Below are 144,179 nucleotides of genomic sequence, written 5' to 3'. Positions count from 1 at the left end.
AAAATGGTTTAAAAATCTCCTTATTGGAGATATCTGGAGTTTTACTAATCTCTTCCCACCCAGAGCTGACGTACTTAATGTTGAAAGTTCATCCTGGATTATGTTCTCCCCCACCCTCCATTATCAATGAAAATACATCCAATTCTGCCTTTTCTCATAGCTTTAAGAGTTTCTAAGTAATAAAATTATTTAAATTGCTTTTCTATGCATTGAGTCCAGCCATGTCATTTTGGAGGTATGAGGGCCAGTTTTTCTAACTGCCTGCAGGGAATACCCATTTCCCAAGGTGCAAAGGCCTGCAAAAAGGAATGGAGATCTGGTAAAATAGATCTCTGTCCCCTTTATGTTACCCCAGGATTGCTGGGGCTTCGTCCTATGGACAAAGCAAGACCAACCTATTAATGTAAATGAGGCAGAATGGGGCATTCCTGGCCTCAGAGACCAGTTCCTTGTGCTTGCTGCTTTCAATACTGCAGGAAAGGGTAATAAATGAACTGAGCTCCTAAATATCAGTTTTCAGCAGTTAGCCTCTGAAACCCCCTGAAGTTGGCTACCCCAGTCAGGAAGCCAGCCACTCCTTGACAAGGTGTTTTTGTTTTAAATTCAATAATGGATATTGCATGAATATGCAAAATAGTGGATGCCCTTAGCTTTAATGGCATGTTTACTACTTTTGTGCACAAAATCTCCTGTATAAATTGAAGTTGGCTTGTAACAAAAGCAACAAGACATGAAAGTTGAAGTAAATGGAAGATACCTTTGCATTACCCAGTTCACACACCAGCTGTTTGTTCCATTTTGCTAGTTTTAGCATCTTGTACATGTATTATTTTCACAGTCCCTTTCCTGATAATTTATCAACTTTAGTTCCTATGCTTAGGTTTTCCCTTTTCTGTGCAGTATGGGCTGGGTCCCAGTTGTGCCTCTCTTCGGGTTGTTGACTCTCGGCTCCATGCTTAACAAAGCACCACATGGGATGAGCAGTACCAATACAGCACTCAGTGCTTTCACTTTCTGTGCCATTCTAAACTATGGGTAAAACCTACCACCATTAAATGAAAATGTAAGTCTTCAAGAATGACTCACGGGCCACAGGTAATGAGGCAACCATGACAGACATTCACAGTTGGAACAATGGATAATATGCTTACACTTTTTCCTGCCCACATCTATTAAACTGGATAAATAATTTATTCTAGACTGGTTGGCTATTTCATTACTCACTGATGGAGATGTCCCAGAAGTGAAAATCAAAATAGACAACTTGTGTGCATGAAACACTTAACAGTAAACAACATGCAGTGTTCCATAGATAAGTTGAAGACTCTGGAGGTTCTACAAGATTCACACACACATAGAATAAAACGATTTCTCATGTTATGTTTCATTTAGGCAATGGACCGTAACTTGCACCTGTACCACATGTGAATCATAGGTCTTTGAAACAGCTGCTATAATGCTCAGTCAAAAGTGACAGCCTTTAAACAAGGACAGTACTATAACAATTATTCAGAATGTAATTACAGTACTGATGTATCAATGCTGTGATATGCCATTTTGTCTATAATATTGTTTTATGCTCACTTATGAGTTTATAAGATCTCAGCTTTAGGCATGGAAATAAAAACCACATTGCTGACAGCTATCTGATATTCCATTCAGAATGCATTTTAACCAACAAATGCAAGAGATATATTTGCAGGGGTCACTGCTTTTGGTGCTTGAATGCATGTGATTTTTTTCCAGTTCTGGCCCCATATATATGTACTAACATGTTAACTATGTACACTTACTTGAAGGGCAAGATAACTTTGATGTTTATTACTTTGGAATTTGGAAAGGTTTCTAGTTTATTTCATTTTAATTTCTTTAAGGTTTTCACAAGGAATCATTTAGAAGGTTTAATAGTTAAAACATCTTCATCTTGGAGGGGGAGGGCGAACAGCCAGCTATCGTGGTGCACATAGGCACCAACAATATAGGTAAAAAAGGGGATGAGGTCCTAAAAGCAGAATATAGGGAGTTAGGAGGTAAATTAAAAAATAGGACCTCAAAGGTAGTAATCTCAGGATTGCTACCAGTGCCACGTGCTAGTCAGAGTAGAAATAGGAGGATATTTCAAATGAATACGTGGCTAGAGGAGTGGTACAAGGAGGAGGGATTCAAATTCCTGGGGCATTGGAACTGGTTCTGGGGGAGGTGGGACCAGTACAAACCGGACGGTCTGCACCTGGGCAGGGCCGGGACTGCTGTCCTAGGGGGAGTGTTTGCTAGTGCTGTTGGGGAGGGTTTAAACTAAAGTGGCAGGGGGTTGGGAACCTGAGCAGGGAGACAGAGGAAAGTGTGTCAGGAAGGTACAGAAGGTATGGAGTAAAAGGTAAAGTGTTAAAAAAGGAAAAAGCAGGAACTAAGTCTCACAAAACATATTTGAAAGTTCTTTATCTGAATGCACGTAGCATTCGTAACAAAATGGACGGGTTAACGGCACAAATAACTACTTATTGGTATGTTCTTGTGGCCATTACAGAAACATGGCTGCAGGGTGACAACGACTGGGAATTAAATATGCCAGGGTATTTAACAATCAGGAAGGACAGGCAGGAAGGAAGGGGAGGTGGGGTGGCTATGTTAATAAAGGAAGGAATCACTGTAATACAGAGAAATGATATTGGGTCAAAGGATCAGGATAATGAAACAGTTTGGGTAGAGATAAGGAATAATAAGGGGAAAAAAACACTAGTGGGCGTAGTATATAGGCCTCCTAATAATTGCAACTCTGCTGGAAGAAGTATTAATCAGGAAATAGTCGGGGCATGTAATAAGAGAACAGCTATAATTATGGGGGATTTTAACTATCATATTAACTGGACAAATCAAATTGGGCAGGGCAGCCTTGAGGAAGAGTTTATTGAGTATATTAGGGATGGATTTCTTGAGTAGTATGTAACTGATCCTACAAGGGGGCAAGCAACCTTGGACCTGGTCCTGTGTAATGAGCCAGGATTAATTAATAATGTTCTAGTTAAGGATCCCCTTGGAATAAGTGATCATAACATGGTTACATTCCATATCCAATTAGAGGGTGAGAAGGTTGGTTCTCAAACAAGCATACTGAGCTTGAATAAAGGAGACGATGATGGTATGAGAGCGGAATTGATTAAAGTGGACTGGGAAAATAGATTAAAGGGTAAGACGGTACATGAGCAGTGGTGTTCATTTAAGGAGTTATTTTACAACTTTCAAAATAAATATATTCCACTGAGGAAAAAAGGGTGTAAAAGAAATGGCAGCCATCCGTGGCTAAGTAAAGAAATCAAGGATAGTATCTGACTAAAAACAAGGACATATAAGGTAGCCAAACTTAGTGGGAGGATAGAAGATTGGGAAGTCTTCAAAAGACAGCAAAAAGTAACTAAAGGATTGATTAAGAAAGGGAAGATAGATTATGAAAATAAATTAGCAAAAAATATAAAAACAGATAGCAAGAGTTTCTATAGTTATATAAAAAGAAAAAGGGTGGCTAAGGCAAACATAGGTCCGTTAGAGGATGAGACCAGGAAATTAATGGTGGGAAACATGGAGATGGCAAAAATGCTGAACAAATATTTTGTTTCAGTCTTTACGGTAGAGGACACTAAGAATATCCCAACACTGGACAAACAGGGGGCTCTACGGGGGGAGGAGCTAAATACGATTAAAATCACTACCTTCTCAAGGGCAATTAAGGATGGGCAATAATGCCGGCCTCGCCAGCGATGCCCACATCCCATGAACGAATAAAAAAAAATAACTGCCTTTGGCCCATATCCCTTAATACCTTTGGTTGCCAAAAAGCTATCTATCACAGATTTAAATTTAGCAATTGAGCTAGTATCAATTGCCGTTTATGGAAGAGAGTTCCAAACTTCTACCACCCTTTGTGTTTAGAAATGTTTTCTAATCTCACTCCTGAAAGGTCTGGCTCTAATTTTTAGACTGTGCCCCCTACTCCTAAAATCCCCAACCAGCGGAAATAGTTTCTCTCTATCCACCCTATCCGTTCCCCTTAATATTTTATAAACTTCAATCAGATCACCCCTTAACCTTCTAAACTCCAGAGAATACAACCCCAATTTGTGTAATCTCTCCTCGTAACTTAACCCTTGAAGTCCAGGTATCATTCTAGTAAACCTACGCTGCACTCCCTCCAGTATGTCCTTCCAAAGGTACAGTGCCCAGAACTGCTCACAGTACTCCAGGTGCGGTCTAACCAGGGTTTTATATAGCTGCAGCATAGCTTCTGCCCCCTTATACTCTAGTCCTCTAGATATAAAGGCCAGCATTCCATTAGCCTTCTTGATTATTTTCTGCACCTGTTCATGACACTTGAATGATCTATGTACCTGTACCCCTAAGTCCCTTTGTTCATCCACTGTTTTTAACTTTTTACCATTTAGAAAGTACCCTGTTCTATCCTTTTTTGATCCAAAGTGGATGACCTCACATTTGTCTACATTGAATTCCATTTGCCACAGTTTTGCCCATTCTCCTAATCTATCAATATCGCTTTGTAATTTTATGTTTTCATCCACACTGCTTACAATGCCACCAATCTTTGTGTCATCGGCAAACTTAGATATGAGGCTTTCTATGCCTTCATCTGAGTCGTTAATAAATATTGTGAATAATTGAGACCCCAAGACAGATCCCTGCAGGATTCCACTAGTCACATCCTGCCAATGTGAGTACCTACCCATTATCCCTACTCTCTGTCACCTTTCGTTCAGCCAACTTCCTTACCAAGTCCGTACTTTTCCCTCGATTCCATGGGCTTCTATCTTAGCTAACAGTCTCTTATGTGGGACCTTAACAAATGCCTTCTGGAAGTCCATATAAATAATATCCATTGACATTCCCCTGTCCACTACTTTAGTCACCTCTTCAAAAAAATTCAATCAGGTTTGTCAGGCACAACCTACCTTTCACAAATCCATGCTGGCTCTCTCTGATTAACTGAAAATTCTCAAGGTGTTCAGTCACCCTATCCTTAATTATAGCCTCCAGCATTTTCCCCACAACAAGGTGTTAGGCTAACTGGTCTATAATTCCCTAGTTTCCCTCTCTCTCCTTTCTGAAAAAGCAGAGTGACATGTGCAGTTTTCCAAACTAGAAGGACAGTTCCTGAATCTAGAGAACTTTGAAAGATTATAGTTAGGGCATCTGCAATGTGCTCAACTACTTCCTTTAAAACCCTGGGATGGAAATCATCTAATCTTGGGGATTTGTCACTCTGTAGTGCTATTAATTTCTTCATTACTGTTGCTTTACTTATGTTAATTTTATTGAGTCCCTGTCCCCGATTCAATATGAGTTTTCTTGGGATTTCCGGCACGCTATCCTCTTTTTCTACTATAAATACTGACGCAAAGTAATTCTTCAACATGTCCACCATTGCCCCATTGTCAATGACAATATCTCCACTTTCAGTTTTTAAGGGGCCAACACTGCTCCTGACCACCCTCTTTTTCCTAATGTAACTATAAAAGTTCTTCATATTGGTTTTGATATCCCTTGCAAGTTTCTTTTCATACTCTCTTTTTGTAGCTCTTACTATCTGTTTTGTGACCCTTTGTTGATCTTTGTATCTTTCCCATTCGCCAGGATCTGTGCCATTTTTTGCCTTTATGCATGCTTATGTCTTATACTGTCCCTTACCTCTTTAGTTGTCCATGGTTGTATTTTTTGGCAAGTAGAGTTCTTGCCCCTCAGGGGTATAAACTGATTCTGTATCACGTTAAATGTTTCTTTAAATATTTCCCACTGATCATCAGTCATTTTACCCATTACAGATAAATGATATTGGGACAGAGCATCAAGATAATGAAACAGTTTGGGTAGAGATAAGGAATAATAAGGGGAAAAAAACACTAGTGGGCGTAGTATATAGGCCTCCTAATAGTTGCAACTCTGCTGGAAGAAGTATTAATCAGGAAATAGTCAGGGCATGTAATAAGGGAGCAGCTATAATTATGGGGGATTTTAACGATCGTATTAACTGGACAAATCAAATTGGGCAGAGCAGCCTTGAGGGAGAGTTCATTGAGTGCATCAGGGATGGATTTCTTGAGCAGTATGTAACTGATCCTGCAAGGGGGCAGGCAACCTTGGACCTGGTCCTGTGTAATGAGTCAGGATTAATTAATAATGTCCTAGTTAAGGATCCCCTTGGAATGAGTGACCACAACATGGTTGAATTCCATATTCAATTAGAGGGTGAGAAGGTTGATTCTCAAACAAGCGTACTGAGCTTGAATAAAGGAGACTATGATGGTATGAGAGCGGAATTGATTAAAGTGGACTGGGAAAATAGATTAACGGGTAAGACGGTACATGAGCAGTGGTGTTCATTTAAGGAGTTATTTTACAACTTTCAAAAAATATATACTCCACTGAGGAAAAAAGGGTGTAAAAGAAATGACAGCCGTCCGTGGCTAAGTAAAGAAATTAAGGATAGTATCCAACTAAAAACAAGGACATATAAGGTAGCCAAACTTAGTGGGAGGATAGAAGATTGGGAAGTCTTCAAAAGACAGCAAAAAGTAACTACAGGATTGATTAAGAAAGGGAAGATAGATTATGAAAATAAATTAGCAAAAAATATAAAAACAGATAGCAGTTATATAAAAAGAAAAAGGGTGGCTAAGGCAAACGTAGGTCCCTTAGAGGATGAGACCGGGAAATTAATGGTGGGAAACATGGAGATGGCAAAAATGCTGAACAAATATTTTGTTTCAGTCTTTACGGTAGAGGACTCTAAGAATATCCCAACACTGGACAAACAGGGGGCTCTAGGGGGGGTGGGGAGGAGCTAAATATGATTAAAATCACTAAGGAATTGGTACTCAGTAAATTAATGGGACTCAAGGCGGATAAATCCCCTGGACCTGATGGCTTACATCCTAGGGTCTTGATGGAAGTGGCAGTAGGGATTGTGGATGCTTTGGTAATAATTTTCCAAAATTCTCTGGACTCAGCAAAGGTCCCGGCAGATTGGAAAACTGCTAATGTAACACCCTTATTTATAAAGGGTAGTAGGCAGAAGGCTGGAAATTATACACCAGTTAGCCTAACATCTGTGGTGGGTAAAATTTTGGAGTCTATTATTAAGGAGACAGTAACGGAACATTTGGATAAACATAATTTAATAGGACAAAGTCAGCATGGCTTTACGAAGGGGAAGTCATGTCTGACAAATTTGCTTGAGTTCTTTGAGGACATAACGTACAGGGTGGATAAAGGGGGACCAGTGGACGTAGTGTATTTGGACTTCCAGAAGGCATTCGACAAGGTGCCACATAAAAGATTATTGCTCAAGATAAAGAATCACTGGATTGGGGGTAATATTCTGGCATGGGTGGAGGATTGGTTATCTAACAGGAAGCAGAGAGTTGGGATAAATGGTTCATTCTCGGACTGGCAACCTGTAGCCAGTGGTGTTCCGCAGGGGTCGGTGCTGGGTCCCCAACTCTTTACAATCTATATTAACGATTTGGAGGAGGGGACCGAGTGTAACATATCAAAGTTTGCAGATGATACAAAGATGGGAGGGAAAGTAGAGAGTGAGGAGGACATAAAAAACCTACAAGGGGATATAGACAGGCTGGGTGAATGGGCGGAGATTTGGCAGATGCAATACAATATTGGAAAATGTGAGGTTATGCACTTTGGCAGGAAAAATCAGAGAGCAAGTTATTATCTTAATGGAGAGAAACTGGAAAGTACTGCAGTACAAAGGGATCTGGGGGTCCTAGTGCAAGAAAATCAAAAAGTTAGTATGCAGGTGCAGCAGGTGATCAAGAAGGCCAACGGAATGTTGGCTTTTATTGCTAGGGGGATAGAATATAAAAACAGGGAGGTATTGCTGCAGTTATATAAGGTATTGGTGAGACCGCACCTGGAATACTGCATACAGTTTTGGTGTCCATACTTAAGAAAAGACATACTTGCTCTCGAGGCAGTACAAAGAAGGTTCACTCGGCTAATCCCGGGGATGAGGGGGTGGACATATGAGGAGAGGTTGAGTAGATTGGGACTCTACTCATTGGAGCTCAGAAGAATGAGAGGCGATCTTATTGAAACATATAAGATTGTGAAGGGGCTTGATCGGGTGGATGCGGTAAGGATGTTCCCAAGGATGGGTGAAACTAGAACTAGGGGGCATAATCTTAGAATAAGGGGCTGCTCTTTCAAAACTGAGATGAGGAGAAACTTCTTCACACAGAGGGTAGTAGGTCTGTGGAATTTGCTGCCCCAGGAAGCTGTGGAAGCTACATCATTAAATAAATTTAAAACAGAAATAGAGAGTTTCCTAGAAGTAAAGGGAATTAGGGGTTACGGGGAGCGGGCAGGAAATTGGACATGAAGCTGAGTTCGGATTAGTCAAGGCCCTGTGAGTGGCGGAGCGGGCCCAGGGGTTGAGTGGCCGGGTCCTGCTCCTACTTGTGTTCTTTAGATTTGAGGTTAGGATCAGATCAGCCATGATCTTATTGAATGGCGGAGCAGGCTTGAGGGGCCGATTGACCCACTCCTGCTCCTATTTCTTATGTTCTTATCTTCAGTAGCTATATCCGTGCACTCCCAACCAAGTGGCAGAATTATATGTTGTTTGATTTTCTCCTGCTGGGTCGACTATTGTTAAAAATAATTCTCAGTCAACCACCAGATGGACCACTACAGTAACAAATCATCAACCACAGGGGAGGGACAAATAAACACAAAATTAACTCCAATTTTGACAATTTTAGAGCAGAGCTTCTTAAGCAAGACTATCCTAACCTCAGTTTTTTGGGGTTAACTTGGAGAAGAAAGGCAGGTCTGAGTTTCAAATCAATGAATCTCACTCCAATTTTGAAGAGACTGGCACTTTCTAGGGTTTCAAATGTATCTAAAAAGCTAATGACACTAAGCTTTTTCTAGGGGAAGACAAGTCAATTAAAACAAAGTTTGCTGCTGTAGAGTTCAGGAGGATATTTCTACTTTAGAAAGCCAAACTGTTAAACAGATACACATATTAACCTAATGGCACTGTTGGCAGTTATGAAGAAACCTTTTCTGTTTGCGCAGCAAGATGACACATCGACTGGCCCAATCCCATTCTATAGAAATGACTCACAGCTGAAGCGAGGGTGGTGAAGGCACATTTCCCCATATATACCCAAGTAGCTGTGGTGGGGTCTGTATACCCTGTGTACTTAGATAACGGCAGGTGTGTAACCCATCTCAGTGGATCAGACCTCTAACTCCTCCTCGTCCTTAAGCTTCCTGAGGGAGAAGAGGAATTCCCAGTGTCGATCCTACCAGCATAGGCAGTTTGAATTGGCAGTACAACTTTCTTTAGTGGTAGGTGAAAAAAGAAAACAAACATGCAAAAGCTAGGTAGAAAATAGCCAGAAAACTACACACTGAACTAAATGCAGCAAAAAGAAATCAAAAAGCCAATAAAAGTAATATCTCATACTCAATTCCAATGCAGCTAAAGCTTTAAGAGAAACATCATTTAAAATTGGCCTTCAGTGATGACATAATGTTTGGGGTACAAATCATGGAAAATAAAAGGGCAGGAAGCCCTGCCCTATTTGCATGTTTTTTGTTCCTTTTGAGACCAACATGTACCAAAAACAAAAGCCTCTTAAATTACTAGTGCAGCATAGGCAAAAAATACCAGAGCAATGACTTTCCCTGATTTTCTGACCTCCTCACAACAATGTCGCATGTGCCACCGGTATAAAGCAGGGAAAAATTTCCCCTAATATTTCAAATGTGTAGACTTAGATTCAATCATTGATTCACAGGGATTGAGTAACTTAAAAAAAATTCCTTTTTTTGGTTTTACTGATGCAGACATCTTCCATGCATGTTTCATGTTTTCAATGTGCATTAACTTTCTTTTATCCATATTATGATCCACCTGTCATTCCTTAGCCAATATGCTTATGACAGCTAACTCAGTTTTGTTATTCATAATTTAGTGGTGACAGACTGCTTAGTTTAATTTTTTCAAATGTTAGCGCTGGAGAAATGGAACAATTTTTTTCCAGCCTCAGTCCGCATCAAGCACTCTAAGGTACTGTGCAGATTAATGCTCATTTATTCGACCTCAGTTTTAGAAAAGCAATTCCTACGGCAATATTTAAATCTGAGATCAATGTTCTTATCCAAGAACCCTTGCTGGAAAGTGCATGTGTGGCTATCATAAGAAAAATATCAGCATTGGCTGTGATGCGTCCAGAGTCAATTAGCCTGCTGATTCTCGGCGGGGGTGGGGGGGGTGTGGGGAGGCAATTTTAACCTAACCTGCCTGTCAGGAAACTGACGGGATAGGGTGCAACTTTGGTTTTACCCACAGTCCCATTTTACTCTCCGTTGATGTCTAGAATCACATGACAAACGGACACATGTGCAAGATACTAGAGAGCTGCTGGTACCCTTGAGATCAAACTCCAACAAGGTCAGTACGTCAAGGAAGGAGGTAAGGGGAAGAGGAGCGAAAACCAGAACAACAAAAAACCTCACACACCTTTCCCCACCCCTCCCAAAGTGGAATATATTTTAGCAGCATCTGTCCAGTTTTCAGAGGCAGGAGTTGCTGGCAAATAGATCAGTCACCCTTTCTACAAGGCCAAAGTGAGACATAGAAGAATATATATGATACAGTAGCAGAACACTCCGAACTACAGCTGGAAGCATGTTGTTGAGGCAGTCTGGCACAGCTCAAATGCTTGTAACCTTACGTTTTGAGGTACATTATACTCAAAACAAACAATCAGACACAAATGAGTAATAGTTAAAGTCCTGATGCAATTTTATTTTTCAAAAGATTTACAGTAAAGCCAGTATTCAATCTACAAATATGGATAAGCATTAGTAAGCTATATGAGCTGCCATGTTACAGTATAAAAATCACAAATGTAGCTACCATTAAGGCAGTTGGTTTTATTTAGATATTGTCTCATCTACATGTATTGAGGAAACAAATTAGCTCAATGAGTCATCAGTGCCTTTTTCTACAACTGTAGACTAAAATGTAGGCCTTTTTAAGTCATATTTTAATTCATGCCATGCTTTTCTTTCAGCTCTTGAACTTTTGAGATGTACATCTTCATCGCATCTTCTTTACTTGTTCCTATTAAAGAAGTTAGTCAATCAATTTAAAAAAAAACTGTACTCTGTAATCTGTCTAACTTTAAACATATTTACTTACAAGCAGGTTTTAATTTTATAAATTAAAGCATTTTCATAACTGAATCAATGCAATTCTGCTAAATAAATGTCAAAAACAGCTACATTAAACTGGATTATAAAAAGTATAAATTAAAATTAAATAGCTCCATTAAACTCAATCAAAAAGGAAGATTCTTTATACAAGAATCTACATTTTTGATAGCCAGTAAATGACAAAAAAAATAATTTGTGCATCTCCACATCAAAAAGGGCAAAAGCATTTCTGGTACCTTCTTAAACTTGGGTATCTAGGTTTAAACTATGAAAACCAGGTTACAATTTTTTTTTTCATTTCATGTTCTCTCCCCCTTTAATAAGAGATGCTGTGTAACAGCTGGCCTTGCCAGCGCGCCCACATCCCATGAATGAGTTAAAAAAACAGTAGGCTACATAGGAGCAGCTAACAAATTACAGCAGGCACTAATACAAAAACTTTTAAACTATAATTTTACATTTATAGTGATATTATTGTGCACACAGGTAGTCTCAAATATTACTAGCTACTCTTGAGAAGCCATTGCAACTTAATGTTTCAATTAGTATTCATAGTCAAAAGCCAAGTCAGATTTCAGAGGAGCTAGAAAGCTGATGTTATCGGTTTAGGGATATATGGTAAAGAGCAACAATTGATCAGAGGATAATTAACAGGCTTTATGAGTAATAACATATCTAGAGAACGTGCTGTATCTAATACACAGCATTATTGATGGACCACTTCAAATCCATACCATTTACTGTACATTAGGTAGTTATTAATAATGCTGGGTAATTAGCAGCCTTCATTTTCTTAGATTTTATAAAGAAACAAATTTATTTAGGGTTTGCAAACCTGTGCGTGCATGCCATGCATCCCACTTGGCCTTTCCTTTCATATCAAACATGCCAGGACGTTCTGGGAAAATAAAAAGTATATTAGATAAAAGATGAACAGCAGTGCCACTATAACTGACATTAACGCTGAGCTTGATTAATAACAAACCTGTATTCACATCTCCAACAGTTGCCTGTTTGTACAGACCATAGATAAACAACATGTCTTCATCAGATGGTTTAGTTTTGAGCTGTTTAACCTCTTCTGCTGCCTTTTCAAAATCACCCTAAAACAGAAAGAATGAGAGCTCAGATCACAATCATCCTAAGAATATGGTCAATGGTCACAATCCCGTCCCAGATACTTTGTGTGCATTGTGTAGGCTGCATAATACAGCTCCACCCTAGTTAAACCCAGAGTCCTTTTCTGAAGAGATCAACAAACACGAACAGGTAATATTTGTATATCAGGTCTGTACTATAATGACTATACTTACAGCAAGAGTATTGTAATGAATGTAATCTACCTAGAGACCAACAATAGGCCTTCTATGCCTCGTCAATCCTTTTTCCATAATTGTTCTTGGAATGAAACGGTTTATAGACAACACTGTTTGAACATATTCAGTTTTTTTCTGCGTCCTTGGCCTGGATTGTTACTCCGAGCCTTGGGTGGTGGGGGGTGGTTGGAGGATCTATGGACAGGAAACCCGGAAGTATGGGTTTCCTGGACATCCTGACGATTTTGACAGGGAGCGGATGCCAGGCAAGTCGGATATCATTTGGGGGGCGGGGGAAAGAGACATTGATGGTGGTGGTGGGAGGAATTGATCAGGGGGTCAACCGATCGCACGTTTCAGATTACAGCAAATAAGCTTGTTGGGGCCAGGAGGAAACACTCCTAATCCTCCTGACCCATAAGTAGTGCAATAGAGGCATTGACTTGTTGATCCAGCCCTTCTCGCCTCCTCTTACCAGGCGAGAATCACAAGGCCCGGGAATCTCAACCCCAAGGAGTTAAAAAATAAAAAGGCTATTAAAATGGAGGCACACAGCCTCCTTAAAATATTTTAGTGACCGACCCTTTTCCTGAGAGCGGGTTAGTCACCTGCCCCTCGACCCACCTCTGTTAAAACCAGAAGTGGGTGGGTTGGGGTCGGGTTTTACATTTTCACAATTTTTTCCTTCCCACCCGCCCCCAACTTACCCGTCCTTGGGGGTTAAAATTACCTCCCTTAAATCTGACTGTGACAGAAACAGGCATATCAAAGACCAATTACAGGGACATAGATCCCTTTCTCTGAAATATATAGCATGTAATTTAGCAGCTTAGTGGCTTTTAGCCCTTTTAAATGATACTTGAGAAATATACTTGAAATTATTCTTTTTTGCTCTTTCATCTCCCTCCCTTGTGGTGGGTGGTTGAACCCACGACTGGATATAAATTGCAACTCTTCCACAACATTCAGTTGACAATGAGGTTAACTGAATGAGATAAAGATTAGAGGTTTTCATAAAAGTTGGCTTCAGTGATCCTTTGGCATTTAGTTCCAGTGAGCAACGGGCAACACAACTTCTAATTACATTATGTGATGTGGGTTTAAGACCTGCTTTGAGTCTTCTTCAAATGAATTTAGCTTGTGATTAAACTGAAAAAAGTAGCTTGTTAAAAGGTCATATCTTGTAATGCATTACATTTTACACTTGCTGACAGTATTGTGCATGATGGCTCCAGCTGTTGCAGTTAAAAATTTCATCTTGCCACTGATGAAGGAGACATCGGTCCACCTAGCTTATCATTCCATTGAAACCTACAATTCTATGCATTCAACTATTTCTTGAATGGCTGCAGAGCTTTTCTGCATTGAGAGTGACCACGACAGCAATCAAGGTAAAAAGCAAACTGCTTCTTTTGAAGATGCAGCTTTGAAGGTCTTGCTCCATGAGAAGCTTCAAGGAAGGATGTTCCTTACGGAGCTCAGGTGCAGCCTCTGATAATGCAATGGTTGAAGGTAGAGGAGCTTGCGGATGCTATGTCATAAAAAACACATGTAAGATGTGGCAGATGAGAAAAATTTTCAGTACCCAGGATTGTCATCAAGGTATTACACTTGCCCACTTATGCTATATGGTCATATGATAAACACCAATAATTCATTCTCACCTTGGTGCAGCAACAAAGGGGCAATATGCACAGCACTCGGGCAACTGTTCACCTGGTTGGTAAATGCGCATGCCCACATTGCTGCAAGGCACATATTGTCACTGGTACAAAAAATACATAATTTGCAAGATCAAACCAAACATGTCACCAGCTTCAGCTGCCTATTCATGGACTTACATACGGTGGATGTTAGGCTGAGCACTGGGCGATAGTCTCGGTTCTTCCGAATTCCAACGTATGTCCCTTTAAAATTATTTACGGGAGAAAGCCATACACAACAGGCGCAAGCAGCAGCAAATCCAACTGCACCCATGAATTCCCTATGAGGTGAGGGCCTTCCAAGGTTTGAGGACAGAGGCAATAAAGGGAAAGTGAAGTCAGTGCTAAGCTCAGGGCTAGTACCATTTTTCCCCCTTCCAGTAGCATAACACACAATATCTTGCCATACAAGGTGTTTACAGTGGTAGCAATGCAAGATGTTATCTATGTGATCTTTTAGGTGCCTATGAGGAGCCTGCTGAAAGAACCCATCTAAGAAATTAATGGGACTAAAAGCCGACAAATCCCCTAGACCTGATGACCTACATCCTAGGGTTTTAAAAGAGGTGGCTGCAGAGATAGTGGATGCATTGGCTTTGATCTTCCAAAATTCCCTAGATTCTAGAACGGTCCCCTTGGATTGGAAGGTAGCAAATGTAATTCCGCTATGCAAGAAAGGAGGAGAGAGAAAACAGGGAACTATAGGCCAGTTAGCCTCAGTAGTAGGGAAAATGCTAGAATCTATTATTAAGGATGTAATAACGGGGCACTTAGAAATTCATAATCAATCAGGCAGAGTCAACAGTTTTATAAAAGGGAAATTGTAACTGACAAATCTATCAGAGTTTTTTGAGGGTAGCAGGGTAGATAAGGGGGAACCAGTGGATATAGCATATTTGGATTTTTAAAAGGCATTTGATAAGGTGCCACACAAGAGGTTGTTACACAAGATTAGGGCTCATGGGATTGGGGATAATATATTAGCATGGATTGAGGATTGGTTAACGGACAGAAAACAGAGAGTAGGAATAAACGGGTCATTTTCAGGTTGGCAGGTTGTAACTAGTGGAGTGCGGCAAGGATCGGTGCTTGGGCCTCAGCTGTTTACAATATATATCAATGACTTCGATGAGGGGACCAAGTGTAATGTATCCAAGTTTGCTGACAATACGAAGCTAGGTGGGAAAGTAAGCTGTGAGGAGGACCCAAAGAGGCTGCAAAGGAATATAGACAGGTTAAGTGAGTGATCAAGAAGGTGGCAGATGGAGTATAATGTGGGGAAACGTGAAATTGTCCACTTCGGTAGGAAGAATAGAAAAGCCAAATATATTTTTTAAATGTTGATAGTCAGAGGGATTTAGGTGTCCTTGTATATGAATCACAGAAAGTTAACATGCAGGTACAGCAAGCAATTAGGAAGGCAAATGGCATGTTGGCCTTTAGCACAAGGGGGTTGGAGTACAAAGTCTTATTACAATTGTACAGGGCTTAAGTGAGACCTCACCTGGAGTACTGTGTGCACTAGCCTTTATTGGAAGGGGAATGGAGTATAAGTGTAAGGAAGTCTTGCTGCAATTATCTAGGGCTCTGGAGAGACCACATCTGGAGTACTGTGTAAAGATTTGGTCTCCTTACCTAAGGAAGGATATACTTGCCTGAGAGGAGGTGCAACGAAGGTTGACTAGATTGATTCCTGGGATGAGAGATTGAGTAGAATGGGCCTATATTCTCTGGAGATAAGAATAATGAGAGGTGATCTCACTGAAATGTATAAGAGTCTAGGACTAGAGGCCATAGTTTCAAGATAAAGGGTTCACCATTTAGGACCGAGATGAAAAAAATGTCTTCATTCAGAGGGTTGTGAATCTTTGGAATTCTCTACCTCAGAGGACTGTGGATGCTCAGTTGTTGAGTATATTCAAGACTGAGATTGATGGATATTTGGACTCTAAGGGAATCGGGCCGGAAAGTGGAGTTGAGGTTGAAGAGCAACCTTGATCTTATCGAATGGTGGATCAGACTCGAGGGGCCGTATGGCCTACTCCTGCTCCTATTTCTTATGTTCTTAACCCCTCTTCCCTCACAGCATCCTGCATTACTCGGTCCAACTGTGGCAAGCACGTGCACAGATACATCTACTCCGGGGGTGGGGTTTGCTGTATTTTGTGAGTTGTACAAGGGAGCGCTTGATGAATTGAAGAGCACAAACGAGGAGAAACAAGTGGAAGTAGCATTGGAGGACAAGAACTTGCTGGTTGGAGATCACATGGTGTGGGGAGTGTATATATTGTGATTCATAATGTATCATGATTGCGTAGGACAGGATGAGTGCACCGGAGGTTCTTTTCCTGTCCGTCATTGTTCGTATGAGGAAAACAATTTTTACGCATCAAGTTGTTATGATCTGGAATGCATTGCCTGAAAGGGTGATGGAAGCAGATTCAATAATAACTTTCAAAAGAAAATTGGATCAATACTTGAAGGGGAAAAATTTGCAGGGCCATAGGACTAATTGGATAGTTCTTTTAAAGAGCCGGCACAGGCACGATTGGCCAAATTGCTTCCTTCTGCACTATATTATTCTATAATTAGGACATGCAGGCTTGGGCTTGTGTCCTGGCCTCGTTACAGGAGCACTGATGGCTACTAACCCTTGCAGGTTTGCATCCAGTTGGGCAAAGCTGCCAAATTGGGGCCTGCCGTAGATGCCTTCTTGGGTTCAATGAAATCAGTTGTGCCCATAAGTGGTTTGAAGATCTTACTTTTCTGGGAGTTGATTCACGCTTCCCTATATCTACTTGCATGACAGTGGGACATGGGGTGGTAAAAACGAAGGCTCTTTCTAACGGGAATCAGATATTCAGGTCTTTTGCATGTGTATTTCTTCAATCGCTGCACTAGATGAGGCGAGCCAAGGCTTGGCTAGAATCAATAAGCTGCTTTATTCCAGAGTACAGTGACATACAGAACAGCAGTTATGATCAGATTCCCTTAGCTCAATCAGTAAAACTTACATTCATGTAATGGTATATAAATAATGGACACATTACGCTATCCACGTGAGTGGATCGTTTATCTTTATCAGTGTAACTCCTCGATCTCCTGGCTCTTTTTTGGGGCCTCTCTACTTCAACTGCAGCTTCTGTGTCAGTCAGAAAGATGTTGATAATCTTCTGACATAATAGGGGAACTTTAACACCCCAGGATGGGCAGGAGATTTGGGGGGGGGGGGGGGGGGGCGGGGAAGCAGGGAGGTGGTTAAATTCTTAAAAATGGGAAACCCGACCCCAACCCACCCACTAATCCATCCTCAAGAGGCGGGTTGGTAATTAGAATATGTTAATGAGGCTGCGTGCCTCAGATTTTAGCAGCCATTTGGATTTAATGGCTGCAGGCCGCCCCCCCTTCCTGGATCTGATGTTACCCTCCTTGCGATTGGCCGACATTCCTCCTCATCCTCACCACCCCCCACCCCCAGCGATCCGATGTTTCGTCCTCCCCGCGATCGTTCTCTCCCTCCCTCCTCTCCAGTTCCCTGCTACGGCCTTCTACCACAGGCCTTTCCATTTAACAGCTAGCCTCTCAATGTGGCTGGCTGCCAGGCGTGAAACGGAGAAAGAAAATTTCAAATGAAATCCTGCTGTTAAATTCAGAAGGACCTCTACATTTCCCAGCCACTGACGGGGCTTGTGGGTGTGAAGTGTTATCAATTAAAGAGACAAGCCACTTAATTGCTTATTATTTAGTCAATGAGGAAATAACATCAAGGCTAGTTCATTAGCATCTTAACTACTTGCCCACGTACAGCCACCCCTTCACCAAAGGGGTGGCTGTACGTTCCAACAGCACAACTTCCCCATTAATGGCAAACTGCTGCCTCAGTGAGATCTCTACACGTCTCCAATTTTAATCGTTCTACCACTCTACAATTGGCGGCTGTACCTTCAGCTGTCTAGGCCCTAAGCTCTAGAATTCCTCCCGAAACTTCTCCGCCTCTCTCTCCTCCTTAAAACCTACCTATTTGACCTGTCCTAATATTTACTTATGTGGCTCGCTGTCAAATTTTGTTCGATAATGCTCCTGTGAAGCACCTTGGGATGTTTTACTACGTCAAAGGTGCTATATAAAATGCAAGTTGTTGTTGTTTACCCTCCCCAGTCAAATGTGTTACACACCAAGCTTGTCATATGCCAACAGTCTAATCAAATTAGGATAAAGGGACTCCCATTGGAGAATGTTGCACACCCCACCCTGAGCTGCCAGTGGAGGCAAACCTGGGTTATGGGTCAGCTCAAGCCCATTCTTGGAAAAACTGGGGCTCATATATCACATTCCTGGCTGTGCAATTTCTTCAGCTCTATTTCAGTAATAACCCAGCATTAACAGATAGTTATTAAAGGAGCACCACACAAAGACAACTTCTTTTTAATGTTTAACAGATAAACTTGGAGGCAAGTCTTTAGTAACTCCATTACTACAGACTACCTCTTGGAATGAATTACTTTTTTATAATTAGAATTTGCGCAATTCTAGTTTCCTCTCGAGTCATTCATTTACAGTTTGTAATGCTATTGGTGAAATTCTCTATAGCGCTATTTGTTTAGTAAGGAGACCAGTAGACTATGGTACCAGGGCCATTGGTCAACGTCCAGTTTTACAGTATTGGTTTTACATCACTAATTGTTCTGCAATCATTGCAAATCCTTTTATATAAAAGCTGTTTCGAAATCTCTTTTTAGGGTCTCAATGTAGCTTTGTTAAGTTATTTGCAATGTAAAAAAGATCACTTACAACAGATCTTTTCACATCACAGATATTTTTGATGCGGCAATCCGCTTACTGGTAGGTAAAATTACATATTTGGGTTACCCTATTCTTTCTTTTCCCCAGTTTGCACACTACTATGGTGTATTAAATATCCGATTTTATATCCCGAAACGTCAATCTTCGCCGAGCACTGAAGCCACGTGCAACAGGAATGAGCCCATTGATTTTAGGCGGCGGAGAGCGGCACAATCCGGAAATTCCAGTGGCGTGGGGCAGCTCCGGGCTCATTTTGAGCAGCAAACGCGGAAAGTGTCTGCAAACGCCGATGGCAGAGGTCGGTTCAGGTTTTAGTTTCAAGAGACCGCTTTCCCCGGAGCGGACCCAAAGCTCACTTCCTGCAGTGCGCATGGGAGCAGAAGGCGGCTGACCGACCGCACCCAGCCCAGACAACAACAAAAACATCCCGATCACCCCGCGGACAACCACAGTTTGACCATCGACCTGGCACAGAGCCTGCCGCCCTCGCCAGTCCCGGGAGTGCAAAACTTGGAGCTCGGCGCAATGATCGCAACGGCTCCGGCTCCACTCCTCCAACCGACCCACAGCACCGTGCACCGGGCTCGGCTGTTCTAACCTCCACGGAGCGCCCGACACACGGCTCACTCCAGCTGTAAAAATCTACCTGCATTTAAATCAATCCATTATTTTACTCCAAATGCAGATCTCCCCCCCAAACAATGAATGCGCCGTCTCCTCCCACGCTGTTACCTGAGTCATTGCTGCTGGTCTGTGTGAATTCTCCAACCCTCTGCTGATCCCTGCCCCGCCCGCGGGTCAGAGGGGGAGGGAGCCCAGATCGCGCGCTCTGACGTTCTCTGCCCTGCCCTGCCCCGCCCCCCCCCAGTTTGTTCCACAAGGGCTGGTCGTGGGGTAACTTTGATTCAGAAACAGTAAAGATTACAGAAGGAAGGCACTGTTCAGTCGCGAAACCATTTTATTGCACCTCCTTCTGCATTTGCAATGCCAACTGCCACCGTTATGCACGCACCCGGAAGTAAATTGTTACAAAAGCCCCAATAAGAATGAAACGCGTAATCTGCAGAGGAAATTCACCATGCTATACAATTGTAAGAACATAAGAAATAGGAGCAGGAGTAGGCCATATCGCCCCTCCAGCCTGCTCCGCCATTCAATCAGATCATGACTGATCTTTGACCTTACCTCCACTTTTCCGCCCGATCCCCATATCCCTTGATTTCCCTAAAGTCCAAAAATCGATCTATCTCAGCCTTGAACATATTCAATGACTCAGCATCCACAGCCTTCTGGGGTAGAGAATTCCAAAGATTCACAACCCTCTGCATGAAGAAATTCCTCCTCATCTCAGTGTTGAATGGCCCACCCGTTATCCTGTAACTCTGCACCTGAGTTCTAGACTCTATAGCCAGGGGAAACAATCTCTCAGCATCCACCCTGTCTAGCCCCCTCATAATCTTATATGTTTCAATGAGATCACCTCTCACTACTAAACTCCAGAGAATACAGGCCCATTCTACTCAACCTCTCTTCATAGGGCAACCCATTCATCCCAGGAATTGGGAGGGAAAAACCTACTTGACCTCGTCCTCACCAATCTACCCGTCACAGATGCATCTGTCCATGACAGTATTGGTAGGAATGACCACCGCACAGACCTCGTGGAGAAGAAGTGCCTTCTTCACACTGAGGACACCATCCAACGTGTTGTGTGGCACTATCGCCGTGCTAAATGGGATAGATTCAGAACAGATCAAGCAGCTCAAAACTGGGCTTCCATGAGGCGCTGTGGAATTCAGCTGCAGCAGAATTGTATTCCAGCACAAACTGTAACCTCATGGCCTGGCATATTCCTCACTCAACTATTACCAACAGGCCAGGGGGTCAACCCCTGGTTCAATGAGGAATGTAGAAGAGCATGCCAGAAGCAGCACCAGGCATAGCTCAAAATGAGGTACCAACCTGTGAAGCTACAACTCAGGACTACATGCTATAGACAGAGCTAAGTGATTCCACAACCAACGGATCAGATCAAAGCTCTGCAGTCCTGCCACATCCAGTCGTGAATGGCGGTGGACAATTAAACAACTAACGGGAGGAGGAGGCTCTGTAAACATCCCCATCCTAAATGATGGCACAGTCCAGCACGTGAATGCAAAAGACAAGGCTGAAGCGTTTGCAACCATCTTCAGCCAGAAGTGCTGAGTGGATGATCCATCTCGGCCTCCTCCCGATACCCCCACCGTCACAGAAGCCAGTCTTCAGCCAATTTGATTCACTCCACGTGATATCAAGAAACAGCTGAGTGCACTGGATACAGCAAAGGCTATGGGCCCCGTCAACATCCTGGCTGTAGTGCTGAAGACTTGTGCTCCAGAACTAGCCGCGCCTCTAGCCAAATTGTTCAAGTACAGCTACAACACTGGCATCTACCCGACAATGTAGAAAATTGCCCAGGTATGTCCTGTCCACAAAAAGCAGGACAAATCCAATTCGGCCAATTACTGCCCCATCAGTCTACTCTCAATCATCACCAAAGTGATGGAAGGTGTCATCGACACCTATCAAGCGGCACTTACTCACCAATAACCTGCTCACCGATGCTCAGGTTGGGTTCCGCCAGGACCACTTGACTCCAGACCTCATTACAGCCTTGGTCCAAACCTGGACAAAAGAGCTGAATTCCAGAGGTGAGGTGAGAGTAACTGCCCTTGACATCAAGGCAGCATTTGACCGAGTGTGGCACCAAGGAGCCCTAGTAAAATTGAAGTCAATGGGAATCAGGGGAAAAACTCTCCATTGGCCGGAGTCATACTTAGCACAAAGGAAGATGGCAGTGGTTGTTGGAGGCCAATCATCTCAACCCCAGGACATTGCTGCAGGAGTTCCTCAGGGCAGTGTCCTAGGCCCAACCATCTTCAGCTGCTTCATCAATGACCTTCCCTCCATCATAAGGTCAGAAATGGGGATGTTCGCTGATGATTGCACAGTGTTCAGTTCCATTCGCAACCCCTCAGATAATGAAGCAGTCCATGCCCGCATGCAGCAAGACCTGGACAACATCCAGGCTTGGGCTGATAAGTGGCAAGTAACATTCGCGCCAGGTAAGTGCCAGGCAATGACCATCTCCAACAAGAGAGAGTCTAACCACCTCCCCTTGACATACAACGCCATTATCATCACCGAATCCCCCACCATCAACATCCTGGGGATCACCATTGACCAGAAATTTAACTGGACCAGCCATATAAATAATGTGGCTACAAGAGCAGGTCAGAGGCTGGGTATTCTGCAGCGAGTAACTCACCTCCTGACTCCCCAAAGCCTTTCCACCATCTACAAGGCACAAGTCAGGAGTGTGATGGAATACTCTCCACTTGCCTGGATGAGTGCAGCTCCAACAACACTCAAGAAGCATCCAGGACAAAGCAGCCCACTTGATTGGCACCCCAACCACTACCCTAAACATTCACTCCCTTCACCACCGGCGCACTGTGGCTGCAGCGTGTACCATCCACAGGATGCACTGCAGCAACTCGCCAAGGCTTCTTCGACAGCACCTCCCAAACCCACGACATCTACCACCTAGAAGGACAAGGGCAGCAGGCACATGGGAACAACTCCACCTGCACGTTCCTCTCCAAGTCACACACCATCCCGACTTGGAAATATATCGCCGTTCCTTCATCGTCGCTAGGTCAAAATCCTGGAACTCCCTTCCTAACAACACTGTGGGAGAACCTTCACCACACGGACTGCAGCGGTTCAAGAAGGCGGCTCACCACCACCTTCTCAAGGGCAATTAGGGATGGGCAATAAATGCTGACCTTGCCAGCGACGCCCACATCCCATGAACGAATAAAAAATAATTAATCTTGTGAACCTTCGTTGCATGGCCTCCAAGACAAGCATATCCTTCCTTAGATAAAGAGACCAAAACTGTATGCAGTACTCCAGTTGAGGTCTCACCAAAGCCCTGTACAACTGTAGTAAGACTTCCTTACTCTTGTCCTCCAACCCCTTTGCAATAGAGGCCAACATGCCATTTGCTTTCCTAATTGCCTGCTGTACCTGCATACTAACTTTTTGTGTTTCTGTACGAGGACACCCAAGTCTCTCTGAACACCAACATTTAATAGTTTCTCACCATTTAAACAATATTCTGTTTTTCTATTCTTCCTACCAAGGTGAATAACTTCATATTTCCCCACAATATACTCCATTTGCCACATTGGGAAATGTTGATATGCAAAGGGACCTGGGTGTCCTTGTACACCAGTCACTGAAAGCAAACATGCAGGTGCAGCAAGCAGTTAGGAAGGCAAATGGTATGTTGGCCTTCATTGCAAGAGGATTTGAGTACAGGAGCAAGGATATCTTACTGCAGTTATACAGGACCTTGGTGAGACCACACCTGGAGTATTGAGTGCAGTTTTGGTCTCCATACCTAAGAAAGGATATACTTGCCATCGAGGGAGTGCAGCGAAGGTTCACCAGACCGATTCCTGGGATGGCAGGACTATTGTATGAGAAGAAATTGGGTCAACTAGGCCTGTATTCACTAGAGTTTAGAAGAATGAGAGGGGATCTCATTGAAACATATAAAATTCTGACAGGGCTAGACAGACTGAATGCAGGGAGGATGTTTCCCCTGGCTGGGGGTGGGGGGTCTAGAACGAGGGGTCACAGTCTCAGGATATGGGGTAGGACATTTAGAACTGAGATGAGAAATTTCGTCACTTAGAGGGTGGTGAACTTGTGGAATTCTCTACCTCAGAAGGCTGTGGAGGCCAAATCACTGAATATATTTTAGAAAGAGATAGATAGATTTCTAGACACAGAAGGCATCAAGGGGTATGGGGAGAGAGCAGGAAAATGGTATTGAGATAGAGGATCAGCCATGATCATATTGAATGGCGGAGCAATCTTGAAGGGCCAAATGGCCTACTCCTGCTCCTATTTTCTATGTTTCTATGTTTCTTGCCCACTCACTTAACCTGTCTATATCCCTTTGCAGAATCTTTGTGTCCTCCTCACAGCTTACTTTCCCACCTAGCCTTGTATTGTCAGTAAACCTGGGTACATTACGCTCGGTCTCTTCATCTTAGTCATTAATATAGATTGTAAATAGCTGAGGCCCAAGCACTGATTCTTGCGGCATCCCACTAGTTACAGACTGCCAACCTGAGAATGACCCGTTTATCCCTACTCTCTGTTTTTTTGTCCTTTAGCCAATTCTCTATCCATGCTAATATATTACCCCCAACCCTTGAGCCCTTACCTTGTGTAACAACCTTTTATGTGGCACTTTATCGAATGCCTTTTGAAAATCCAAATATACTACAGCCACTGGTTCCCCTTTATCTACCCTGCTCGTTACATCCTCAAAAAATTCTGATAAATTTGTCAAACATGATTTCCCTTTCATAAAACCATGTTGACTCTGCCTAATCATATTATGATTTTCTAAGTGCTCTGTTACCAATTCCTTAGTAGTGGTTTCCAGCATTTTCCCAACGACCGATGTCAGGCTAACTGACATCGGTCAGTTAACCTGTTTTCTCTCTCCCTCCCTTCTTGAAGAGTGGGGTAACATTTGCTACCTTCCAGTCCAGTGGGACCGTTGCAGAATCTAGAGAATTTTGGAAGGTCATAACCAATGTAACCACTATCTCTGCAGCCACCTCTTTTAGAACCCTAGGATGTAGGCCATCAGTTTGAGGGGATTTGTCAGCTTTTAGTCCCATTAGTTTGTCCAGTACTTTTTCTCTAGTGATATTAATTGTTTTAAGTTCCTTACTTTCATTTACCCCTTGGTTCCTTACTATTTTTGGTATGCTTTTTGTGTCTTCTACTGTGAATACAGATACAAAATATTTGTTTAACGCATCTGCCATTTCCTGATTCCCCATTATAATTTCTGCTGTTTCAGCCTCTAAGGGACCAATGTTTACTTTTGCTACTCTATTCCTTTTTACATATTTGTTGAAGCTCTTACAATTGGTTTTATATTTCTTGCTAGTTTACTTTCATATTCTATTTTCTCCCTTTTTACCAATTTTTTGGTCTTCGTTTGTTGGTTTCTAAAACTCTTCCAATCCCCAGGCTTATTACTCTTCTTGGCAACATTATAGGCTGGAAATCTGAAATAAAAATTATTTTGGTGAATCTGCGCTGTACCCCCTCCAAGGCCAATATATCTTTCTTCAGTTTTAGGTGCCCAAAACTGAATGCAGCACTCCAAATGTGGCCTAAGGCTCTATCCAACTGAAGCATCATTTCCTCACTTTTGTATTTCAGCCGCCTTGAGATAAAGGCCAAAATTCCATTAGCGTTTTTGATTATTTTTTGTATCTGCATACTAGATTTTAGTGATTTATACACATGGATACCCAAATCCCTTTAATCCTCCACAGCTCTTACTCTCTCATCAAGAAAATATTCCAATTTGTCTTTCTCAGATCCAAAATGTATGACTTCACACTTTCCCACATTAAACTCTATCTGATAGTTTTGCCACTTCCTATCAGACAAACACAAACTCTACCTGATTTCTCAGTATCTCAATTATGATGGGTTTCTGCACATGTCAAACACCTACCTGAGCAAAAAATATCCCACATGGTAAATTTCTTATCCCAACTATGCTGCCTTGCACTTTGCCATGGAGAATGAATTGACAGCCCAATAAATATGGTTAGCTTTTGGGAGGATCTTAGGAATTCTCTATAATGGTATTAGAGGTTTCCCAGTAGCTGGGGAAGGTGAATAGTGTGAAGAGACTAAAGGAAAAAAGTAAATTAAATGAATTTCAGGGACCAATTAGGAACAAAAAAAGATCTTCTTGTGGAGGCAGAGGGCATGGTTGAGGTACTAGATGAATACTTTGCATCCGTCTTCACTAGAGAAGAGGATGCTGCCATTGTAGCAGTAAATGAGGAGGTAGTAGTGATATTGAATAGGATAAAAATAGATAAAGAGGAGTTACCTAAAAGATTGGCAGTACTCAAAGTAGAAAAGTCACCTCATCCAGATGGGATGCATCCCAGGTTACTGAGGTAATAAGGGTGGAAATTGCAGAGGCTCTGGTCACAATCTTCCATTCCTCCTTAGATATGGGGATGGTGCCAGAGGACTGGAGGATTGCAAATGTTACAAAAGGGGGGAGGGATAAACCCAGCAATTACAGCTCAGTCAGCCTAATGTCGGTGGTGGGAAAACTTAGAGCCAATAATCCGGGACAAAATTAATTAGCACTTGGAAAAGTATGGGCTAATAAATGAAAGTCAGTATGGATTTGTTAAAGAAAAATCTTGTTTGGCTAACATGATTGAGTTCTTTGATGAAGTAATGGGAAGGGTTGATCAGGGTTGTTTGGTTGATATGTATATGGACTTTTAAAAGGCATTTGATAAATTACCACATAATAGACTTGTTAGCAAAATTAAAGTCCATGGGATTAAAGGGACAGTGGCAGTATGGATACAAAATTGGCTGGGGGACAGAAAGCAGAGAGTAGTATACTTTTTGATATATATTAATGACCTGGACTTCGGTATAAAGAGTATAATTTCAAAGTTTGCAGATGACACAAAACTCGGAAATGTAGTAAACAATTTGAAGGATAGTAACAGACTTCAGGAGGACATAGACAGACTAGTGAAATGGGCAGACACATGGCAAATGAAATTTAACACAGAGAAGTGTGAAGTGATACATTTTGGTAGGAAGAATGAGGAGAGGCAATATAAACTAAATGGGACAATTTTAAAGGGGGTGTAGGAACAGAAAGACGTGGGGGTGCACATGCCCAAATCTTTGAAGGTGGCAGGACAAGTTGCGAAGGCTGTTAAAAAAGCTTATGGTACCCTGGGTTTTATTAACAAAAGCAAGGAAGTGAAACTAAACCTTTATGAAACTGTGGTTAGGCCTTAGCTGGAGTATTATGTTCAATTCTGGGCACCACACTTTAGGAAGGATGTCAAGGCCTTAGAGAGGATGCAGAAGACATTTACTAGAATGATAACAGGGAGGAGGGACTTCAGTTATATGGAGAGGCTGGAGAAGCTGGGGTTATTCTCCTTAGAACAATGAAGGTTAAGGGGAGATTTGACAGAGGTGTGCAAGATCATGAATAGTTTTGAGAGTAAATAAGGAGAAACTGTTTCCAGTTGCAGAAAGGTCAGTAACCAGAGGATGCAGATTTAAGGTGATTGGCAAAAGAGCCAGAGGTGACATGAGGAAACATTTCTTTTTACGCAGTTTTGTAATGATCTGGAATACACAGCCTGAAAGGGTGGTAGAAGCAGGTCTATGGGGAAAGAGCAGGGGTGTGGGACTAATTGGATAACTCTTTCAGACAGTAGGCATGGGCACGATGGGCCCAATGGCCTCCTCCTGTGCTGTACCTACTATGACAAGTGCGTTGATTGGCGCCATTAAATGCAGAAACAAAATTAACATAAATGTAACATTACTGCTATGCACTGTATTGGGAATCACACTGGAATGTATTGGGCTGCGCAGCTTTTATAAGGGGTGCGGTAAAAGAATCACGTGCAGCAAGGGGAAATCTCGCAGGATTTGAAATGGGACGCGAGTGCGCAGGCGCAAGATAGAGATCGTTGTCACTGCAGGTAATAAATGACGGTTGGGGCTTGGGTTGTTTGGTGGTGTGTAAGAGAGAGACCCGGACCCGGACCCGGGTCCGGGTGAAAGCACAGCTCTGCTTGGCTATCTATCTGTTGCTTGGGTCAGTCAGTCCCGAATAACCTCCACGTTATGGGGATATGGAGTTGGGAGCGATACAGCGTCATCAGGCCCAGGAGTGTGGGGCTTCAGATGGACCTCGCGTTAGTTTTTTGCTTCCCCCGAGTTGCTGGGGTACTGTTCGGCCGGCACTAGGTGCTGTCCGGCACCCCATTCTCTACCCGTGCCCGAAGGGAAGGGGAGGGGATAGACATCACAACCAAGGGCCAGCCTCGTACACTTTAACAAAAGTCCCTGGGTAGAATCTCGAGCAGGAACTCACCCCCCCCCCCCCCCCGGCCCAGTCAACAATTGTGGCCCAACTGTTAGTGCGGCTGATAGCAGCTAACTCGCACACTCACCAGAAAGTGCTTTTATCTGCTGAGCCTTCAAATGCACACATGTACTCGTAGTTTTGCATTTGTTACTGCATTAGATTTTTTTTCTCTTTAAAGTTACATTTTTGAAAAAGTGCATATGCTTTGCAAAGTCACGATACAATGCTTTCACGCAAAGAGAATTTGTTGATTCGTCCTTTAAGAGATTCTCAAGTGGCTAGTAATTCTATGAACTAGCGTTAACCACACTGCAATAAAAGTGATGACTTGCAACACAGACCATAGTTCTATGTAAAGTTATTAACGCTTAGGCAAGGGTGAGTGGATTCCTGCTCCCTAATGGAAATTAAATAAGAAGGGAAAAACTGGCAATCCATAATAAAAACAGAATTTGCTGGAGATGCATAACAGGTCGGTCAGCATCTATAAAGAAAAATGACGTAGACCAGCAAATTTGGTGATTGACAACAGGACCAATTGTGCACCAAATACACTCAAATCTGTGACTGTCAAACTTGAAGGTGTGATGGTAGGAGCTGTACTGGGGTCAATGGGGGTAAGAGCTTGTGTGTGATTTTGGTGGGGATGAGGGCCTCAAAGGTGGAAATGAAGATGCTGTTCAGGTTAACAATAGTATCAGACATGATGGGTCTTGAGGGCCTTGTGAATTGGTGATTTATGAGGAAGCTGGAGGACACTTTCCCCCCCCCTCCTAGGGTGATGCCTAAGGGTAGTGGGTTGGAGGTAGGCAGAGAGCGTCTTACAACTTTTTTCCCTCTGAGCTAGGGAAGTGGGTGAAATTAAATTAAAAGCTGGGAGTGTAAAATTGTTGTTAATTTATTAACTTTAATAACTTGAACTAGTTTATTAACTAGACTAATAAAACTAAATAATCAGGAAGGAGCTGATTGGCTGGTAGCTGGTGAGCGTTTCTTTTTCTTTTGAGTTCTTTTTAAGGCTTAATTTTGTTTTTGATAAGGTTAGTAAACAATCTAATAAATCGAGGCATGGCAGGACAGCTCACCTGTTGAATGCATGGCCTGTGGGAACTCCAGGATGCTTCCCGTGTCCTGGACAACCACAGGTGTAGGAGCTTGAGTTCTGGATTTCAGAGCTTGAGCAGCAGCTGGTATTAGTGAGGCTGAGAGCTATGTGGATAGCACATTTAAGGAGGTGGTCACCCCGCAGCTTAAGAGAGGGACTGGGTGACCGCCAGGCAGACAAGGAGGATCAGGCAGGTAGTGCAGGAGTCCCCTGCGTGCATCTCACTTTCTAACCAGTATTCAGTTCTGAATACTGGTGAGGGAGAGGGTTCCTCTGTGGAGTGTAGCCAGAGCCAAGTCCACAGCACCATGGATGGCTCAGCTGTACGGGGGGAGGAGAAAGGTCAGGGAGAGCAATAGTGATAGGGGACTCTATAGTTAGGGGAGTAGACAGGTGTTTCTGCGGCTGCAGATGTGATTCCAGGATGGTATGTTGCATCCCTGGTGCCGGGGCCAAGGATGTCACTGAGCAGCTACTGAACATTCTGGGGGGGAATGGTAAACAGCCAGAGGTCGTGGTCCATATCGGCACCAAAGACATAGGTATAAAGAGGGATGAGGTCCTGCAGGCAGATTTTAAGGAGTTAGGAAAGAGATTCAGAAGCAGGACCTCATAGGTAGTAATCTCCGCAATACTCCCAGTGCCACGCGCTATTGAGCATAGAAATAGGAGGTTAGAGCAGATGAATGCGTGGCTGGAGAGATGGCGCAGGAGGGAGGGCTTTAGATTCCAGGGGCATTGGGACCAGATCTGGGGAAGGTGGACCTGTACAGGCCGGATGGGTCGCACCTCATTGGAGCAGGGACCAATGTCCTCGCAGGGAGGTTCGCTAGTGCTGTGGAGGAGGGTTTAAACTAATTTGGCAGGTGGACAGGCACCAGGATGTAGCAATGGAAAGGTGAAACAAGGGGCACAAAGGATCGGGAGAGAAAAATAGCACTAGAGCAAGTAATGGTACAGTATTAGGTGGGATCAGACTAAGAGAGAGTAAAAGAAAGTCTAAGACTGGTTTGCAGAGCATGTGTGTAAACGCACAAAGCGTGGTAAACAAGGTTGGCTGCAGATGCAAATAGCCACATGGGAATACGATGTCATGGCGATAACAAGAGACCTGGCTCAAAAAAGGGCAGGATTGGGTACTAAATATTCCTGGATACCAGGTATTCAGGAAAGATAGGGAAGGAAAGAAAGGAGGGGGGGCTGGCAGTATTGATCAAGGAGCATATTTCAGTACTGGAGAGAGAGGATGTCCTGGAGGGGTCAAGGACAGAATCTATTTGGTTAGAGTTAAGAAATAAAAGTGGTGCTAATATACTACTGGATGTGTTCCATAGGCCAACTAGTGGAAAGGATATAGAACAAATTTGCGGGGAAATTACAGGGCGGTGCAAAAGCTATAGAGTAGTGATAACTGGGGGCTTCAACTATCCTAATATAGACTGGGATAACAATAATAATATAAGGGGCACAGAGGGGAGGGAATTTTTGAAATGTGTCCAGGATGACTTTCTTAACCAGTACGTTTCCTGCCCAACGAGGAAGGAGGCATTGCTGGACTTGGTTCCAGGAAATGAGGTGGGCCAAGTGGAGCAAATGTCAGTGGGAGAGCATTTAGGGAGCAGCGATCATAGCATCATAAGGTTTAGAATAGTTATGGAAAAAGACATGGACCACTCTAAAGTAAAATTACTCAATTGGAGGAGGGCCAATTTCAATGGGATAAGAACAGATCTGGCCCAGGTAAATTGGAATCAAAGATTGGCAGGCAAAACTGTAATTGAACAGTGGGCGGCCTGTAAGGAGGAGATGGTGCGGGTACAGTCTAGGCCGATTCCCAGAAGGCAGAAAGTTAGGGCAACTAAAGCCAGACAAAAGAGATAGTGAGTAAGACGAAATGGAAAAAAGGGGCGTATGACAGATGTCAGGTTGATAAGACAAGTGAGAACTAGGCAGAATATAGAAAGTTCAGAGGGGAAGTGAAAACAGAAATAAGGGGGGCAAAGAGAGAGTATGAGAGTAGACTGGTGGCCAACATAAAAGGGAATCCAAGAGTCTTCTACAGGCATGTAAACAGTAAACGGCTAGTAGCAGGGGTGGGGCCGATTAGGGACCATAAAAGAGATCTACTCATGGAAGCAGAGGGCATGGCTGAGCTACTAAATGAGTACTTTGCATCTGTCTTTACCAAGAAAGAAGATGCTGCCACATTCTCAGTAAAGGAAGATATAGTTGAGATACTAGATGGGCTAAAAATTGATAAAGAAGAGGTACTTGAAAGTCTAGCTGTACTTAAAGTAGATAAGTCACCCAGTCCGGATGGGATGCATCCTAGGTTGCTGAGGGAAGTAAGGGTGGAAATTGCGGGGGTACTGACCATAAAATCCAAACATCCGTAGATACGGGGGTGGTGCCAGAGGACTGGAGAATTGCAAATGTTACACCCTCGTTCAAAAAAGGGTGTAAGGATAAACCCAGCAACTATAGGCCAGTCAGTTTAACCTCAGTGACGGGGAAACTTTTGGAAACGATAATCCGGCGCTGAATTAACAGTCACTTGGATGAGGGTGGATTGATTAGGGAAAGCCAGCATGGATTTGTTAAAGGCAAATCGTGTTTAACTAACCTGATATAGTTTTTTGATGAGGTAATAGAGAGGGTAGATGAGGGCAATGCAGTTGATGTATATGGACTTCCAAAAGGCGTTTGATAAAGTGTGGCCCATGGAATAGAGGGGGCAGTAGCAACATGGATAAAGAATTGGCTAAGGGACAAGAAACAGAGAGTAGTGGTGAATGGTTGTTTTTCGGACTGGAGGGAGGTGTACAGTGGTGTTCCCCAGGGATCAGTGCTGGGACCACTGCTTTTCTTGATATATATTAATGACTTGGACTTGGGTGTACAGGGCACAATTTCAAAATTTGCAGATGACACAAAACTTGGAAGGGTAGTAAACTGTGAGGAGGATAGTGATAGACTTCAAAATGTTATAGACAGGCTGGTGGCATGGGCGGACATGTGGCAGATGAAATTTAACGCAGAAAAATACAAAGAGATACATTTCGGTAGGAAGAACGAGGAGAGGCAATATAAACTGGAGGGCACAACTCTAAAAGGGTACAGGAACAGAGAGAACTGGGGGTATATATGCACAAATCGTTGAAGGTGGCAGGGCAGGTTGAGAAAGTGGTTAAAAAAGCATACGGGATCCTGGGCTTTATAAATGGAGGTCTGGAGCACAAAAGTATGGAAATCATGATGAACCTTTCCAAAACACTGGTTCGGCCACAACTGGAGTATTGTGTCCAGTTCTGGGCACCGCACTTCAGGAAAGACGTGAAGGCCCTAGAAAGGGTGCAGAAGAGATTTACTAGAATAATTCCAAGGATGAGGGATTTTAGTTACGTGGATAGACTGGAGAAGCTGGGATTGTTCTCCTTGGAACAGAGATGGTTGCGAGGAGATTTGATAGAGGTATTCAAAATCATGAAGGGTCTAGACAGAGTAGATAGAGAGAAACTGTTCACATTGGCGGAAGGGTCAAGGAGCAGAGGACTATAGATTTAAGGTGATTGGCAAAAGAACCGTACTGCAGCATCTTCAGGGGAGGAGGGAGAAAATTGGAGGAAGAAAAAGGCATGTTTCCTTTTGGTTTCCCAATTTGATCTATTCCAATAATGTGATGTGCAAAGTCAGAAATAAATTGGCTGTTAAGCTTATACTTGGGTTCCATCAGTGTGGGGAGGGGTGGGAGAAGGCAGAAATTGAACAAGTTGTGACCAAACTGGATCGTTAATTCAGTCTATTTATCTAGGACAACTGAAGAGTTATATTAGGTATCACAAATTAAAACCCTAGAAATAAACCTAAACTCTGATTTGGCATTTGTACAACACTGTCACTTCATTACAATTTGCTATCCATTCCTCCTGGATCCTCTCCTCTTCCATGCTGGTAGCTGTATCTGGACTAGGTGGCTTAAATCTCAGCTCCCTTAATGTCAGGGAAATTTGTATATCTATATGACACTTGTACCTGCCTATAACTGGATGGTATAGCCGTACAAGCTTAACTTCTGTAAACTCTCTCAATCTCTGTCGGAGATTCATTTTCCAATTTTACAGAGACCCCCTCTGTCGTTTACTAGATAAAGTACGACTAGACCTTCTACTACAAGAACTAGAACTATATTAAGGATTGAGGACTTTAGTGTCAAAAACACCATCTTGTGTATCTTTAATTTACAAAGAAACCTCCCCAATTCCATTGACCAATCTGAGTGACATGAGTTGGAAGAGTTTAGCCCTTTTGGTGTAAGTCACCTCACACAGCCATGTCGGTACCCCTGATGATTTCCAAATCAATGAAGCACCAGCACCTAAGTCACTTGTTTATTCCCTAGCTTCTCAGGTTTTTGCTCACAGTCTCACACAGGTCCAGGTAAGGCAGGGTATCTTTATGTCCCCCTTGACGAGCCATCTCCGGGCCTATAGTCTTGGTGGCTTGTTTTCTAGTAAGCAATGTTTGTATAAGCTTTCATGGTTAAATTAACATTAGCCAATTCCCAGGATTCACTCTGACTACTGACTCCGTTTTGAGGACACATTTAGGCAATTATTAGGCCATTTTTCCCATGAACATTTTATGATCGTATAAAGTGCAGATAAAAGGTTTCAAGTTTTTGAATCTGTAATCACATAATGAAATGTTCCCTAGTATTCTAATGTTAAATTTACTTTGTGCAAAACATTCTGTTTGTCATCACAGGTTAATTCCATGTTTCTGTTTCAATTCAAAGGGTTAATATATTAAAATTCCTCATATACAACACATGTCTTCAGAAAAAGTAACTATTACAGTTCGCCTGGTTCGTTCCTTTGAGCATCGCAATTTCAAACCAGTTGTCTACCATGATGTTAATATAAACCAATCTGTAAAGGAATTCCTCAACTTTCTCCAGAATGGTGAGATAACCTACAAGAGATACAGATTAAATGCCTACTTATTCTGTATTTTCAATCTATATTTAGTTATTTTGTTTGTTATGTATAGATTACACATACTTCTCTTGTAGTGCTTGGTTAGTTATTGTCCTTCATATGCACACTATAATCAAAGCTCATTTAAAGATGTCTGTCCTTTTCCCTTTGCTTTTGAGATCTGTTTCATGTTATGTATCATTTCTGAGGGCAGGAGGTGCCTTGTTTCCAGGTCTCTGCCAATGCAGTTTTGTAACCAGATACAAGGAAGTGGTCAAGAATAGCCTGGGTAATACATATAGTTATTCTGTTTATATGCTAGCTGATTATCAATGGTGTTGTTTATAGGTAATCTGGGGCATGTTTTTGATAACTTAACTGCTAATCTGGTCTATCCCTTTAACGCCACTGCTCAAGTATTCATGGAGAAAGTGGCCTAAACAGGTTTTGAGAACAAGATAATTATTTGTGACGGGAGTTTGGAGATTGTCAGATGTTTATACATTTCTAGGTCATCAGCAAAGATCTCTCACCAACAAAAAATTAACCTGTAAACTAATTGGCTGCTTTTCTTTGGTGAAAATGCTGGAATTCAGCACCATGCAAACACCAGTAACATTGTATGAAGAGGGAGCTGTCATTGTAGTCAGCTCCAGGCCAGCAGAAGTAAGCAAGCCGAATCAATAATGAGCAGCTCCAACAGGGCACATCATGGCAAAGGGCAGGCAACATCCAACTGCCTTCTTGATGGAGAGGAGGGACGGGTCTGGCACATTTTGTTGTGCGAGTCAATGTCATCAGCAATCACTGTAATGGAGTCATAAAAGTATCGCTCGCAACTACTGGATAAAAACCTAGAAGTGGCAAAATTCATGCCAGAATTCCAAACTTCGGTGAAAGAGAAAGACTGCAAAATTTCTTGATGGACGGTGGTTATTGTTTGTTATGTAAATATACATGTGAAGTACAGTTATCTGTATTAAGGCCGTAGCCACACACGTGGTTAGTCAGTGATTTTGGTAGGACAACACATTTAGATTGTACAGGAACAAAAAATATTGAAGCCACAATGTCTGCACCAGCTTAATTGACCCCCCCACAAACAAATCTGAGGTTCGGATCTCCAGTCTGACTAAGCTTGTATATAGAACTAAGAGTTCTATTTAGAAATGCATGGAGTATACGGAATAAATTAAATGAACTACAGGTACAAATTCAAATTGGAGGGTATGACATTACTGAGACATGGCTGCAGGATGGTCAGGATTGGGAACTAAATATAGCAGGTTATAAGGTCTATAGGAGAGATAGGGAAAATGGAAGAGGGGGAGGAGTAGCCTTAGTGATTAGAAATGAAATCACTTCAGTGATAAAGGAGGATATAACGAGGGGTAAGCAGCCAACAGAGACCTTATGGGTTGAATTGAGAAATAGGAAAAGATCTAAGACTATAGTGGGGGTTGTATATAGGACTCCTGGTAGCAGCTCTGAAGTGCTAGATTGTATAAATGCAGAGATTAGACAAGTGTGTAACAAAGGCATAGTGGTCTTAATGGGGGACTTTAACCTTCACACAGATTGGGAAAAGCACTCTAGCAACTGTCAGAAAGGTAGTGAATTACTTGAGTGTGTCCGGGATAGTTTTCTACAGCAGTATGTCCTAGAGGCAACAAGGGGGCAAGCCATACTAGATTTAGTAATGAGTAATGAACCAGATTTAGTTAACAGCTTAATTGTGCATGAACATCTATCTAATAGCGATCATAACATGATTGAGTTCAAGGTAGTGTTTGAAAGGGAAAAAAGTGAATCAGCTGCTAAGATTCTAGACTTGGGTAAGGCCTACTTCAATGGGATGAGACAGAGACTGTCCACAGTAAACTGGGCAAATCTGTTAATGGGTAAAACGACTGATGATCAGTGGGAAATGTTTAAAGAAACATTTAACATGATACAGAATCGGTTTATACCCCTGAGGGGCAAGATCTCTTACTTGCCAAAAAAAACAGCCATGGACAACTAAAGAGGTAAGGGACAGTATAAGACATAAGGAAAGGGCATACAAAAAGGCAAAAAATGGCACAGATCCTGGCGAATGGGAAAGATACAAAGATCAACAAAGGGTCACAAAACAGATAGTAAGAGCTACAAAAAGAGAGTATGAAAAGAAACTTGCAAGGGATATCAAAACCAATACGAAGAACTTTTATAATTACATTAGGAAAAAGAGGGTGGTCAGGAGCAGTGTTGGCCCCTTAAAACTGAAAGTGGGGATATTGTCATTGACAATGGGGAATTGGCGGACATGTTGAACAATTACTTTGTGTTAGTATTTACAGTAGAAAAAGAGGATAGCATGCCGGAAATCCCAAGAAAACTAATATTGAATCGGGGACATGGACTCGATAAAATTAACATAAGTAAAGCAACAGTAATGAAGAAAATAATAACACTAAAGAGTGACAAATCCCCAGGACCAGATGGTTTCCATCCCAGGGTTTTAAAGGAAGTAGGTGAGCAGATTGCAGATGCCCTAACTATAATCTTTCAAAGTTCTCTAGATTCGGGAACTGTCCCTCTAGATTGGAAAATTGCACATGTCACTCCACTTTTTAAGAAAGGAGAGAGAGGGAAACCGTGGAATTATAGACCAGTTAGCCTAACATCTGTTGTGGGGAAAATGCTGGAGTCTATAATTAAGGATAGGGTGATTTAATACCTTGAGAATTTTCAGTTAATCAGAGAGAGCCAGCAAGGATTTGTGAAAGGTAGGGTCGTGCCTGACAAACCTGATTGAATTTTTTGAAGAGGTGACTAAAGTAGTGGTCAGGGGAATGTCAATGGATGTTATTTATATGGACTTCCAGAAGGCATTTGATAAGGTCCCACATTAGAGACTGTTAGCTAAGATAGAAGCCCATGGAATCGAGGGAAAAGTACGGACTTGGTTAGGAAGTTGGCTGAGCGTAAGGCAACAGAGAGTAGGGATAATGGGTAAGTATTCACATTGGCAGGATGTGACTAGTGGAGTCCCGCAGGGATCTGTCTTGGGGCCTCAATTATTCACAATATTTATTAGATGAAGGCATGGAAAGTCTCATATCTAAGTTTGCCGATGGCACAAAGATTGGTGGCATTGTAAGCAGTGTAGATGAAAACATAAAATTACAAAGGGATATTGATCGTTTAGATGAATGGGCAAAACTGTGGCAAATGGAATTCAGTGTAGGCAAATATGAGGTCATCCACTTTGGATCAAAAAAGGATAGAACAGGGTACTTTCTAAATGGTAAAAAGTTAAAAACAGAGGATGTCCAAAGGGACTTAGGGGTTCAGGTACATAGATCATTGAAGTGTCATGAACAGGTGCAGAAAATAATCAATAAGGCTAATGGAATGCTGGCTTTTATATCTAGAGGACCAGAGTACAAGGGGCAGAAGTTATGCTGCAGCTATACAAAACCCTGGTTAGACCGCACCTGGAGTACTGTGAGCAGTTCTGGGCACCGCACCTTTGGAAGGACATACTGGCCTTGGAGGGAGTGCAGAGTAGGTTTACTAGAATGATACCCGGACTTCAAGGGTTAAGTTACGAGGAGAGATTACATAAATTGGGGTTGTATTCTCTAGTGTTTAGAAGGTTAAGGGGTGATCTGATCGAAGTTTATAAGATATTAAGGGGAACAGAGAGGGTGGATAGAGAGAAACTATTTCCGCTGGTTGGGGATTCTAGGAGTAGGGGGCACAGTCTAAATTAGAGCCAGACCTTTCAGGAGTGAGATTAGAAAACATTTCTACACACAAAGGGTGGTAGAAGTTTGGAACTCTCTTCCGCAAACGGCAATTGATGCTAGCTCAATTGCTAAATTTAAATCTGAGATAGATAGCTTTTTGGCAACCAAAGGTATTAAGGGATATGGGCCAAAGGCAGGTATATGGAGTTAGATCACAGATCAGCCATGATCTTATCTAATGGCGGAGCAGGCTCGAGGGGCTGAATGGCCTACTCCTGTTCCTATATTCCTATGTTCCTATGCACTCGCACAGTGTTTAGTGGCCCAGATTTTGCTGGAGCAGGGCATCTCGCGGCTTTCCGTTAGACTTGTTTGTGCATGTTTAGGTGTTAAAGTTCTTTGCCTACTAAGTTGCTGGAAGTGCGAGCTGAAAATGGCGCAGTGAGAGCAACAGGGCATCTAGGACCTTGGTGAACAACGGGACAAACAGTGTATCTCCTTAACCAATGTGATTTAAGGAATGAGAAACAAACAGAGGATGTTCTGAGAAGGAGGGTGAAGTAGAATGGGTGAATTCAGTGTCAAATCAGGTACAGAAAGAGAAATAGAGGGAAAGAAAGATTGGATTAAGAGAGGGAGAAAAAAAGAGACAGAAAGGAAAAGTAAGAAAAAAAAAATGTAAAATTTAAAATTTGACATTTTTAAAATCTCCTAAAACAATTCACAACCTGAAGGAATGAGACTCCATTCTTATAATTGTTCACTTTCTGGGCAAGAGAGATTCATTGGAAGTCATTAACAATTATCATGCTGTTAAAAGGGTATTTACGCTGTTAATGGCGAGACTTAACTTTCTGTGGCAAGTTTAATGGGCAGTCAATGTGCAGATGCAGCAACTTGATGAAATTCATAGGGAGGTTAAGGGCGAGATGCCGTTATCGTGAAGCTAATGGTGGAGCGGCCCAAATCGGCCTGCAACTTGTGGCGATTCGTAATTCACGGGGTATCTCTTCCTCGCCACAAGTTGCTGGCTGATTTGTGCATTAATAACAGTATGCGTCATTCAGATGCCATTAATTTTTTAGCAAAATCTGGGCCAATATAATTTAGACCAGAGGTTCTCATTTTTTTTGCTGGAGTTTAATGTCCCATACCTGCCCCATCTTCGTACCAATCCGTATTTTTGCATAAATAACTCTAGTGTCGATATATCTGGTAACTCAGAATACTTCAGTTTTTTTAACTGTTTTAATTCTGTTCCCTTATACTTTTGGATTTTAATATGCAGTTCAATCATATCATTAGCGCTCACTGACCGGGAAATTCCTTGGATCTGCTCCCATTTTGACGGTGTTACTTTGCCAGAAGTGCGGCAGAAATCCTGCTTATGTGCATAAATGGGATTTTTTCCGCACTTCCAGTGAAGTAACGTCTCCTGTATGGGATTAGATCCAAGGAATTTCCCGGCCACTATGTCCAGCGACCTCCTCGGCCCCCGGCTCGCCCCCTACCCCAGTTTGGGAACCTCTGATTTAGACTCAAACTACATAGCTTTACTTTCCCAGCAGAATAACACATTTTGTATTTTTTTTCATTTTTGGGATGTGGGCGTCGCTGGCAAGGCCAGCATTTATTGCCCTTGAGAAGGTGGTGGTGTGCTGCCTTCTTGAACCGCTGCAGTCCGTGTGGTGAAAATTCTCCCACAGTGCTGTTAGGTAGGGAGTTCTAGGATTTTGACCCAGCGACGACGAAGGAACGGCGATATATTTCAAAGTCGGGATGGTGTGTAACTTGGAGGGGAACATGCAGGTGGTGTTGTTCCCATGTGCCTGCTGCCCTTGTCCTTCTAGGTGGTAGAGGTCGCGTATTTGGGAGGTGCTGTTGAAGAAGCCTCGGCGAGTTGCTGTAGTGCATCCTGTGGACGGTAAACAATGCAGCCACGGTGCGCCGGTGGTGAAGGGAGTGAATGTTTAGGGTGGTGGATGGGGCGCCAATCAAGCGGGCTGCTTTGTCCGGGATAGTTTTGAGCTTCTTGAATGTTGTTGGAGCTGCACTCATCCAGGCAAGTGGAGAGTATTCCATCACACTCTTGACTTGTGCCTTGTAGATGGTGGAAAGGCTTTGGGGAGTCACTCGCACAGAATACCCAGCCTCTGACCTGCTCTTGTAGCCACAGTATTTATGTGGTTGGTCCAGTTCAGTTTCAGGTCAATGGTGACCCCCAGGATGTTGATGGTGGGGGATTCGCCGATGGTAATGCCGTTGAATGTCAAGGGGAGGTGGTTAGACTCTCTCTTGTTGGAGATGGTCCTTGTCTGGCATGAATGTTACTTGCCACTTATCAGCCCAAGCCTGGATGTTGTCCAGGACTTGCTGCATGCGGGCACAAACTGCTTCATTATCTGAGGGGTTGTGAATGGAACTGAACTCTCTGCAATCATTAGCGAACATCCCCATTTCTAACCTTATGATGGAGGGAAGGTCATTGATGAAGCAGCTGAAGATGGTTGGACCAAGGACACTGCCCTGAGAAACTCCTGCAGCAATGTCCTGGGGCTGAGATGATTGTCCTCCAAAAAACCACTACCATCTTCCCTTGTGCTAGGTATGACTCCAGCTACTGGAGAATTTTCTCCCTGATTGCCATTGACTTCAATTTTACTAGGGCTCCTTGGTGCCACACTCGGTCAAATGCTGCCTTGATGTCAAGGGCAGTCACTGTCACCTCACCTCTGGAATTCAGCTCTTTCGTACATGTTTGGACCAAGGCTGTAATGAGGTCTGGAGCCGGGTGCTCCAGGCGGAACCCAAACTGAGCATCGATGAGCAGGTTATTGGTGAGTAAGTGCCACTTGATAGCACTGTTGACGACACCTTCCATCACTTTGCTGATGATTGAGAGTAGACTGATGGGGTGGTTATTGGTCAGATTGGATTTGTCCTGCTTTTTGTGGACAGGACATACCTGTGCAATTTTCCACATTGTCGGGTAGATGCCATTGTTGTAGCTGTGCTGGAACAGTTTGGCTAGAGGTGCAGCTAGTTCTGGAGCATAAGACTTCAGCACTACAGCTGGGATGTTGTCAGGGCCCATAGCCTTTGTTATATCCAGTGCACTCAACCGTTTCTTGATATCACATGGAGTGAATCGAATTGGCTGAAGACTGGCTTCTGTGACGGTGGGGATATCGGGAGGAGGCCGAGATGGATCATCCACTCGGCACTTCTGGCTGAAGATGGTTGCAAACGCTTCAGCCTTGTCTTTTGCACTCACGTGCTGGATTCTGCCATCATTGAGGATGGGAATGTTTACAGAGCCTCCTCCTCCTGTTAGTTGTTTAATTGTCCACCACCATTCACGACTGGATGTTGCAGGACTGCAGAGCTTTGATCTGTTCCGTTGGTTGTGGAAATGCTAGCTCTGTCTATAGCATGTTGCTTCTGCTGTTTAGCATGCATTTAGTCCTGCGTTGCAGCTTTACCAGGATGGTATAATGCTGCTCTCTTTGTAATTCAACTTACTATGAGCAATACTGTGGTAGATCATCTGATTTTTATATATATATATAGAAAGAATTAAAATCCTTATCCTTCGCTGGGCAAAGCACCTCAACCTAAATGACACGCCTTTCCCCTGCTGATTAGGAAATCACATTCTACCATAACTCGTTGGTGAATCATATGTATTGGACTATCTTGCTGTTCCCTTTGCGCTAATTGTAATTACTCATGTCCCCGTACAGGCAGAGTTATGGTATTGTCATGCGATCTTTTGAGTAATTGCTATTTCATACCCAAAATAGATGGTGACTATCACTGTTACAGTAGCCTGCATCAGTGCTATTTAGCAATGTTATGTTTTTGCTTTATGCAGATATACTTTCAAAACCCGGACTTCCACCACCATTTAAGAAGTACACCTATGGTACGTTATATTTGAATTGAAATAGCTTAAGTTAGCTCTTCTGTATAGTTGCCATTTTAATATAACTAGAAAGCTGAACAGAACATAGTCAATCAACCTTCATAACCTGTAACGTTTATGTAAGGCACTTGATTAAAAATAGTGGTGTTTAGCTACTATTTCACTGATTCTGAAATACCAGCCAGTCTCTCCACTATCATTCTGCAGCTGACTGGCCACAAACTGCAAATGGCATGCACTATAGCAGCTAGCCTTTACACTGTTTTTCTCTGGCATAAATCCATACCTTCATGCCTACCTGACCCTGAATGGTGTGTCATGGTAGCAAACGTCCCCGCTGTCGCCCTTAACAGTCAGCTGTGTCTTTCCACTCTCTCATTAATGAAGAATAGTGTATGCTATATTAGCCAGCCTCCCCACTATCAGTCCGAGCTGACAGCCTCCGCTCTAGTTTTAATTGTTTTTCTTACTGCCTGCTCCCTCGTTTGGGAAGTGCTAGTGAGGCTGAACAGCATCAGAGTTTCTACTGTGGATTCTTCTCAACTTCACAGTTACATTCCTGAGCATTTTGGTTTAGGGAGGAGCGTGAGCGATTATGAATTATGAAAAGTAGGGCCGCTGTCTCTAAGTTGCTCAAAATTTGAGTGTACCTCAGTGAAAGTTTTCTTTAAAAATTTTGTGTGAGCTGCTAATGTATAGGACTGTGTGAATGTGATTTTATGTATCAGTTTGTGAGTATTCCAGCCTGATATTCCCTTCTAGCCTGCAGTTCAAGCTCGTTTTTCCCTCTTTATAATTGGGGAGAAACCAGATCATTTCAGTGGCTATCAAAGGATTAGAGCCCCACAATTGGCTCCAGGTTCACTGTGGGTGGTGAAAACAAGGGGAGAGAGAGTGAGAAATATACAGAGTTGTACACATGGTGAGAAAGCAGAAACGCAGATACAAAGACATAATTTTTTGTCTATGAACAACGCTGCAAGAGATCTAGTAACTTTTAATAATTTTATATTCTTTCTTCAGATACATTAAAGATTATTCACCAGGCACATGGAGCAAAGGTATGTTTAAATATGGAACACTTTGGATTTTTTTGTGCTTTGGTTCTTTTAACATGATTTTTATAAAACTAGTTGTAGCCTATGAAGTACTTATAAAATAGGTGTCTTTTAGTACACCATGATGAGCATAGTATAAAATTCCCTTGCATATCACAATCTTGCTAAAACTAATGCACTATATAAATGTCCCTTGTTTTTTCCCATGTCAGTTGATGACTTTGCAAACTGATCATATTGCAGCTTTGGGCTGGTTTTAAAATGCTACATTCTAATAACTATACACATTCTCAAATGATTGTCTAATAATTAAAAAAATCAAGATTAGTGGTTTCTAATAACCAGCCAATGTAGAGCCACTCTAAAGTGAGGCCTGATGCTAAGGTGTTAATTTCATTGTTACTAAGCTAATGAAGTTTGTAAAGACTTCATTTTTAAATCTACTTGGCTTACACGTAGGAACCAGGAAGCAAATGGAAGTTGAAACTACCTTTAGAGATTTATGGTGTTTTAGTTCCTAATTATTTTAGGAAATAGTTTTGTTTTGGAATTGTCTCTCTATTTCTAATTTAAGCTATAGCCTTCATGAGAAATGTAATTCTAATTTTAGTCTTTTGTTCCCAAATTTTAGTCATGTAGTTTTTGCTCTCCACATTTTAATTCAGGATTTGTTTAAAAGAAATGTTTGTTTTTCACTTCTGAGAACACAAGGCTTCAAGAAATGTTGAGAAATAATAAATTGGTGCTTGAATGAAAACAAGATTTTATTAATCTGTTTTAATGTCCATCATCTGTTCCAAAACTAATCTAGCATTTGTCGTAGAAGTAATTTTAATTTTAGTCTTGATACCACTTCAATTTTTAATTTTATTTTGAAGTCTTTGTAAGAAAGTTAGTTCTATGTCATAGTTGTTGTCTTAATTGATAATACAATAATTTTCAACAGTGGCCATTTTATGCCTCATTTCCATTAATGAAAATACTAGTGCTATAGTCGAATTCCCCTGCAATTTGAGTTCCCTATTTGCTTCTATTAATCTAACACTTCACCTAATCTCGGTTATATAGAAGATAATACAATTAAAACTACACACCTACATTTTGGTGAAGAGATCTTTAAGGCCCCTTTTGAAATGGGTTCAGAGTATTTCTGACATAGTTTTGTGGCCGGAGATTGAGTATATTTCAGAAAAACAATGCTTTTATACTGTAGTAAACAATTTTACAACACGAAGTTATAGTCCAACGATTTTTATTTGAAATCTACAAGCTTTCGGAGGCTTCCTCCTTCCTCAGGTAAATGTACATTTATACTGTAGACTATTGAATAAATCCCTCTATGGCAAATTCTTTTCTTAGAAGTAAATATCACAAAAGTGTGTACTTCCCTCTGAACTTCATGCAGCTTTGCTTTGAAGCTTCACAACATACTTGAAATTGGCAGTAGACACCTCCCCCCCCTCCCGGCCATAACTATACACATTGTGCATTACATAAAAAGTTGTGTTGTAAACTAATTTAGGGTTTAGATGGCATTTATAAACTGCTTGGGGATTGCTATTGGTATTTTTCATCAGAATCTCTCAGGATACAGTGAGTTTTTCGCTCATCTATGATTCTATATCACTTTTTAACAACCTCTTATTTAAAAAGTAGTTATATATGCTCTAAGATCTCCCCGTCCAGCATTGTCCTAGTCTGTTTGAAAGTCTGTCTGTCTGCCTGTCTGTCTGTCTGCCTAACTAAGTAGACAATATGCAGGGCTCCATAGAGAACCCCTTATGGATGAGTATTAGGAAGAAAACCATGGGTTTGATCCGGGGGAAGAACTCACCCTTTGCCGAATCTTGCACTCCAACCTTAAATCACATGAACATTGTAATTTTTAAAACATTCAACATAACTTTGGGATATTAAAATATACTATATTGAATTTAAAACTCTGCTGTATTTATGAAGGCACTCTTGATTGTTCAAGATATATGTTGCAGTGTTAACTTGTTTATCAGGAGAGTTGGATTATATTTTTGTGTTTGTAACGGAAAGACTGGCCCTTTTGTGAGAGCCTTAGTGAAAACAAAGATGGGGAAAGCGCTCACTTTGTGCAGAAGTAAATTTTGTTTCGTATTGTTAATCCATATTACATGATGTGGGTGGCATAATTCAGTTCTGGTAGGCACTGTTTTCCTAAAAAGTTAGTTTTTTTCTCAGTTGTTTTAAGAACTTGGTAATGTGATGATTAAAAGCAAGTGCTTCATCTAATAAAGAAAAACAAACTGTAGGTCATCTCAAACTTCAAAGTCTTTAATACAAATAAAACAGTGAGGTAGTACATTTTATTTTCTGTTTTACAGACAAATGATCTTGTAGTGAGTCTGGATAATGATGATCAGCTTGTGCTAAAGGAGGCAAGCACACTGAAAGAAGCAGGAGTGGGTAAGTGATTGGGAATCCTTTTGATTTTCTCCACATTGTATATATCTATATATTTTGTATCTGTGTGAACATATGATTGTATGAATGTAGCATTCCAAATTTCTTTCTAATTGGTTCTTGCTAACCACACCAATCCGATCTGAGAATCACATTCAACAACAAGTACAGAAAGCAGTCATTATACTTCCACACCAGAAGTTGAAAAAACTAACCATTTAAATGTAACAAATATGTAAAACATCCAGTTACAGCTGAAATTTTGACGAAGTTGAAGGCTGGGCCTGATCAGGACCTGGCACTTGGACAAATCCGGAACTATTTGAAGCCCAACCGCAAAAATTTGCCAAAATAGTGAAGTTAAAATCTTCCCCTGTTGTTGTCAAGGTAATGTATAGTAAATGGGAAGTAGACAGTTCTGTAGAGAGCTGGTATAACTTTACTGAGCTGTTTAATTCTTTGTTATGTAATTAATCTAATTTAAATTGAATACCGTAATTTCATCTGTTGAGATGAGTTGTAGATTACAGGACGGAATGTAGATTTTTGAATCAAATGAAACTTCAGGTTGTTTAAATAATCTAAGATTGTGTCAGCTGTTTTGTTCTAAATTCCAGTGTTTAATTATGCAGCTGACTTCAGATTTATAGATCATATCTATGAATTAGATTCCTGCAAGACATACAGTAGCTGTAGTGCTATAATTTTGACTTTTCAGTCAATTTTTGTCCAAATTACATAGGAAATATTGATATTTAACTCATGAATAAATTTGACAAAATGCACTTTAATTTGTATTTCAAATTTATGAATACAATTATCAAGATTATAACAATCAGCCAAATAACACGGCTACAAAAGTATTTTTTCTTCGATGTGTATTTAATTAAAAGTCTGAACCTAGTGCCCTAGTGGCTCAGTTGGTAAATGCACTTCTGAAAGTGGAATTCAGCCATACAATTATCTGGGTTCAGTCTCCAGTCCATGCTGAGTTGGCTGATCTCAGCTGGGGCAGAGATAAGCCAACTCTACAATTAGAATCATAGAATGGTCACAGCACGGAAGAAGGCTTTCGGCCCATCGAGTCCGTGCTGGCTCTCTGCAAGAGTAATCCAGCTAGTCCCACCCCCTGCCCTATGCCTGTAGCCCTGCAAATTTTTTCCCTTCAAGTACTTTTGAACGCCACGATTGACTCTGCCTCTGCCACCCCCTCAGGCAGTGCATTCCAGATCATAACCACTCGCTGTGTAAAAAAGTTTTTCCTCATTTTGCCAATCACATTAAATCTATGTCCTCTGGTTCTTGACCCATCCACCAATGGGAACGGTTTCTATATACTCTGACTAGACCCTTCATGATTTTGAATACCTCTATCAAATCTCCTCTCAACCTTCTCTGCTCTAAGGAGAACATCTCCAGCTTCTCCAGTCTATCCACTTACCTGAAGTCCCTCATCCCGGGAATCATTCTAGTAAATCTCTTCTGCACCCTCTCTAAGGCCTTCACATCTTTCCTAAAGTGCGGTGCCCAGAACTGGACACAATACTCCAGTTGAGCCCGAACCAGTGTTTTATAAAGGTTTATCATAACCTCCTTGCTTTTGTACTCTTTGCCTCTATTTATAAAGCCCAAGATCCGGTATGGTTTCTTAACTGCTTTCTTAACCTGCCCTGCCACCGTCAACAATTTGTGCACATATATCCCCAGATCTCTCTGTTCCTGCACACCTTTTAGAATTGTGCTCTCTAGTTTATTATTGCCTCTCCTCATTCTTCCTACCAAAATGTATCACTTCACACTTTTCTGCGTTAAATTTCATCTGCCACGTGTCCGCCCATTCCACCAGCCTGTCTATGTCTTCTTGAAGTCTATTATTATCCTCCTCACTGTTCACTATCCTTCCAAGTTTTGTGTCATCTATAAATTTTGAAATTGTGTCCTGTTCACCCAAGTCCAGGTCATTAATATATATCAAAAAAAGCAGTGGTCCCTGGGGAACACCATTGTATACCTCCCTCCTGTCTAAAAAACAACCGTTCACCACTGCTCTCTGTTTCCTGTTACTTAGTCAATTTCGTATCCATGCTGCCACTGCCCCTTTTATTACATGGGCTTCAACTTTGATGACAAGCCTATGATGCGGCACTTTATGGCGTTTGATAAAACATATACAGCACATCAACCGCATTGCCCGCATCGACCCTCTCTGTTACCTCATCAAAAAACGCAATCTAATTAAACACGATTTGCCTTTAACAAATCCATGCTGGCTTGCCTTAATCAATCCACACTTGTCCAAGTGATTGTTAATTTTGTCCCGGATTATCGTTTCTAAAAGTTTCCCCACTACCGAGGTTAAACTGACTGGCCTGTAGTTGCTGGGTTTATCCTAACACCCCTTCTTGAACAAGGGTGTAATATTTGCAATTCTCAAGTCCTCTGGCACCACCCCCGTATCTAAGGATGATTGGAAGATTATGGCCACTATCTCCGCAATTTCCACCCTTACTTCCCTCAGCAACCTAGGAGGCATCCCATCTGGACTGGGTGACTTATCTACTTTAAGTACAGCTAGCCTTCCTAGTACCTCCTCTTTATCAATTTTTAGCTCATCCAGTATCTCAACTACCTCCTCTTTTACTGTGACTTTGGCAGCATCTTCTTCCTTGGTAAAGACAGATGCAAAGTATTCATTTAGTACCTCTGCCTCCAAACGTAGATCTCCTTTTTGGTCCCTAATCAGTTCCACCCCCCCTTTTACTACCCGTTTACTGTTTACATGCCTATAGAAGACTTTTGGATTCTTTTTTATGTTGGCCACCAGTCTATTCTCATACTCTCTTTGCCCCTCTTATTTTCTTTTACGCTTCCCCTCTGAACTTTCTATATTCTGCCTGGTTCTCACTTGTATTATCAACCTGACATCCGTTAAACGCCCCTTTTTTCTGCTTCATCTTACTCTCTATCTCTTTTGTCATCCAGGGAGCTCCAGCTTTAGTTACCTCGTGGGAATTTACCTAGATTGTACCCAAACCATCACCTCTTTAAAGGCCGCCCATTGTTCAGTTACAGTTTTGCCTGCCAATCTTTGATTCCAATTTACCCGGGACAAATCTGTTCTTATCCCACTGAAATTGGCCCTCCTCCAATTGCGCATTTTTACTTTACAGTGGTCCTTGTCCTTTTCCACAGCTAATCTAAACCGTATGATATTATGATCGCTATTCCCTAAATGTTCCCCCACTGACACTTGCTCCATTTGGCCCTCCTCATTCTCCAGAACCAGATCCAGCAATGCCTCCTTCCTCGTTGGGCCGGAAACGAACTGGTCAAAAAAGTTCTCCTGAACATACTTCAAAAAATTCCTCCTCCTCTTTGCCCCTTACACTATTACTATCTCGGTCTATATTAGGATAGTAGAAGTCCCCCATTATCACTACTCTATGGCTCTTGCATATCTCTGTAATTTCCCTGCAATTAGTTTCAACATTCCTGTAGATGAAGGGAAAAAATTCACTATGGTTCCTACCTCTGATTGCTGTCCATTGTCTCCTGCTGGAAAATTCACAGACATTAATCATCTTTAATTTCTCAGGACTGTAAAGATTAAATGCAGGTGACTTTTTTCAACTGTTACAATTTTGAATGAAACACAGGTTTGTACAGTATTGCAGATGATCTCCATGTCTTTCTCTTTATTTTGCAGCCCATGAAACAGAAATGGCTTATTTTAAGAAACAAGATTATGAAAAGTACAAAAAGAACCCTGTAGTGGTCTGGTGATGAAAGTAATAAGATGTTAATAAGTAATGATATGTTAAGTTTCTGAAATAATTTAAAGAGCTCATGTGTCACATTCTGCAGAATATGTTAAAATTGCTTTTGGCAGGAATGCAATAGAGAAGCTCGCCTAAATAATTAAAATTAACATTCACAGTTTCTTTCCTGTTAAAATGTTGATAGTAAAGTTGTATATTTTAATTTGGCTGGCCTAATGGTGTACTCTCCTCCACTATATTTTCGCCAGAGCAAGTGCTAAGTAGTAGTTATGTACTTTCCTCACAATGGAGAAAATTGGAAGGCTAGTCACCTGCTCATGATTGGTTACAGAGCAATATTGACATGAGGCCAGAGAGCAGGCAGTCTTCATACTTTCCACTGGGGAATGAGTGGGATGGAACTGTAAATAGTTGAAACCAACAATTTTTTATATGTTGTTATCAAATTATGTGAATATTGTTTCAAATAAATGGATATAAAGTTAACTTATGGTTCTTTAAATTTGTTTACAGTGTAAGTTTATTTAGTGGCTTATGTAAACATTGAGAGGTTGGAATGCACAGTAAAATTTACTAACTTTAGTGTAAAGTTTATTGGATCTTCATCCCCACTACCGTGGAAAGGTTGAGTGAAAGACACAACCTTCCTTTATATAGCATCTTTCACATTCTCAAAAGATTCAAAAGTGCTTTACAGCCAACAATTTACTTTTGAAATTTATTCACTTAATGTAGGCAAACACAGCAATAAAATTGCAGGTGAAATGAATGATTGGAATGGGATGAGGGAGAACTCTGCTCTTTTTTTGCCATTGGTTAATTTAAGCATTGCATGCTGTGGTGGAAAATATGATGAGTGTCTGATGTGATTCAGCACATTGGACATCCACTTACCATATTACTGGGTGCGGAGGCCTGAGACCTTGGAGACACCGTGTGAATGCAAAATTCTGGGAACTTGTGCATAAGCTGTGCGCTAAGCTAATTAGGCCCTTGACTTTAATGTAAGTGAGCTAATTCCCTCAAAGTGACTGGATTGCATGACCACTTGTTGAAAAGGAGCTGCTGTTAGCTGATCAGGGGGAGGGAAGGGGTGGGGGGAGAGAGAGGAAAAGACAGAGAGGAGGAAGGAATCAACATCCTTTGTCTCTCCCTATTGGACAATGGATTTCATTGGCTCCTGCTACATCATGATTCATGCGTAGAATGCTACATAATTATGCAAATGAGCTGACCGTATGTCATCCAGTGAGGTCAGTCCACGTGTGCAGGGTGCAATATCCAATGAGATATGTTGCAGTTACACCAACTATTTTTTGACATCGGCTGTCATCAGGCGCAAGCATCGAATGGAAGATAAGCAACCCATCTCTTCCACCTCCTCCTAAGGAGGGGGAGTGGCTTGGGTGCTGATTCTCAACCCAGCTTCAGGTGAAAAATCATGCATGGCAAATCTCTAAAAGGGCAGGGCTGCAAAAAATGACCTCAGTTGATGCCATGATACCTTTCATGTTTAACTCTTAGCAAAGGTGCTAAACAGGTATTTTGCCTCTATTTACAGAAGAGGATAGAGAGGGAAAACAGAGATAGAAAAAGGGAAAGGCATATGAAGACAAACAAAAGAGTGAGGAGATGGGAAAAGGAGTCTTGTAAAGAGTAAGAAAGCAAGACAATGAAAATGTTCAAGACCTATAGTGAGAGAGACTGGAAGAGTGACCATTTTTGAGTAGATAACAGGAATTCAATAAATTTCAATGTATACAACAAAAACCGTACTAAAGGGAATGCTTTTCTTCCCTTGTTTATCCTTTACCAAGACAGTAGGACAGTATCTTTTGGACCACCATGAATGCTGTGCAACTGACCTTCCTAAAGATTTATTTGAGTGGTCCAATTGTTTTCCTACCATCCATGCTACACATTATTGTCTAAACCTGATCAAAACTGTCTAGAACAAAAGGTGTGTGAACCTCTGTGGTGATAAGAGTTTTAAACTTGTTTCCTAGTAAGAAGTTCAATACTTTAGTGTATATAGTATAATTTTATAAAATATAAGCATACTGGTTTTTAAATTAAACTATATTTTGCTCCCCCTAGAAAAAAAATTGAGACATTTTGCAGACTTCCACACTCTCGGCCAGTGCAATTTAATGATTGTGGCTGGATGCATAGCTGTGACGCGGCAAGTGGGAGGTCAAGTTTTTAAATTTCTTGAGCAAGAATACTTAGTTAACATAGAAACATAGAAAATAGGAGCAAGAGTAGGCCATTCGGTCCTTCGGGCCTGCTCCGCCATTCAAAATGATCATGGCTGATCGTCTAACTCAGTACCCTGTTCCCGCTTTTTCCCCATATCCCTTGATCCCTTTAGCATTAAGAAATATATCTATCTCCTTCTTGAATATATCTAATGACTTGGCCTCCACTGCCTTCTGTGGTAGAGAATTCCACAGGTTCACCGCCCTCTGAGTGAAGAAATTTCTCCTCATCTCGGTTCTAAATGGCATACCCCGTATCTTGAAACTGTGACCCCTGGTTCTGGGGTCATCACAAAGTTATCTCGGGGAATTTAAAACGAGAGGGTCTTATTAAGTTGAAGTCTCTCTAGCAAATGACAAGGCACTTGAGGAGAGAGAGAGCGGGGGAGAGATGTCTGCTACTAGGCCCACCGCCTCCAACATTTGCAGTAGTGGGCTTGCCATCTCTGCCCCAGGATTTTTTTTAATTTCAAGTTATCACAAAGCATTCCACCAGCTCAGACATGAACCTATTTGGGATGGAAAGCTCTGGGATTTGAACCCATAATCATCTTGGGGAATTCGTTATAACATGCATTTTAAAAACAGATTTAATAATCCACTAAGATGCCCACAACACTTGTTGCTTAATTTGCAGTATAAATTGTAGAATGTTAGAAGTGCAAAATCTAAGACAATAACTTACACAGCAATCAATTCAGAAATTTTACTGAACATTGACCGCAAATACCTGACAACGGGTTAATTGTTGTTTTAATTGTTTTTATTTAAATGAACTAAACAGTTTTAAAATATGCCTGTCAAACAAAATATCAAACATTCAGCATTTTTCAAAAGTACTAACTGATTAGAAGCTTAATACTTTAGTAAAGATGAACTCTTCAGTCTGAATTTTCCTCCAGGACTGATATGTCACCAGAAAAAGGAGAAGCAACGTTTAAAGAGGGAATTTAAAAAGAGAGGGTCTTACTAAGTTGAAGTCTCTCTAGCAAATGGCAAGGCACTTGAGGAGAGAGATGTCTGCTACTAACATTTGCAGTAGTGGGCTTGCCATCTCTGCCCCAGGATTTTTAAAAATTTCACAATATACTTTATTTCATAGAATTTAAAGATACACAGTTCAATGTAAATATCACATTTCCAAATCAGTACAATTCAAACCAAAACATTACAGATCGTACACAAAACGATCAATATTACAAATCATTTCTTATGATTCTTTGTGTACAATAACTCCTTGCCTGCTGTTGGCAGTAGTTGAAACGCGAAGTGGGAGAAATTGGCCACCTTCCCGGTGTCATTTCTAGACGGTCAAGGGGTGGGTAGCCGACTTCCCTGCTACAGAGGTGTGGAGGAAGATTTCTGGCACAGACAGGGATCTCCCCACCTCATTTCACACAGCTATATTCGGGCGGTATGTTGGAGGAAAATCCAGGCCTTAATGCTAATTAGCATAATTCAGGTTTTGGCACTATAACCCTAGAATTGTAAAAACCTCCTTGCCATGTAGATATCAAAATTAGCACACAAAATACTGAACGGTTAAACTGACCAAATATTTTTCAGCATTAATGTAAAATATGGACAATAGGCAATAGCTGACAGAGGCATTAAGTTGACATTTATCAAGTTTGATGTCTGAGATGTTTGTCATTTCAATCCCAAGACATATTATGCTTTTGAAACATACTGAATACACATATTATGTAGAACGAAGATTGAAGTGGCAATTTTACTTTTAAAAAAAACTGATCTATGTTATGGTAAAAATGCTAAAAATCAAATCATGAATTTAACTGTAGCAATACTGGGTTTTATTTCACCGAATGCAGGAATAACATTTTGTATATTAGGTGAATGAGTTACAAGATAATTCAATTTAGTGGTCCTGTGAATGTTCTAATCTACTCAAACTTTGCACTTCTTTAGAACGTAACAAACGAATTTCTGCATGATTTTTAATAGTGTATTTTCTTTTAACATTAACATTTTCTCAGTACTACATTGTAAGTATGCAAAGGGGTGGTTTGATGTAGGTGATAGGTAGTTTTAGTTGCAGTAAATTAGAAAAAAAAACTTTAATCTGCTGCTGTATGATAATTACTTCAAAATGTCAATTGAAAAATAAACATATCTAACATGGACCAATGTTTAAATGCTAAAGTCCTTTTTGAAAAAGGCAAACTGGGAGTATTGTTTCTAGTTTACCCCCTCCCCGTGACCAGCATTTATGTTCATAAAATTTAATTTCAAAACTACTTTCTAGCTTTCAATAACTTTTTAAATGTACACAGGAGGTATGTGCTTTTTTTGTTGCATAAAATCAGTACTGACCACACCAAAAAAACTGGTTGTCCCCGATAGCAAATTCACCATGTATCTATGCTATGAAAAATTAGAAACTTGTATACATTTTGGTGCAATTACAGAAATAGAAAAGTGTAATAAATTGTTTATTAAATTGTGCTGCACATGTGTAAATGCTATATAAAATGTATACATTTACTGTTGCAGAATACTAACTTATCAGACATTTGTCTGTTTAAAAAAATGTATAACCCACTGTGTTTAACACACCTCGGTAGTTTATGAACTAAGTGATCTTGTCAATGTGCTAATGTTCCTACATCCATTCTGATTTAATTTAGTGCTTGTGACAAGCCTGATGCTGCTACAGCTCAATTTACTATCTTTGGTGTTCCCAAAATATTGAGAGTTTATTTTAACTATCAAATTTGTTTTTCAAAAAATACTTGAAAGATACTGCACATGTAGACACTTTAGAAAAGGTAATACATTTATTTGTAATCATATCAATGGTAGTGATGCATAGATATTAGTTTGAAACTTATGCAGCTTAAGCAGCAGATAGGGCAGTGAAGAAGTACTAAGTATATGTTCTTATAGTGATTGTTGGCTCTGGACACAATTTGATTTAAGATCTACCAGCACAAAGTATGTACTGAACACTAAAACTATGCTAATTAATTAACATGATGTCACGACTTACATTAGACTCAAAATTAAGTATCTTCGGGTGTAATTCAGTCAATTTTACATTGTCTGTCTAATTCTGTATAGCTATGTATCCTACGAATTACCACACATACTATAGTGAGTTGAGGATACACTAAAGTGGGATGTCTGAAGTGTGACAAAGTGTAATGCTTAAAGGAAGAGAGTGCTATATGCAAGATTTAATATATAGAAAAAACTTTTTAGGATGCAGTGTTTTCCCTATAAATGGGGGTGATCACAAAGTGTGTCACTTCTTATTGATTTTGGGTCTTGTAGTCTTATGGGTGCATCATTTGAATACAAACCAACTCAAGCACATAAGTTTCCAGAAACTATCGATTGATCTAGGTACTGGTCAATTAATAAAGATACATTTCAATAAGTTATTTTGTTCATTCTTTATATTTCTTCTGTACTATTTAATACCCATCCAGCTTCTGAAAATTCTCTGAGCAACTTGGGATGGCACTCCAATTGTTTTCTTCCTCTGTGGGAAATTGCCTATCCCCAGAAATCTTACAGGAAACCTCCACATTATCAATCCACTTTAAAATGATTCACTCTAATAAATGACAGTTTTTACATCGCTAGCCATACAGATAATGAATAAAATGCTAATAATTATCTTTATATACAAAGCATAGGGGAAAAAAGTAAGCAATATTTGCTATTTGTTTTTGTATGTTTAAGAGTGGATATGTAATCTTTAGCAACCATCTCTGGCTTTTATTTATAATTTTAAAAAAACAATATAGAAAATAATGCTTTTATTTATTTGGGGAAAATTCAAAATTATTACAAAGTCAGTACTCAAACTATGCTGGTGTTCTCTGCACTGAAATCTGAAAACTGGTTAGCGTGACCAGTTTCATGGAACTTCATTTGGCGACTGGCTTCCCAGCCTCGTCTGATCCGTGTCAGTTTGCGATTCACAAAGGGAAGGAAAAGGTACACTTTGGCCAGAAGGACTACGCAAGGCACGACGAGAGCAATTGTGAATGTAGGTGGCAGGTAGAACTTGTATTGGGCTGAGTCGAAGGCTTTACACCATCCAAAAGTTAGTGCGTGTAGTGTGCTTATCACCAGTGCGGTGCATCCAAGCCTGGACTGGAAAACAAAACACACTGACTTTAAGGTTCACATAACTGGTTATGTGTCAATTTCTAATTTTTACAAATTACAAATCCCTGACCATCATTTTCCAATCCTCCCTGGCTACAGGCATGGTACTGGAGGACTGCTAATGTTGTACCGTTGTCTAAAAAGAGAGAACGAGATTGGCCTATAATTACTCGGTTTGTCAGTCTAACCTCGGTAGCGGGCAATTTATTGGAATCAATTCTGAGGGACAACATAAATTGTCATTTAGAAAAGCACAGGTTAATTAAGGATAGTCAACATGGATTTGTTCAGGGAAGGTCATGTCTGACTAACTTGATTGAATTTTTTGAGGAGGTAACAAGGAGGGTCGATGAGGGTAATGCATTTGATGTAGTGCACATGGATTTTAGCAAGGCTTTTGACAAGGTCCCACATGGCAAACTGGTCAAAAAAGTAAAAGCCCATGGGATCCAAGGGAAAGTGGCAAGTTGGATCAAAAATTGGCTCAGTGGCAGGAATCAAAGGGTAATGGTTGACGGGTGTTTTTGTGATTGGAAGGCTGTTCCCTGTGGGGTTCTGCAAGGCTCAGTGCTAGGTCCCTTGTTTTTTGTGGTATATATTAATGATATGGACTTGAATGTGGGGGGCTTGATCAAGAAGTTTGCAGATGATACAAAAATTGGCCATGTGGTTGAGTGAGGAGGAAAGCTGTAGACTGCAGGAAGATATCAATGGACTGGTCAGATGGGCGGAAAAGTAGCAAATGGAATTCAATCCAGAGTGAGGTAATGCATTTGGGGAGGGCAAACAAGGCAAGGGAGTACACAATAAATGGGAGGATACTGAGAGGTGTAGAAGAAGTGAGGGACCTTGTAGTGCATGTCCACAGATCCCTGAAGGTAGTAGGACAGGTAGATATGGTGGTTAAGAAGGCATACGGGACAGTTTCCTTAATTAGCCGAAGCATAGAATATCAGAGCAGGGAGATTATGTTAGAACTGTATAAATCAACATCCTGGAGGATTTTAGCTATGAGAAAAGATTGGATAGGCTGGGGTTGTTTTCTTTGGAACAAAGGAGGCTGAATGGAGATTTAATTGAGGTGTATAAAATTATGAGGGGCCAAAAGAGAGTGGATAGGGAGGACCTATTTCCCTTAGCAGAGGGGTCAGTGACCAGGGGATATAGACTTAAGGTAATTGGTAGGATTAGAGGAAAGCTGAGGAGAAATGTTTTCGCCCTCAGGATGGTGGGGGTCTGGAGCTCACTGCCTGAAAGGGTGGTAGAGGCAGAAACCTTCAACTCATTTAAAAAGTACTTGGATGTGCACTTGAAGTGCAATAACCTACAGGGCTACGGACCAAGTGCTGGAAAGTGGGATTAAGCTGGATAGCTCCTTTTCAGCCGGCACAGACACGATGGGCCGAAAGGCCTCCTGTGCTGTAACTTTCTATGATTCTGTGCTAAATACTTCTTACAGGATGCATATGAATAATAATGTACATTAGCTAACGAGCATTTATCCAATGTTCTTGTAGAACTGCCAGTATTAAAAATGTATACTATTTTGTATTCTATACTAGCATTACATTTGTGGATATTGCTTCAATTTTTTTCTCATCATAATTCACTAATCTCAATGTACCTTTGGAACATCTCAATGATAAGGATAGGATTAAAGGCAGTAATCTTTGAATCTTGATGCATTAATAACTTTTACATTTTGATTTCAATTGTGTTTGTATCTATAAAACAATGAGATCAGTGTAAAAACTGTGGTGGGTAAGTGACATTACTAATATTTTGGCATTCCATAAAAAAAAGTACAGCTGTGAAGAATAGTATGTGGCCTATACAGAACTTGGATGGGTTGAGTTATTAATTAAATTACAAACCTGAACTATTGACTTTAAATTGTAAAGTAGTTTACATAAATATTTCTCCTTCAATTTTCCCTAATGGCATCTCATGCTGGGTATGGTTGCAATTGGTAGTAGTGGCCCTGTGCCCATTCTTCATGTGAGCCTGGACAGCAAGTGTTGATGGATTATTTAACCACTGATGTTGTCACATACTGTTGTGATCACACTCAGTTTACAAAGATATTAAAACTATCTTGTGACATTGAAGATAGAAAGGGGGGAGATAATTGGTAAACTAATCAAACATAATGTGGAGATGCCGGTGATGGACTGGGGTTGACAATTGTAAACAATTTTACAACACCAAGTTATAGTCCAGCAATTTTATTTTAAATTCACAAGCTTTCGGAGATTTTCTCCTTCCTCAGGCAAATGTTTGCCTGAGGAAGGAGAAAATCTCCGAAAGCTTGTGAATTTAAAATAAAATTGCTGGACTATAACTTGGTGTTGTAAAATTGTAATCAAACATAGGGAGGATAAGACCCCTGGTCTGGACAAATTGCATCCGCAAATATTAAAAGAAGTTAGGGGGGAGATCGCAGAGGCACTATTATATATAAAAATTCACTAGAAAAGGGAATAGTGCCAGTGACTGCTAATGTTATTCCTATATTTGAAAAGGGAGATAGAACAAGTCCAGAGAACCAAAGACCAGTTAACTTAACGTCGGTGGTAGGAAAGATGATGGAATATTTACTCAACGATGTAATAGAAAGACATCAAGAGAATGAAAATATAACAAAAAGAGTAGTCAGCATGGATTTCAGAAGGGAAAGTCATGCTTGTCAACCTTATTGAATTCTTTGAAGAAGTAACAGAAAGAGTAGACAAGGGTAATGTAGTAGATGTAATATATTTGGATTTTCAAAAGGCCTTCGATAAGATACCGCATTGTAGACTCACGACTAAGGTCAGAGCATGTAGAGTCAGGGGACAGGTAGCAGAATGGATAGCAAGTTGGCTACAAAACAGAAAACAGAGAGTAGGGTTTAAGGGTAGCTACTCAGACTGGAGAAAGGTAGGAAGTGGTGTTCCACAGGGACTGGTGCTGGGACCACTGTTGTTCACTATTTACATTAACGATTTAAAGTCAGGAATTGGAAGTACAATTTCAAAATTTGCGGACAACACCAAACCGGGGGGGTGTAGTTAATACAAAGAAAGAACGCATCAAAATGCAAGAGGACATTAATAAACTTGCAGAATGAGTGCGTAATTGGCAAATGAATTTCAATATAATAAGTGGGAGGTGGTGCATTTTGGTGGGAAGAATAAGGAGATCACATACTGCTTGGATAATAAGAGTCTAAACAGAATACAGGAACAAAGGGATCTAGGGATACAGATACACAAATCATTAAAAGTAGCGATGCAAGTTAATAAGGCCACAAAAAAGGCAAATCAAGCACTAGGATTCACTTCTAGAAGGATAGAATTGAAAAGCAAATAGATTATGTTAAACTTGTATAGAACCTTGGTTAGACCACACGGAGTATTGTGCACAGTTCTTGTCTTCATATTATAGAAAGGATATAGAGACATTGGAGAGGATGTAAAAAAGATTCAAAAGGATGATACCAGAACTGAGAGGACATCCTTATCAGGAAAGGCTGAACAGGCTGGAGCTCTTTTCTCTAGAAAAAAGGCTGAGGGGTGACCTGATAGAGGTCTTTAAAGTAATAATAGGGTTTGATAGGGTAGACGTAGAGAAAATGTTTCCACTTGTGGGTGAGTCCAAAACTAGAGGTCATAAATATAAAATAGTCGCTAATGAATCCAATAAGGAATTCAAGAGAAACTTCTTTACCCAAAGAGTAGTAAGAATGTGGAACGTGGTACCACAAGGAGTAGTTGAGGCAAATAGCATAGATACATTTAAGGGTAAGCTAGATAAGCACATTAGGGAGAAAGGAATAGAAGGGAATCCTGATAGGGTTAGATGAAGTAAGGAGGGAGGAGGCTCGTGTGAAGCATAAATGTTGGCATAGACACAGCTGGGCCGAATGGCTTTGTTTCTGTGCTGTACTTTAGATGCATCATACTTGCACCAGCTATCCAACTTGGGAATTCTGAAGCCAACAGTAACTCCCATTGCTAACTCACCCTTAGCAAACAGGAAGGAAAGAACCTGCATTTATATAGTGCATTTCACAACCTCCGGAAGTCCCAAATATCTTCACAGTCAATGAAGTACCTTTCTAAGCGTAGTCACAGTTGTAATGTAGGGAAATGTGCAGCCAAGTAGTGCACGGCCAGGTTCCACAAACAACAATGAGATACACAACCAGATAATCTAGTTTTGTGACATTGGTTGAGGGATAAATGTTGGACAGGACATTGGGACAAACTCCCTTGCTCTTCTTTGTATAGTGCATTGGGATCTTTTACATCCACCTGAGAAGGCAGACTTGGTTTAATGTCTCATCCAAAAGACCACCTTCAACAGTGCAGCATTTCCTCAGTACTACAGTGAATTGTCAGCCTAGTGTTCAAGGTTCTGGACTGGGACTTGAGCCCACAACTTTCTGACTCACAAGTTGTGTGCTATCACTGAGCCAAGTCTGACATCTTTCAAAATGCAGAGCAGAGATTAAACCTGCAGCCTTTAAAGTCTTTCTGACTCACTGTTACATTATGTTGTGCATTCCATTGAGCCAACTTTTAAAATACATTTTTAAATAGCAAAAGACTGTTAATGGGGCAAACAACAAAATGCATCATTGCTCTTAAGAAAATAGTTATTGGCAGCTGCAAGTGTTAGCAATCTAACATGATTTACTTTCTAACTAGTAAAGTTATAAAATATGGCAAAATTACAAAAATTGTTTTTCTTTCTATTTTGACATTACAAACGACATTGGATTCAAAATGCAATTAAAAAGTGTTGACCACGAGCCATACGAAGCAAATCAATACACACATTGTTCTGCGTCTGAATTTCTGCCTAATTGAGTTAAAAACGTGACCAGCATGAAAGTGCTGCCAATAATAGAAGACTGGAGGAGTACCAGCATGTGACTGGTAAGTTGGCAAAATTAACCCTGGCTTTCAAATACTAGCCCAATGTTCAAGTCAACTGAAGAATTGCTGCTAATGTTTTACATTACAAACACCCACATTGATGATTTTGCAGGAATCTTAATGAACATAGATGCCCACAATAGCATTCTATGAATAACTGTTCACTTGAAATAATTAAGTTTATCACGGACATAAGCATACTATCTCCAAGTTAATGAGAAGAAATTGTAATAGTATGACAAAAAATGAAACTCTTACTTGAATGAAATTAAATTCCCTCCAGTTCAGAGAATCTGCCACTGATGGCAGTGAGGTCACAGCAAGCAGTGAAAGCACACCAATAGCTAAAATTCCAAAGAAAAGGTAAATTTCCTTCCTCCACACTTCTTCCTCTACCCAAACATCTTCAACCTGTTAAGACAACAGTAATCGGATCATGTGCAAGTGTAGCACCAGATTTACCAAATACAAAGAACCATTAAAATAATTAATAATTTTCTATCAAGCAGTTTGCAGGCTGTTTTATCCATTAATGTTATGTGATTGATGTATCTCTTGATTATCTCCCCTTCTATCTTTTCTTTCAAACCTCACCAAAACTGAAAACTAAAAAGATATTTTAATGAAAGGTCCACACCCAAAATGTCAAAACCTGCTGTTTCTTTTTACAGATGCTGAATGTATTTCCAGCACTTACAGTTTTTCTTTTTTTATTATAACAAAGTTACTACTCACTTCAAAGTACTTCACCAATATGTTTTGAGATGTGTCAGAAATGTGTTACGGTGCTATATAAATTTCTCGTCATTAATATGCCACTTAGTGTTGTCACCATTACTGATAGGTTCAGCTATCAAATGATTTTTAATAACTGAGATCCTGTATCCACAATCTTCATTTTAAATTTTCAAAATGGCTGAATTCTATTTGTCCCGGCAAACTAGTAAACTAACTGTTTCTTAGACTGTACCTGATGCATATTATGAGAGGATAGAATGTATCTGTTTCAATGTGGACTCAGTCACTATAACCCTTATGGAGTTTCTTTGGCAGTGTAGCCCTTGCAGTCTTTTGGGTACTGGGAACTGCATTTTTGATACCTGTTCGTTGTCACCATACCTATGTTTTGGGGGTTACAATGCTAAACTTTATAAGGGGCATGACTAGGAACAAAAATCAAAATAATGTTCCCAATCACTATGCTCATTGCATTGTTTCAGGGGTCTTACAATACTGAACAGTGGCTGTTTCAATTGGGAAATGCTTATTTTTCAAAGTAATTGGTAAAACCTGAAATTTTATCCCCAGAATTTCATTAAAAATCCCAGGCAATACAAATGCACCCCACAAATTTCTGTTCCTTCATGTAAGCCCCTGTGATCAGTTTTAAGTAAAAGGTAAACTTTTATCTTGTTCTCAGCAATAAGTAAACATTGTGTAGGAGTTAAGGGGTTAATTAAGCCCTTCAAACCTTCATAGGTAACTCGGCATAACTGCAGAACACATTATTACACATTTTAAATATCACACTCTAAAACTGATTAGAAAGTCAGGATAGCAATTTTTACTAATTGTAGCCTGCTCTTGTTGATTCAGTCAGTTCAAATTGCTGGATAATTTGAAATGCACTTCAAAGTGTTATTTTGCCATTTTAATGGAATTGTTTAATTCAAATTCCTGGATAATTTGATAATTCAAAGGTTGTTTTTTTGCAGGAGTAGACTGTATTTTAGATTCTCCTAGTAAAACACCAATTTAATTTAAAAGCCGAGGGGAGAGGAAGGGCCTAGTTTGTCACCATTGTAAAATGGTCATATAATTATTCTCTACTGCCACTTGGTGGTGTGCTTGCTGCACTATCTTTGAACCTAGCTAACAAAATGTCAGTTGTTGTGCAATGTTTTAAATTACAATGCTCTTACCTGTTTAAAAGCCTCATTCAGCAGCTGGTAACGTGCAGATCTGCGCATAGGGAGACAGAGGCTATAGACGGCATGCAAAGCACCGCAGAAAAAGCTTAACAGGCCAAGCTGCTTCCTTTGCTGAAGCCATTGATCTAACCAATGTGGAAAACGTCTATACTTTGTGCCATTGCGCAGCTGGAAGATGGCTGCAAGGACTCCTGGCAGGTAGACAAGGGACAGCATCACAAATGCAACACATGGTAGAGTGACATTAACAAGGTCAATCGGGATTTTATAAAATGTGTTCTGTCCTTTGATTACATATGGATGAATAACCTTTCTAATAAAGTTATAGATATAGAAAAATAAAAATAAGCCTAGTGCCAGCAGAACAGGTATTTTCCACAGAGGAAAGAGGCGTAGTGGGAGGTTCTCAATTTCTTTTGCAGATGATAATGAGCCCACATCCACTGGAATGAATCCCATATTTCGTGCCATGTCAGCCACTATACATCTAGCTTCTTGGCTGTCACTGCAGATCATCACCTGTAGGAGAACAGGGTACTTTAATTTTACAACTTAGTAATTTAGATCAGGAAAAGCTGTGTCTCTAGAAAGTTGAAGGCTAAACTGCCCGCACAAAATTACCTGTCTTAGTGTTAAAAATATTATTTGTCATCAAGAGGAATTAGCTTTGTTCACAAAATTCTGTAGGAGGTCCAAAAGGACTCCCATGGACACTTTTTATACGCACAAAGGAGTTTCACACTAGTGTGTTGTCTAACAATCCCACCCCAGGGAATCTTACTCTAGAGTAAAGTCACGCCCCGATTCCGGATTTACACTACAATTTGGCTTCAGTACAAAGTGGAAACCCCTTTGCACCAATGCTAAAGTTTCAGTGTAAATGCACTCTGCTTGGGATCTGAAAATGTGGATCTCTTCTGAAAGATATATTGCAGAAGTGATCATGATCACCACAAGGTCTGTGCATTTTGCCAAATTTTCCACAAATATAGAATGAGTGACATTAATCACACCATTCACCCAGCCAGTACGGATTTGTTAAAGGCAAATCGTGTTCAACTAACTTGATAGAGTTTTTTGATGAGGTAACAGAGAAGGTTGATAAGGGCAATGCTGTTGATGTGGTGTATACGGACTTTCAAAAGGCGTTTGATAAAGTGCCGCATGTTAGGCTTGTCATCAAGATTGAAGCCCATGGAATAAAGGAGGCAGTAACTGCATGGATACAAAATTGGCTAAGTAACAGGAAGGAGAGAGTAGTGGTGAACGGTTGTTTTGCAGATTGGAGGGAGGTGTACAGTGGTGTTCCCCAGGGGTCAGTACTAGGACCACTGCTTTTCTTGATATATATTAATGACTTGGACTTGGGTGTACAGGGCACAATTTCCAAATTTGCAGATGACAAAACTTGGAAGTGTAGTGAACAGTGAGGAGGATAGTGATAGACTGCAAGAGGATATAGGCAGGCTGGTGGAATGGGTGGACATGTGGCAGATGAAATTTAACGCAGAAAAATGTGAAGTGATACATTTCGGTAGGAAGAATGAGGAGAGGCAATACAAACTAGAGGGTACAATTCTAAAAGGGTACAGGAACAGAGAGATCTGGGGGTATATGTGCACAAATCGTTGAAAGCTGCAGGGCAGGTTGAGAAAGCAGTTGAAAAAACCTACAGGATCCTGGGCTTTACAAATAGAGGCATAGAGTACAAAAGCAAGGAAGTCATGGTGAACCTTTATAAAACACCGGTTCGACCGCAACTGGAGTATTGTGTCCAGTTCTGGACACCACACTTTAGGAAAGATGTGAAGGTTAGAGAGCGTGCAGAAAAGATTTACTAGAATGATTCCAGGGGTGAGGGACTTTAGTTACGTGGATAGAATAGAGAAGCTGGGGTTGTTCTCCTTGAAACAGAGAAGGTTGAGAGGAGATTTGATAGAGGTATTCAAAATCATGAAGGGTCTAGACAGAGTAGATGGAAACTGTTTCCACTGGTGGAAGGTTCAAGAACCAGAGGACATAGATTTAAGGTGACTGGCTAAAGAACCAAACGTGACATGAGGAACATTTTTTTTACGCAGCGAGTGGTTAGGATCTGGAATGATATGGAGATACCGGTGATGGACTGGGGTGGACAAATGTAAGGAATCTTACAACACCAGGTTATAGTCCAACAATTTTATTTTAAAATCTCAAGCTTTCAGAGATCATCTCCTTCGTCAGGTGAGTGAGTCACTCACCTGACGAAGGAGATAATCTCCGAAAGCTTGTGATTTCAAAATAAAATTGTTGGACTATAACCTGGTGTTGTAAGATTCCTTACATAGGATCTGGAATGCACTGCTGGGGGCATAGTGGAGGCAGAGTCAATCGTGGCTTTCAAAAGGGAACTGGATAAGTATTTGAAAGGAAAATATTTGCAGGGCTACAGGGATAGGACGGGGAAGTGGGACTAACTGGAATCCTCTTGCACTGAGACAGTGCGGACTCGATGGGCCAAATGGCCTCCTCCTGTGCTGTGGCCTTTCTACGATTCTCTCTCATTTTAGTGAAGGGGTAAATTAGTCCTGAAAAGGACTGCATGAGCTGAATGAAATAATGAATCACATGTAGATTTTACTACATCAAAGCAGCAATAAAATGCATAAATGTTAAAAGCAAAACTCTGAAAAACAAAATTTAAAAAATACTTTGCCTACAGTGTCATCAACTCATGCGTATCTGTCCAAATCAAATCTCCTCTCAATTATATTAACAAAACAAGGAATACTTTTCCACCATTATATTTCTGTGATACGTACCTGTTTATTTCCATCTTTTGCACCAGATTGTAAAACCCAGGCTGAGATGACATTAAACCCTTTCACAACCGTGCATGCTGGGAACAGAGAGGCTAGGTGTTCAGCGTTTGATTCTTCATGCTCGTTTATTTGCATGTTGTTGCTGACATCCACCAAAATTTTCCCAGTCAGTACATCTCTCAGTTCACTCAGTGTGCTGTAATGTTCATGGTACACTGCTACAAAGATGACATTTACCCTGCCTATGGCTTCTCGTTGAGTGGTAACTTCAGTTGCAGTGGGAAACAAAGCTGCAGTACGTTTAGGATGTCGACTTCCAATGATTACACCATAACCAGAACATACTAGACGCGCTGCCAAAGAGCGAGCAAAATCTCCAGTTCCCAAAATTCCAACAGCTATTTTCTGGAGGTCATAATGATGAATTTCACTCTCATTTCCCAAGAGTGGTTTTACCATTTCTTTTCTCGCCATTCTTTGTAGCTGAAAGAGAGGGGGAAATGTTATTTTCTACAGACAATCCACTATTGCAGTAAATAAACACAAACTCTCTTTTCGTTTACAATGCACACAACTGTACAACTCATTGAGAGTTATGTGACTCATAGGGGGTAATTTTAATCCCCAAAAACAGGTGGGTTGGGGGCGGGTGGGAGATTAAAGTAGCAGCTTTTTGGAGCAGGACCTCATCCCGGCTCCAATGTGCCCACTACCAGATCTAACCCAGACGTGTTATGATGCACACGCACAACAGAAACCTGGAAGTCCCATTCCTACTTAAAACCAGTGGGCCGATATTTGAAGGATCAATTCAGGTAGTAGAAACACTTTATGTACTTAACTTTTTGTGGATTCTGTAACTGAAATGGATTTAACTTTTCCTGAATGTGTCACCCGTGGCTTCTGAAACATGCCACTGAAACGGAGGCAATTTACAGCCGAAGCTCATTTGACCCCTTAAACCAGTGATTGATACACCTCAATAAAAGATGAGGTATTGCAGCTGGCCACTCAGTTCTCCCAGACAAACGTTTTGCTGGGAGTTCTTTGTATTTAGACTGAGATTTCTTTGTTGAGACTGGGTTTAGACAAATTTACCAACATTTTGGAGCCCCTCAAACTGACATGATTAGGATGAGGAGGGGCGCAATGAATCTATTCCATAGTACATCTGAGAAGGAGGAAAGTGAAGGTAGGAACTCATCGCCAGAGCAGCCGCGCACATTGCTGCTCGTGAAACCAGGGATTCCCTCATCTCTAACAGGTTCTCAAAATGAGATGTGCAAATTGAAGACTTTGAAATACTCAGGCTGCCTGGAACAACCACCACCAGCACCAAACCCCTCCTCCCTTTGCACAAAACAGTCGTTTTTCCACGCATTCACTCAATGCACATTCGCCCAATGGGTGGCATCATGTCTTGGCATTCATGAAGCACATGAAAGGGTAAATTCACAAAAGGGACTCAATAATGGCCAAGATGTGGCAGTGGTGGTGATAATTATGAAATCTGATGTGCCACAACAAAAAATATATAAATTAACATGACAGCTCTTCAAACATCCTTGTGCATACCCTTGGTGAATTACAATTGCTTAGCCTTTCTCTTTCTACCACTTATACGTAATGCATTCCCTGTGTCTTCAGCAGAGGTATTGGCAGGTTGCTCAGGTCCCTGCTCAGACTGATGAGACACTCTTGGCCTACGATCTCTGGGTTTTGGAGCCCATGAGGACCCCACCAAAGACTGCGCCACCTGCACCTTTGCAGAGGAAGACTCTGCCATTAGCAGAGAAGGCAGCAGTGCAGATACTGGTTGAGGAAGGGGCAAAGGGTGAGATGTGGGAGTGCTTTGTGTGGAGTCCCCACCTCCAGGTCCCCTTTTGCCATCATCCCTCTCCCGGGCCAGCGCAACATCACTCCCACCACTCTGCTGGCCAGCAGGTTGGTGAGCAGATATGCCGTGTTGTAAGGCAATGGCTAATGTATCTGTCTGCCTGTTTAAGGCGGCAGACACATTGGCATCCAGAGTCCACACGGCCGTTGTCATGGCCTCATTTGAGAGCCGAGCTTGAAGCTCAATGGAGGCTGCAGACATTCTCGCACTTACCTGCGTCACCAATCCACTAGTGATGGAGTTGGACTCCTCCATCCTCTCCACTATTGTGGCACCTTTTTCCAGTACCTCACAAAGTTGCTGCTGCACCTCTATCATTATCCTTCTCAATGATGGCCCCGAGGGTTCAGCATCTATGTCCAGCTGAGCAGAGCTTGGAGAGGAGTGTGCCCCCGATGCAGACTCTCCACAGCTGCCCCTGCATCAGTGTCTGCTCATACTCACTTGTGAGTGGTGAATTACCAGGTGACAACCCAACTAACTGTCTAACAGGACCCACTGAAGTGTGAGTATCAGCGCTGGTGCATGTTTGTATGACCTGTGACGGTGCACCCTCAGAAGGGGGGTGTTGAACAACACAGGTCAGGTCATTAAAATGCTTCCTGCACTAAACCTAAGATCTGGGCACCGTGATCCTGCTGCTCACCTCTTCTGCCACCTCCAACCGAGCATTTTTAGTTACAGAGCCAGGTTTCTTCCTGCCATCCATTGGAAACATTACCTCCCTCCAGGATCTCACTGCAGCCGGTAGTACATCCAGGGAGGCATCATTAAATCTAGGGACAGCCTTTGCTTTCCTGGACTCCATTTCTCTTTCAAAATCCATTCTTGGACTGGCCCTTTAAATAGTGGGCTTTAAATCGTGTCATTTGGGTGCAGAGTAAGCCCGCTGAGCAGCTTGGAGACGCAAATCCCAGAAGCAAAGATAAATGCAATCGAGTTACGATCGCAGATTTAAATGTGCTCACTTTGTCTCCGGGTTCCCCACACGCAAATCCACCCACCCGCTAACTTCCCGCCACCATGCTACACTAAGTATTAATCATTCTGAAACCTTACAAAGCCTAACGCATAAATAAGATTTGTGTTTTGCTGCAGCCAGCATGGATCCTTTCAAAATTGATAAGCTGTGATATGTGCACCAGACTGCACTGGCACTGCCATAGAAGTGACTCACAGATGCCAACTCCTTCCCCAGAGTTCAGACTGCAACTCCACTGCCCCCCCTCCCCACCCACTTCATGTTCCAACATGTTTCCCACCCTAGCAGCCAAGCTGGTGGCATAACATTCATCTCCAAATCCCCCCTCATTTTCTCCTGCTACTTTTCCTGCTTCTCCACAAAGTTAACACCTCACCCATCACCACCCCTTCTACAAGATCCTCCTCATTGAAGTCTCTTCCCTATGTCTTACATTAGTCTCTGCACAGAGGGACAACTCATCCTTGGTGACTTTAGCCTCTGCCTAAAGTCAACTTCCCCCTCCGCAGCCAATTTCCTTGTCCTTCTAATCCTCACATCAACTCGCTCAGCCACTCCTTTGACCTCATCACCACACACTACCGCAAGAGTTCTTAGGTCTCCATCATTGACAGGGCTCTGTCCAATCACTTTCTCATCTCCATTATCCTATGTATTCCCCTGTCTGCCACTAACCGCTCCATTCAATCCCTGGAAAAAGCTGCCCTCCTCCTACTTTCTCACATAAGCCCTTTCATGTTCCAGCCTCCTCCAACTCTGACCTCTCCTAGGGTTGATATTGATACCTCTTATTTTATCAACTGCCTCACTTTCTCCTTTAATGCCCGATTCCCAGTTAGATCCCAAATAGTTACGCATATCCACAGCTCCCGTGATATAACAGTCGCTCTGTGGACTCAAACCAGCTGGCCGTAGGCTGGAACATAGCTAGATGAGACACTGGTCTGGTTAGCAATCACAAAATCTTGATCACTTCAAGGTCTACTGTTGCTCTCACCATCCTCACCTCATCAAAAGGGAAGAACTCATGGACATTTCAATATCCAAAACTGACAGCATCCACTCTGTTGCCTCTGCCTCCTTCCTCCTTAGGCCCTCTCCTTCACCCCCTCAAAAGTCACTAAAACTTATTAAAGGTAGACTTTCCTGGTCCCATGTCCAGGCACACGCAATCACCTGGGCGCAACGAATATTGGAAAATTAGGTAGGTCAGAGCATCCACCCAATTTTCCTCCAGTTAAATTAACAGGGGAAAACCAGGCAGGTTTCATACTACAGGCGTCCCCTATCTCTTCCATGAAGCCCATCACCTGCTTCCTGATCTCCTCCTGTCCCAGCTCTTGACTGCCAAAGCTCCCATTTTTAGTCCATTGATGATCATTGTCAGCATCCTTATCTCTATCCTCCAGCTCAGCCAGTTAATCCCACTGTAAATTACCCTCTCCTCATGAAGACCTCTCCATCCCTCCAAGTACTGCCACATCTTCAACCTTTACTTTCTTTCTGAAATTGGAACTACGTTCGCACCTCTACCACTACTTCCTGTTCAAAGCACTCCAAAATCAGGCTTCACCCTCTTCCCAACAAAGAACCAAAACCATACCATTGTCATCAACATCTTATGTGCCTGCAACCATGGTTCACAGTCCCTCCTCACCCTCCTTGACCGTTCCGCTGCCTTTAGCACTGTTTACCATTAATTCTTCCTCAAACATCTCTCTTCCACAGCACACCTCCATAGCATTACTCTCTCCTGGTTCCCCTCCTATCTGTTGCACCATAGACATTACAGCATCTCAAATGATTTCTCCTGTGTCCACATGGTCAACCCTGGTATTCCCAGGATGCTATCCTTGGCTGCCTCCTCTTCATTCACATGCTATCCCATGTCAATGTTATATGGAAACATTGGGATCAGTTTTCACATGCATGCTCGCGTTGGCAAGTTCTACCTCACCACCTTCTCCGTCAACTCCATGGCTGTTGACACCATCTCTAACTATCACATATTAAGACCAGAATGAGCTCACAGTTCCTCCAGCCTAATGTGAGCAAAATCAAAAACCATGCACTTTGGCTCCTACAAACACCCAAATGCCTCTGACCTCAACTCTGCAGCTGTCACATCAAGCTTAGTCTATAAACACAGAACTTTGGCATATTGCTTGACTCTGAGCTCAGCTTCCTCCCCTACATTCGATCAGTCACCAAGACTGCTTTCTTTAACCTCTGCATTATTTTCCACCTTCATTCTTACCTCTTTCCCTCCACCGACAAGACCTCAATCCATGCTTCTATCAGCTCATGGCTCGATTTCTCCAGTGCTTTCTTTGCTAGCCTCCCTGCTTTTACCAAGTCATCCAGAATGTAGTGGTCCATGTCCTCACCCACACTGAAGACCCTGTTCTTGCCAAGATCCACTTCCCATGTCCCAGAAAATTGTCGATGATTCTCATCTTTACTTTCAAATCCTTCCACACCTACATCCCTCTTTATCTCAATAATCTCCCCAGCCTTATGTTGCTCCAGTCCTCAAACATCGGCCCAATTCTCGATGCCCGCTCTCCCCATTCCACCATTGGTGGCTACTCCTTCAGACACCTTTCCCCCACCATTTGGAACTCTGACCCTTAGCATCACTGCCAGGCCATCTCCCTCCCTGCCTACAAAAAACCCTCCTCTTTGATCATGCTTTCGACCCTTCCTAACCTCCCCACCTGGCTTAGTGTGCCTTGTTGTCCACCACCCTCTAAAGTGCTTCACGATATCTTCTTATACATAAAGAATGCTATCATAAATGTAATTTTTTATTGTAATGGAGAAGAGGGGAGGTATTAACTTGACTTGATTAATATTACAATTAAATTGTATCCAAAATATTTTTTAAAATCACAGATATTAACTGGCTGGACAAAGGGAAAATGAACCTGGCCAAACACCCACTAGACAAAAAGCCTCATCTATTAAATGTTTACTGTAACGCTCATTCCACCCCATGGAGATTCTTCACTTTCATATGTGGAAAAATGTGAAAAAGCAACACACAAAAATAGGTCCTGTGAGTGTCTGCACTGTGTATCAGTTGAACAAGTAACATAAAGTCCCAAGTAACCAGAAGATTCCATGCAGTTTAGATCACAATCTTTCTTTTGAACAGATTGACTGCCGGGGCCTAACCATGTACACATTTTTGGACACTGGTGTCAAATTTTCCAATTAAAGTATTGGGACCCAAAACTCCATGAGGTCCTCTCTGCTAGCAGAGCAAACTCCTGTCCAGCCATGGAGCCCACCGTAGACTCTATCCTTATTTGGGGTCTTTGGAAGGCAAATGAGAGAACTTGAGTAGGCATAGATTCCACTAGGCCCAACAGGAGACCGATAGTGGAGGTGTTGGAAGATCTGACCATAAACCACTCCACTGGAATTTCCTGGATTCCTCTGATCAGGGCAGAATCTTGGTGAACCAGGTACAGCTCCATTTTCTCAGCCCCCTCCAGCACTTATGCCAGAGATGTGCTGACTCAAACAGATATTCGAAGCATTAAGGCTGTGATTGAGACACAAGGACATTTTCATGCATAATGTGTTTTAAAATTAATCATAATACCCCATTTGTAATATAAATTTCAAAAAAATTCCAGGGAGCATGCCCTCACGTCTCCCAGGGATACCTAAGCTAGGGCATGTAGGGAGAAAGATGGGGAACAGAGCGTGTACAATTTTTTAATTTGCTGTCTATGCTACTGACCGTCTCCTGCAGCTCGAATTGAAGTCTGGATGCAGAGCTCATGTTTTTTCCACATCGCCGACTTTGCAAAAAAGACACAAAATTAAACTAAAAGAGACTGAGGATCCGAATTGAAACAGCAGAAAGATGGCACTGCATTTTCTTGCAATTAAATTTTATATTTGATGACAAAAAATGACAAATAGTTTTTATTTTCAATTTTTTTTATTGGGAGTGCTAGAAATAGGTGTCACAACAAGTGTAAAGTAAAAATACATCTTAGTAAAGTTCAATTGATTAAGTATAGTGTAAGTGGGTTTACTATGTAGGTTACATATAACTTTTTGTTTAGTGCACTGGATAATTGCTATGAAAGGATGAAGTGTTGGACGATGATAAATTATAACATGCTTGATATGTGCCAGTACATTTTGTTGGAATTATTCTGCCTGCCCGTTAGCTTTGTTCAGGGTTCTATTTTAAACTTTCTCTCTAAAATCCTGATAACCATGAGGAAAAGGCAAGAACAGTACCATAGTAGTGGTGAGGGGGTAACGATGCTGTAATATTAAGTGGCAAAAAGGTAGCATTAAATGAGGAGATCTGATCAGATTTCAGAGAAGCTGCAATATCCGGTCCACTTTCAGTAGCATTGACCAGCTTTGCATCATCGAACACTCCAAAGTAAAAGCCAAGTGCTCGTACAGTGCAGTGCTAAGGATCAAAGGGAAAAGCTGCCTATAAGAGTTTCTTTGTATAGTAAGTTCCACAGTATCCAAGACTGAAGTTGTCTTCAAAGGGCCCCCTAGGGTAATTAGTAATGTTACTACCAAAGCAAAGTGCTGCATAATGTGTACTGCACCATTACAAAGAACCCAACTCAAAGTCCACAAACCATTAAGTGGGTTTTCTCCTGGCCTTGTGGGTTTTGAATAGTGTTGTGCTTCTGATTTTTTTTTGACGACTGAAAATGCTATATATTTGATGTAAACTCAGCAGGGCAGTATTGCTGAAAGAAAAGGAAGGCCATTTTGGTCTTGTTTCTAACAGTATTCTGCATAACTGTGTATTAAAAAGAATTTTGCAGATGTTTGTAATCATACAAAAATTGATATGTGCATGTTACCTTGAAAACATCCATATTTTGGACATATTTTTTAAGCAAGATGATCAATTCAAAATTATATATGCCAAAATAATAGAACTGCCGAGTACAAAAGTGTATACACTGGTGGTGACACACAAGTGTATTGGAGCATATTTCTACAGTAGAACAAAACTGTGCATTGGCGTATCTTTAGCTTTAAAATGCTAACTTTACCTACAGCTATAACTATAACTATAGTCAAAATGCCATTATGTGCCAGATAGTCCAGACAACAAATTCAGTAAAATGGAAGGAGGAAAAGAGTTATATCAAATTTTTGTACCTCAGACTTGTGTTCGTAATCAAAATTTCACTTTGTACTCATTTGTTTTTACAAAGTAAATACTCAGGACCCTCAGCCAAGGACACTCAGTTAAACAATGTTGAATGAGTGGGAGAGACAATCTGGAAAAAAGTGGTAGCTGACCTCCCATTGATCTGCTGTCTGGTTCCAAACATTCAGCTGTAAGCCTTTAATCTGCAGCCATGGGTTTCTACTGTCTGGCTAAAACACAATTTTTTTTATTATTATTTGTTTTGAGGATATGGACAACACGAGCAAGGCCACATTTATTGCCCATCCCAGTAGCCCTGAGAAGTTGGTGGGTTTTCTACTTGAACTTTTGCAGTCCTGGTGGCACCGGTTTTATGTAGGAATTCCAGGATATTGACCCAGCGACGCTGAACAAATGGCGATATACATCCAAGTCAGGATAGTGTGTGACTTGGAGTGGAATATGGAGGTGATGGTGTTCCCACAATATTGTTGCTCTTGTCATTCTTGGTGGTAAAAATTCGCAGAAGACAGTGGTGCTCTCAAAATGAACTTGTTGAGTTGCTGCAGTATATCCTGTAGATAGTCAATACTACAGCTACATGCACCGGTGGTAGAGGGGGTGGCTACTGAATCCAGTGGCAGGGGCTAGTGAACTGCTCTGTAATGGATGGTGTCAAGCTTCTTGAGTTTTGTTGCAGCTGCACTGATCTAGGAGAGTGGGGAGTATTCCATCATACTCCTGACTTGAGCAACTCATCACAGACTACCAGTCGCTACTCTGCTCTTGTAGCCACGGTGTTGATAATGGCTGGTCCAGTTCAGTTCCGGTCAATTTCTAAGATGTACATGGTGCCATCAAAGACCATGGGAAGATGGCTGGGTTTTCTCTTGTTGGAGAAGTCATTGCCTGGCACTTGCATGCAAATGCTACCTGCCACTTCTCAGCCCAAGCCTGGATGTTATCCATGTTCTGCTGTGGGCTAACTTGAAGGAGTTATTGGAGGTGTTAGTTATTGGAGGAGTTAGTTATTGGAGGAGTTGGAGCTAGATACTGTGGAGTCATCAGTAAACAGCTCCATTCCTGACCTTATGAGGCAGCAGCTGAAGATAGTTAGGCCAAAGACACTTCCCTGAGGAACTCCTGCAGTGATGTCCTGAGGCTGCGATGACAACCACAACCATCTTTCCTGTGTGTCAGGTATGACTCCAACCACTGCAGGATTTTCCTTCTGACTCCCACTGACTTCAGTTTTGCTAGGGCTCCTTAGTGCCATACTCAGTTAAATGCTGCCTTGATGACTAGGGCCGCTACTCTCACCTCTCCATTGCCAGTTCGCTCTTTTATCCATGTCTTGATCAAGGCTGTGATGAAGTCTGGAGTAGAGTTGCGCTGGCAGTGATCAGGTTATGGGTGATTTGGTGTCACTTGATGGCATTATTCAACTCTATCCATCACTTTACTGATGATTGGGAGGAAGCTGATATGGTAAATCTAACCCGGCCAATTACACCCTGTTATTTTGTGGATAGAACATACCTGGGCAATCTTCCACATCGTCAGGTTGATGCCAGTGTCATAGCTGTGCTGGGACACTTTGCTAGGGGAGCAGCTATCTCTGGTGCACAGGTCTTGAAGCACCACAGCCAGAATGTTGAGGCCCATGCCCTTTTGCTGTGTCCAGTGCACTCAGCTGCTGCTTAACCAGATTGGCTAGACACTGGTATCCATGTTGATGAAGACCTTGGGAGGAGGCCAAATAGGAACATTTGGCTGAAAATACTTGCAAACACTTCAGCCTTTTCTCTTGCACTTGTGTGCTAAGCTCCACCCATGGTTGAGAATAGGGATGTTCATGGAGCATCCTCTTTTTGCTGTAAGGATGAGAAAATAAATAGATTGCTTTTTATTTTACTAGGTTTTTTTTGCCCAGGTTACTTTATTTTCATCTGTTGAATTGTAGATTCTACTACTTAAAAACTATTTTGCTTTCGTAAAAGAAACAATAAAAGCCACTTGCATAATCATGAAAAAGAGAAAGCAAGTTCACACCCACAACTTCTCAAAATGTGAGTTCCCGATCTGTGACAGGAAGGGAAAAAAGCAAGTTATAAGAGACCACTCTATCTATCGTCTAAGAAACAGCTCAAAGGTAGTACTAGAAAAGATCTTTCACATCAGCACACATTTGGTACATGTTTTAGCTTACTGTCACAGACAGGAAAGCACTACTTAATTTGATTATTACTTAGGAACATAGATAGGACAGGAAAAGACTTTCCAGTCCATTTAGCAGGTCTCAAAACTAATAGCCTTCAATTGCCCACTCCATCAAATATCTAACTAATTCTCCCTTAAATGTTTCCACACAATACGCCTCTACTGCCTCCCTGGGGAGTCTGTTCCACATGTTCAGCACACTCTTCAGAAAGTACTCAAATCTAAATTTTATGTGCATCTTCCCTTCTCTAAGCTTCAACTCGTATCACCTAGTTCCAGAGTTTGCGGCAATCTTGAATACACTATCAATTTATCTATTCCCTTAAGAATCATGAATAATATATACTCCGAGCCTGCTCTTCTCCAGAGTAAGCAATCCAAGGCTCTTCAATCTCTCCTCAAAGCTCAGAGCCTGAAGCTAGGTATCAGTTCGGTCAGCCTTTCACGGGATATCGTTTCTGTAATAGTGATCAAAATTGCACATAGCACTCCAGGTGTGGCCATACAAGTGCCCTGTACAGATAGATTCACCACCGCCTTGTGGGATTTGTGTTCTATCCTTCTATACATCCCACGATCTGGTTAGCTTTCCTTGCTGCTGTCATCTCACTTGTTGATTTCAGCGAGCTATTCACCAGTATCCCCCAGAAACCTCTCCTGGGTTATGTCCTGCAGCCTAAAGTTATTTAATTTATATTTTCATTGCTTATTTCCTTTCCCTATTTTCAGTACCTTGCAAAATGCCATTTTTCACCTTCCCGATCTATCCGGATCCCTTTGTATTTAGTTTGCGGATCCCCAATTTTAATCGCTCCAACGTTGGCGGACGTGCCTTCAACTGCCTAGGCTCTAAGCTCTGGAATTCCCTCCCTACACTTCTCCACCTCTCTACCTCTCTACCTCTCTCTCCTCCTTTTAAGATGCTCCTTAAACCTGTCTCTTTGACCAAGCTTTTGGTCACCTGTCCTAATATCTCCTTATGTGGCTCGGTGCCAAATTTTGTTTGATTAAGCTCCTGTGAAGTGCCACATAAATGCAAGTTGTTGTTGCCTATTTCCTATTATTTGAAATTCCCTTCCCAATGTGTCAGTATTTTATTGGCCATTCCTGGTTGCCCTGAAAGATGATAAAAGTTAACCACATAGTATGGGACTGGGGGGCACATGTAGGGGTGACAGTTTCCCTCCCCTGAAGGGCATTAGGATTTTTACGACAAAGTGGCAGCTTTAATGCCACTTCCTGGAGCTAGCCCACAAATTGCTAGATTTATTGAATTCAATTTCACAACTTGCCATATGGGATTTGAGCTCTCAAGGGTTGAGAATCCACTACCATAACCACTAGACTACCGTACCCTTAATTTGGTGTCAGCTGCAAACCTAGACAGTGTCATTTACATCCCCAGCTCCAAATTATGGCCCCAGAACAGATCCCTGAGACACCTCACTAGTCACTACTTGCTGTTATAAGTCTGCCCGATTTATTACCGTCTTTTGCTTTCTCTGGTTTAGCCAATTTCGTATTCATTTCAGAAGCTTAGGTTCTCTTCCATGATTTCCTACCTTGGGGAACTCCCTCACATAAATTCATGCTGACCCCGACTCATCATACCTTCATTATCCCTCTTTCAGGGTGCCTTTTAATACTTTATCTGCAACAGATATTAGGCTTATTAGCCTGTAATTCTCTGGGCCATCCCAATGTCCCTGTTTAAAGATTGGTGGTAAATTAGTTCCTTTCCACTCTACAGGCACTACTCATATTTTTAATGATTCCCTAAAAAAGATAGCGTCAAAGGTGTGACTGATTTCACTAGCCATCTCTCATACACTCTTGTATGTAGTTCATCCAGACCTGGTGTCTTGTAATGAAGTTAACAATTGGTAAAAGCACTAAAGCTAACAGAAAACCAAACACTCTGTTTTGCAATATACAGCTGCATCTCCTCTTTTCTCCCATGGCTAATGGAATTAGAAATCTTCAACAAATAGCCATAACAAATTGTTTTCAAATCTTCTAAGGGTCCTTGAAACAACTGAAAGCTATTTAACATTTCAAGTTTAAGCAGATTTCAACAGAACACATGAGTACAATAGACAAAGCAAAGCTAGTAGTTCATGCTGCAACATGTCCACAGTCAATGCCATACATTCTTTTGGTCTGTAACCTTTCCAGTTTGACCAGCACAGAAGATATAGAATACTTTCTATTAAAAATCACTGTTAAACAACAAAGTACGTCCTGAAATAAAATTTACCATTAAAGAAAAGCACATAATCCAACAGTATACATTTCATTCATTCTGATCTGATGTATGTAGAAATCTCATTTCCACACATGAAACATGACAATATTAGTTTATTATGGTCTTGATGTCCCTCCAAAACCTGCCATTTTCATGACTGGCAGCCTCCACACTGGCACCCTAGCCAACCCCAAGTGCAGATTGTGAATTTCCCTATGAAGTTATTCATAGCTCACCCTCAACATTACAGAAGTAGAACTGAAAAATGAAAATTATGATGTCTCATGCAAAGCAGACTTACACAAGGTTTTGATATATAGATGGGGAAAGCACTTCCTCCCCACACAACACTTTAACTGCTGCCAGAGAAAAGTAAACTCATGTCGCATGTTAGAAAAACTTCAATGTTACTTTGTTGACATCTGTTTTATTCCAAGAAGCATATGTTACATTTTATGGAGGTTCCAGGTTGGAAACCATTGCAAATAAATGCTTTGAATACACTTACAGAAAAAGACTGAATGAACAGAAACCAAATGAATCGCCTCTATATCCTCTTGCCTGCCCCCAGTAGTACTGCAGCTGACATCCTTACAAATAATAATTATGTATGCTTTAGAATTAAACTTACCCAGAATGAAAAATGTTTTAAATTCTGTCTAATTACTACAGTATGGTAAAGTTGAGCCTATTGTGTTTGTTTACAATGACTCAGTCTGTCAGTCAGAAACACCTGGTCCTGATCAAGACTCTATACTTCTGGTTATCCCCAAATGATTGACCTGCAGCTCTAAGGATAAAATTGTACAACCAACTTTGCATCAGTGTAAGCACCATAACTGATCATGAACCGTGATCAGACAGCGCTTAATCAATTAGTTATTGTTTCGCCTGAAGTGTGTCTGCTTACCTTAGAACCATAGAAAAGACACAGCACGGAAGGGGGCCATTCGGCCCATCGTGTCCACGCCGGCTCGAAGGAAAACCAGGTGCCCATTCTAATCCCACCTTCCAGCACCCGGTCTGTAGCCCTGCAACTTACATCAGCACAACCATAATATTTGTCAGAACACTATGGTTTTATTTTTAAAAACCTTCATGCATCTAAGGGAAAGTAGAATCATAGAAAATTTACGGCACAGAAGGAGGCCATTCAGCCCATTGTGCCCACGCCGGCTGAGAAACGAGCCACCCAGCCTAGTCCCACTTTCCCGCATTTGGTCCATAGCCCTGCAGGTCACGGCTCTCAGGTGCACATCCAGGTATTTTTGAGTTGAGGGTTTCTGCCTCTACCACCCTCTCAGGCAGTGAGTTCCAGACCCCACCACTCTCTGGGGGAAATAAAATTTCCTAATTTCCGCTCTAATCCTTCTACCAATCATTGTAAATCTATGCCCCCTGGTTATTGACCCCTCCTCTAAGGGAAATAGGGTTAGGGAAATAGGTCCTCCCTATCCACTCTATCTTGGCCCCTCATAATTTTGTACACCTCAATCAAATCACCCCTCAACCTCCTCTGTTCCAAGGAAAACAACCCCAGCCTATCCAATCTGCCATCATAGCTAAAATTCTCCAGTCCTGGCAACTTCCTTGTAAATCTCCTCTGCACCCTCTCTAGTGCAATCACATCTTTCCTGTAATGTGGTGACCAGAACTGTACACAGTACTCAAGCTGCGGCCTAACTAGTGTTTTATACAGTTCCAGCATAACATACCTGCTTTTATATTCTATGCCTTGGCTAATAAAGGAAAGCATTCCATATGCCTTCTTAACCACCTTATCTACCTGTCCTGCTACCTTCAGGGATCTGTGGACATGCACTCCAAGGTCCCTCACTTCCTTTACACCTTTCAGTATCCTCCCATTTATTGTGTATTCCCTTGCCTTGTTTGCTCTCCCCGAATGCATTACCTCACACTTCTCCAGATTGAACTCCATTTGCCACTTTTCTGCCCATCTGACCAGTCCATTGATATCTTCCTGCAGTCTACAGCTTTCCTCCTCACTATCAACCACACAGCCTAACTTTGTGTCATCCGCAAATCTCTTAATCATCACCCCTACGTTAAAGTCCAAGTCGTTAATGTGTACCACAAAAAGCAAAGGACCTAGTACCGAGCCCTCTGGCACCCACTGGAAACAGCTTTCCAGTTGCAAAAACACCCGTCGACCATTACCCTTTGCTTCCTGCCACTGAGCCAATTTTGGATCCAATTTGTCACATTCCCTTGGATCCCATGGGCCTTTACTTTTTTGACCAATCTGCCATGTGGGACCTTGTCAAAAGCCTTGCTAAAATCCATGTAGACTACATCAATTGCACTACCCTCATCGATCCTCCTTGTCACCTCCTTGAAAAATTCAATCAAGTTAGTCAGACACGACCTCCCCTTAACAAATCCGTGCTGACTGTCCTTGATTAGTCCGTGCTTTCTAAGTGAAAGTTTATCCTGTCTCTCAGAATTGATTCCAATAATTTGCCCACCACCGAGGTTAGGCTGACTGGCCTGTAATTACTCGGTCTATCCTTCGCTCCCTTTTTAAACAACGGTATAACGTTAGCAGTCCTCCAATCCTCCGGCACTACGCCTGTATCCAGTGAAGTTTGGAAAATGATTGTTAAAGCCTCCGCTATTTCCTCCCTGGTTTCTTTTAACAGCCTGGGATACATTTCATCTGGCCCTGGTGATTTATCCACTTTCAAAGATGCTAATTCCCTTAACACTTCCTCTCTCACTATGTTTATCCCATCCAATATTTCACACTCCTTCTCCTTAACTTCAATCCCTGCATCATCCCTCTCCTTTGTGAAGACAGATGCAAAGTATTCATTAAAAACCATACCCACATCTTCCCCTTCTACACATAAGTACTTAACTCTACAGTTGACTTCTACTTTAAACTTTGTATTTAAGACATTCATGTGCTTTGTGAAGTTACTGTACAGTTTTGTTATATGGTAAAAGACAGTACTTTGGAGTTATTGATATCGTTGTGCCCAAGTGCATTGTTTAGGAATTAAGATAGTTTGGCAATGGCTCCTAGTGTTCGCCAGGGTCAGAGATAGAAGCTCCTGCCTCAGTGGATTAGTGTTCTAACAGGTTTGGTCAATCAGCTTTGTAAGTCTTTGGAAAGAGGAGCTTTTAGTTTGCAGTTCCTTTATGGGTTGGCCCATTCTTCTCTTTTTGGGGATATGGAGGAAGTTAAGTTTTAGATACTCGTCAGATTTTCAAATTTAAATCATCATTTGAAAATTTAAGAGCTTGAAATTATGCTGTGAGATTATCAGTTGAACACAATCTCATTAGTGCCTTTGTCACTTCCAGCATTCTCTTTGCTGGCCTCCATTCCGCCACCTAAATAAACCAAATTGCACACATTAAATCCCACTTGTCCATCATCCCTGTCCTCAACGGCCTAGATTAGCGATTGGTCCCCCCATGGTGTTAAATTTAAAATTCTTGCCCTAGTCTTTAAATCCACCCATGGTTTCACTCCACACCATCTCTGCAACCTCAAGTGCTATATCCCCAAACACTGTGTTCCTTTGACTCTGACCTTTTGTACATCCTTCTTCTCCTTTAAAAACATCATCAAGACGCAACTCTTCAAGAAAGCCTTGATCTCTCGCTTGCTATCCATTTCCCTATCTGAGAAGCGCATTGGAACATTCTTTATGTTAATGGTGCTATATTAGTGCAAATTGTTATTGCTGTTGATATGTTCAGAGGCACTGACCTGTTAATGCATCCAATAAAATTAAAAGAATTTAACAGGAACTTGTTAAGCATTCATATGCTAATCCTTGTACAGCACAAGGTCACACTTTAAAGTATTTATTTTATTAAATGACAACTCGTGATATCAACTATCCATTTCAAACCGTAGTTTTAAACCTGCAGCAGGATTTGTAATAAGATCTGTAATGCCACTGTTGTGGATGAGTTTCAGTAAACCAGTTGACATCACTAATAGAGGACCTAGTGCCATAGTGCAGTGTTTTGCATGGCATTACATGCCACCAGTTAACCTAGCATTCTGACACGCAGAATTTCAGGATACAAAAACAAAAGAAAAGAAACAAAATAATGTTCAGTTAATGGCTGTGTTAATTAAATTTAACAGTGGAGGATCTGTAACAAAAAAGATAAAAATATTTAAAAGAGCATTATACTACGGCTGCCAAAGGATTTCTGCTTCTTTGCTAAACTAATACTAAACATGAGAAGCTGATCCAAATTGATGTCCCACAGACTGTAGGAAGTTTGGAACTGTACTTATTTATAAATCCTTAATCAAGGCCTGATGTCTGACAGTTGAAATTAGATTTTCTGCACAAATTGCCTGGTTCTGTTCTTTACATTTCAAAGCTTCTTTTAAAATTTGCACGCAATAGCCTATATCCCATACTGTGTCAACAAGCGGATAGTACAGCTTTTGAGATGCACGGCAGATGTCCCTGTCCCAGTGGTTTCTGAATCTCTATCATCTGAATTTTCTGAGTTATTCTACGGGCCCGATATTGCCAGGGCGGCAGGTTCGCGGCGGGGGGGCGATTGGGCGCGTGGGTAACGCGCTCGGTGAAATCAGTCTGCCCCGTGCGCAATCGCAGGCCGATTGGATCCACTTACTTTTTGTTCCGGGTTCCCCGCTGCTGAGCTGCGTGGCGGGCGGACTGCGCATGCCACCCATTGTGTCACTGCAGAGTGGGTGTAGGTGTATTTGCAGGGCTCTTTTGCGCAGACGATTGAAAGACATCGGCGATGTCCCCGGTTGCACCCTGGAAGGATGCGGAGGAGAAGTTGTTGAGGGCAGTGGTGACTTTGACAGCGACAGGTAAGAAGATGGTGCTCGGGCCAGCCAGGAGCAGCTCGGCATGAAAGAGGCTGCAGATGTCCACGACTACATGTCGAGTGACTCTGAGCCTCCGTGTGCACTGTTGCTCAGAGAGGTCCAGGAGGCTGAGCCTCAGTCTGTGGACCCTGTGGCGAGGGTAGTGCCCTCTGCGACGCATCTCTCTCTGCGGTAGCCCTCCCTCCTGCTGTACAGGTGGATGTGTCACAGCACTCTGTTGTGGAGCTCCACGTTTCAGAGGTGGACGGCGTGGATGGCAAGGCTGGTGATGCTGTTCGCCCTCCGAGGAGGTCATGACTGCAGCTACGGCGGCCCCCATCCGCAAGATGTACATCTGAGGGGGTCCGCAAGGTAGGTACATGTCTCCGGACCCCGGGGTAAGTGTGCAGGTTGGTGACTTTGACTGTCAGGAGGAGGGTGGTGGAGGCCAAACTTTGTCCCAAGTGACAGAGTGGCCTCCTGCAATGGGTGAGGGTCTCCCCCCCCAAATCTGTCAAATGGACTTTTGCAGCTGCCACAGGCTGACAGCTGCAACACGTCCATTTGACCTGGGAGTGTTTCCCCCAGTGTGGGAAACAGTCCCAGTTTGCTCTAAAATCCCACCCCTCCTCACATAATCCCTTAATCAGGTCAGTTAATGACCTGAAATACCTAAATACTTTCAAGTGGCACCCCGCTGGCTTTAATTGCCTGCGGGATTCCCACCAGCGGGGGCTGCGCGCGCACGCCGGCGTGTCAGCGGGGAACCCGGAAGTGCGCGGGTTCGGGGCGGGCTCCGGTCCCGCTCCGGGATTCTACGATTTTCGGAGCCCCCCCGCCAGGAACGCACCCGATAGCGGGTGCTAAAATGACGCCCCATGAGGTTATGAAAGGCGCTATATAAATGCACGTTCTTTCATTTTCTTAAAGTAGCTATTCAATATGCAATGTGACATCAAAGAGAAGATTTTATTCAGGAAATAAATCCATTTTGTGAAGCATGTAATTTTTATATTAAGTTGGAGATGAGTACACAGCCCAACTCGGTTGCTAAAATGTTATTGTCCAGAAATCTGTATTTTTCAGTTTTTCCTAAATTGATTTGTATAGATTAATTGGTTTTACACAATGTACTTTATCCAGAGAATTAAAAGTTGCCCAGAAATAACCAAAAGCCTTTTGCAAAAACACTGACATTTCCTATTATATTAAACACTCAAAAGATATACAATATTTCACTTGGTTAATCTGTTTCTCTCTCTCTCCACAGATGCTGCCTGACCTGCTGAGTATTTCCAGCATTTTCTGTTTTTATTTCCAGCATCCGCAGTATTTTGCTTTTATTTTCGTGATCAATCTACTATAGTCACATCATACAGTGATCAATAGAGTTTTATGCTTATTTAAGTGTCAAAAGTTGTGTAAGCTTTGTGATAGATTGAGAGTTTTTACTAACCCAAAAGGCAGTGACCCCTACTGTTTCTGATGTAAATTAGCAACTTACATTCAGAAGCTCAGACAACTGGTCAAATTTGCAGTTGATATCAAATTAGGAGAAACTGAATCGGAGACGACAGCTCAGGAATTACAAAAAAAGAGAAAAAAATATGTAAGTGGGTGAAACAATGGCAAATTAAATTTAGTACAGAGAAAAGTAAAGTACCACAGATAGGAAAAAATGGGTGACATATGGTGTTAAAATAACCACGGGCGAAATTGAAAGAAATCTAGAGTTTTAATTAGCCAGATGCTCAATCACTTCAGAGCAGCAATTAACAAAACAAATAGAATGCAGAACTATTTGGCTAAACAGGAGAATGCAAGTCAGAGGAAGTTATGCTTAAGTTGTATAGGGCTCTGCATAAATGCCAATCGAGAAGACTGACAAAAGCTTCAAAAAAGCCGACAAGTCAAACAACAAGCAGGGTAGTCACGATGAACTTTTATAAAACACTGGTTCGACCACAACTGGAGTATTGCGTCCAGTTCTGGGCACCGCACTTTAGGAAAGACGTGAAGGCCTTAGAGAGGGTGCAGAAGAGATTTACTAGAATGATTCCAAGGATGAGGGATTTTAGTTACATGGATAGACTGGAGAAGCTGGGGTTGTTCTTCTTGGAACAGAGACAGTTTCGAGGAGATTTGATTGAGGTATTCAAAGTCATGAAGGGTCTAGACAGAGTAGAGAGAGAGAAACTGTACCCATTGGTGGAAAGGTCAAGAACCAGAGGACATAGATTTAAGGTGATTGGCAAAAGAACCAAAGATGACATGACAAAAAACTTTTTTACACAGCAAGTGGTTGTGATCTGGAATGCACTGCCCGAGAAGGTAGTGGAGGCAGATTTAATCATGGCTCTCAAAAGAGAACTGGATAAGTACTTGAAGGGAAAAAATTTGCAGGGCTTTTTTTTTCATTCGTTCATGGGATGTGGGCGTCGCTGGCGAGGCCAGCATTTATTGCCCATCCCTAATAAGGGATAGGGTGGGGGAGTTGGACTAGCTGGATTGCTCTTGGATAGAGCCAGCACAGACTCGATGGGCCAAATGGCCTCCTTCTGTGCTGTAACCTTTTTATGATTCTAACTAAAGAAAAAATCAAAAACAACACTGAATATAGGCCAATGATCGGGGCCTCTGCTTTAAGGTGACTGAATAGGTTGAATTCTGTTTTACTACATGGGATTCCAGGATTGTCACCACCGTCTTAAAACCACATTTCATAATTCACTCCGTTTTTCTGTTAAAACAAAAACCTAAAAGCTCTGTCTACGATGCACACTTAGAATGCATCGGGACATGAGCTTGTTTTAATTTAGGTTGTAGGTATATCCAATATATCCATCACTTATATTGCAGAGAAAGAAAAACACGTGTGCATTTTTGTAGAATTCGATCTAGAAATCTGGGAAGGAGTTTATTACCTAGGAGAGGTCCGTGAGCACGCTCCTCCAGGAAATTTTGTTTGACACATTTCGGTTCATTTTCCAGCATGTTAGAATGTACTGTGATTCAGCCTTTGAAACTAAAAATAGTTTACCCTGTAAGGCTTATAGAATTGTTAAGTATTAAAATAAAGTAGTTGTTACTAACATAAGAGTACAACTAAATATGATGTGATCCCTCATTAGAGAAAGGGTCCAGAGATTTCCATTTGTGGATTGATGGGGCAAAAGAGATAAAAATAACACTGAACAGCAGAAAGAATTTTAATTCCCTCACCAGTCTGCCATCAGGTGCCAGGTAATCACAAGCCAGCATACACACAACCTCCACTCATTCGCACAGATGTTCAACCCTCACGCATGCACACAGATGTTCAACCTTTGTGCAAAAACGTTCAACTTCCATAAATTGGTATAACATTGTGCATGTACACAAGCACGTCACAAAGCATTCTGGGCATCTTAGAGAGCTAACAAGAAACACCAATATTGTCATCAAATGGTGACATGTGAATGTAACTCGGGAAATGCCGTCAGCATGAACACTGATGGTTGGCATACCGTCGGACTACAGCTCGAGTACTGTATCCAGTTCTGGTCACAGAGATACAGGGGAGACATTTGAGATCCGAAGGCAGTGCAGAGAAAAACCCACAAGACTGATCCTCAACATCTGAATTATGAGGAAGGACTGTAGAAACTTGGGAGATAAACTCGGCATTGCGGATCCTCCGCCTCTAAAAGAAATGGAAAGAAAAATTGGGCAGGGTGTACAACTGGTGTCTGATCTCCAACGTAGAGTTTATCCTTTGATCTTTTCAGCCCTGGAACGAGATAGCCGAGAGGGAATCCTATCGAGATATGCACGATAGTAAATAGTTTGGATAAGGTAGCCAGAATACTACTTAAAACTAAACTAAATGTTGGGATGAATGCCCTTATTCTGTGCTGAAACAGCTATGTATGTGTGGCCAGGAAATTTCCTAGGATCTGCTCCCATTTTGCTGGCGATACTTCGCCGTAAGTGCGTTGGGAATCCAGTTTACACATGTAAACAGGGCTTTCGCCACTCTTTTGGCAAAGTAACGCCAGGAAAATGGGAGCAGATCCAAGGAATTTCTGGCCTATGATTATACAATCCTGTCAGGTGTTTCTGACAATGTAAAACAGAGTCAGAGATATTTAACAATTATATTTTCCAGAACAAAAAAAAAGTGGCATAGGACTGACTTAAGGGTTTAGTGACACCAGCAACTGCAGCATCAGTTCCAGGGAGGCATTCCCTCATTTATACTATAATAAAACAAAAGCAAGATACTGCGGATGTTGGAAATCTGAAATAAAAACAGAAAATTATGGAAAATCTCAGCAGGTCAGGCAGTATTTGTGGAGAGAGAAACAGAGTCAACAACCTTTTGTCAGAACTGGAAGAAGTTTGAGATTCAACAATTTTTAAGCAAGTACAGAGCCGGGGAGGGGTGGGGGGGTGGTGGAGGGGAGGAAAGGAAAGAACAAAAAAGGGAAGTTCTGGGTGGAGGGCAGGAGTGATTTAATGATAAAAGGGATGATAGTGCAAGGCAAAAGAGGACAAATAAAGAAAAGGTTTATGCTACTTGATTCAAACTGGAACTTTCTCACCCAGGTTACAGGCATGCGCAGAACTCCACTCCTGAAGGTTACAATTTCATTGCTTCGAGATCATGGGCAGAAGTATCCCCATTCACTGAATTTTCAAACATGCTCCAGAGGTCCAATGGGCCCATAGGCATTTAAAAAAAAAGGTCTGACAGCGCATTGGAGTTATAATTAATAAGGTATCAAACCAAGTGGTGCCAGACTCTCTCCTCCCTCCTGCTCGAACACTGCATTTTTAACATAGCTGCGAAGTAGAAACAGCTTGTCAACAATACCAAAGTTGCAATATAAACACATCCTAACACGAGGCCAAACGACCCATGAACTGAACATTTCAGCTTCGAAAATACACACTTCCACCATATAGAGTACACATAACCAGAAAAGGGATTCTCGATAAAAGATTTTTATTACCCCATCCCCCAAAAAAGTTTTATTTTGTGTCCAGTTATTCTCAAGTCAGAAAGGCAGAACAATCTATCACAGAATTATTAATACCATGCCTTAGCTAATCCATCAGAAAACACAAATTCCCAGTGATGGAATTCACTCACCATGGCCACCCACAAGCAAGTTTCCCTCAGCCACTACAGCAGTGCGTGACTGAAAACCTCTCAGTCAAATCGGTAACATACACTGCAAACACAGTATCTCAGAGAAAACTGTGCCCTCAACTGACCTGGACTAAGATCTAACATACCCAAAAAAAGCTTTTTACAGTCTTCCCAATACACTATAGCTATGAGCCAAAGAAACCATTAAATACACATCAAAGCAAACTACAATAGTTGATTCCAGAAAATGACAGTTAAGAGTATGCTCCAGGTACAAGTTTGCTTTTTAAACACCAGAGATTTAATGTGAAATCCAACATATAAATCGTACCTCAGTACATCTTGTTTACCTATTTTACAGCTACCACGCTGGTTAAAAGCCCCATGGTTCTGAAATTACAATAAAATGTACAAACTTAACTCATTTGTTTCAAATTCCCCTCTCCACTACTCTAAATGGATAAATGCCCTTGCTGAAATAGTGGCGAGAGTGAACAAAGAAGATATAACTTTCATTTAGATAGTACAATCTACATCCTCAGGATGTCCCGAAGTGCTTTACAACCAATGAATTACTTTTGGAGTGTAGTCACTGTTGAAATGTAAGGAAATGTGGCAGCCAATTTGTGCACAGCAAGGTCACACAAACAGCAATGAGATAAATGATAAGATAGACTGTTTTAGTGACGTAGGTAGAGAGATAAATAGTAGCCAGGACCCCGGGGAGAACTCCCCTGTTCTTCTTTGAATAGTGCCATGGGATCTTATGTCCAACTGAGAAAGCAGACAGGGCCTCGGTTTAGTGTCTCATCCGAAAGTCGACACCTCCGAAAGTGCAGCACACCCTCAGTATTAGGAACATAGGAAAATAGGAACAGGAATAGGCCATTTAGCCCCTCGAGCCTGTTCCGCCATTCAATGGGATCATGGCTGATCTGTGAACCAACTCCATATACCCATCTTAGCCGCATATCCCTTAATGTCTTTAGTTAACAAAAATCTATCAATCTCAGATTTAAAATTAACAACTGAGCTAGCGTCAACTGCCGTTTGCAGAAGAGAGTTCCAAACTTTTACCACCCTTTACGTGTAGAAGTGTTTCCTAACTTCACTCCTGAAAGTCCTGGCTCTAATTTTTAGGCTACGTCCCCTAGTCCTAGACTCCCTAACCAGCGGAAATAGTTTCTCTTTATCTACCCCATCAGTTCCCCATCTTGAAAACTTTGATCAAATCACCCCATAATCTTCTAAATTTCAGGGAATACAATCCTAGTTTGTGTAATCTCCACTCGAAATTTAACCCTGAGTCCAGGTATCATTCTAGTAAATCTACTACAATGAAGTGTCAGGCTAGATTACATGCTCAAGTCTCTGGAGTGCAGCTCGAACCCATGACCTCTGACTCAGAGGTAACCCACTGAGCTAAGGACATCATCTAACGTAACTCATTTTTTGAAATTCCTCTCTCCACTATTTTAAATGATTAAATGGCTTTGCTGATTAAGTGGTGAGAGGAAATTCAAATGAAAGCACTAAATATATTTGTGCTAATAATTTCAAGATCTTTAATTTGCCGAGTATACAATATCTACAAAAGTGCAACTTATTCACCATATTGTATGATATAATAACTCATGGGATTCCCAACATCACAAATTTGGATTATTTGAAGTTATATCTCATTATTCGCTAATTTTTTATTTTACTCAAAACTACATTTTTCAGATTCTGCTCAACATTACACCATTACTCAGCTAAGTAGGTTGTGGAAGTTTTTTTTAAATTCGTTCATGGGATGTGGGCATCGCTGGCAAGACCAGCATTTATTATCCATCCCTAATTGCCCTTGAGAAGGTGGTGGTGAGCCGCCTTCTTGAACCGCTGCAGTCCGTGTGGTGACGGTTCTCCCACAGTGCTGTTAGGTATGGAGTTCCAGGATATTGACCCAGCGACGATGAAGGAAAGGCGATATATTTCCAAGTCGGGATGGTGTGTGACTTGGAGGGGAACGTGCAGGTGGTGTTGTTCCCATGTGCCTGCTGCCCTTGTCCTTCTAGGTGGCAGAGGTCGCGGGTTTGGGAGGTGCTGTCGAAGAGGCCTTGGCGAGTGGGCGATCTGCGACCAGGCTTCTGTCAATGCTAGCCTGTAACTTGCTACCAGAAAATATACAAAATAACTTTGCTTGTCTTTTACCACTGCCCTGCTGCAGAAACTCCAATCCACTGCTCAATACTTTCTCTGGAACACCTAGGTCAGATATGTACCCTTATGTGAGGAATCATGGCCATAAACACACAGCCTAACGTTCTGTGAGACATTGGTACACTGAGCTGTAAAACTGTTTTTTTTAAATGCTATTGACTCACAATCCTCAAGGACCCGAGGTTACTCAATATCAACAGTACTATTTTCAGGCTAAAAGGTTAACCAAGTGTATGTCTACTCTGGAGGCCACGCATTGTGCAATACACAAAATGTTTTTTTTAAAGTGAAGATTATCATGAGTATTTGTGCATTATTTGTGGGTGGGGTTTCAGTCAAGAGACAGATATTGCAGAAATTCACAAAGTTCCTGAGAGACTTTCAAAAAGTGAAAAACTGCATTATTTGCAGTTACATTAAAGGTGGAGACATCTGAAGGGCAGATGAAAACCATCAACTTTGATGGTGAATGTCATCTCTGACAGCAGTGGTTTTCATGTTCACACTAGCAGTTTTGAGCCACTGACAGCAGTGCTGTTGGTACCAGTGCCAAAGTCCTAATGTAAATGGGAGTATAAAAGTGTTGCTTTCTAAATAACAAAAACTTGAAGTTACATAGCACCTTTAATGTAGCAAACATCCAAGATGCTTTACCGGCGGGGAGGGGGAAGAAAGGGGAATGGGTGTAGATAAGAGATCTGGCACACAGCCTTTGAGGGTAACAAAAGCTTAGTCAAAGAAATGGATTTTCATAAGATTTTTAAAAAATGGAGAGGGGAGAGGTGGAAGAGTTTATGGAGGGAGTTCCAGACAGCAGGGCTGAGGTAGCTGAAGGATCTGTCAACAATGGTTGAACGCAGCCACAAAGCTACTCAAGAAGCTTGACACCTCCTAAGATGAAGCAGTTCACTTGATTGCTGCCCCTCCATCATTGGTGCACTGCAGCTGCAATTTGTACAATCTACAGAATGCATTGCAGTATCTCGTCAAGGTTACTTCAATAGCACCATCCCCCTCATGACCTCTACCATTGAGAAGGAAGGACAGAAGCAGCAATGTCATGGGAACAATATCACCTCCAATTCATACAATGCCGATGTTGAGAACCAGTGGATGTGGTTTATTTAGATTTTCAGAAGACCTTTGATAAAGTCCCATGTAAGAGATTAGTGTGCAAAATTAAAGCATATGGGATTGGGGGTAATATACTGGCATGGATTGAAAATTGGTTAACAGACAGGAAACAGAGAGTAGGGATAAATGCGTCTTTTTCGGGGTGGCAGGCAGTGACTGGTGGGGTACTGCAGGGATCAGTGCTTGGGCCCCAGCTATTCACAATATATATCAATGATTTAGATGAGGGAACCAAATGTAATATTTCCAAATTTGCTGACGACACAAAACTAGGTGGGATCATGAGTTGTGAGGAGGATGCAAAGAAGCTTCAAGGCGATTTAGACAAGTTGAGAGAGTGGGCAAATACATGGCAGATGCAGTATAACGTGGATAAATGTGAAGTTATCCACTTCGGAAGGAAGGACAGAAAGGCAGAGTATTATTTAAATGGTGATAGATCGGGAAATGTTGATGTACAAAGGGACCTGGGTGTCCTTGTACACCTGTCACTGAAAATAAACAAGCAGGTGCAGCAAGCAGTTAGGAAGGCAAATGGTATGTTGGCCTTCATTGCAAGAGGATTTGAGTACAGGAGCAAGGATGTCTTACTGCAGTTATACAGGGCCTTGGTGAGACCACACCTGGAGTATTGTGTGCAGTTTTGGTCTCCTTACCTAAGAAAATATATACTTGCCATAGAGGGAGTGCAGCAAAGGTTCACCAGACTGATTCCTGGGATGGCAGGACTGTCATATGAGGAGAGATTGGGTTGACTCGGCCTGAATTCACTCGAGTTTAGAAGAATGAGAGGGGATCTCATTGAAACATATAAAATTCTGACAGGGCTAGACTGACTGGATGCAGGGAGGATGTTTCCCCTGGCTGGGGGGTCCAGAATGAGGGGTCACAGTCTCAGGATACGAGGTAGGACATTTAGGACTGAGATGAGAAGAAATTTCTTCACTCAGAGGGTGGTGAACCTGTGAAATTCTCTACCACAGAAGGCTCTGGAGGCCAAGTCACTGAATATATTTAAGAAGGAGCTAGATAGATTTCTAGACACAAAAGGCATCAAGAGGTATGGGGAGAGAGCGGGAATATGGTACTAAGATAGAGGATTAGCCATGATCATATTGAATGGCGGAGCAGGCTCGAAGGACCAAATGGCCTACTCCTGCCACTATTTTCTATGTTTCTATGCTGTTCCTTCACCATCACTGGATCGATATTCTGGAATTCCTTATGCAACACTGTCTTGGGAGCACCATCATAACAAGGGCTATAGCAGTTCAAGGAGAAGGCCGACCACCACTTCTCAGGGCAACTAGGATTAAGCAATAAATACTGCCTTGCTAGGATCGCCCACATCCCTAAAACAAAAAAGTGATCGCTCCCCCTCCCCATATCATATTTAATTTGAGCCTTGCTCAGACAAAAGGAACTGGCAAGATTCCACAAATGTCTGTATCAGATATTTTCCAATTTTCCTTCCTTGGAAACATCTCACTTCCACTTTTTTATCTCATCAAGTGAGATTGGGATCTTCTTGTGCACCAACACTAACATTTTTTAAAGAGCAGGCAGATACATTGCACTAGAGGACCATAAGGACATGGGTTTATGCCAATGATTTCTGTTAAAATTGGATAGCTATGTGGTGAAAGATAGAATACTACAGCCTGCTATTTAGTTGCTTTCAACCTTTATTCACAGAGATTCCCCTTATATATATATTCACACACACCACACTTTAGCTAAGTTTTCCTATAAAGAGGATGCAAGAGACCCCAATTGATACCCACCACCTGAATACAATTAACACAAATCATACAATTAACAATTTCCCCTTAGTGAGCTCCCAATCTCGGTTGAGCTATTAAATTGTGAGATGAACAGAAACTAAGCAATTCCCCATCAGTCAAATCATGAAATGAGTTACCATGGATTGCTATTACTTACATCAGCCCATCCACCTATCACCCACTTTTTAAGCTGGAGAATGTTGCATGGCAAAAAAAAAAGTTCATTCAAATTTCTGTTTTTTTAATATTAAAGGGGAGGGGGGAGGTGAACTGTGGGTCATCCAATTTGTCCAAATAGTTATTTATCCCCTGTGCTCACAGTGGGGAAACTGGGTAACAGTGCAAATGTGGATCTAAGCATTAAAAAAACTTTCCAAGGTTGGAACAGCAACATATATTTTAAAAAGGGAAACAAATTAAACACAAAGCAATCAATGTGTAGGTAATACAAAAGAAATCATGCACCACATACTTCACTCAGAAATGGAGTATTATGTAACATGGTGGCTGAGGTAGATATGGCACCTAAAATAATAGTTCTTTAATGATGTCTGTCTCCTCAGAGATACACCACAGATTTCACGATGTGACAAATACACTTCTTTCTGCACAGAATTCAAAAATGTCGAACATATGCATTTTGTCAGCAGTGTAATAGAAACAAAGTTGTATCCCTATTTTCTGGGTGGGGTGATTTAATTAATCACTGCCCACAGAATAACTAGCTGTAATGACATGTTCACAGCTCAGTCTTGGAAAGATGTAAAATTCACTCATGTCTTCAGTGATTCATGAAATAATACTAGTTAACGCACCATCACTGGTGAGAATCCTATTTTACAAGAATACTAGTTTCTTGTGAACAAAGTATCGGCTTTTAGAAACTGTTATGATATACCCGACCAAGCAGCAACTGCCTCTAGATCAGTGATGATACTAACTGAATGGACAGATGGTTGAAATGTGCACCTTTTAACATTCTGGGCCAACTTATGAAAATGTTATATTGGCACTAGGACAGTGTTGTCCAATAGAAACTGCTGTCGAGCCACAAGGTGTGGTTACAGTGACACCATTTTAGCCACATGCACTAATTTTACTAGAAAACACCTTATGTACACTCACACAATAAAAGTAAATGTACTTCACGTGTATATTTATTTACAAAACATCTACCACCATTCAGTAACCAAGGAAATAAAGCAGCCACGATGATCAAAAATCACTCGCGCGTTCTGCTTTTTTTAACACATGGGATATGCCATGTAAATGTGAGTATTAAGACAACATGCCCAACAATGGTGTCTATTACTTGTTTTTTAAATTTACTAATAAGAAAATAGCCACATCTTGATTTCCAATTAGCCACATAAGGCTAGTGGCTAATGTATTGGTCAACACTGCACTAAGAGGCAAATGTTAATTTGTTTTTATTCAAATATTTCACACATTCGACATCCCACATCCTAGAATTGAAAAACTAACATCACACAGTTCTACAGCACAGGGTGGGGGTGTGGGGAGAAGAGGGAGTTTAGCAAAGGCCCCCAAGAAGTAAGTGTCTCCTAGTGTCATTAAATGAATAAGAGCAAACACCAAATACTAACTTCAATTTATTAAGTATGTCCCCCATATTCTTCTTTCAACGTGTAACATCTTGCAATTATCTGTACTGAATTTCATGTCATAGTTTGGCAACCGCCAATGTGAATCCCACCTCCCTGGTGCCAGGGTAAAGGACATCACTGAGAGGGTGCAAAACATTTTATGGGGTGGGGGGGGGGGCAACAGCCAGAAGTGGTGGACCATATGGGAACCAATGACATAAGAAGGAAAAGGGTAGAGGTCCTGCAGTTAGAGTTTCAGCAGCTAGGGAGGAAATTAAAAAGCAGGACCTCAAAGGTAGTAGTATCTGGATTACTCTCAGTGCTACATGCTAGTGAGCATAAGAATAGTAGGATAAGACAGGTAAATGCATGGCTGGAGCAATGGTGCAGAAGGGAGGGTTTTAGATTCCTGGGGCATTAGGACCAGTTCTGGGACAGGATGGATCTGTTCAAGATGGTTGAGTTGCACCTCAACAGAGCTGGGACCAATGTCCTCGCGGGAAGGTTTTAAACTAACTTGACAGGGGGATGGGCACCAGGATGAAACATTAGAGAGGAGAAACAAGGTGCACAGAGGACTGGTAGGGACAAATAGCACTAGAGTAAAGAATAGTTCAGAAACAGGAAGGATCAGACCAAGGGCAAATGCAAGGCAGTCTAAGATGAGTTTGGAGTGCGTAAATACACATAGTGTGGTAAATAAGGTTGGTGAGCTGCAGCTCAAGTCACCAAATAGGACTATGATATAGTGGCAATAACAGAGACCTGGCTCAAAGAAGGTTGGATTTGGTATTTAATATTCCTGGCTACCAGATAGTCAGGAAAGATAGGGAAGGAAAGAGAGGGGGTTGGCAGTATTGATCAAATAAACTATTATAGCACTAGAAAGGGATGATGTAGTTGAGGGGTCAAAGACAGAATCTATTTGGTTGGAATTATTGAACAATACAGGAACTATTACGCTACTGGGTGTATACCATAGGCCACCAAATAGTGGGAAGGAGATAGAGAAGCAAATTACAGAAAGGTGCAAGAACTATAGAGTAGTGATGATGGGGGACTTCAATTATCCTAATATAGACTGGGACAGTAACAGTGTAAAGGGCAAAGAGAGGGAGGAATTCCTGAAATGTGTACAAGAGAACTTTCTGGAACAGTGTGTTTCCAGCCCAACCAGGAAGCAGTGCTGGATCTAGTTCTGGGAATGAGGTGGGGCAGGTGGAGCATATTTCAGTGGGGGAGCATTTGAGGAACAGTGGCCATAATATCATTAGGTTTAGAATAGTTATGGGAAAGGACAAGGAACAATCAAATGTGAAAATACTTAACTGGAGGAAGGCTAATTGCAGTGAGTTAAAAAGGGATATTGCCCAGGTGGATTGGAATCAAAAATTGGCAGGCAAAACAGTAATTGAACAATGGGAGGCCCTTAAGGAGGAGTTGGTTCGGGTACAAAAGCAAGGAAGTCATGCTAAACCTTGTAAAAGGCCTCAGCTGGAGTATTGTGTTCATGTCAAGGCATCACATTTTAGGAAGAATATCAAGGCCTGGGAGAGGGTGCAGAAGAGATTTACTAGAATGATACCAGGGATGAAGAACTTCAGTAATGTGGAGAAATTGGAGAAGCCAGGGTTGATTTCCATAAAGTAGAGAAGGTTAAGGGGAGATTTGATAAAGGAGAAACTGTTTCCAGCAGCAGAAGGGTCAGTAACCAGAAGACACAGATTTAAGGTGATTGGCAAAAGAGCCAGAGGCGACATGAGGAAACATTTTTTTTTACGCACCGAGTTGTTATGATCTGGAATGCACTGCCTGAAAGGGTGGTGGAAGCAGATTCAATAGTAACTTTCAAAAGGGAATTGGATAAATACTTGAAGGGAAAAAAGTTACAGGGCTACAGGGAGAGAGCAGGGGAATGGGGCTAAAAAGAGCCTGAACAGGCATGATGGGCTGAATGGCCTCCTCCTGTGCTGTACTTACTATGGTACTATTGAATTCTGTACTACTTTGGCCATGTCATCAGAGTTGACATTTCCTGCCCTTCATTTGGTAACCTCAGCAAATTTGGCCAAGTTGCACTGCATTTCATTTCATTTCTGAAACTAGGTCATTTATGTAGATTAGAAATAATAAGCGTTCCAAAACCAATCCCTGGATTTCTGCATTTGATACACTTCCCTAATCTAACCATTCCCCTAATAAATTCAGACAATTCTTATCTACCCAGAAGTCTTATCTACGACCCTCACTCCTTTAAACTCATGTAAACAATTTTACAACACCAAGTTATAGTCCAACGATTTTATTTTTAATCCCACAAGCTTTCGGGGGCTTTCCCCTTCCTCAGGCGGTGTGGAAAACATTTAAACTCATGTAGCAGCCTTTCATGTGGAACTTAATCCGAGGCTTTCCAGAACTCCAGGAACACTACCTAATAGGGCAGATTTAGTGCCCCGAGGAATGTACACACTGACCTCACGGATTTATTGGTTTTGAGCCTTCCTCAGATCACTTTGCGAGTGATGTCAAAGCGTAGTCCGTCTATATTAGTTTATAGTGTATACTGTAAGCACTCACCTCCACTATAAACTCTTCATATAGTTCCCCTCTATTCAAACATTACATTAACCGACTGATTTTTCTTTTCTGACACTCTGGGGTGCCTTATTGCCTTACAGATTCATTCCAGATTCCTTGCAGTGACATTACATCAAGCCAAAGCTCTACAAGCCAAAGCTCTACACTCTGCCCGAGGGGATTTCACCCTGACTGCATCCCCCCGGCATACAATGGCAGGAAGGCTCCAAATGGTTGCCTTCCCCCACTTGACCACTTGATCTTAGCCAAAAGGCCGAGAAGCGTAACCGACTGATACTAACCCTGTTAAAGAAGTTTTTGCCAATAGCACTTGTTGTTGCTTCTTCTCTCCAGCCCTACCAAAATACACGTCATTTGTGGCTCCATCTGAGCAGAACGCTTAAAATAAACTATTTCGTAATGTTTTTTCCTGTGTGATCACAAAGTAATGTTACAGAGCGCGTCTATTGTAAGGTATAACATAGAAACTGCTGTACTTTACATGTCACCATTGCAATAAGGTCAGACGTGCCTCTCTGAGTGAGTGTAATTTGGGTCAGGGATTGGGCCGTGCAGTTTTACACGTTACTTTCCATGCAACAATTCTGCTTCAAGTTGGAAAACTGGCGTATTGTGAAGAAGAGCCGCGTTAAACAGACCTTTTCGAATAACCCCGCGGGGTGGCTGTGTTATAATTCAACTACTGAGCTCCCGGTGCCGCTCTAGTCAAGTGTAGATCAGGCTCGGTGCTCGCCGTTGATTTTTGCTGTAAAGTCAGCTATAAATCAACGACCCGACCGGATGCGAGCTCTCGGATACCAAGAGCACACTTCCTCAAGCCCAAACTCAAAGCACCGAGTCCGCAGACACAACCCAAGCCGACAGACTTCTCGATCTCCGCCTAAATCGGCAACTCACGATGGTTCCCCAGACTGGGAAACCGAAAGTAAACTGCTCAGTGTGTAAAACCCAGAAACTCAACACAACTTACATTAAAAGATCACACTGACACAGCGCGCTAACAGATAGCCTTTGACTTTACAGTACTCACACGTTGTCCCAGCTCTTGATGCAAGCGGACTGGAGGTGTGCCATGTGACTTATTACAGTCACATCATCAGGCTGCTCCCCTCCTCGCTGGGTACTGCGATTAGATGAAAGTACATTCACTAGTCCTTATCAACACCCAACCAACCTTCTTTTGCTCCTTAAGAGGTTATCACAGACTCAAAGAATTACAAGTTTTCGTCGGTATTTCGTCCTGCCCAGAGTGTATTGCAAAAATGGCTTAAAAACATTACTTACCATTCTTGTAATTATTTCCAATATGATTTTTTTTGCTGTTTGAACATTCTTTTGCACTTTTCAAAACCAAATGGAAATAATATCAAAAACAACAACTTGCATTTATATAACATGGATAAAGGGGATCCTTTATCCATGTTATTGTGGTTGTGGTGTACTTGGATTTCCAGAAAGCTTTTGACAAGGTGCCACATCAAAGGCTACTACACAAAATAAGAGCTCATGGTGTAGGGGGTAACATATTAGCATGGATAAAGGATTGGTTAGCTAACAGGAAACAGAGAGTAGGCATAAATGGGTAATTTTCAGGTTGGCAAGATGTAACGAGTGGAGTGCCACAGGGATCAGTGCTTGGGCCTCAACTACTTACAATCTATATCAATGACTTGGATGAAGGGACCGAATGTATGGTTGCTAAATTTGCTAATGACACAAAGGTAGGTAGGAAAGTAAGTTGTGAAGAGGAAATAAGGAGTCTGCAAAGGGATATAGATAGGTTAAGTGAGTGGGCAAAAATTTGGCAGATGGAGTATAATGTGGGAAAATGTGAATTTGTCCACTTTGGCAGGAAGAATAGAAAAGCAGTATATTATTTACAGAGGGATCTGGGTGTCCTAGTACATGAATCACAAAAAGTTAGTATGCAGGTACAGCAAGTGATTAGGAAGGCAAATGGAATGTTGTCATTTATTGCAAGGGGAATGGAATATAAAAGTCGAGATGTTTTGCTACAGTTGTACAGGGCATTGGTGAGACCACATCTAGAATACTGTGTGCAGTCTTGGTCTCCTTATTTAAGAAAGGACATAATTGCTTTGGAGGTGGTTCAGAGAAGGTTCACTTGACTGATTCCTGGGATGAGGGGGTTATCTTATGAGGAAAGGTTGGACAAGTTGGGCCTGTATACACTGGAGTTTAGAAGGATGAGAGGTGATCTTATTGAAACATATAAGATCCTGAGGGGACTAGAAGGGGTAGATGCTGAGGGGATGTTTCCCCTTGTGGGAGAGACTAGAACTAGGGGCCACAGTTTAAAAATAAGGGGTCTCTCATTTATGACGGAGATGAGCAGAATTTTTTTCTGTTAGAGTGTCGTGAGTCTGTGGAACTTCCTTCCTCAGAGAGCGGTGGAGGCAGGGTCATTGAATATTTTTAAGGCTGAGTTAGATAGATTTCTGATTAACAAGGGAGTCAAAGGTTATAGTAGGTAGATGGGAAAGTAGGGTTGAGGTCACAATCAGCCACGATCTTATCAAATGGCAGAGCAGGCTCGAGGGGCCGAATGGCCTACTCCTGCTCTTAATTCGTATGTTTGTATGTTTGTTCGTATATAATGTCTTTAATGTAGTAAAACACCCCAAGGCGCTGTTATGGAGGTGGAAGTAGATGGTCGTTGTGACAGGATATGGAGTTGGAAGCTCAGGATCAAGTATGATTCCAGGTGTAAACAGTCTGGTTCAGCCTGAGACAGTGGCCAGAGAGGGGCATGGAATCGGTGGCTAGGGAATGGAGTTTGTGGCAAGTGCCGAAGACAATGGCTTCAGTCTTCCCAATGTTTAATTGGAGGAAATTACGGCTCATCCAGGACTGGATGTCAGACAAGCAGTCTGACAATACAGAAGCAGTGGACGGGTCAAGAGAGATGGTGAAATAGAGCTGGGTGTCATCAATGTATATGTGGAACCTGGAAACATGTCTTCGGATGATGTCACTGAGGGGGTGATCCTTGGGAACTCCAGAGGTAATGGTGCGGGGGCGGGAAGAGAAGCCATTGAAGGAGATTCTCTGGCTACGACTGGATAGGTAAGAGTGGAACCAGGCGTAGGTAGTCCCACTCAGTTGGACAATAGATCAGAGGCGTGGAGGAGAATGGTATGGTCAACCATATGAAAAATTGCAGACAGGTCAAGAAGGATGAGGAGAATTCTCACTAAAATTGGCTAATGAAGAAATAAAGTTCTGATCTGAGAATTGAGTGGAAATATAGCTGTTAAATACATGGCATATATTTAAAGCAGTTTAATTTGAAATTGATAAATCATAAGATTAAAATCTTGTTTGTGTAATTTTTTTGAAACAGCCTCATTTATATAGTCAGCGGTTGTGTATTTACTTGTGTATAGACCAGTTCATTGTCACACCCATAAGAGAAAGGCAACAATAGGTCCTGTTGTTGAGATACCTGACTTGGTTAATAATTAATATCTTTCAGACTGGTTTATGTAGAGAAGTTTGAAGTGAGCTAATTTAGGCATCATAGAATAAACCCTAGGTATGATGTGGAGATGCCGGTGATGGACTGGGGTTGACAATTGTAAACAATTTTACAACACCAAGTTATAGTCCAGCAATTTTATTTTAAATTCACAAGCTTTCGGAGGCTACCTCCTTCCTCAGGTGAACGATGTGGAAATCGTTCACCTGAGGAAGGAGGTAGCCTCCGAAAGCTTGTGAATTTAAAATAAAATTGCTGGACTATAACTTGGTGTTGTAAAACCCTAGGTAGGAATGGTAAATCCAGGCAGAAAAATGATAGAAGGGTTATCTTCTAACTGCTGCATTAGCATTTTTGACTTGCTGAGCCTGCCTCAAATTTTCGGAGCTTGATGTTTAAAAGCTGGGCTACCCTTGCAGCCTTCCTGTCTCCCAAAAGCCTGTCTCTTGCTCCCCTTTTATCTCCCATCTGTTCACAGACAAAGATCAAAGGACTTTTCAACTCAATGGGTGTGAGGTGTTTTTCAATTATCCACGCAAGCTAACAAACTGCCGATTGGTTAGACTCTGAGGAAAACAATTTCCATTTAGCATATTAACCACCTTTTAGCATATTAACCACCTTTTGGCTTTTTAAAAACTTGTGAGAGTGCATTTTGCTTAAAAAAATACCAACATTAAAAGTAACTCCTTTTTTCAAATCCTTTCCATGAAAAATGGCCAAAATATAGTGAAACATGACAATTACATATTGGGATTTTTCAATGCAGTTTGGACACACTGGAGGTATTGTGTGGTATTTAGAATTAGTATTCCCTATACAAGCCTTGGTATGGTTGAAGAATTATTTTTAGAGCAAGAGCAGCAGAAATATTCCTTATGGGATCTAGGTTTAGACAGATAATACTGCCATAGTCGTGTACCGCTAATAAGGATATCATTATACCGAAGAATGAGTTTGAAACTGAAACTGGTTTGAGTTAGGCGGAGCTGGCAGAATTGCTAGCTCCATGTTGCTCTCTGATGAGAGAAAATAGAGCTATGTACATATATGCTTCAGCCCTGCTTGTTGCCCAATGCCCAACAACTAAAAATTAACTTTTAAAAATGTGGAGTCTCATTACTCCTTGTTTTAATAGTTTTTGGTCATTAAAAAAAATTAAAAATTAAAAAATTAAAACTTTTTTTTACTTTTTCGTTCTGTCTCTTATTTAATTTGATTATTTCTTACCCTCTCTTTTTTCGCTGTCTATAACTATTTTTACAATGATTTTAGTGTTGTACCTTTCACTTCCTGGATTTTATGTTCCAAGCTTGTAGAAACCGTTCGCAACTTGTCAAAAATACTGCAATCTGATTGGTCGAGGGGAGAGCGTGATCCTCTCACTTCTCCCATGGGTCCTGGCTTCGCTGGAGCTGGGCTCTTCTCCGCTTCCTATTAGAGGAAATGCAGCCAGTAAAGAATGCGGTAAGTTAGTATAAATCTATGGAGCGGCGAGCACTGTTGGTTCGCTGCTCCTGAGCAATTTCAGGGCCATTTTCTCTACATCTACCCTATCAAACCCTTTCATAATCTTAAATCCCCTATTCGGTCACCCCTCAGTCTTCTCTTTTCTAGAGAAAAGAGCTCCAGCCTGTATAACCTTTCAGTTCTGGTATCATCCCAGTGAATCTTTTTCACACCTTCTCCAGTGCCTTTAAACTGTAAACTGGTTACAGTTATACTGTAGCTGATATGAGGTCTAAGCAATGTGAGACTATCCCCTTTAGATGGCCTCACAACACTTGTCTAATTTTGATTTGGGTGATTTCACACCTGAGTTACACAACAATGTTGGCACTGATATGAAGCCAAAACCACTTAACATCAATTTAAAATGACTAGCTTTTGGCACTCCTTTACCATTTTTATGCCCACAGGCAAATTTGTCTAACTAACAAGGGCAGAAATAAGAATTACTTGAATTATTATCTCTGTTGACAGCAGCAACCAGCGCCAAAGAGGAACGAACATCAGATAATGATTACGCCCTCTTGTAAATTGGCCCACTCCCTTCCTGGCAGTACCTCCCTACTTCTTGAATTCACAAAAGAAGGAAGTTGAAATCGTATTGGAAATGAACTTTTACTGGCCCTATCAGCTCACAAGATTAAACGATAATTATGGCTATGGAAGGAAATTTGGCTCTCCTTAGTTCATCCATGCATAATGACCCTGAAGCTCCCCCATTGCAACATTCAGTTGTTTATTAAATGATTCTATGGCTTTTGTCTCCAGTGCTCTAAATTGGAGTTTATTCCATGAATTCAACAATCTTTGTGTGAAGAAAAACTTCCTAATATCAGTCCTAAATTTACCCAAAACAAATCAGATTACTGCTCCTTCATCAATGAGGACATCTTGTCGATATAAATTGATAATGGTCCTTTATTAAAGTGGGTGGAATTAAAATATTACATGCTTGCAATATTCAGATTTAGGGTTTTGATTTGCCTTTGGAACCTATTTCCAGACAATGAACGCTTAATTTATTTGAACGTTGCTTCCACCTCCAAAATGGATAAGCCAAGAAGAAGGAAACAGGCAAGTACTGTACTTACTGATGAATAAGAACAGAAATGTATGTACCTGTTTGGAGCTAAAAATGGGAAGGTGGGGGTGGTTGTTTTATATGTAAGTCAAAACCTCCCTTGGTTTTCCTCCTTGCTGGTTTTCCTCTTAGAAGAGCAACTTCTCTAAAGATAACGAACCCAGTTCCCTCAACAACAACAGCAACAACTTGCATTTATATAGCACCTTTAACATAGTAAAGTTCCAAGGTGCTTCATGGGAGCAATATCAACAAAATTTGACACCGAGCCACATAAGGAGGTATTAGGACAGGTGACCAAAAGCTTGGTCAAAGAGGTAGGTTTTAAGGAGCATCTTAAAGGAGGAGAGAGAGGTAGAGAGGCGGAGAGGTTTAGGGAGGGAATTCCAGAGCTTAGGGCCTAGGCAGCTGAAGGCACTGCCGTCAATGGTGGAGCGATTCAAATCGGGGATGCGCAAGAGGCAAGAATTGGAGGAGCGCAGAGATCTCGGAGGATTTTAGGGCTGGAGGTGGATACAGAGATAGGGAGGGTGAGGCCACGGAGGGATTTGAAAGCAAGGATGAGAATTTTAAAATTGAGGCCAATGTAGGTCAGTGAGCGCAGGGGTGATGAGAGAACGGGACTTGATGCGAGTTAGGATACGGGCAGCAGAGGTTTGGATAAGCTCAAGTTTATGGAGGGTGGAAGATGGGAGACTGGCCAGGAGAGCATTGGAATAGTCCAGTCTGGCATGGATGAGGGTTTCAGCAGCAGATGAGCTGAGGCAGGGGCGGAGATGGGCAATGTTACGGAAGTGAAAGTAGGCGGTCTTGGTGATGGAGCGGATATGTGGTTGGAAGCTCATCACAGGGTCAAATAGGACGTCAAGGTTGCGAACGGTCTGGTTCAGCCTCAGACAGTGGCAAGGGAGAGGGATGGAGTCGGTGGATAGGGAACGGAGTTTGCGTCAGGGACCAAAGACAATACTTCGGTCTTCCCAATATTTAGTTGGAGGAAATTTTTGCTCATCCAGTACTGGATGTCGGACAAGCAATGTGATAAATGAAAGACAGTGGAAGGGTCGAGTGAGATAGAGCTGGATGTCATCAGCGTACATGTGGGATCTGACGTGTTTTCGGATGATGTCACCGAGGGGCAGCATATAGATGAGAAGCAGGAAGAGGCCAAGGATGGATTCTTGGGAGACTCCAGAGTTAATAGTGTGGGAGCAGGAAGAGGAGCCATTCTCTGGCTACAAGTGGATAGATAAGAATGAAATCAGGCGAGCGCAGTCCCATCCAGCTGGACGACAGAGGAGAGGCATTAGAGGAGGATTGTGTGGTCAACAGTATAAAAGGTGCAGACAGGTAGAGAAGGATGAGGAGGAATAGCTTACCACCATCACAGTCACATAGGAGGTCATTTGTGACTTTGATAAGGGTCGTTTCATTACTGTGGCACGGATGGAAACCTGATTAACGGGGTTCAAACATGGAGTTGTAGGAAAGATGACTACTGATTTGGGAGGCTACAAAAGTTCAAGGACTTTGGAGAGGGAAGGGAGGTTGGAAATGGGGTGATAGCTTGCAAGGTCAGAGGGGTCAAGGGTGCGTTTTTTGAGGTGGGATTGATGACGGCAGATTTGAAGGGGAGGGGGGACAGTACATGAGGAGTGGGAAACTGTAGGCTTATCTAAGAGGGAATCAAGCCTGAGACGGCGGCAGGAGAGTAGGAAGGTCAAGGTGTGCTGAAGGGTTGGGGTAAGGATTTGGTGGGGGCAGAGTACCCGAGAGAGGAGAAATGGAAGGAGGTTGATGACAGGAGGGGCCGAGAAGGGGGTAAAGAGAAAAGAAGAAAAAAGGGGAAATAGAAGCTGTGAGTTCGGGTCCGGAACAGCAGCCAAAATGCGCATGCGAATGGACAAAGGGAAACTCAAGTTACATAGGCGTGGTTATAAAGCAAGATTGGGATATATATGTCCTGGTCACTATAAGATCCAGAAGCAGTGGAAAAATGGACCACGGCCCAGGAGACTGAATTTCTGGCCATGAACCACACTGTAGCAAAATAAAGCTGAAAAACCTGTAGGTCAGGCATAAACTCAGCAGGTAACAGCAGCGGTGGGGGATGGGCTGAAGGCCAGACAAAGTTGCCTTAAAATTTAAGCAATTGAATAGCGGATCAGAGTCACAGCAGCTGAGACTTACAGCGTAGTCCAGTGGAGTAGCGTAGTCTTGACGGCAAAGAAGTCCGGAATTTGGAAGCCAAATTTGAGCAAAGATCCAGTGCTCACTGATGAAAACAAAGAGCAGGCATGGTCAGGGGATGGGCAGTGGGCCCAGGTAACTTTAAACTTGCAGCTTGAACTTGTAGTTCTCTATAGATAATGAACCCAGCAGCCTCACCATGCCAGCTCCTGCATGTGGATTGCTACCAGGTGTTGCTCTGTGCCACTCTGCCAGCAGCGTGATGTTTAAATAGCTACTTTCCTGTTGACTTCAGTCCAGGCTCACTGATTTAAATTTGGAGGCAGTCCAGCAAGGTTGATACTACTACTTCTGCAACTAGTATTATTAGTGCCACTACTACAAAAACAACATGCATTTCTAAAGCACCTTTTACGTAGGAAAATGTCCCAAGGCACTTTACAGAAGTGTAATCAGATAAAAACTGAAATCAAGACAAAGTAGGGGATGTTAGGAAGGGTGGCTAAAAGCTTGGTCAAAGAGGTAGGCTTTATGGAGGGTCAAAGGAGTTGAGAGAGGTGGAGAAGTGCAGAGGTTTAGGGAGGGAGGCTCAGGGTTTAGATGGCTGAAGGCACGGCAGCCAGTGGAGGGGTGAAGGGAGTAGGGGATGCATAAGGCTAGAGTTGGAGGAACACAGAGTTCTCCAAGGGATTTAGGGCTAGAGGAGGTTACAAAGATACAGAGGAGCCTGGCCATGAAGGGATTTGAACATGAGTAGGTGTTTAATTTGGAAGCATTGGGGGACTAGGAGTCAATGCAGGTCACCGAGCAAAGTAGCGACGGGTGAGCGGGACTTGATGTAGCTTAGGATACAGGCAGCAGAGTTTTGAATGAGCTGGCTTATGGTGAGTGGAGGATGGGAGGCTGGCTAGGTGGGCATTGGAATAGTTGAATTTGGTGGTGACAAAGGTGTGTATGAGGGCTTCAGCAGCAGATGGGCTGAAGCAGGGAGAGGATGGTTAAAATCAGCAGCATAAGTTCTGTAAATCACATTGGGATGTTTTCTACATTTAATGTCCTGTATAGATGCACCTTGTTGCTGTTGTTATATATTTTATATGCTAGAGAGCTAACAGGAGCTTGGAAGTCAGCTGCCGAGTTGAATTCTGGGTAACACTACTAGTTTTGCATTCAAAACCACTTTTTATACCAATATATCAACAACTTGCATTTATGTAGTGCCTTTAACGCAGTAAAATGACCCAAGGCGCTTCATTGTCGTAAAAACCCATCTGGTTCAATAATGTCCTTTAGGGAAGGAAACCTGGTCTGACCGATATGTGACTCCAGACCCACAGCAATGTGGTTGATTCTTAATTGCCCTCTGAAATGGCCGAGCAGCCACTCAGTTGTAAAATCTCGCTAAAAGAGTCATAATAAGAATAAAACTGGACGGACCACCTGGCATCGGACCACTAGGCACCGGACACGACAAAGGCAAACCAAGCCCAGTTGACCCTGCAAAGTCCTCCTCACTAACATCTGGGGACTTGTGCCAAAATTGGGAGAGCTGTCCCACAGACTAGTCAAGCAACAGCCTGACATAGCCATTCTCACAGAATCATACCTTTCAGCCAACGTCTCAGACTCTTCCTTCATCATCCCTGGGTATGTCCTGTCCCACCGGCAGGACAGACCCACCAGATGTGGCGGTACAGTGTATACAGTCAGAAGGGAGTGGCCATGGGAGTCCTCAACATTGACGCCGGACCCCATGAAATCTCATGGCATCAGGTCAAACATGGGCAAGGAAACCTCCTGCTGATTACCACCTACCGTCCTCCCTCAGCTAATGAATCAGTCCTCCTCCATGTTGAGCACCACTTGGAGGAAGCACTGAGGGTAGCAAGGGGGGAAATTATCCTCTGGGTGGGGGACTTCAATGTCCATCACCAAGAGAGGCTTGGTAGCACCACTACTGACCGAGCTGGCCGATTCCTGAAGAACATAGCTGCCAGACTGGGCCTGCGGCAGGTGGTGAGCGAACCAACACGAGGGAAAAACTTACTTGACCTCGTCCTCACCAATCTACCTGTCGCAGATGCATCTGTCCATGACAGTATTGGTAGGAGTGACCACCGCACAGTCCTCGTGGAGATGAAGTCCCGTCTTCGCATTGAGGACACCATCCAACGTGTGGCACAATCACCGTGCTAAATGGGATAGATTCAGAACAGATCTAGCAGCTCAAAACTGGGCATCCATGAGGCGCTATCCATCAGCAGCAGCAGAATTGTATTCCAGCACAATCTGTAACCTCATGGCCCAGCATATTCCTCACTCTACCGTTACCAACAAGCCAGGGGATCAACCTTGGTTCAATGAGGAGTGTGGAAGAGCATGCCAGGAGCAGCACCAGGCGTACCTAAAAATGAGGTGCCAACCTGGTGAAGCTACAACTCAGGACTACATGCATGCTAAACAGTGGAAGCAACATGCAATAGACAGAGCTAAGCGATTCCACAACCAACGGATCAGATCAAAGCTCTGCAGTCCTGCCACATCCAGTCGTGAATGGTGGTGGACAATAAAACAACTAACGGGAGGAGGAGGCTCTGCAAACATCCCCATCCTCAATGATGGCGGAGGCCAGCACGTGTGTACAAAAGACAAGGCTGAAGCGTTTGCAACCATCTTCAGCCAGAAGTGCCAAGTGGATGATCCATCTCGGCCTCCTCCCGATATCCCCACCGTCACAGAAGCCAGTCTTCAGCCAATTCGATTCACTCCACATGATATCAAGAAACGGCTGAGTGCACTGGATACAGCAAAGGCTATGGGCCCCGACAACATCCCGGCTGTAGTGCTGAAGACTTGTGCTCCAGAACTAGCCGCGCCTCTAGCCAAACTGTTTCAGTACAGCTACAACACTGGCATCTACCTGACAATGTGGAAAATTGCCCAGGTATGTCCTGTCCACATAAAGCAGGACAAATCCTATCCGGCCAATTACTGCCCCATCAGCCTACTCTCGATCATCAGCAAAGTGATGCAAGGTGTTGTCGACAATGCTTTCAAGCGGCACTTACTCACCAATAACCTGCTCACCGATGCTCAGTTTGGGTTCCGCCAGGACCACTCGGCTCCAAACCTCATTACAGCCTTGGTCCAAACATGGACAAAAGAGCTGAATTCCAGAGGTGAGTTGAGAATGACTGCCCTTGACATCAAGGCAGCATTTGACCGAGTGTGGCACCAAGGAGCCCTAGTAAAATTGAAGTCAATGGGAATCAGGGGGAAAACTCTCTAGTGGCTGGAATCATACCTAGCACAAAGGAAGATAGTAGTGGTTGTTGGAGGCCAATCATCTCAGCCCCAGGACATTGCTGCAGGAGTTCCTCAGGGCAGTGTCCTAGGCCCAACTATCTTCAGCTGCTTCATCAATGACCTTCCCTCCATCATAAGGTCAGAAATGGGGATGTTCGCTGATGATTGCACAGTGTTCAGTTCCATTCGCAACCCCTCAGATAATGAAGCAGTCCGTGCCTGCATGCAGCAAGACCTGGACCACATCCAGGCTTGGGCTGATAAGTGGCAAGTAACATTCGCGCCAGACAAGTGCCAGGCAATGACCATCTCCAACAAGAGAGAGTCTAACCACCTCTCCATGACACTCAATGGCATTACCATCGCCGAATCCCCCACAATCAACATCCTGCGGGTCATCATTGACCAGAAACTTAACTGGACCAGCCACATAAATACTGTGGCTACAAGAGCAGGTCAGAGGCTGGGTATTCTGCAGCGAGTGACTCACCTCCTGACTCCCCAAAGCCTTTTCACCATTTGCAAGGCTCAAGTCAGGAGTGTGATGGAACACTCTCCACTTGCCTGGATGAGTGCAGCTCCAACAACAATCAAGAAGCTCGACACCATCCAGGACAAAGCAGCCTGCTTGATTGGCACCCCATCCACCACCCTAAACATTCACTCCCTTCACCACCGGCGCACTGTGGCTGCAGTGTGTACCATCCACAGGATGCACTGCAGCAACTCGCCAAGGCTTCTTCGACAGCACCTCCCAAACCCGCGACCTCCAGCACCTAGAAGGACAAGGGCAGCAGGCACATGGGAACAACACCACCTGCACATTCCCCTCCAAGTCACACACCATCCCGACTTGGAATTATATCGCCGTTCCTTCATCGTTGCTGGGTCAAAATCCTGGAACTCCCTTCCTAACGGCACTGTGGGAGAACCTTCACCAAACGGACTGTAGCAGTTCAAGAAGGCGACTCACCACCACCTTCTCAAGGGCAATTAGGGATGATGTGGAGATGCCGGTGATGGACTGGGGTGGACAAATGTCAGGAGTCTTACAACACCAGGTTATAGTCCAACAGTTTTATTTTAAATCACAAGCTTTCGGACGAAGGAGGAAGCCTCCGAAAGCTTGTGATTTCAAATAAAACTGTTGGACTATAACCTGGTGTTGTAAGACTCCCTACAATTAGGGATGGGCAATAAATGCTGGCCTTGCCATCGACGCCCACATCCCATGAACGAATAAAAAAAAAGAAGAACGTTATCAAACAAAATTTGACACTATAGTAGTTGTATTTTAAGATGGTAAATGGTCCATAACTACAGAAAATTTGATAGAGATGAAAATTCCAGCTCTTTTCACTTTAATTGTGTTTGCATGAGCACTTGGGTCAGTTTCATTAAAGCAACCTCAGAGCTAATTGGATAAATTTTGCGTGTGCGAGGGTTTGTGTGTGTGTCAAGAAGAATTAGGCTTAACTGATAGGAGAATCAGCATTGCAGGGGAAGATTTTTGTTGTATATTTCAGAAAAGTCCAAATTTTGCTTGTCGAGTAGAAAATGGCCAGTAGAAAATGTATGAATCAAAAATAGCGAAATATTTCATACTGTTAAACATAAGCATGCTGACTGTGTGGAAGAGCATGCGCTATAATTGCAGAGACTGCAAACTTTCCTTATCATAGGTCTAGACACCAAAGTCCAGAAATTACTGCATTATTATACAAACATTTAATATGTTTGTAATATCAGATTCCCAATAATTCTATCTTAAGAACATAAGAACATAAAAAATAGGAGCAGGAGTAGGTCTTACGGCCCCTCGAGCCTGCTCCGCCATTCGATAAGATCATGGCTGATCTTCGACCTCAACTCCACTTTCCCGCCCGATCCCCATATCCCTTGATTCCCTTAGAGTCAAAAAATCTATCGATCTCAGCCTTGAATATACTCAACGACTGAGCTCCCACAGACCTCTGGGGTAGAGAATTCCAAAGATTCACAACCTTCTGAGTGAAGAAATGGCTGCCCCCTTAATCCTGAGACTATGCCACCTGGTTCTAGACTCTCCAGCCAGGGCAAACAGCCTCTCAGCATCTACCCTATCAAGTCCTCTCAGAAACTTATATTTTTTGATTAATTCATGGGATGTGGATGTCGCTGGCAAGGCCAGCATTTATTGCCCATCCCTAATTGCCCTTGAGAAGGTGGTGATGAGCCGCCTTCTTGAACCGCTGCAGTCCGTGTGGTGAAGGTTCTCCCACAGTGCTGTTAGGTAGGGAGTTCCAGGATTTTGACCCAGCGACGATGAAGGAACAGCGATATATTTCCACGTCAGGATGGTGTGTGATTTGGAGGGGAACGTGCAGGTGGTGTTGTTCCCATGCGCCTGCTGCCCTTGTCCTTCTAGGTGGTAGAGGTCGCGGGTTTGGGAGATGCTGTCGAAGAAGTCTTGGCGAGTTGCTGCAGAGCATCTTGCAGATGGTACACACTGCAGCCACGGTGCGCCGGTGGTGGAGGGAGTGAATGTTTAATGTGGTGAATGGGGTGCCAATCAAGCGGGTCGCTTTGTCCTGGATGGTGTCGAGCTTCTTCAGTGTTGTTGGAGCTGCACTTATCCAGGCAAGTGGAGAGTATTCCCTCACATTCCTGTCTTGTGCCTTGTAGATGGTGGAAAGGCTTTGGGGAGTCAAGAGGTGAATCACTTGTGCAGAATATCAAGCCTCTTGTAACTATAGTATTTATGTGGCTGGTCCAGTTAAGTTTCTGGTCAATGGTGACCCCCAGGATGTTAATGGTGGGGGATTTGACGATGGTAATGCCATTGAATGTCAAGGAGAGGTAGTTAGACTCTCTTTTGTTGGAGATGGTCATTGCCTGGCAGTTGTCTGGTGTGAATGTTACTTTCTCACTTAGCTTTGTATCATTAGCAAACTTGGATACATTACACTTGGTCCCTTTATCTAAGTCATTAATGTTTCAATGAGATCACCTCTCATTCTTCTAAACTCCAGAAAGTATAGGCCCATTTGATCAATCTCTCCTCATAGGACAACCCTCTCATCCAAGGTATCAGTCTAGTGAACCTTTGTTGCACCACCTCTAAGGCAAGTATATCCTTCCTTAGGTAAGGAGAGCAATACTGTACACAGTACTCCAGGTGTGGTCTCACCAAAGCCCTGTATAATTGCAGCAAGACTTCCTTACTCTTGTACTCCAACCCCCTTGCAATAAAATCCATCATACCATTTGCCTTTCTAATTGCTTGCTATACCTACACATTAACTTTCTGTGTTTCATGTACAAGGACACCCAAATCCCTCTGAACATCAACAGTTTAGATTCTCACCATTTAAAAAAATTCTGTTTTTCTCTTCTTCCTATCAAAGTGAATGACCTCACATTTCCCCACATTTTACTCCATCTGCCACCTTCTTGCCCATTCACTCAACCTGTCTATATCCCTTTTCAGACTCTTTGTGTCCTCCTCACAGCTTACTTTCCCACCTAGCTTTGTATCATCAGCAAACTTGGATACATTACACTCGGTCCCTTCATCTGAGTCATTAATATAGATTGTAAATAGCTGAGGCCCCCACTAGTAACCCCCTGCCAACCTGAAAATGACCTGTTTAATCCTGCTCTCTATTTTCTGTCCATTAACCAATCCTCTATCCATGCTAATATGATTACCCCCAACCACATGACCCCTTATCTTGTGTAACAACATTTCGTGTTGCACCTTATCGAATGCCTTTTGAAAATCAAAATATACCACATCCACTGATTCCCATTTATCTACCCCGCTAGTTACATCCTCAAAAAACTCTAATAGATTTGTCCACCACGATTTCCCTTTCATAAAACCATGTTGACTCTGCCTAATCATATTGTGATTTTCTAATTGCCCCGTTACCACATCCTTAATAATGGATTCCAGCATTTTCCCGACTACTGATGTCAGGCGAACTGGCCTGTAGTTCCCTGTTTTCCCTCTCCCTCCTTTCTTGAATAGCGGAATTACAATTGCTACCATCCAATCCACGGGACCGTTCTAGAATCTGGGGAATTTTGGAATATCAAAACCAATGCATGCACTATCTCTGTAGCCACCTCTTTTAGAACCCAAGGATGTAGGCCAATAGGTCCAGGGGATTTGTCGGCTTTTAGTCCCATTAATTTCTCCAGTACTTTTTCTTTACTAATGTTAATTACTTTAACTTCCTCATTCTCATTAGACCCTTGGTTCCCCACTATTTCTGATATGTTTTTTGCATCTTCTACTGTGAAGACAGATACAAAATATTTGTTTAATGTCTCTGCCATTTCCTTATTCCCCATTATAATTTCTCCTGTCTCAGCCTCTAAGGGACCCACATTTACTTTTGCTACTCTCTTCCTTTTTACATATTTGTAGAAGCTCTTACAATCTGTTTTTATTTTTCTTGCTAGTTTACTTTCATATTCTATTTTCTCCCTCTTTATCAATTTTTTGGTCATCCTTTGCTGGTTTCTAAAACTCTCCCAATCCTCAGGCTTACTACTCTTCTTGGCAACATTATAAGCCATTTCTTTTAATCTAATACTATCCTTAACTTCTTTAGTTAGCCAAGGATGGATCACTTTTCCCATGGAGTTTTTATTTCTCAATGGAATGCATGTTCATTGAGAATTATGAAATATTTCTTTAAATGTTCGCCATTACTTATCTACTGTCATATCTTTTAATCCAATTTCCTAATCTACCTCAGCCAACTCGCCCCTCATACCTATGTAATTGGCTTTGTTTAAGTTGAAGACTCTAGTTTTGGACTTAAGTACGTCACTCTCGAACTCAATGTGAAATTCTATCATATTATGATTACTCTTCCCCAGAAGTTTACTTGCTGTAAGATTACTAATTAACCCTGTCTCATTACACAAGACAAAATCTAAAATAGCCTGTTCCCTGGTTGGTTCCACAACATATTGTTCTAGGAAACTGTCTCGAATGCATTCCATGAACTCGTCCTCCAAATTACTTTTGCCAATTTGGTTTGTCCAGTCTATATGAAGATTAAAGTCCCCCATGATTATTGCATTACCTTTGCTCCTCTTATTTCTTGATTAATACTCTGTCCAACAGTATAACTACTCTTAAGTGGCTTATAAAACACTCCCACCAATGTTTTCTGCCCCTTGTTATTTCTTATCTCTACCCATACTGATTCTACTTCCTAATCTTCCGAGCCAAGATCCTTTCTCAATACTGTCCTTATGTCATCCTTTATTATCAGGGCCACCACCCCCCCTCCCGCCACCTCCTTTTCCATTTTGTCTGTCTTTTTGAAAAGTCAAGTACCCTGGAATATTTAGTTCCCAACCTTGGTCACCTTACAACTACGTCTCAGTAATGCCTACTAGATCAAACCCATTTATCTCTATTTGTGCCTTTAACTCATCTATCTTGTTACGAATGCTTTGTGCATTCAGATAAAGCACAAAACATGCAGTTGTTAATCCTTTTACAGTCATTCTTCAGCGCAAACAATGAAGTAGATGAACTAATTCATCTTCTCTTTCAGTTTGCATTCCTGGTGGCTTGTTTCCCAATTGCTTTCTTGTTCATGCTTAAGTCCATACATTCAGTCTGGATCTATGGCAATTAGTATTTCAACACTAGGCTAGACAGCCTGTTGTGTTTGTCATTGTACCGCAGGTTGGCTGGGAAACTAGGCCAGCAGGTTGGCACCTGCAGCTATGGTTTGTCCAGTCCTCTCATATTTTAAATGACAGACAAGACAGGGTAGCAGGAATGTTGCGTTGTATGGAATTTTAAAACAGATATATAGGGACTATCGGATACACAGAAGGCAGAAAGCTCATCAAGGAGTTCAGATGATGTAACAGATCATCATTTGAATTCCTATATGAGGTGGCATCTTGTAATCGCATCCATGTATTTGTTAATTTTATTAATATATACTGTGGCATTGCTGATGAAATTGTATGGACCAGGCTCTTACTTCTGCTCTGGTGCTCAGCCCTATGATTCCTGGGATGGGGGACTTCAGTTACGTGGATAGACTGGAGAAGCTGGGGTTGTTCTCCATCGAGCAGAGAAGGTTGAGAGGAGATTTGATGGAAGTGTTCAAAATCATGAAGGGTTTAGGTAAAGTAAATAAAGAGAAACTGTTCCCATTGGTGGAAGTGTCGAGAACCAGAGGACATAGATTTAAGGTGATTGGCAAAAGAACCAAAGGCGACGTGAGGAAAAACTTTTTTATGCAGCAAGTGGCTATGATCTGGAATGCACTGCCTGAAAGGTTGGTGGAAGCAGATTCAATTGTGGCTTTCAAAAAAGAATTAGATAAATACTTGAAGGGAAAAGATTTGCAAGGCTACGGGGAAAGAGTGGGGGAATGGGATTAACTGGATTGCTCTTACAAAAAACCGGCATGGGCTTGATGGGCTGAATGGTCTCCTTGCGTGCTGTAACCTTTCTATGATTCTATGAGGGAGTGGGTAATAACACGAAAAATGACCCAGATAGAAAGTGAGACAGCCTCAACTCTGGTGTTATCTGTCTCATAGAATCATAGGCTGTCTCACTTTCTATATGGGATGGGGAAGGGGCACATACTTACTTATTTAACACCTTTTTCCCTCTCTCATAATTTGTTTCACATCTCTCCCTTTCTTCTAATTTCCCTTAATGTTACCCTCTTCTTCCAATTCACCTGGGTCATTTTTTCTGTTATTACCCACTCCCTCATAGAATCATAGAAAGGTTACAGCACGGAAGGAGGCCATTCGGCCCATTGAGTTATGCAAGAGCAATCCAGCTAGTCCCACTCCCCCACATCCCTCATAATAGACTGTTAGCTAAAATTAAAGCTCATGGAATTGAAGGCAAATTATTGACCTGGTTAGGAGATTAGTTAGGCGGTAGAAGACAGAGAGTAGGGATAATGGGTACGTACTCAAATTAGAAGGAAGTGACTAGTGGTGTCCCACAAGAGTTTATGCTCGGGCCTTAACTATTCACTATATTTATTAATGACTTAGATAATACAATAGAGTGCCATATATCCAAGTTTGCTGATGACACAAAGATTGGTGGCATAGTAAGTAGTGTAGAGGGAAGCATAAAATTATAAAGAGACATTGATAGATTAAGTGAGTGGGCAAAACTGTGGCAAATGGATTTCAATGCAGATAAGTGTGAGGTCATTCATTTTAGACCAAAAAAGGATAGATCTGAGTATTTTTTAAATGATGAAAAGTTAGGAACAGTGGGGGTCCAAAGAGATTTAGGGGTCCATGTACACAGATCACTGACATATAGTAGTCAGGTACAAAAAAAATCAAAAAGACTAATGGAAGGTTAGCCTTTATAACTAGAGGGCTAGAATATAAAGGGGAGCAAGTTTTGCTACAGCTATAAAAAGCCCTGATTAGACCACATCTGGAGTACTGTTTACAGTTCTGGGCAGCACACCGTAGAAAGGATATATTGGCCTTCGAAGGAGTGCAGTGCAGATTTACCAGAATGTTACCAGGACTGCAAGGGTTGGATTATGAGCAGAGATTACATAAACTAGGCTTGTATTCCCTGGAATATAGAAGGTTAAACCTGATTGAGGTTTTAAGGATTTTGAAAGTAATTGATAGGGTCGATAGAAAGAAACTTTTTCAGCTGGTGGGGAAAGTGTAGGAAAAAGGGACATAACCTTAAACTCAGAGCCAGACCATTCAGGAGAGAAGTTATATAGAATTACATAGAATGTACAGCACAGAAACAGGCCAATCGGCCCAACAGGTTCATGCCGATGTTTATGCTCTACACAAGCTGCCTCCCTTCCTATTTCATCTAAACTTATCAGCATACTCTTCTATTCCTTTCTCCCTCATGTGCTTATCTAGATTCCCCTTAAATGCATCTATGCTAGTCGCCTCAACTACTCGTTGTGGTAGCGAGTTCCACATTCTAACCACTCTCTGGGTAAAGAAGTTTCTCCTGAATTCCCTCTTGGATTTATTAGTGACTATCTTATACTTATGGCCACTAGTTCTGGTCTCCCCCAGAAGTGGAAACATCTTCTCTACGTCTACCCTATCAGGTCACCCCTCAGTCTTCTCTTTTCTAGAGAAAAGAGCCTCAGCCTGTTCAATTTTTCCTGATAGGTATAACCTCTCAGTTCTGGTATCATCCTAGTAAATCTTTTTTGCACCCTTTCCAGTGCCTTTATATCCTTTCTATAATATGGAGACCAGAACTGTTCACAGTACTCTAAGTGTGGTCCAACCAAGGTTCTATACAAGTTTAACATAACTTCACTGCTTTTCAATTCTATCACTCTTGAAATGAACGCCAGTGCTTTGTTTGCTTTTTTGTTAATGGCCTTATTAACCCGCATCGCTACTTTTAGTGATTTGTGTATCTGTACCCCCAGATCTCTCTGCTCCTCCATCCCATTTAGACTCTTAATTTCCAAGGAGTATGTGGCCTCCTTATTCTTCCTACCAAAATGTACCTCCTCATACTTTGCTATATTGAAATTCATTTGCCAATTACACACCCATTCTGCAAGCTTATTAATGTCTTCCTGTATTTTGCCGCAGTCCTCCTCAGTATTAACTATGCCTCCCAATTTGGTGTCGTCCCCAAATTTTGAAATTGTACTTTAGATTCCTGAGTCCAAATCGTTAGGAAACACTACTTCATGCAAAGGGTGGTAGAAGTGTGGAACTCTCTCCCACAAAAAGCAATAGATGCTAGCTCAATTAATAATTTTAAATCTGAGATCGATAGGTTTTCGCTAGCCAACGGTATTAAGGAATATGGAGCCAAGGTGGGTGGATGGAGTTAGGATACAGATCAGCCATGATCTTATTGAATGGCGGAACAGGCTCGAGGGGTTGAATGGCCTACTCCTGTTCCTATGATACCTCACTCATCCAGCTTTTTCTAAGACCTCTGCTTTTTGCCCTGTTGTTATTGGTTTGTCATGCTCCCTCATTTTTTTTCCTGTTGTTACAAAACCATTTCTCCTTGGCTTCCATCAAGTGAAATATCTAGGTGGGAATCACAGTTCTGTCACAAAATTGTGCGTCTCAAGGTCGATTAGGAGCATATTAGCAGCAGTGTGCGTCCATAAGCTCAATGGTTAAAATGCATTTCCAATGGACTTTCTTCTTGAATCTCTCCTTCAGACTAATTCAATGTGTCAGTAAGATAGCGAGCCAGACACTCAGGTGGATCTTGACTTGGGCAGGATGCGGTTAACTCAGCCAGGGTGGATCCAGGGAGGCCAGAACTTGAGTCAGGAGGCAGCAGAGAGCCAGGACTTGGGGTGGAAGTCAGTAGGGAGACCCCGGCCTTGGTAGCAGATAAAATGAATACTGGGCCTTAAGCAGGATAGTTTAATGACTATTTTCTAATCAACTTAATGTTAATTTATTATTTTTAACTGTTTTTTTACCTGCCCGGCTGGACCTTAACCGTTTACTTTCGCAGAATGTGCGTGGTCGATTTTTATCTTGTTTTTGTAGAAAGTGCCAACTTTTAGTAGAATGTTATTCATTATTTAGTAGTTCTTGTCATTTTTTGTAGAATTAGAAAATTCAGAATGACTTTTTTTTGGTAGACCAAAATTGGCCTTTTTTGTGGTGGGTGATTGGTGAAATAATGAATTAGAACGCAGATTAGTAGGCACACTACAGGCACAAATCAGAGAAGAAAATTACAAACAATAAAGACACCAAAAATGTATAAGTCTACTCACCTATTTGAATGGGTTGGGCCCATTTTATATATTTTGCCCGCAGTTGCTGCTTAGCTCTGTCAGAAAGTGCAGCACCAGGGACTGATACTAGCTTGCCTGGGAGGTGCAGGTGAGAGAAGAATGAGGGGCTGGGGCAGGGAGAAAAACTGGAATCAGGGGTTGGGGCTGACATAGAAAGGTGGTCTGGGCCTGAATTTGGAGGACATGGAGGGTTTGGGGGGTACATGGGGTGGAGCCTTGGATGAAGAGATTGGGAGTCGTCATCTGCAGGTGATAGTTTTCTATTGATCCGCTCCTGCCAGATTTCCGCCTCGTGGTAAAAGTTAAAATCTACCCCTCTGTTGTGTGTAAGAACTTTGTCTAAAATATATGATTATGATTTCAATAAAAGTACTGACCAGAGGAAATCTTTACAAATACATTAGTGATGTTGCAACCAGAGAAATTCTTACCCATTATTATTTAAAGAGGCACCAAGTGATGGTTTGCATTCGTATGCCTTCTGTAGTTGAAGTATTCTAATTTCTGCATTAAATGAAATAACTTTGGAGAAATTAAACCTGTGAAAATATCTTTCATGGGAAGAAATTGTAAATCAAGTTTCATACAGAAAGCATATGTCTGGAATCTGAATATGACCTGTGCCGTCTTTTCCCTGTGAGGGACTTTGGTGTTAGTTCTGCTGATGGATAAACATGTGAATGGTTATCATAAAACAAAACAAGCAAGGAAAAGCAATTTTCCATTTTCCTTCAACAATATTATTTCATTTCAGGTTGAAAATCATATTAAGACATAATAATCATGTTGTTCTATCTCTAAGCATGCCAACAAGTTCCTAATTTTCAATTTAAAGATAGGCAAAAAGATAAAAACGTCACCATTTGGACTCTATTATAAAGAATTGCATATGAATGTGCAAAGTATTTTAGTTGTGCTGCTAATTTTTTAGAATTAACTTGTACATCTCTCGTGGCATTATGTGATGGGTAAATTGAGCCTGGTAATAAGGTTGAAGAGGTGTGACTAGGAAAAGGGTACTGCCTTCAAAGGTTGAAGAAGCATTTTGGCACTTAATTCAGAATTGTGACAACATTAAAGCTCTTTCATCTCAAGAGGACTGTGAATTAAGAAAAGTTTTTGATTTAATACGGTTCTTGTCTAGTTTCTATATTCATCTGTAGACGCTATTAAAAACAAGTTTTACGGATGCTATGCAAAAGAAAGAGAATATGGGGACGATTTTCAAGTCAGTTACACCTGTGAGCATCGGAACGTGGGAAAGTTGGACTGCAAACGAGGGGCAGAGATCTGTAATGCTAGGTCTCCATCATTTCACGCCAGATGCATATTTCAGTGGTCCTGAAGGCAAGTGCAGAAAGCTCCTTCTTGAAACAGGCAGGAGCATCCTACACCTGCCCCCAGGGTCACTGGAAATATGCATCAGGTACAATCAGCAGGAGCTTCATTAAAATATTCAAATAAATAGTCCATTATGCCCGTACAGCACCAGATCGTAACCATGCCCATATATAATGGGTATCTATGGGGATCAGCAGCAGGCTGAAGTTCATTTAAGAAGATCAAATGAACAGTTTTAAGGTCATTTTAGTAGCGATTTAAAAAAATGTTTAAAATTTCTTCCACTTAGGTTTTCAAGAGCCTTTGTGGTAGTTGGTCTGCTGCTTTTCTTTCAGCCCCATTTCTGCTACCAATAGGTCCCCCAATACGAACCTCTCATTCTGAGCTCATTGGATGAAGAAGCGGAGGACCAGCGGAAAGATGCCAGGCAGGTCAGGCTGCATGAGAGGTGGTCTGTGTTCACCTACCAGTACCCTCATACCCACACTTACAGACCGAGCGGTACATACCTCGCTTTGGTACAGGATTAGTGCAGGCGAAGGCTGGAATTCCTCAAGAAAGCTAGGACAGCTGACCTGATAGCACAAAATAAGATATGTGAATAACCGACTAAACATAAGAATCCCCAGGGAAACATTGGAGATACATCCCAAACTCAGTGAGTGGAGTTTTCCAGTTGTGTGCTTGTCAGCCCATGATATACCTGACCGTTAAAATGAGTGGGGGGAGGCATCACATGCTGGTGAGCACACAAGCTGAAAATCCCAGCCTCTACGTTAAACTTTCAGTGACACTGCATGAAATAATGCATACCAGCATGATCAGTAGCCAGCATAGCCTGATTGGCCATACCAAGATACCAGCCACTATATATGTAGGCATTGTTGCACCCATCTGGCAATGATCATGGCGAAATGTCTTCACAGTGTCCGGTTCTTCAAAGAGCCAGATACAGAGCTATGCCATATGTTGCTAAAATACCTACAGCTATCATGCTGTACACTTCAGGACTCGTACAGCCAGTCACAGTACTAGTCAACAGTAGCTACAAGTCTGCTTCTATCTCCTTGCAGGCATGCTGCAATGCTGACCTATGGGGATGATGGTGGAGTCGCAGTCAGGGCCATTCTTGCAAAAACTCCGACAGCACCACCTCCACAACAGCAGGGATCAATCAGGGGGTCGGGTGCTAGCTTCTCTGTCACTTGCCTGAAGACTCAAGCATGACTGTTGGGTTTCTTTTCCCTTTATTTTTGCCTGTCAATCTTAGCTCTCTCTCTCCAGCCTTGGCCAAGGCTGTCAATGGGTTGAAATACCTTTTGAGTCTTTCCAACGACTGCAAGGACTTTTGTCCCCTATTCTGCCATTTCCTTTAATTATCCGCACCTTTTAAATTTGACCTGCATGGAATTTTCTGGTGCTACCACCAAGCCCTGTACTTGTGTTTGGAGCTGTGAATAATTATGCATATGAGCTGATCCTGGAAAATTGGGTGGCATTAGCTCATTGTTATTCTGGCAATTTAAATGTAACCATTTAGAAATTACTTATATCAGTAGATGAAAATTAGCCCCTTTGTTTAGAAAACTCAAAAACTTTGAGTACTTAGAGGGTTAAGGATGAGGTATGTGAAGGTGTGCAACATCAAGTAACAGGTGCTTTTGAATTTAAAAAAAATCTGGGGTAGTAAATTTCTCTGTATGATATTGCATTCAGTGTACATTATAACCTTTGTCTGACATAAATCTAAATCGATTAAAGAACTTGTTACTGAACCAGATGTTATTTGAACAGTGTTGCACTCTCCACCCATTTGATTTGGCTTTCATCTGCATCTCCACAGAGGATGGCTGTCATCAATCACATGACAAAACAAACACTGGATGTATTTAGAGGTCTTCAGTTTGTTAGCAAAACAGTTACCATCTGTGTTAGATGAAAAATATAATCTGAAAGAGACGTGGTTCATGAATCATAATGTCAACATGTTATTGCTCAAAATAATGATTGAAATTACCAGGAAATCCAACCATTTCATGGTGGTTTATCGTAACAGAGTATTTGAAAAATTGTTTCAATGGTTAAGAGATGTTGGCCTTGAAATTTCTCAGGTTGTGATCCTGGCGTAACCGCTAGGATTGTGCCTTATGCTGCCCTCTAGCACTGACCCCACTGGTGTTTTCAGGGTCAATGGCAGGGAACGCCGTTAGCATGGGACTGGCAGGTGGATTCAACACTTCGGGTGCACCTCTGGCATCTGTCTGCCCCATGCCCATGGAAACTTCAGTTTTTAAAATTCATTCTCGGGATGCGGACATTACTCTCTCTCTCCTTGCTGGCATCTCATCCTCCAAGTTGCCCTGAGAAGGGCTTTCTTCTTTGTAGTGGTTTGATACAACTGAGTGGATTTCTAGGCCATTTCAGAAGGCAGTGAAGAGTCAATCATGTTGGTGTAGGACTGGAGTCACATATAGGCCTAACTGGGTAAAGACAGCGGGTTTTCTTCCCTAAAGGACTTTAGTGAACCAGTTGAGTATTTATGGCAATCCGACAGCTTCATGGCCACTTTTACTGTTACCAGCCTTTTATTTACAGATTTTTTAAACTGGGATTTGAATTGACAATCTCTGAATTATTTGTCCAGGCCTCTGGATTACTAGTCTAGTAACATAGCCACTACACCATGACACCTAGGGGGGAGATGATTGTTGCCCAGGCCGCCTGCCTCCAACACTGTTCCAATCAGACCCCGAGTAATGGAGCCGATCAATGACATTTTTTTAAAGGAAAAATTTTTACCTATTTAGGGGTCCAGCCATTTGCCAGGCTCCTTTAATGCCTCTCCTACTTTATCCAGTTTCATGGGATGGTCCTCACATTTTCCCATTCCTACGTATCTGAACCCAGCCAGTGGATCTCCATGACTGGCTTCTCATCCCTACCCTGCACCATCACTCTGGATTCCAGAAGGATCTGCCCTTGGTCCCTCTCATTCTCATCTACATGCTGCCACTCAGTGGCATCGCTGGTCAGCTTTCACATATATACTGATGATGTTCGGATCTAAATCTGCACCATCTCTCTCGACCGCCTCTGTGCTATCCGATTGCCTGTCTGAATTCCAGTCTTGGCTTCTTCCAGTTCAATATCGGGAAGACCAAAGCCATTATCTTCAGACCCTGCCACAAATTCTATTCCCTCGCCACTCCTCCTTGGTCTAAGGCTGAATTAAATAGTTTCCAATCTTGGTATCCTGTTCAACCCTGAGTTGTAATCCAGACTCAATAACCTCTCCATCACAAAGGCAGCTTAATTTCACATCTTCAAAACAGCCCAACTGTGCCCTGCCTCAGCTGTGCAATTCTGACACCTTCATACATGCCTTGTCACTCCCACACTCAACTACCCCAACTCTCTCTCCTTGCTGGCATTCCATCCTCCACCCCCCATAGTCTCCAACTTGTCCATTGGTTATAGTCCAACTGTTTTATTAGAAAATCACAAGCTTTCGGAGGCTTTCTCCTTAGTTATCTAAGGAGAACTAAGGAGAAAGCCTCCGAAAGCTTGTGATTTTCAAATAAAACAGTTGGACTATAACCTGGTGTTGTAAGATTCCTTGCATTTGTCAACCCCAGTCCATCACCGGCATCTCCACATCTTGTCCATTGGTAGCAGGGCTTGCAGCCACATGGATCCTACTCCCTGAATTCTCTCCCTAAACCTGTCCACTTCTCCCACCACCTTTGAAAACCTTTTCTAAGCCCATCGCTTCAGCCAAACTTTTGGTCAGCTAATCTGTCTTTTCCAGGAGTGACATCTATTTTCTATGCCCTCTATGAATCACTTTGACATGTTTTTATGTTAAAGGCTTTATGTAAGTACAATCTGTTGTTGTAGGTATTTCTCTTTGTTTTGCTTGGCAATGTAATTATTCTTATTTTATTTGTTCAAATTTTAAAATGTTATCTGCCACATGTTTTCATGTCAAACAGGTGGTGTTATGACTATATAAAGTAACCTTGACGATCTTGTCTTTTCTTGACCATTCATTTCAATGCAAACCATTTATTCACAGACGTACAAAGATAAGAAACACTGAGATATAATGACTTGTGTTTTCCAATGCAGCCGAATTCAGGTTCCTTGAAGAAATGTATTTGTTCCTCTTGTTGCCCAAATCAGTGAATGTACAACTGAAAATTGCAGCAAAAGTGATATTTTTAACACATAGATTGTGTAAACAGTTTGCTATGCCTAAATGCATTGAAATGTTGAAGCATGTGGTCATTGTAAATAGTAGACTTTCCAGATCATTACAAGCTAAAACTAACAAAAAGCGAGACGCCACTGGAATTTTATACAATATATATGATTGCCTTCATTCAAGATTAAACACTGTATTACTTAACAGATGAACACTGTTACACATGGAAAAGATAGCGTTTTATATTGAGAAAAATAAAAAATCCTGCTTGACATTTATTTTGTGTTATTGTAGCCCGAGGGTAACCTTGAGAAGGATAATGGTGGCAGGAAGGATAACGGGATAACAATCTCAGGGAGAGAAACGGCACCCTTTGAGAGAGAAGTAATGGCTGCCTTGGGGATAGCAGCCAAGTTGTGCGTATAGAATCGGAGGTGAGAGAATGAGTGAACAATAAGGCAGTCTGATCTGATTAACCATGATGTGGAGATGCCGGTGATGGACTGGGGTTGACAATTGTAAACAATTTTACAACACCAAGTTATAGTCCAGCAATTTTATTTTAAATTCACAAGCTTTCGGAGGCTTCCTCCTTCCTCAGGTGAATGTTGTGGGCCCACAACATTCACCTGAGGAAGGAGGAAGCCTCCGAAACCTGAGGAAGGAGGAAGCCTCCGAAAGCTTGTGAATTTAAAATAAAATTGCTGGACTATAACTTGGTGTTGTAAAATTGTTTACAATTGATCTGATTAAGATCAGCTGTTTTTCCACTTGTACACTAGAGGTCACTTAGGACACATATTTAAATACCATTAGGAGAGAACTGAAACTAAGATGTTTGAATTCATATAATTCAGATACTTGATGTAAGGCAATATAGGGGGTTCAATTGGATGAGGCCCGATATCGGGCAGAGGCATTGCGGTATGCGATTAGCCCACACCTGGTGGTTTCGATGCAGGCAGCACATTAGATTCTTGCTGCCTCCTCATTTACCTGATAGTAGCGCAGCATTGAGGCCCAGCTGCGATGTCCTCTCCAGCTTCGGCACTTCTCACCAGCAGGGGCGCCCAAATCTCGCGTGAGTTGCTCGCATCTCTTAAAGGCAGGCTGCACCTCTTAAAGGCAGCTTGCACCATATATATAAGTGCTAAATATAAGATACGGATCCACACAGAGTCTGAACGGAGATCAGACATTGCACATGTAAAACACAAATGCAGGTCCCGTCCCTATGTTTACAAACTGATGAGTTATGTTAAAACATTGAATAAAGGCTGTGCACTACTAAATCGCACATCCTCCAACCTGCACGTCAGACCTCACCAATCTGCTGATCTGAGTTTGTACCAGGTCTGCGAGAGAGTGTGCACCAAGGTTCTGTGCTGATGCACTGGACACCTTGGTGCAAGAGGTGGACAGAAGGACGGGCATCCTATATCCGCGGTGGGGGGGGGGGCAAGAGGCCCTCCAGACATTTTCTCAAGAGGCAGTGGGAGGCAATAGGGGATGAAGCCAGGCGCACAGCACCACGACCATGGATGCAGCGCAGAAGGAAGTTCAGTGTTTTCACACGAGTGGTCAAGGTGAGTGAGGTCAACTGTCAAGTGGCATCTCCTACCAACTACACCACTAGCCGCATCCACTGCTCCACGCACTACACCTCCCATCACTCACCTACCAACAGATTCTTTCAATCTGTACACAACTCCTCCAATCAGATGCTTCCTCTCACCCTCACACATTACCACTGTTTCAAGCCACACACCCACAACTCAGAGGCCACACTGGCAGCTATTCAACCATGACAGGCACATCACCCAAACATCCTGCAGGACACTCATCGACACACGTCCTGCTTTCTCGCAGGAGAAGGTGGTGCATAACAGGACGCATCATGTGGCAGTGGCATTTAGCCCGTCGAGCCTGTTTCGCCATTCAATGAGATCATGGTTGATCTGTGACCTAACCCCATATACCTGCCTTAGCCCCATATCCCTTAATACCCTCAGTTAACAAAAATATATTAATCTCAGGCTTAAAATTAACAATAGAGCTCGCATCAACTACTGTTTGCGGAAGAACGTTTCAAACTTCGCCCATCCTTTGCGTGTGGATGCGTTTCCTAACTCCGCTCCTGCAAGTCCTGGCTCTAAATGTTAGGTTATATCCCCTGGTCCTAGTATTGAAGTATAGGAGGCCTCCGAAAATGGGTACAGATGCATCAGCAGCCAGCAGCAATAATCCAGCAACTAACCTGCAAATCCTGCATGGTCCCTTTAAATAGTGCTGGTGGGGGGGGGTCCTCCATGCAGTCTACGACATGTTCAGCTGCTTGTGGTTAAGACCGTGTGTTGGCTGCAGCGTTAAATGTCAAAATGGTGTCTATCCCTTTAAATCAGAGTTGCACGCTGATCTAACACATATTCTCCTTACTTTACATGCAGCCAGCGTTCATTATCTCTGCCTGCGCGAACCCCTTTACCATGATGCTGTCTGGTGCACATCACACTAGAAGCATGCACGCACATTCTAGACGTCATTTTGGAACTTCAGGAGGCCGTGTAGTGCTTATACAATAGGCGCTACACGGCCAAATTTAAAGCCCATAGTTTTCACATAATTGTATGAAGAATTCAAAGGGTTAGACTTAACGGGGTTATGGGTTCGAAACATCAGGAACCAGCCTTAGTGCAGTAATACTCATGATTAAAAAAACACAACCATGTTATCTGAGGCAAAAATAGTGAAATAAAGGATGGGCCGGTATGTCCAAATATGTCACTAAGTAACTACAGTTCAGAGTCAAGGGAAGCACATAATGGTACCCCGCCCCCCTCCCCCCCCCCCACTCCTTTGACCCTGAGATGAGCTTCTGACCACATATCCGCTCCATCACCAAGACCACCTACTTCCACCTCTGTAACATCGCCCGTCTCCGTCCCTGCCTCAGCTGCTCTGCTGCTGAAACCCTCATCTATGCCTTTGTTACCTCCAGACTGGACTATTCCAATGCTCTCCTGGCTGAACTCCCATCTTCCGCCCTCCATAAACTTGAGCTCATCCAAAACTCTGCTGCCCGTATCCTAACTCGCACCAAGTCCCGTTCACCCGAGACCCCGTGCTCGCCGATCTACATTGGCTCCCGGTCCGGGAATGCCTTGATTTTAAAATTCTCATCCTTGTGTTCAAATCCCTCCATGGCATCGCCCCTCCTTATCTCTGTAACCTCCTCCAGACCTACGAGCCTCCAAGATCTCTGCGCTTCTCCAGTTCTTGCCTCTTGCGCATCCTTGATTTTAATCGCTCTACCATTGGCGGCCATGCCTTCAGCTGCCTAGGCCCTAAGCTCTGGAATTCCCTCCCTAAACCTCTCTGCCTCCCTACCTCTCTCTCCACCTTTAAGATGCTCCTTAAAACTTACTTCTTTGACAAAGCCTGTCCTAACACCTCCTTATGCGGCTTGGTGTGAAATTTTGTTTGATAATATAGGAACATTGGAATATAGGAACAGGAGTAGGCCGTTCAGTCCCTTGAGCCTGCTCTGCCATTTGATAAGATCATGGCTGATCTGTGATCTAACTCCATATACCTGCCTTTGGCCCATATCCCTTCATACCTTTGGTTGTCAAAAAGCTATCTATCTCAGATTTAAATTTAGCAATTGAGCTAGCGGAAGAGAGTTCGAAACTTCTACTACCCTTTGTGTGTAGATATGTTTTCTAATCTCACCCCTGAAAGGTCTGGCTCTAATTTTTAGACTGTGCCCCCTACTCCTAGAATCCCCAACCAGCGGAAATAGTTTCTCTCTATCCACTCTATCTGTTCCCCTTAATATCTTATAAACTTCGATCAGATCACCCCTTAACCTTCGAAACTCCAGAGAATATAACCCCAATTTGTGTAATCTCTCCTCGTAACTTAACCCCTGAAGTCCGGGTATCATTCTAGTAAACCTACGCTGCACTCCCTCCAAGGCCAATATGTCCTTCCGAAGGTGCGGTGCCCAGAACTGCTCACAGTACTCCAGGTGCGGTCTAATCAGGGTTTTGTAAAGCTGCAGCATAACTTCTGCCCCTTGTACTCTAGTCCTCTAGATATAAAGGCCAGCATTCCATTAGACTTATTGATTATTTTCTGCACCTGTTAATGACACTTCAATGATCTATGCACCTGAACCCCAAAATCCATTGTTTTTAACTTTTTAGAAAATACCCTGTTCTATCCTTTTTTGAACCAAAGTGGATGACCTCACATTTGTCTACATTGAATTCCATTTGCCACACTTTTGCCCATTCAGCTAATCTATCAATATCGCTTTGTAATTTTATGTTTTCATCTACACTGCTTACAATGCCACCAATCTTTGTGTCATTGGCAAACTTAGATATGAGACTTTCTATGCCTTCATCTAAGTCGTTAATAAATATTGTGAATAATTGATGCCCCAAGACAGAACCCTGCAGGAATCCACTAGTCACATCCTGCCAATGTGTGTACCTACCCATTATCCCTACTCTCTGTCGCCTTTCGCTCAGCCAACTTCCTAACCAAGTCCGTACTTTTCCCTCGATTCCATGGGCTTCTATCTTAGCTAACAGTATCTTATGTGGGACTTTATCAAATGCCTTCTGGAAGTCCATATAAATAACATCCATTGACATTCCCCAACCACTACTTTAGTCACCTCTTCAAAAAATTCAATCAGGTTTGTCAGGCATGACCTACCTTTCACAAATCCATGCTGGCTCTCTCTGATTAACTGAAAATTCTCAAGGTGTTCAGTCACCCTATCCTTAATTACAGACTCCAGCATTTCCCCCACAACGGATGTTAGGCTAACTGGTCTATAATTACCTGGTTTCCCTCCTTCTCCTTTCTTAAAAAGTGGAGTGACATGTGCAATTTTCCAATCTAGAGGGACAGTTCCTGAATCTAGAGAACTTTGAAGGATTATAGTTAGGGCATCTGCAATCTGCTCACCTACTTCCTTTAAAACCCTGGGATGGAAACCATCTGGTCCTGGGGATTTGTCACTCTTTAGTGCTATTATTTTCTTCATTACTGTTGCTTTACTTATGTTAATTTTATTGAGTCCCTGTCCCCGATTCAATATTAGTTTTCTTGGGATTTCCGGCATGCTATCCTCTTTTTCTACTGTAAATACTAACGCAAAGTAATTGTTCAACATGTCCGCCATTTCCCCATTGTCAATGACAATATCCCCACTTTCAGTTTTAAGGGGCCAACACTGCTCCTGACCACCCTCTTTTTCCTAATATAACTATAAAAGTTCTTTGTATTGGTTTTGATATCCCTTGCAAGTTTCTTTTCATACTCTCTTTTTGTAGCTCTTACTATCTGTTTTGTGATCCTTTGTTGATCTTTGTATCTTTCCCATTTGCCAGGATCTGTGCCATTTTTTGCCTTTTTATATGCCCTTTCCTTATGTCTTATATTGTCCCTTACCTCTTTAGTTGTCCATGGCTGTTTTTTTTGGCAAGTAGAGTTCTTGCCCATCAGGGGTATAAACCGATTCTGTATCACGTTAAATGTTTCTTTAAACATTTCCCACTGATCATCAGTCGTTTTACCCATTAACAGATTTGCCCAGTTTACTGTGGACAGTCTCTGTCTCATCCCATTGAAATCGGCCTTACCTAAGTCTAGAATTTTAGCAGCTGATTCACTTTTTTCCCTGCTGCTGTGAAGCGCCTTGGGACATTTTACTACGTTAAAGGTGCTATATAAATGCAAGTTGTTGTTGTTGCTGATGTTCAGACATACTGGAATGCTGAAGCTAGCCATCTCCTGTCACCTTCAAGGCCTATAGGGTAATTTATCAACTGCAGGGACTGAGGAACATTGTGCTAGGGATAAGGAGAGATAAGGGGAGGCAATAAGGCACTGTCTCCTCTGTACCAGTACGTGTTGTCTGTATGATTGAGTAAATTAAAGAGAGTAGTTTGGAAAATATCTGATTGGATGTATTTTGCTGCAGTGAGAAGGGGGGCTAGGGGTTAATTCAGTGTATGAGTAGCCAGCCCCTACTTCGATTCAGGGTAGAGAAGAAAGAAAGTAGAAGCAAGAGGAAGCGAGACGTGGACACACTCTCTACCCAGTACTGACGCTGAAGAGTTGGAGGTTGCACTTCAGAAGGTGCATTAAGGAGTGTGGTTCTATTTAGGGCTGAAGACCACCCTCCATTAAAACCACAGCTGCTAGCTGCATTAAGGAAAGTTACCAACCAAGTTCATTTGTCACTCAAATCTCTTGTGTCACTGCAAATGAGGACGGGGTTTGCTGGATTTCAGAAGGAAGGCATTGATAATTGTGCTTCTTGCTGTTGCACACATTTCTTGTAAGGCCCAACAAGCATCGCATGAACCTAAGTTGGAAACGGCCACATTCTCTAGGGCATTCCATTTCAAGCATTGTACACAACCATTGCCCTTTTACACACATTCGTTCATTATGTCACAGTTGAATGACACATTTCTTTTGCAGATGAAGTTAGTGGATGTGAAACCGCAAACAGATGCTCGGGCTTCCAGCTCAAGGCCCTCCTCTACTCTAAGCGGCTTTCCAGTGGGGTTAGCTCTCCTGTATACAGAGGTTAGCCCTGGCCTCCTAAGTAATCCTCCCTCCCCAATGTTTCGTCTCTTTGCAATAATGCAGCCATCGTGGATTACTGCATATCGATGACATCATGACTACTTCCTGGATAACGGCCATTATATTTATTAATGACTTAGATAACACAATAGAGAGCCATATATCCAAGTTTGCTGATGACACAAAGATTGGTGGCATAGTAAGTAATGTAGATGGGAGCATAAAATTACAAAGAGACAATGATAGATTAAGTGAGTGGGCAAAACTGTGGCAGATGGATTTCAACGCAGGTAAGTGTGAGGTCATTCATTTTGGACCAAAAAAGGATAGATCTGAGTATTTTTTAAATGGTGAAAAGCTAGGAACAAAGGAGGTCCAAAGCGATTTGGGGGTCCATGTACACAGATCACTGAAATGTAGTAGTCAGGTACAAAAAAAATCAAAAAGGCTAATGGAATGTTAGCCTTTATAACTAGAAGGCTAGAATATAAAGGTGAGGAAGTTTTGCTACAGCTATACAAAGCCCTGGTTAGACCACATCTGGAGTACTGTGTACAGTTCTGGGCACCACACCTTAGAAAGGATATATTGGACTTGGAAGGAATGCAGCGCAGATTCACCAGAATGTTACCAGGAATTTCAAAGGAATTGATAGGGTAGATAGAGAGAAACTTTTACTGCTGGTGGGGGAGTCTAGGACAAGGGGACATAACCTTAAAATCAGAGCCAGGCCATTCAGGAGAGAAGATAGGAAACACTTTTTCACCCAAAGGGTGGTTGAAGTGTGGAACTCTCTCCCACAAAAAGCAGTAGACGCTAGCTCAATTAATAATTTTAAAGCTGAGACTGATAGATTTTTGCTAGCCAAGGGTATTAAGGGATATGGAGCCAAGCTGCATGGATGGAGTTAGGATACAGATCAGCCATAATCTCAATGAATGGCGGAACAACCTCGAGGGGCTGAATGGACTACTTCTGTTCCTATGTTCCTATGCTCTGTGAATCCTTGTACAATGCACACCTGGGATGCTCATGGATAAATAAAAGAAGCTGTTGTGGTGAGCACGGAGGACTTTGCATATATTCATCAAACAAAATAAATACTGGGCTGCATAAAACTCTTTAAGGGTGAATTTAACCCACCCCACCCCACCCAGCGGGAACGGGGTGGGCAGGCAGTTAAAATTGCTGTAGAGGATGTACAGCAATTCCCGCTGCATTCCTGCTGACCGCCATTTTAACCGTGCAGTTTTTAGTCAGCCGAGGCACCGCCAGATACAGGCAGAAGCCTCATCAATACATGGAAATCAGGGTCCTAGGATGTTATTTGGACCCCGATGTCATTTTAACTGGAAGTCTCAAAAGTCCTACCCAGCGTCCAACCCACCAGGAAAACCTAGCAGGATTGTTCTCTCAGAGACAGTGGAAGTAGTATTTAAAGGGTCACTCAGCTACAGATAATTGGATCATAGGATCTATTTGCCATTGTGCTGTTTGAATTGCCAGGAGAATTTCCAGTTTCCAAATTGCTTCTTTCTAATATGTTTGTACCTTACTTACCCTCAGTAAGCTCTATCTGTTGATCATGGGTGTTATTATTGCCAGTTTGATTTGGATGGAAGAAGAGGTAGAGCAAGAGGAGCAGCAACAGCAGCCTCGGCAACCAATACAAGCAACAGCTATGCCTGTTAGAAGACAGCAGATGAGGAGGGTTGCTCGTTGGAGGGCACATCCAGCACACACGATGTATAGGCCAAGAGTGAGTTTCTTGGATCTATCTGACGAGCAGTGCATTAGGAGGCTGTGGTGCTTCTCTGCGGCCTCCTGCTGGACCAGGGGACCATGCTTTGCCAGTGGCTGTAAAAGTCACCACAGCCTTTAACTTCTTTGGCACTGGCTCATTCCAGACTGTTATAGGGGACAGCTCCTGAAAATCCCAGTCTGCAGCACGCAGCTGCATTAAGCAGCTCACCAATGCACTGTTCACCTAGGCTAGCCAGTACATCACCTTCCCCATTGACATCACCAGTCAACAGGAGAGAGCTCAGAGATTTACAGGAATAGCTGGATTTTCTCACATCCAGTGTGCCAATGATTTCACACATGTTGCCATCAAGGCACCAGAACACTTGCCAGCAGCCTTTGTGAATAGGAAATGCTACCACTCCATTAATGCGCAGTTCATGTCCAATCACAGATACAGGATAATACAAGTTTGGGCAAGGTTCCCAGGCAGCTGTCACATTGCTTTTATCCAGCAACACTCAACCATCCTCCCAATATTAGGCCCTTCCAGGAACATGAAAGGTAAGGGTCAGGGATGCTCCTTACATAAAAGGCTCATGACACCCCTGCGTAACCCCACCACGCCTGAGCAATACAGGTATAATCAAAGCCATGGGAACACTAGGATGATAATTGAGCACATCATGGGGCTCCTCAAACAAAGGTTCAGGTGACTGGACAGATCTGCAAGCTCCCTACAATATGCCCCAAAAAATGTCTCCTGCACCAAAGTAGTGTGCTACATCCTGCACAACCTTATCATACAGGGAAGCCTGCATTTGAAGAAAGCTGAGCCACAGTAGCAGTCATCATTGGAAGTGAAAGACAAGGGTGAAGGCGAGGAAGCAGCAGAAGCAGGGCCACCTCAATGCTTTTTTTTTATTCATTCACGGGATGTGGGCGTCGCTGGCAAGGCCGGCATTTATTGCCCATCTCTAATTGCCCTCGAGAAGGTGGTGGTGAGCCGCCTTCTTGAACCGCTGCAGTCCGTGTGGTGACGGTTCTCCCACAGTGCTGTTAGGAAGGGAGTTCCAGGATTTTGACCCAGCGACAATGAAGGAACGGCGATATATTTCCAAGTCGGGATGGTGTGTGACTTGGAGGGGAACGTGCAGGGTCAGATGCAAGGGATGAGTTAATTGTACAGCGATTCCGGCGACCAGCTCATTCCCCTGTCCTGAAAACGTACACAAAGCCCCTCTGCATTAATAGTCCTTGTTACATCCTTCACCATTTCCTTAATCCTTCATTAAAGAACATTGACACCAATCAGCCAACTTCCATATCAATGACATATTGCCAATGCAGACTCTGAAGCTGCTATAAAACCACACTGCAGACCAAAGATCCAAATGTCATAAAGGTGATGGATTTAATATAAAACACAATGATTGCCTTTAATTCATATCTCACTAAGAGTCAGCCAATGGTATCTTTTTTAAAAGAAAGTTTACTAATCTATTACTGCCAATGAGGTGCTCCCTAGTAGCCTTAACGAAGCTGGTGGAAGGCTGCTGTTACTCATGTTGGGACCTTTTGCTTGGGGCTGGTGAATTCTGGCCTGTGAGGGCCCTGCCGCAGACTGCTGCATCAGCTGACTTCCTGGCACTGTGGCGGCTATTAGTTAAGGGGGTGACAAAGGAGCAGATGTGCTGACATCCTGAGAGAGGGCAACTCGTGCCGCTCCCACAGTGCCACTGCCACACCTATAGAGCTGCGGCTCATCACTTCCACTGATCTGCAGGAGAGCAGATTGCAGAAGATGAGTGACTCCTTGAAAGTCCCTATCTATTCAGTCTACCAATCTGTCCAAGATGAATGCCTGTCTCTCTGGAGTCCAGAGCCTGCATGGCAGCCGTTTGAGCTTCGACCAAAGCTGCAAAGGCTGGTGGCATTGTTGCCTTTTGTGAGGGCAGCTGCAGCGTCTCTGGAGGTGGCCACACCCTCCACGTAGACTGCACAGTGCTGATGCCATGTGAGATGACACCATACAGGCTGGAAGCGGACCTGTCCATACTTTCAATCATGGTGTTGAAACTCCTTATCAGGCCTTCCAATACCTGGTATAACTGCTGGTGCGAGGCAAGCAGCTTTCTTTTCATAGCAGGGCCCTTGAAGTCCTGATATCTGTCCTGCTCAGCAAAGCTGGGAGAAGTCTTTGACCTCTGGAGGGCTCTCTCCTGGGCTGTCCCTACACCAGAAGTTGTCAAGCTGGCAGAATATTTGTTGAGGTGATTGAAGGGTAACAAGTGATATGCAGACATCCCTGCTCAGATAAGCCCCATCTTTGCCCTCCCTGATACTCATGGCTTTACCCAGGCCACTAATCTCCAGTACTCTGCTTGCGTGAGGGCTATGATGTTAGGTACTCCTCTCTCAGTCCTGGTACTCTCCCTGGCATTATGTGCTGTTTTATCCTGCAGAAAGAAAGGATGAGAGTTAGTGATTGACTCTTGAAAGGAAAGTGGAGATATGTATGGTTTCAGTCTATAGTGCATTTACTGAGAGCTGGAGAAGAAGCAAGATGGAAAGAGGATGGGGAGATGATGAATGTAAAGCCAAATGTGTGGAATGTGAAGTGAGAATGGAGTTTTAGGAGGCGAAGGATAGGAACATAGGAACAGAAGTGGGCCATTCAGTCCCTTGAGCCTGTTCTGCCATTCAACTAGATCATGGCTGATCAGTAGCTCAACTCCATTTGTTCCATATCTCTTGATAACCTTGTTCAAAACTATTTTCCACAGACTTTTGGGGAGCAAGTTTCAGATTTCCAGTGTGAAAAAATGCTTCCAGATTTCACTCCTAAATGACCTAGTTCTATGCTCTCTTGTTCTGGATTCCCCTACCAGAGGAAATAGTTTCTCTGGATCTACCCTATTGAATCCTTTTATCATTTTAAACATCTCGATTAGATGTTTTAGCTGGAGTACTGTGTGCAGTTCTGGTCGCCGCACTACAGGAAGGATGTGATCGCTTTGGAGAGGGTGCAGAGGAGATTCACCAGGATGTTACCAGGGCTGGAGCGCTTCAGCTATGAAGAGAGACTGGGAAGATTGGGTTTGTTTTCCTTGGAGCAGAGGAGGCTGAGGGGGGACATGATTGAGGTGTACAAAATTATGAGGGGCACAGATAGGATGGATACTAAGGAGCTTTTTCCCTTCGTTGAGGGTTCTATAACAAGGGGACATAGATTCAAGGTAAAAGGTGGGAGGTTTAGAGGGGATTTCAGAAATAACTTTTTCACCCAGAGGGTGGTTGGAGTCTGGAACTCACTGCCTGAAAGGGTTGTGAAGGCAGGAACCCTCACAACATTCAAGAAGCATTTGGATGAGCACTTGAAATGCCATAGCATACAAGGCTACGGACCAAATGCTGGAATATGGGATTAGAGTAGACAGGGCTGATGGCCGGCGCGGACACGATGGGCCGAAGGGCCTCTATCCGTGCTGTATAACTCTATGACTCTATGACTCTAGATCACCCCTCAATCTTCTATACCCAACAGCATTTATATAGCGCCTTAAAGTAGTAAAACGTCCCAAGGTGCTTCACAGGAGTATTATAAAACAAAATTTGACACCTAGCCACATAAAGAGATACTAGGGTTATGCAACCTGTCCTCATAATTTAACCCTTTAAGCCCTGGAATCATTCTGGTGAATCTGCGCTGGTCCCTTTCCAGGGCCAATATAGATTTCCTGCTCCTTCTGGCTCCACGGGAATGTTTCTTAAAAATTATTTTTATTTTTAAAAACTTACCTTTTGTTGGCTGAAGTATGCTAAGTGGGGCAGGTCCAAATTCTGCCCCAGGTTTTGCGGATCAATTTCAATGAGGGGGCCTAAAACAGGTGTTAAGCCCCTCATTTACATATGTAAGGGGCTTAATGCATATTTTCAGTGGCTACCAGGGAAGCCTGAGTAATGGCCCAACCCAATTTCGGGTAGGATATCTTTCAGGTGTTCTTGGGGCACAAGACACTGGTCCCCAAAATTGGGCCTCATTGCACCGATTTTACGCCCATAGAATGGGCGCAACAAAATCTAATTTCTACCCCATTGTCTGCACAACATTGACTGAAAAATGAAATTAAAACAGTTCTCAAACAATTTCAGACAATCTGGCTCCAATCGATTATTCAGTCCCTAGATGCAACTTAAAAAAGGCTGCACTGTCAATAGTTACCCTATCAATAAGCTAGAGGGTAGATCAGTGTCACATTACACGCAAAGAAAAATTTACTGGGAAAAATGAGTGTTGTATTACAGATACTAATCTCAGGCCTATATTTTTATGTTGCGAAGTAGAGCTGCCAGACCTGATGGCTGTACCTTGCACTTTGCCCAGCAACAAAGGGTTAGCAAAGAAACTCTGCATGTTCAGGGCTTTGCTTGCTGGCTGGTTACATTTTAATATTAGCAATTGAGCTGGCAGGAACGTGGCTTTGAGAAAATAAATAGGAGAAGATTATTTCCATTGGTCAGTGAATCGGTAATATAGAGGCATAAACTTAGGATCAGTAGTAAAAGCATAAAGTTAGAAGGTTTTTCACACCAAGAATTAATAGAAAATAGAATGGATTACTCCAAGTTATTAAAGCCTGTGGATGTGCTGAGGTATTCTGTCTGTTTTCTGACTTGGACAGTTGTGATATTTATTAAAGTTACCCCAAGATATTAAAGCCAAGTCAACCACATAATTTAGGAGGGGATTAGATAAACACCTGAGGGGAGAATTTCCACAGGGTTCTCTTGATCTGCTGCCATAACTTTAGTGGAGCTCCTGGAGAAATGTTGTAAGTACCTGTTTTTTAGCTGTTTGCACTGTTTCTCTGGAGGTTCCACCAATCTCCTGCTGAAGGTATGGCAGGAGATAGGGAGAATCCCAGGCAATGATGAGGAAGAATATTAAAGGGTACACCGAAAAAAACAAGGAAATGGGATTTACCTGGAGCTTGCACTAGCACCACCAGAGGACCACTTGGGAACTTTTTAAATTTGGTTTCACCTCAGGATGGTGATATACTGCACCCAGCATTAGGCTCACATGAAGTGACTATGTCCAAGAGAATGAAGGAAGAGATTAGGAACACCTTTCCTACACAGAGGATTGTTAGGGCATGGAATGCCCTACTGGAAATAGTGGTGCAAGCAGAATCCATAATTGCTTTTAAAAGGGAGGTGGATAGATATTTGAACAATAACAATTTAAAAGGGTATACGAGAAAAGGACAGGGGAATGGGACTAAGTGGATAGCTCTTTCAAAGAACCTGTGTAGGCATGATGGGCTCAATAGCCTCTTCCAATGCTGTAAAATACTAGGATTCTGTAAGTATTCAGTGTGTGCAGTATGTATCTCAGATACATTGAGATATTCAAAGCCTGTGGATGTGCTGAGGTATTCTGTCTGTTTTATGACTTGGACAGTATTGGCTAGGGGCTGCGGTAACCTGAGACGTCAGCTACTGATACACACAGGCAGGAACGACTTTTGAACTAAAATAACCTGAGTTCAGTCCTGGCCTCAGCTGGCTGGAACCGGTTTGAATTGACCAAGTTTTGTGAAAGACAAAGGAAATGTGATAAGACACAAGTCCTTATTTAGAAAAGGAGTAATGAGGTAATGCTACCTAAGTCCTTGGGACAGAGCCAATGAGGAGAAGACCCAGGCAAAAGCAAGCAGGCCTAAACCAAGGGGAGAGAGACAGCACAGCTTGAAGAGATAAGATTTGGAATAAGAATGAAGGATCTGGGGCGTGGAGCCAGAGCAAAGACTCCGGAGACCAACCATCGCAGAAGTGGAAGACCCAACGTCAGGGACGTAGAGACGACGTCGAGAGAGAGAGAGAAAGGAATGCCTGGCCATCGTCAGCTCTCCTTTTTGGGTATTATCCTTTATATTCTGTGACCATTCAGGGAGTGTCACAGAAACCTAGTGGGTGTGCGTTAAGATCTTAGTTTGGGTATAAAACTGTATAACCTGGTGTAAACTGCATGCCTATATCTAACCAGACGTATAAGCTATATGTATATGATCTAACGGCGTGAATAAAGTGAATTGAGAGTTAAGAGAGAATTGACTCTTCTCCTTTGTGTACTAAGCCAGTAACCGTAACCGGTGACCTCCGGTCAACAACAGTTGTGATATTTATTAAAATTTCCACGATTCTGGTGGCACATAGTACCTTATAATAATATCGTTTTTTGGAGCTCTCTGTTACTAATTAGGTGTATTGCTTATATTCTTATTCACATTCCTTTCAGTGAGTCTTCTTTATGTGCTACAAATACAGTGCTTTCATCATCTTAACTGACATTAAGTTATTTTAAAAGAAAATAATTTCTGGCTTTTGTCCTTCAGTAAAATGAGTAGACCTAGACAGAAGCGCTGTAGCAGTAACATGCCCTATCAACCCTATGCAGTTCTTATGCTGCTGCTACACTGATGGAAGCCATTTTAGCAGGATGTATCTAAAGCTGTTAGTGGCCATCCCTGCATACAACTTTTGTAGTCCACTAAAAATGTTGGCAAGCTGCTAATAAAATATGGCAGGATGACTGGCCCTAGCTAAATCTATATATAGATTCAGGCTATTTATGCTATCCTTTGATTTGAATAGACAAAGATACACTTACTAACATCAAGGGGTGACATACTTTGTGCCAAATCATATCCAAGACTTTGGTCCCACGTTGTCAGAAAATAAAATTTATAGAATTTTACAGGACAGAAGAAGGCCATTCGGTCCATTGTACTGGTGCCAGCTGTCTGAAAGCACTATCCACTGAGCTCCATTCCCTTTCTCCTTTTCTTTTTTCTTTTTGAAGTAATCATCCACTTCTCCTTTAGCAATTATCATGGATTCTGCTTCCAGCTCTATTTCTGGTATAGCATCTCATCTCCTAATAAATCCATTATAATAAAAAGATTCTCCTAGCCTCTTCTTTCATTCTTTTGGTAATAATCTTGAATTTATGCTCTCTAGTGACTGACTCACCAACCAATAGAAATAGATTTTCCTGCTTCACCTTATCAAAATTCCTCATAATTTGAACATCTCTACCTCCTCTTAACCTTCTTTGTTCTAATAAAAAAGGCCCCTGTTTCCCTAGTCTCTTCTCATAACTGAAGCCCCTCATCCCTGGTATCATCATAGTGAATCTCTTCTGCAGTCTCTCTTGACATCTTTGCTAAAGTAAAACACTTAAAACTGGATACAATATCCTAACTGTGGTCTCTCTGATGATTACATTTTACAAGTTTAGCATTAGCTCTTGGCTTTTGTACTCTGTACACCCATTTATAAAACATAAGATCCTATATACTTGTTTAACAGCTTTATCAAATGTCCTCCCACTATTAAAGATTTGTGTATCTGAACCCCTACCTCTCTCTTGCTCCTCTAACCCTTTTAAAATTTTACTATTTAGCATTTATGCCTCTCCTTAAAATAAAAAAAACAAATGCAGTCTCACCTTTATCAACAATTACATGTGGGATAATTTATAAAATTGTTTCATTAAAAGCACTATATTGATGAAAGTAGAGGAGGTGGCACTGCTGGAGCTGAAGATAAGCACAGCACATGCACTATGGAGCTGCAGTCGCTCAATTCCTTTAAGATTGTAGAAAAACATTAATTGCATGCAAAAATACTATTCCCTCAAGTTCACCTTAGTAATGTATCTTTTTTGACAATTATATAATGCCTTGAGATTGTATAACAATGTATCTCCATGTTGAGTGTAGGTGGTTAATTTTATAAAACCAGTACATGTTGATGGGCCTGTTTTATCAAATATTCATTCTCTGCCACATACCAACTTGTACTAAGAGCTGTTGATATGAATCATTTTAACAGCTTTCTTGACTGATTTTGGTAAGCCGCATTATTCTTGTTTTCTTCTCTGTAGAACCATTCCTATAGTGTTTGGATGACCTTTTCAGGATAGCAAACAGTATAGACTTCCCTAGATTCTAGAACAGTCCCAGCGGATTGGAAGGTAGAAAATGTAACCCTTCTATTCAAGAAAGGAGGGAGAGAGAAAACAGGGAACTACAGGCCAGTTGGCCTGACATCAATCGTTGGGAAAATACTGGAATCTATTATACGGGAGTGGATGGGTTAGCATGCGCGGGAAAGACTTTGGATATACCGGAGGGAGCGGGAGTACAGTTTTCATGCAACAAAGTTCTAGAGGTGACATTGTCAGTAATCCCAGAGGGAAAAATCATTAGTCAATTTGTGGGTCCATTTATTGAGCGACCAACGGGGAGTGATGGTCGAGGTAAAATTACAGTCCACTGGGACCACACCTATGTGAATATTGACTGGGCTAGCAACTCATACCAGAGATATATTGATTGGGGTGGATATAGCAGGCGTTTTAGAAAGATTGGCTGGATCATCATCAATTGTACAAAGGAAGACACAACACAGGAAAGGGATAGAGCAAAGAGGAATTTGCAATCATTGAATGTTAGTGCTATAATGAAACAGAAGAAGCGATTATCAATATAAGGACACTGTGTGAAGTATATTTTATATACACTTCTCTTTTTTTTATAACCATATGATATCACGGATGTAACACAGGGACAATGACAACCTCAGGAGTGGTACACAGAAAAGGGAGAATAATGATCCTAAGATAAACATCTTTGGATCAAAAGGGGGGAGATGTTGGCCAGAGGATGCAGAAACTACTGAATTTATTCCGAACTGCTGAAACACAGGCAAAAGCAACTTTTGAACTGAAGTAACCTGAGTTCAGTTGCTGGCCTGAGCTGGCTGGAACCGGTTTGAATTAGCTAAGTTTTGTGAAAGACAAAGGAGATGTGATAAGACACAAGTCCTTATTTAGAAAAGGAGTAATGAGGTAATGCTACCTAAGTCCTTGGGACAGAGCCAATGAGGAGAAGACACAGAATAGGTGAGCAAGCCTAAACCAAAGGGAGAGAGAGACAGCACAGCTTGAAGAGATAAGATTCGGAATAAGAATGAAGAATCTAGGGCGTGGAGCCAGAGCAAAGACTCCGGAGACCAACCATCACGGAAGTGGAAGGACCTACGTCAGGGTCGTAGAGACGACATCGAAAAAGAGAGAGAACGGAACGCCTGGCCAGTGTCAGCTCTCCTTTTCGGGTATTAGCCTTTATATTCTGTGACCACTCAGGGAGTGTCAGAGAAACCTAGTGGGTGTGCGTTTAGATCCTAGTTTGGGTATAAAACTGTATAACCTGGTGCAAACTGCATGTCTATATCTAACCAGACATATAAGCTGTATGTATATGATCTAACGACGTGAATAAAGCGAATTGAGAGTTAAGAGAGAATTGACTCGTCTCCTCTTTGTACTAAGCCAATAACCGTAACCGGTGACCTCCGGTCAACAAATCCATTATTAAGGAAGTGGTAACAGGGCACTTAGAACATCATAATATGAGTAGGCAGAGTCAATATGGTTTTATGAAAGGGAAATTGTGGTTGACAAATTTATTAGAGTTTTTTGAGGATGTAACTAGTAGGGTAGATAAAGGAGATCCAGTGGCTGTAGTATATTTGGATTTTCAAAAGGCATTCAATAAGGTGCCACATAAAAGGTTGTTACGCAAGATAAGGGCTCATGTGGTTGGGGGTAACATATTAACATGGATAGTGGATTGGTTAACGGACAGAAAACAGAGAGTATGGATAAACGGGTCATTTTCAGGTTGGCAGGCTGTAACTAGTGGGGTATTGCAAGGATCGGTGCTTGGGCCTCAGCTATTTAAAATTTATATTAATGACTTGGATGAAGGGACTGAGTGTAGTGTATCCAAGTTTGGTGATGATACAAAGCTAGGTGGGAAAGTAAGCTGTGAGGAGGACACAAAGAGTCTGCAAAGGGATATAGACAGGTTGAGTGGGTGGGCAAGAAGGTGGCAGATGGAGTATAATGTGGGGAAATGTGAGGTTATTCACTTTGGTAGGAAGAATAGAAAAACAGAATATTTTTTAAATGGTGAGAAACTATTAAATGTTGTTGTCCAGGGAGACTTGGGTGTCCTGGTACAAGAAACACAAAAGGTTAGCATGCAGGTACAGCAAGCAATTAGGAAGGCAAATGGCATGTTGGCCATTATTGCAAGGGGGTTGGAGTACAAGAGTAAGGAAGTCTTAATACAATTGTTCAGGGCTTTGGTGAGACCTCACCTGGAGTATTGCGTATAACTTTGGTCTCCTTATCTAAGGAAGGATATACATGCCTTAGAGGCGGTGCAACGAAGGTTCACTAGATTAATTCCTGGGATGAGAGGGATGTTCTATGAGGAGAGGTTGAGTAGAAAGGGCCTATACTCTCTGGAGTTTGGAAGAATGAGAGGTGATCTCATTGAAACGTATAAGATTCTGAGGTGGCTTGACAGGGTAGATGCTGAGGTTGTTTCCCCTGGCTGGAGAGTTTAGAACTAGAGGGCATAGTCACAGGATAAGGGGTCGGCCATTTAAAACTGAGATGAGAAGGCATTTCTTCACTCAGGGGGCTGTGAATCTTTGGAATTCTCTACCCCAGAGGGCTGTGGATGTTGAGTATATTCAAGGCTGAGATAGATAAATGTTTGGACTCTAGGGGAATCAAGGGATATGGGGATCGGGCAGGAAAGTGGAGTTGTGTTTGAAGGTCAGCCATGATCTGATTGAATGAATTGAATAACCCCAGGACTTATCAAATCAGTTTGTTGGGTTTCTTCTCACTGCCCCGCCGGATGCAATTATGTATTACTGGTTTACTGCCTTAAATACACATTACCTATTGTAATTTGTGTTTAATTGGTGTGTGCAGTTTCCCTACCGTTACAATTTCAGTGATTGCAAATGCAAAACTGTATTAGTAACTGGTGAATAAGTTTCTAAAGCTGTTGGCATGTACTATGCTTAGATTAAAACATTGGGAAGGCAGATACATGTACAGTTGGTAATTTTACTGTCCATTTATCATTAGAGAGAACATTGTAGGCTAGGTAAGAATTAATTTAGCCATGCTAATATCACTTTGCATATTCCAATATGTATTTAAACTCTCCCTTCCCTGAGTGTTGCTGATTCATTTTAGTGTACTCGCTAACCTAGCATCTGACGAGTTATCTGATTGGATGATCTTGCATACTAATTTTGGCAGAATTTAGCTCTAATGACGTGATCAAGTCAAATTTTAAAGCTTTGCCTCCCGATTGACTAAAAAAAATTGGCACCAATTTTCAACCAAACAAATAGAGTTTTTAATTCATGTGGATTTCAGTTCTAGAATGGATAATGGTTTGGTGGAGACGGTTTTAAAAAAGATGGCCCTGAAATTCCACATGGGTTTTTTCTAGTCTCCTGCTGTAACTTCGGCAGAAGACTGATGGAACTCCTGGAGAAACACCATAAACGGCCGTCCATGCCATTACTCCAGGGGTTCTGCTGGTCTCCTGCCAAAGTTATGATGGGAAACTGGAAAACCGGGAGAACTCCTGCAGAATTTCCAGACTGATAAGTTTTACCAAAAGAAGAAAATGAACATGTTAATTTGAAATAAATGCTAAAATGGACAATATAAATAATATAGGAAATGAAGCATAAGGTTCACAGAAATAATATTATAACTTTATTTTTAATTTGGTGCTCATATAAATATATATATTATTAATAATAGATGTCAGAATATGGTTTAAAACTAGCATAGCAAGAGGGCTGTGCTAAGAGGGAGCTCATTTCTGGGTTAGTAGAACACATAAGGCCATGAGGCAGCATGTACCGAGATAAGGGATGTGGTAACCAAGGACCTCCGCATTCCTAAGAGGAACAAAGAGCTTGTAAACAGAGATGAAGGTTGAGGTCATTAGTTATGTTACGTAAAACAGCTCATCTTGATTTGCTAACGTGGCGTCAGCCTGG

General features: G+C 42.1%; 3 protein-coding genes across 5 annotated transcripts; 1 reads left to right on the top strand and 2 right to left on the bottom strand.

Moving 5' to 3' along the window:
- Window positions 1–10,816: 10,816 nt before the first annotated feature.
- On the bottom strand, window positions 10,817–19,916 carry dbi (diazepam binding inhibitor (GABA receptor modulator, acyl-CoA binding protein)). Its single transcript, XM_067987286.1, has 4 exons — window positions 19,808–19,916; window positions 12,239–12,356; window positions 12,089–12,151; window positions 10,817–11,161 (listed from the first exon to the last, which is right to left on the bottom strand). The coding sequence occupies exons 1-4, from the start codon at window positions 19,814–19,816 to the stop codon at window positions 11,085–11,087; spliced, it is 267 nt and encodes an 88-aa protein (XP_067843387.1). The 5' UTR covers window positions 19,817–19,916; the 3' UTR covers window positions 10,817–11,084.
- Window positions 19,917–27,650: 7,734 nt separating this feature from the next.
- Window positions 27,651–49,596, top strand: c7h2orf76 (chromosome 7 C2orf76 homolog). The gene is made up of 6 exons (XM_067987285.1): window positions 27,651–27,711; window positions 34,001–34,166; window positions 41,790–41,840; window positions 42,864–42,901; window positions 45,253–45,334; window positions 49,038–49,596. Exons 2-6 carry the CDS (start codon window positions 34,034–34,036, stop codon window positions 49,112–49,114), a joined length of 381 nt encoding a protein of 126 aa, XP_067843386.1. The 5' UTR covers window positions 27,651–27,711; window positions 34,001–34,033; the 3' UTR covers window positions 49,115–49,596.
- Window positions 49,597–52,109: 2,513 nt separating this feature from the next.
- On the bottom strand, window positions 52,110–98,086 carry LOC137323604 (metalloreductase STEAP3-like). Of its 3 annotated transcripts, XM_067987282.1 has the most exons (6): window positions 97,982–98,082; window positions 74,733–75,067; window positions 65,163–65,645; window positions 62,353–62,880; window positions 60,689–60,841; window positions 52,110–55,493 (listed from the first exon to the last, which is right to left on the bottom strand). In XM_067987282.1, the coding sequence occupies exons 2-6, from the start codon at window positions 74,856–74,858 to the stop codon at window positions 55,197–55,199; spliced, it is 1,587 nt and encodes a 528-aa protein (XP_067843383.1). In that variant the 5' UTR covers window positions 74,859–75,067; window positions 97,982–98,082; the 3' UTR covers window positions 52,110–55,196. The 3 variants fall into 3 exon arrangements, with proteins under 3 accessions (XP_067843383.1, XP_067843385.1, XP_067843384.1); XM_067987284.1 differs by lacking the exon at window positions 74,733–75,067 and having other exon boundaries at window positions 97,982–98,086; XM_067987283.1 differs by lacking the exon at window positions 74,733–75,067 and having other exon boundaries at window positions 97,922–98,079.
- Window positions 98,087–144,179: the final 46,093 nt, after the last annotated feature.

Source organism: Heptranchias perlo, chromosome 7 (assembly GCF_035084215.1).
Source record: "Heptranchias perlo isolate sHepPer1 chromosome 7, sHepPer1.hap1, whole genome shotgun sequence".
Taxonomy (NCBI): Eukaryota; Metazoa; Chordata; class Chondrichthyes; order Hexanchiformes; family Hexanchidae; genus Heptranchias; species Heptranchias perlo.
Note: the sequence above shows the minus strand (reverse complement) of the source record. Positions and strands in the feature narration are given on the sequence as shown.

Coding starts and splice junctions, on each gene's coding strand:
- c7h2orf76 (XM_067987285.1), top strand. CDS start 34,034: ATGTCTTCAGAAAAAGTAACTATTACAGTTCGCCTGGTTCGTTCCTTT. Junction 41,841..42,863: donor ATTTAAGAAGTACACCTATG/GTACGTTATATT, acceptor TTCTTTCTTCAG/ATACATTAAAGATTATTCAC. Junction 45,335..49,037: donor ACTGAAAGAAGCAGGAGTGG/GTAAGTGATTGG, acceptor TTTATTTTGCAG/CCCATGAAACAGAAATGGCT.
- LOC137323604 (XM_067987282.1), bottom strand. CDS start 74,858: ATGGGCCTCAACATTCTGGCTGTGGTGCTTCAAGACCTGTGCACCAGA. Junction 62,881..65,162: donor CAAAAGATGGAAATAAACAG/GTACGTATCACA, acceptor GTTCTCCTACAG/GTGATGATCTGCAGTGACAG. Junction 60,842..62,352: donor TGAATGAGGCTTTTAAACAG/GTAAGAGCATTG, acceptor TTGTCTTAACAG/GTTGAAGATGTTTGGGTAGA.
- dbi (XM_067987286.1), bottom strand. Junction 12,152..12,238: donor TGTTGGAGATGTGAATACAG/GTTTGTTATTAA, acceptor TTATTTTCCCAG/AACGTCCTGGCATGTTTGAT. Junction 11,162..12,088: donor TGCATGGCATGCACGCACAG/GTTTGCAAACCC, acceptor CTTCTTTAATAG/GAACAAGTAAAGAAGATGCG.